This window comes from Prionailurus bengalensis, chromosome A3 (assembly GCF_016509475.1).
Source record: "Prionailurus bengalensis isolate Pbe53 chromosome A3, Fcat_Pben_1.1_paternal_pri, whole genome shotgun sequence".
In the NCBI taxonomy this organism is placed as follows: Eukaryota; Metazoa; Chordata; class Mammalia; order Carnivora; family Felidae; genus Prionailurus; species Prionailurus bengalensis.
In genome coordinates, this window is record NC_057354.1 from 4120230 (window position 1) to 4264007 (window position 143778).

The 143778-nt window shown below is 50.5% G+C and overlaps 2 protein-coding genes across 3 annotated transcripts; one reads left to right on the plus strand and one right to left on the minus strand.

Annotated features, from left to right (window-relative positions):
* Positions 1-4410: 4410 nt before the first annotated feature.
* Positions 4411-73589, minus strand: ZNF831 (zinc finger protein 831). Of its 2 annotated transcripts, none has more exons than XM_043553559.1 (5): positions 69934-73589; positions 68737-68876; positions 52248-52399; positions 10306-10457; positions 4411-9576 (listed from the first exon to the last, which is right to left on the minus strand). In XM_043553559.1, exons 1-5 carry the CDS (start codon positions 73555-73557, stop codon positions 8737-8739), a joined length of 4908 nt encoding a protein of 1635 aa, XP_043409494.1. In that variant the 5' UTR covers positions 73558-73589; the 3' UTR covers positions 4411-8736. The 2 variants fall into 2 exon arrangements, with proteins under 2 accessions (XP_043409494.1, XP_043409493.1); XM_043553558.1 differs by having other exon boundaries at positions 69919-73589.
* A 15666-nt stretch (positions 73590-89255) lies between these two features.
* On the plus strand, positions 89256-89869 carry LOC122466925 (28S ribosomal protein S36, mitochondrial-like). The gene is given in 2 exon segments (XM_043553250.1): positions 89256-89351; positions 89353-89869. Coding segments are annotated over 2 exon segments (318 nt in total). The 5' UTR covers positions 89256-89279; the 3' UTR covers positions 89599-89869.
* Positions 89870-143778: the final 53909 nt, after the last annotated feature.

The window sequence follows — 143778 nt, forward strand, 5'->3', positions numbered from 1 at the left end:
GGGGACTGTTCTAGAGTTTGGGCTGCATTCATCCTCCCCGCAACATCCAAGCTTTTGCTCTAGAAATATTTTTTGAATGTCTACTCCATACTCATCTTTTCATGTGGATCGACCTTCCCGTGTCCTGGTTCTTTTTCCTCAAGGTGGAATAAAGAGTAGAAAGAGCAGATGAGGTTTGCGATAAACCCGACCATAGCCGGCAGACGGCCTACTGTGCGCGGACTCTGGAAGCGTGTCCTCGTGTGCCCCTGAAGGTGCAGACGTGATGCTGTGGAAGGGGTGCCGGCCTGCGCCTGGGACACGGAGCCTGCACTCTGCTTCGGGTCCAGTCTGACCAGCACGAGGACCAAACTGTTCTTGGGCCTCTTACGGACTATGTAGCCTCACTGCCTGAGCCCCAGACTCTCAGCCTCGGTGCTCGTGGCTTGGTGGACCAGATGCCGTTCTGTGGGGACGGCCTGTGCACCGCAGGGTGTTGAAGAGTATTCCCGGCCTCTGCCTACGGAGGCCAGAAGCACCCCTCACCCCAAGTTGTGAAATCAAAACTGGCTCAGACCTTGTCCGATGTTCCCCTCCCTTTGTCCAGCCACCCTCTTTTGAGAACCGCTGCCTTTAAGGGTGATCTCTTCACCTTTCCTGAGAAAAAGAACCCAGGACTGAGATCCCCAAGCCTCAAATGTTTGATGGCATGGGGCGCCTGGGTGGCTCGGTCGGTTAAGCGTCCGACTTCAGCCAGGTCACGATCTCGCGGTCCGGGAGTTCGAGCCCCGCGTCAGGCTCTGGGCTGATGGCTCAGAGCCTGGAGCCTGTTTCCAATTCTGTGTCTCCCTCTCTCTCTGCCCCTCCCCCGTTCATGCTCTGTCTCTCTCTGTCCCAAAAATAAATAAACGTTGAAAAAAAAAAAAAATGTTTGATGGCTTGTGTCAAGGAAACTGGGTCTAAAACAGTGCCCACCTGCTACTATGGGATCCGAGAAGCCTCCATCCAGAAGTGCTGGGGTCCGCGTAGCAGACCCAAGTTACCACATTCCGCCGGGGGGTCCACCAACTACACTAACTGAAGCTATCAAGAAAGTGAGGAAACGTGTAAGCATGAGACGCATGAGCTCACTCAGCAACACTCTGCTTCACGTGAGAACGAAGGTGGCTGCCATGAAGCAGGGCACATCTTACTGCATAGGACTCCTCTCGCTTTGCTGAGGACGGCAGAAGAAAAATGTACGTTTGCATGAAATGGTTTGAATTGGGGTAAGATACTTTCTCACGCCCCCTTGGGTTTTCTCAGCCCTCAGCACCACCTGATATTACACTGTTTACCTATTTGTCTGTCTGGTTGGTTCATCCATCGACATTCCCTCCGCCCAAACAAAAGCTCCATGGAATTTGGCCTGTATTTTTCACTCCTATATCCTCATATGCCTACTACGTGCTTAAGCACTCAATAAATGTTGGGTGAACAAACAGGATGGAGCAGGTAATGGGAAAGCGTTGCTAAATTCTGAAATGGGGGGACAGAAAGTTCTCCATATGCTCTCGTTCATCTCTGATAATGAGGCAAGGGGTGGGGCCAAATCACTCATCTTAGAATCTTTCTTTCGGGGCGCCTGGGGGGCTCCGTCGGTCGGGCGTCCGACTTCGGCTCAGGTCACAATCTCACCGTCCGTGGGTTCGAACCCCCCGTCGGGCTCTGTGCTGTCGGCTCGGAGCCTGGAGCCTGCTTCGGATTCTGTCTCCCTCTCTCTCTGCCCCTCCCCGGCTCAAGCTCTGTCCCTGTCTCTCTCAAAAATAAACAAACATTAAAAATAAACTTTCTTTCCTCTCCTTGACCAGCAGTGAGCCACTTCATCCACTGACTTAACAAATGTGCACCAATACCCGCTATGAGCCATGCACTGTTCCAGCTACGGAGAACGCCAACATGAAGTCACCATGGGCCCTGCTCCAAGGCAATCCCTCCTGGGCTGTATATGTGGTTATCTCATTTCCTAGCTCACTGGCCCCACTCTACTCAGTTCTCGAACAAGAAGACAACTTTTTGAGTAGGTCCCCAACAAATGACCTCTACGTGAGTGGGGGGCATGGGAGACATAAGGGGAGCAACCCTCAGAGCACAAACATGTCTGACTGGAACACTAGCCTATAGAAAAAACAAGCCTGAATAGCCAGCCTTTCATTTGTGATGGTGTCGAGAGGCCTCATTTTTGCTGAATTATATACCCTATTTCACACTACGTACACACAGGACAAGTAGATCTTCACTGTGGCCAGAGACAGGATTGGGCCACTCTGTCCCAGAGGCCACATGTACAAAGCCACCAATTTCTTATAGGAATCCATTCACTCATGCATTCATGCAGAAAAACAATTCACTTACTTCGGGGCAGAAATCGCCAAATGCTCAACCATAAAGGGTGTTGAATTTGCCTCTGGGAGGGAGACTGAAAGCAGATGTCCATCACAGCTGGAGACAAAGGTCCGAGACGCCACAGAGCCAGTCCTTCTGCGTTCAAAGCCCAAACAGCAACAGGCTGCCACCAAGCAGGAGACTGGAAAGCTGCTCTCCTTGATTGCTGGAGCAGCCAAATTCATCTGCTTCAAATCCAAAAGTATGGAAGCAGGTCCTTGAGAGGAACTGATTAGTCCTTGCGGCTCAGCATGAGTCCCTAACTGTGCTTTCCCGTGTACCATTTGGTACTCACCAACCAACCAATCGACCGACCGACCAACCACCACAACAAAACTGTGTTTATACCACAAGATATCACGGGACTCTTCCTTTGAGACTGAAACATGGGCTAATCCCTTCACTTGGGATGGTAGTTACTTACCTATAAAGTTTGACTGAAGAAACTTACATGATTAACCTACAACGCTACTTGTGGCCTCAGTTCTATGGGCTCGGAGAAAAAAAATGGGGAAAGAGTTGTGCTTAAGAGGAACTAGAATAACAAAAGTAACGAACGATGCGTGTACCTTTCAGATTCGCTCAATACTTCCCCCCAGTGTGAGGGAGATACCACTGCTGGTATGAAGATAGTATGTCACGTGGAGGAACAATTTTTAAGAGTTTAGTTTAATGCAGATCAGAACATATACAATACTATCAAATTCAGGCTGAGATTTCACAGATATTATTATTTAGGGCAGTGATCCCTTCTTTAAGACAGAGGTGACAAAGAAGGTGTGGTATATACACAAGGGAATATTACTCGGCCATAAAAAATGAGATCTTGCCGTCTGCAGTAACATGGATGACCCCAGAGGGCATTATGCTAAGTGAAATAAGTCAGACACAGAAAGACAAATACCTTATGACTTCACTTACATATGGAGTCTAAAAAACAAAAATAGACTGACACTCTTAAATACGGAAAACAAACTGGTGGTTGCCAAAGGAGAAGTGGGTAGGGGGATGGAAGAAAGAAGGGGATTAAGAGGTACAAACTTCCAGTTCGAAAATAGTCACCGACGTGAAAAGTACGGCATCGGGAATACAGTCCACAGGATTATTAGAAAGTTGTATGGTGACAGATGGTGACTGACTGAACACTGAGAAGCGTTTAAAACTGTTGAATCTCTATGTTGTACACCTAAAACTAACACCACGTTGCATGTCAACTACATTTCTATAAAAAAAATTTTTAATAATAAAGACATGGGACAAAAAAGACAGATGATTTAAACAAAAGTATCAAGTAAATAATATACCCACATGTGGACACATATGGCAAAAAGCATTAAATGGTTCTCAAATGACTGAAGGTTGGAAATAATGGGCTAATTTATTACTGTTAGAGTCGGAGGAGTTAGAATAAAAGCTCCTCAGATCCATCAATAAGTGTATCTGTGCCTTGTATTTTTCCTTTCCTACTTTTTCTCCCAATCCCTGTGTCTCCGTGGACTTCAAGTGCCTTCAAGAGGTATAGATGTGGAAGACTAGGACTGTGTTGGTATGTAAAAGAAGCCTACTTACTCCTGTGAAGAACACATAAGCTATCTTCGTAAGGAGGTACTGTTTTGACTTATGAATGTTTTCTGTGTTAATGAACACCATTAAATATCCAAGAGACATCAATTCTAAGGGGAAAAGTTCTGGATTATTGCACTGTGGATAGTGCCCTCATGTGGCTTCAAAACTTAGCTACATTTAAGAATTTAAAAACACATTTTTAAGTTAAGAAGTCTAAAATATGGCAGACTACAACAAACGAGCCACGTGGGAAAAGGAAACAGCACCAGAAAATATGGTGATTGGCCATCACCTAATCCTTTTGTTGAGTGGAATGGGATCCCAATATGGCGGACAGGATGTCTGGGTAACTACTTGGGAATAATCAGATATCGAATTCATACAGGATACTGCCTGCGTCGTTTGGGTTAAAATGTTAACAAATCACACGAGACGTTTTTCTTTTCAATTTTATTTTTATCAAAACAAAATAATTTAACCATATAAAGAAGATAAATTTCAACAACCAACCAAGAAGCCAATAGCTTTCCTGATTACGAACAGTCAAAAGAGTAGCAACTTCTGAACAACTGATTGCATGTAGAAGATTCTGAGTCATCCTCTAGGGCTCCAAGTGACAGAGACTATTTTTCCTGGTTCCTTTTCTTCCAGTGGTGAAGCGCTATACTCAAATGTTCCTAGGCTTCTTCAGATCAAATTATACATATGCCCACAGAAGTACAAAGCATGGGAGAAGAGAACTGTACAGGTGCAAATCTAGCACACGAGATTTTCTGGGTCCTGACACCTACATTTAATGAATTCTGAAAGATAAAGGCAGGAAATTTGTGCTTAAATATCAAGAAACGTAGTGTTTCAAAAGCCAAAGAGGCTCCCTCACAAGAACCATGGGCATCCCAACTGAAGTGAGGAAAAAACACCAGTTCTGTTTGCTGCGGCTGCAGCAATGTGACCGCCACAGAGCCAGGCAGACCGTTTTCTCCTCACCATATTAAATTATGTCTGGAGAGTTGAGCAGCAGCACATTCCAATAATGATGACAGTTTCCATAACTATGAAAATCTGCTGCACCAGGCAGATTTTGTGCAAGATGCAAATTTCTATGCCGGGGAAAAAAATGAATAATGTGATCATTCTAAGTAATGAATGTAAATGCAAGGAAATTCTTTTTGGCATAAGGCTCCAAGTCGTTCATCTTTCATGCCAAGAACTGTGGTCGCAATGCTTTCTGGCAAGGCTACTCTTCTCAACTGAGCCTTAAAGGAGGGATTTTAGGAAGGGGAAGTGTAACTCACCCTCAGTGACCCATCATGCTATTGGCAGGGTTTGATGAGAATCTAAAGGCACCCCTCCGCCATCTTTTTTTTTAATCCCTTGGCAAATGAACCATAGGTTCTCCTGGGTTGTTGAGTCAAAGGGATATTAGCTTCATCCAGAATCTCGAAGGTTATGAATGACAGGAGGCATGAGTCGTCCTCCATCGTGCCTTACAACAAGGAGCATCTGGGTTGCCTGTTAAACACCAGGTGACCTTAAGAGTCACTTAACAGTACCGGCTGCCAAGGGGGGGGGTGGGGGGGTGAAACCTCTTTCCCCCACAAATCTTTAACAAGGGATGTCTGGCCGGGGTAGGTGAAGCTGCAGAGGTAAACCTGGTGGTGAGTCTTGAGCATCATGGGTCATGGCACTTGGATACCTTGCCCTGAGAGAACAGCAAGGAGTTCAAAGTGCACTTGACTTTAGTCTATGCCAGAGTCCCTAGAGTTATTCTCTGTGGAAGAAGCTGAGCACCAATTGACTTAAGACCCTGACCCAAAGGTACAATAAAAGTAACAGCCCTGGGGAGAGACAGGAATGAATCCCTGATCTGTAAACTCTAGTTTGCCTTGTTTTAAAGTCAATCTGTTTTACACAGGATGCACTTGAAGAGTAAAAACTGCAGCAGTTATCAATTAATAACATCGAAATTTTATTTTCAATAACCCAAAGCAGCGATACAGATCGCTGATGTTATCCCCAAAAGGTAGCCCTGGTGTTGCATTTCTCTTTATGAAAACCCCATAGGAAAGCTAAGACTTATAAAAGCAGAGATTATTAGGGCTTTATAAAAGGACTCTTTATTTTTAAAAAATTGTGTTTTAGGATGATTTCCAATAGCCAATTCCGCTAGAGTCATTCAAAATACTTTGTTGTTGTTGTTTTTTGGTCCACTGGAATGTAGCTTTTCACAAATTCATGCTAACACAAAGTAAGGCGCACTTGGAAACACTGCCACCTGCCAGCTAAATGACCAGCTGACAGGATGGTTTGGCAACCGGCTCACCTTGGGAAGAGACACGAGGAGGCAGAGAGATGGAACCGGTGTTCCGCCATATTTGATCTAGGGTGGGATGTGGCAGCCGGCAATGGTGGCTCTTAGAAGGACAGGGCTTCCGTCACCATCTGGAGGTCAGTGTTATTTGGAGCTGTGACTTTACTGAGTTAGAACAGCGATCCTGCGGATAGCTTAGCAGCTACCAGGAAAGAAGGATCTGGAAGACGGTTTTCTTCCCCTGATCAGTGCCTCCCCAGACAAAGTACTCAGGTCAGCCTCTAGACACGTTGTCTTCCCCTCACACAGCAGTGTTCTGGTTTTGCTTCTAATCTTTGAATTATCGGCCAGACTTGTACACTGAATGACTGCACCCCCAAAATCTGGAACTCTGGGGGAAAAAATCATATGGAGCTTCTCTGAGCTCACGTTCTTTAGGGCAACACTTGGCAGAAGGTGTTCGTGCTTCGGTTCTCCCCGGTCTCCACCCAAATGTCTTGTGTGTGGGACCCCTCCCCATGGGGGCCACCTCTGAGCCCCCGAACCCCCAGAGGTAAAGGAGAGAGAGCTCATCTCACAAGGAGATCACATAAGCTGGAGATGCATCCAGTTCGTCTGGTCTCTCATTCTCAGCTGGAGAAACTGAGGCACGGAGAGGGCACGTGTCTTACCCAAGATTTCCCAGCTCACTGAGGACAAGGTCAGGCCCTCACTCTCCCTCCAAGTCTCCCTTCAAGACTCAGACCACTCTCCTAGACCTCCTCTCTCATTACAGGAGCACGGGTAATTCAGAGGGTAGATAATCACCACATCACTTCTGTTTGGCTTAAAAAGTACACGACGAAGAAACAAATAGTACACAAAAGGAATGCCTGGCATCCTTTCATCTCCCTTCTTACGTTTTTCCTGGCTGGGCTCGAAATCACTCGGATATTTATGAGCGCACCTGAAATGACCACAGACACGTGCTAAGCCACCAGGGGAGGCTGGTCCTGCCTTGAAGTTTTCTATGAATAACCCTAAAATTGGAAAAGTCACATGATGGTCCTTGAAACGACCACCCTCGGGCCCAGGAAAGGACGCGTTAGAGCGCGTTCGCGCCTGTGTGCTGCCGCTTTGGATACGGGATGTCATACAAACATCGTCACAGCGCAGCGAAGCCAAAAGAGCTCGGCTGTGCGTTTCAAATGGTACAAAATCACACCACAAGAAAGTATAAAATGTTATCGAAATGCAGCAGTATAAATCTCGGTTAAGTTTTTCCTCTCCTCTTTAAGGAGAAGGAGAGGAACACAGTAAAACACAGTAAATCCGAGGCTTTGCTCACTGAGTCGGCTGACGTAGATCAGCTCTTCTGTTCTGCACAGGGGTGTGCTGGCTTGGAATACTGGGGAATTTTATCTGTACTGTTCTGACTTGCACAATACAGAGGCTGATTTAATTTGACAGCAAAGTAACACCAAGCCCCCAAAATAAAATTACTGAGATGTAAAACAGCGTCAAAACTCCAATTAGTTTTGTATCCTTGAAGCTTCTGGAGGAAATCTAAAAGGCTCCCGTCACGATGAGCAGGCATCAATTTAAGCTGTACAGATTACTAAAATGTACCCCTCTAATTGAAATTGCTCAGAGCACAATATGACAGAGAGAATCAGAGAAAAATAAGTGAATTTTTCCCCCTCAAAAAATGACTCATTCCAGAGACTGTTCTATCAACTTTTAACACGGCGTTCCTTTGCAAGAGCTAAAAACACCGAGGGTTTCGGAGGCCTCAGCACAAAAGGCACCGGGCCCGAAAGCATGACATGCTTTTGCTGTAGGATCGTAGGTAAGCACTGACCACTTGGGTGACATGTAAGGACAATCGGCATTTCACCAGATCATAGGCATTTTGAAGGATATTTACAACTTCCACTACGGACGCAAGTGACTCTAGCCAAACTTCAGTTTTTTAATGCATCTCGATTTCGTTTCTAGAGTGAACAGAAGTATCTTGATGCCCACGTCATACCCCACCTCCTCTGCCAAGCTACCCCAGTGACCCAAGCATGCTTACCACCTTTGAAGCAAACCCTCAGCTTACTGATGGAGGAAGTCGGCCGACTCGACTCTATGGGTTCACTTATACGTAAACGAGTCGACTGTGACTGTGGCTCTCCTGGTTAATGCCACGTGACTGGAAGAGGCAGCGGGGGCCGATGCAGAGGACGCGGCTGGGAGTCCAGCACGGTCACCGTGCGCCAGGCGTTCTTAGGCTCTGCTCCACTGCGACCCCTGCCCTGCCTGGCGCCTGGTATACCGCCAGGGGATCTGGGGAAGGGAGGCTGGAGCCGGCTGGGGATGTCTTGCAAAGATCCCCCATTGGCTCTCCTAACATGGAGGTGCTTGGCGAAATAGAGTTCAGCCTTCCTGCCAGCCCGACAGCATGCGGTCTCTGACTGCAGACATCAGAAGCCTCACATCTCTATCACTAACCGGTCCTCATCATCACTGCTGGTGTCGCTGACCTCCACTCGCGTCTGCTTCCTGAGTCCTTCCAGGCCCCTCCTCTTGACAGTTTTCGAAGGGGCTTCAGGGGATTCAGGGGATTCTCTGGGCTGCCCTGGCTTAGAAGGAACCACACAATCCTTTAGGGAAGTTAATCCAGAGACTTGACATTTCCCACTCTCATTTCCTAAAGGAGGGCAGGGGACCACCACTTCCCCACCCCCATACTGTCCCCCAGTGGGAAAAAATGTCTTGTGTTCTCCTTCCTCTTGGTATGAACTAGCTGAACCTGGTGCTGGCATTTCCAGATGAGTCTTTCCAGTTGACCCCAACAGAAGCGAACCTGACCTTCTTTGCCCACATGAAGGTTTCCCTGGCAAGACTGATGGCGACACGGCCGCGGCGATAGCCTTTCTAGCTGGGGAACTTTGCGTCAGAGCCTCCCCTGCCGCTCTGTGGTCCTGTGGCTCCGCACTGTGAAGTCCCAGGGTTGTGTGACCTACTCTCTCCCCCAGAGCACAGACGGCAGCCAGACAGGGAGCAACATCCTGGCGGAGAGGGGTCCCTCTGGACCCAAGGGAAGAAGGCTCTTGAGTATCTGAGAAAATGGACGGTTTCAGATCCACCGAGACTTGCTCCCGGGCAGGCGGAGGACGTGTCTCCAGCGTTCCCACGCCAGGACCTCTGCCTTGAGACAGAAGGCTATCAGTAGCCACGGCCACGCAGGAGTCAGAGCGCTCAGATGGTCCCGACCCGGAGGCAGTGTTCTGCGTGCAGCGGTCACCACGCCCACTGGGAGCTGCCGAAATCTGCAGAAAAGTACAAAGGAAAACAAATGGGGGGGGGGGGGGGCGGTGGTTAATTGGTACAAACAAAAACAAAAGCTTGTGGTCAGAAACGTGGTCCTCAATGAAACTAGGTCCTGAGTTCCTAATGATTCTTGATCGAGCGTGAACTTCAATAGGATGTCCTCAATCAGTTCCCATTAATAACTAATTGGTGCAGTAACTCAAGTAAAACTCCCTGTTGACACAAAACAAGTCGCTGAGATTGCTGTGTGTTATCTGACTTTGTGAAAAACCACATCACTCTGGTCCCTCGCCAGTCCTGCGCACCCAATTTTAAGCTACCACTGCTCGTGAGGTAGATGTGCTATTTCATAGCACCCTGTACTTAGGTTTTTCCACAGGAGCATTTCTAGAAGCGTGGTCTGGATTAGCTTCTTTGTGCTTTGCAGCCCACAGCCCTCCCAACCTTGCCTGGCGGTGACGTCACGTCACGGAGATGCCCACAGCGCGACAGCTTCTCTACCCTCTTCAAGTACAAATTCAAAAGCGTATTTAGGATTTTTAGTGATCGCCCCGTTCTTTCAGTGCCTGGTGTCTGGAGGTGTTTGTGTACCTGCCAGACTTTGTGTGCCGGGCAGGGGGGCGAGCTCTGCCACACGGGACGCCGGCAACCAGGAAAGGAGAGCCATTCATCGACACGACCGACGGACAGAGTCAGCTCAGAACCACGGTTCCCCCCTTCACGGTTACCTGGTCCATTTCACTGCCGGCCCTTGAACTGGTGCTGGGAGAGAAGCTTCCGGAAGCTGGTCTGGAGACATCCTCCTCCTCCTCCTCTCCGTGCCCACAACAAACAGGCGATTCTGAGGCGGTGTGAGATGGCTCCCCTCGCAGATTTAGACCTAAAACGGGGAGGTACATTTATACACACCGGAAAACATCAGCAAATGGTGATTCCCCAGGACTCTGCCTTCATCACCCACTCCGATGAGCTCGTCAACCCTCATCTCCCACAATGTGTGTGGGAACGTTGACCTTGAGGCACTTCACACAAATAGAAGGTCTAAGCAATGGCAAAACCAACTCCCAAGGCAGAAAAATCCCCAAACTACTATATATATATATATATATATATATATATATATATATATATACACATATATATATGTATGTATATATGGGTGTGTATATATATACACATATATACGCACACATATATACATATATATATATTTCACGTGGCTTTCTTCTATCAGAGCCATCTTCCTGGCCACGTTTGTTCAGGCTCACTTCAGACTGGCTTGAAGTCTCTGGCCATGCATCCGGGGTCAAGGGTAGAAATCTCCATCTATGTGGCATATGAGGTTCTGTGTCCATCCGAGCACTGGGCAGCAGGAAGCAAGGTCGGTTTTGGTGCTGCTGTTGTTGTGAGATGGTTATTGCTGTGATCTGGGTGGGGAAAGGGGCACAAAGATGGGGCCTTGATAACATCTGCAAAACAGCAGCTCCCTTGCAAGGGCCTCACCCTTCACTCTCTCCTCTGTCTGCCACGTTGGCCTGGGATACGGGTCAAAAGGACCACAGAATCGCAGGCAGGATGGCTTACAGCATGAGGTGAGATCAGAAAAAATTCCGGAATGGCTGGGCCACCAGAGAGAAACATCTGATTCACTTTCAAATTTGCTTCCATTTTATTAAAGTTACATAGGCACAGAGTTTCAAAAAGTTGAATCTGTCAACTTACTAAGAAAAATAGCGACGCTTGCCCACCCACTCACCTTTTCCCACTTTGCATTCTTCTGATATTTATCTCCCTCGCTTTTAACAACATGCTTCATAGCACTACTTGATTTCTTTTTTCCAGTTTGGAGGACAGTCTGTGATTTCTCCCAGGGGGACAGGAGCGTCGATCCCTTCCTCCAGCCCCCTCGGTCCAGAACCTTCATGCCCCGCCGCGTAGGCACACTTGCCACCCCGTCTCAACAGTTACATAACTATGACATCACAGTTTCGTTTAGGAGAATATTCGGTGTTCACATGCTCGGGACCGTGTCTCTCACTGCTGAGCCACGTCATGTACTGTGATGACAACGCCTTGCTGGCCAACACGGTTTTCCCTGGAGTTAATAATTACCTTGTTTTGTTTTGTTTTTTTTTAATTTTTCTTTCCAACGTTTATTTATTTTTGGGACAGAGAGAGACAGAGCATGGACAGGGGAGGGGCAGAGAGAGAGGGAGACACAGAATCGGAAACAGGCTCCAGGCTCCGAGCCGTCAGCCCAGAGCCGACGGGGGGGGGGGGGCTCGAACTCACGCGAGATCACTCGAGATCTCGCGAGATCGTGAACTCCCGGACCGGGAGATCGTGACCTGGCTGAAGTCGGACGCTTAACCGACTGCGCCACCCAGGCGCCCCTAATTACCTTGTTTTTTAAATTGTGCTTAGTTTTCTGTAGACCCAGTACTAAAACCTTCCTCCTACCTCCTTCTCAATTGTCTACGGGTTTCATTTCCTTTCCTTGGAAAGATCTCGCTGGAAATTCTCTGAAATGCCTACAGGGGACTGCTGCTCCCGGGCCCAATGTGTGGCTGTGCCCCAGGACCCCCTTTCATGCCACGGTGGCAATTCTCCTCACCTCCTTGGTTCCTGGGGCCCCACACTTCTTTGTCCTTGCTTTCCTAATGCAACCCTCCCTGCATCTTCAGGAGAAAGGGTGCGTGAAATAAAATTGTTTAGACTTTAATCTGCCGCTTGTTTGGATACAGCATTTCGAATTAGAATTCATTATCTTTCAGAACCCAAGACACGGCTCCACTGAATTCTAGCTGTTAAGAAGTCTGGAGCCAACCTGATTTATGATTCATGATCCTTTGGGCAAAACCTTTTTGTTTTCCGTCTCTCTGGAAACTCCTAGACTCTTCTTTGTTCAGTGTCTCTATGGGACTGGCTCTATTTTCATTCATTGTTTGGGCACTCAACGTGACCTTTCATTCTGAATCCTGTCCTTCGGTTTGGGGAAAACGCGTTGCTATTTCTTTGATATTTATTCTCCTTCTGTTTCATCTTTTCTCTGTTTCTAGAACTGTTCTTGGTGAGTTATTGGGTTTCCTTGTCTAACCCTCCTTTCTCTTTTCTCTCTTTCCTAGCTGTCTTTTTATTTTACTTTTGGGAGAATTCCTTCAACTTTCTATTCCAACTCATAATCTTCTATTTCTATCATGTTTTTTTAATTTCTAAGAGCCCATCATGACTCCCTTCTGTAGATTTAATTTCTAAGAGCCCATCATGACTCCCTTCTGTAGATTTAATTTCTAAGAGCCCATTATGACTCCCTTCTGTAGAGAGCCCCGTTATCACTTCAGAGCTCCAGGGTCTTCCGTTGTATCACTGGCAAAATTAATGACGACTTGCTGTCCCTGCTGTTAATGCCGAAGTTCGCTTCTCCATACATAATCTCTCTCTCTTCCAAGTTCCTTTTGTTCTCATTTGTTTTTATCTTTCTCTTTCACATGAAAGACTTTCCTGAGGTATTCAGCAACCTTAATATCTGTCCACGTTCAGAAGACAGGCCCTCGACAACTGACTGGGAGCTCTTTACATGTGCAATTTGTCAGCTGGGGCCGCCCTGCAGGGTCATCTGGTTGCCGCATTCGAGCGGGAAACCCTAAAGGAATTCTCTGGGTCTTCCGAATTCTCAGGTTGGCTTCTATGCAGGGAGTCCTCCAAGCTCCTGCCTACCGAGTACAGACCTACCTCTTCTATCTCGAGGGGTAGGTCACTAGATTATCAAGTGCACTAATCCTGAGCAAATCAACTTGGAAAATCTATAGAAAAGTACAGCGGCTTGGGAAAGGAAGCAGTAATTTTTCCTGTAATACAATTTTCACGTGAGCACCTGTGTATTGACACAGAACCAGGCTTTTGGTATTCCATTCGTTTGCTCAACAAATACGTCTTGTGCCCATTCGATGAAGCGGGCACCACGCTGCTCAACCCCGAAGCACCGGAGAGCAAGGCCAAGGCGCCCTGGCCCTCAACAGCCTCTGCTCCAATGGGGAAGAGAAACGACAAGTCAACTGGTAATTCACAGTTGTGCCGGGGGGTCATGAAAGAAATGAACACAGGGTGGGGATGTCACAGACAGTAAATACAACCAGGTGGCTATGACAGTGACTGGCAGCAAACAGGGGAGGTAAGCACGTTCCAGAGAGTCACAGTAAACGGGGGTCTTACGGAAAGTCGCAGACAATGGCGGCATACCACAGAGAGTGGTGGGCGGGTGACTGTTCCACATAACTGAGGAAGGCCTCTGAAAAAGCGACATCCGAAATGAAACCTCGGGGACAAGAAAGAACCAGCCCTCGGAGGCCATGTGGGGTGAGGAAGGAACCGATGAAGGTGGAAAGAAGCCCGAGGGATTAAGGAACCAGTGGGAGGGCACCCTGGAGGAAGGGTGGTGGGCAGGGGGCAGGAGGCAAAATGAGGGTGGGGAAGCCACCCGGGGCTCAGGTCTCGTGGGGTGCAGGCAGCCGCGGGGAGGGGTTTAGACGTTAGTCCACGTTCGCCGTGAAGAAACCAACGTGGCTACTGCGCGGACAGTAGAGCTTGCTGGGGTAATCCAGCTGCCAGGAGAGACGGCTAGCCAAAGCAGTGGAAACTGAAGCGGAGAAAATGGATGGATTCAAGCTAGATTTTCATTCTCCCCCAGGAAGAATCACCGAAGGATAATAACGATGATAAACGTTTCCCTAGCCCTGTACTTTACCAAAGCATAAGCGCCCCACCGTAAGTGGATTAAGCTGTGTCCCCACAGTGACAAAACAACGAGGCAATTCATTCAATTCAATGAAGAAGGAAAACCAATTAGTATAGAGAAAATAATCAGATTGGCCAAATGTCTTCTCAGCAGGTTGTGTGGGTTCTGAAGCTTAGCGGAAAGGCCGTGTGTGCGTTCGACCAATGCTTTCTGACTCATCCGAGAAAGCGAAGGAAGAAAATCCATTGATTTAATTTGCTTTTGACCTACAGTCTACAGAGAAAAGTCGGTTATCTTTAATAATTGTGAAAAATGCCCAAATAATGTCACTGAAGTGTGTTAAACTAATTTGGATTATTGAAGAAGGAGGCTAACTTGCTTTTAAATGCATGGCCCTTTCCAAAAAGTTAAGGAGCGCCCTGGCCAAATGTTAAAGCACAGAATGTAATCCTGTTGAGGGCACAGCGTCACTCTGTGAATCACTTCCTCCATCTTCCGAAATGATGGGCTCCTCCGTCTTAATGCAATCTTCAGAAACCCGACCGCTCTTGCACGATCACGTGAATCTCCTTAAGAAACCACCTCTCATCCGAGCTCTGTGTGCCGTTCTGTTCTCCCCCTTGATTAAAGGCTGTGCTTTTAATCATTTCCCTCAGAAATAATTGCCAAGCCACGGTGAGAGGAAGAGACTGCTTAAAAACGTTGTAGCAAATTTAAATTTAGCCATCTTGAAAAGGCTACCAGAAACTGTAAAATAATTAGGAAGAAAATGGAGTGAAGCAGCCGGATGAAACTCACAACAGAAGCGTAGACCTCTTTAGTGCCAACCCTCTTCCCACTGTCTCAGTTCCTGGGCTTTATTAAAAAAAATGCCAATAGACATATGACTTAAATATCATTATCTGAAAATGGAAGTCATTTGATGCATTTCCTTCGGTTCCCCCAATACACCAAAAACTCCATTAATTTGGAGTCCACAGGCTCTGGAATTGTACATAAGGAAGGGCTGAAAATGAGCCTACCATGTTGGCCTTCTAAGCAAGCTAGATGCATAATCAAGAACACACAAGTGATCTCCTAGCCTATTACCTGATCTGAGATTGAACTGTCTAGAAGCGTACCTGCCACTGAAGGACGCACAATGCGTTAGCAATTAAAATTTGCAGTTACTGGAGAAAAGCCGGGCAGAACTCTAAAAGCAATCACCAAATGGGCAGATACTTGCTCATTTACTCAAATATCTGTCGAGCCCACTTTTCTGGAGTCTGTATTTGTCAAGCCCATTTATGAGTCCATAATTTTAAGCCTAAATAGTCAGTGAGCCCATGTTTACTGAGTCCTGAGTACAGCCAGTACTCTGTGCCAAGAACTGTGCCGAACACAGGCAGTTAATTCAGCGGCAAACGAGGCGGACGCCTCGTGGAAATTACAGTCTAATGGGGGAGCAATTCAGCCAGCAAATAATGACACAGAAAATGCACCAAGAAAATGCAGTCAACACTACGAAGGGAAAAGTGGAAGGAGCCGTGAGGTGGTGAAAACGGAGCCCTGACCCCACCCAGACCTACGGAGAAGACCAGAACCACACACACTGTAAGACTGTTCCGACAATGCACCTGCTGAGGCTGGTTTTCTCTCTACAAAGCCACAATCATTCACTCATGTAATTATTCGGCCACTATCTTCTAAGTCTCTATTTCATGCCGCACACTGCACTAAAATGTTTTTGCAAGCAAATTCACCCGCTTCCGTCCATCCTACTACGATTTTGGTTTCTATGGGAAAGAGAAGAGAAAAGATCTTGCCGAGGATGATGGAAGACAGGACTTCTTCCTCTCAGGCAGAGCCTGGAGGATGTCGATTCCGATCAGAAAATGATCATGAGCCCGTGGGCGGCAGGCGGCAGCCCGAGACCTCAGTTCCACGGGCAGGGGGGTGGCGTGAGGGAGAACCACAGAAACATCTTCATCAAGTAGAGCCTTGGTATCTCTGCGCCATCCTAACGCAATCTGTTCAAAGTCTGCCTCTAAGTAATCACAAACACATCTTTTATTTCAGAAACCACTTTTCTTCGTGGTTTTCATCTCTTTTCTATTTCTTTGATGAAAGGCAATCAGGGCGACAGTCCTTCCCACGCAGAAATTGTGGGAAATACACTAAAACTGTGTTTAGTGCAAAGTGAGGTTCCAAATCTTGCTTTCAGTTAAAAGTTCTGTGGTGTCCAGGTAAGAGCGTGACTTTAAGATGCCCGGCAAAAGCAGTATTACGAAATCACATAAGGAGAAAAGAAGACTACGAAAGAAGCGCCACTGGAAACGTTACAAATGCCAAGGCCGCCCCTCGCCAATCTACTTCGTGTGTCATTATTCCAGAATCTTCTTGTGGCTAAATGAGAATTATCTACGCAGGTCTCTTCTCTAGGACATTCGCCAGATACACCCGCAGCATCCTCTCTTTTCTTCTCCAGATTTACGCCTTAGAATGAAGGAGACACTCTTCGGTTTCAGCGATTTCGGAGCGCTAAGACCTAACTAATAGCTTTCGGGAAAGAATTAATACTTCTCTATTAATTCTAATGGGAAAAGATGTAGAGAAGTCATTAGCTCCTGTCAGAGAAGGAGAGCGAAGGCATGGGGAGAAGGGCCCTGGAGAGACTCCTCCCCAGCCCTACCGTGTCTTCCTGACACGTTCGGAGGGGGACCCGGGTGAGGACGGGACGGGGAGAGGTTAGCTGCCGAGGCCCCATGGTGAACCCACCAAGGGAAACTATTGCCGAGAGCCCGAGTGAACACAGGCAACAGCTACCTTTATTCCGGGGATCTGTTCAGCCTCTCCACACGCTGGTTAGAAATTGTACCTTTTATGTGTGTGTAATTAGGTAAAGCTTTTACTTCAGAAACTACCTGTAATCACAGTGTCTCTACATTTCTGTTCCTGAGATGAAAGCAATGTGTTTTGATCACTTGCTCCTCTCAGATATTTTCTCCAAACTCGGTGCATGGGGCTGGTATGAAACATTTCAGGGACTCTAAAGCTTGGTCGTGGGCAGAATTCAACAATGTGCCTTCACAGAGTAAGATGTTAGGCCCACGGAATATAGAAACATAATGAAAATGGCTCAGGACCACTCTGAAAAGTTTACGTCCAAAGTGCCCCAGGAAAATGGGTTTTGTGGACCTGTCTAAAGCAGTGGTTCTCAACACGGCTGCTTAACGCTGGCCAGTGCACAGGATGGCCCCACAGGGAGGGACCTGGCCCACAGGTCAGCAGATTCACGGCACAGACACCCTGCTTTAAACCAAGGTCACCATCTCAAATGCTATAGGGGCCGGGCAAATAACATAAACGAGACAAGTTGTCTGGGGCCGGGGACCGTGGGGAATGGAGGGACGCCCAGGTTCCGGCACGCAGCTGACCCTTAGCTCCACCAACGGAGACCATGAAGAACCAAGGATCCGGTCGGTCACATCTGTCCATTTTCCAAGAGACACCAGAAATGTCGATTCCATGTGTTTTTAAACACGGATGATGAATCCGCTTTCAAACAATAACACGGTGCTAAACGACGTGCCCGTAGCCTGAATTCGGCCAGGGAGGGGGTCAGTTTGTGACCCCCTGTTAGTTTATGAAGCTTAATAATCCGCCCACAGTGACGGTTAAGACTTTAGGCCTTACCCAGGCCTCACTCTTACAGAAGCGAAGTTTCTGTTAAAAACAAAAAATGCCATTGAAAACTATGGAAGAGTAAACACGTTTTTGCCAAGTGCTCTGGTGGTGTCTTACGCAGTGAAACCTGTAATCATGAAACACGTTGATCCACGTTTTGGGAAACTGACCCAGAATGTCTCCTGCAGCAAAAGAGCTGTGGCAGAAAAACACTAGCATAGCAATCGACAGGAACACAGGAACATCCACGGACACAGGAAGGGCCGGAGAGAAAAAAACTGCGGTGCAGCTAAACCATGGGATTTTATGCCATTATTAAAATGATCTATCGCTCATCTATCTATCTTTCTACGACACAGGCCTAGAATTTTACACAACATATATGAAGAGAAGTCGCAGATTTCTACATATGGGATGATTCTATTTGTGTAAAAAAAAAAAACAAAACAAAAAAACAAAACCAGAGACCAACACGGTCTGTTCATGCTTGTATGCGTGTGGAGGTGGGTGCGCAAGGAACATCAGCTGGCCTCTGGCTGCCGCCGGGGGTCATGAGGCTGGGGACCATCAAACCTCCCTCGGATATGTGGATGTCGCTTTCTTTGTTGCAACAGGCATGGGATGGCTTTATTCATTTGAAAGAAAAATGAGAAACAAATAATGACACTGGCCCCCAAATTCAGGCTGAAAGTCATAAGGAAAAGCCCCCGGGTGTGCCCGGCGTGTCCAGGCAAAGCTAAGGGTCGGGTCGGTTCGGTCAGAACACTCCGCTTAGACGGGGATCTGAAGCCTCGCACTCTGGTACGTAATGAAAGTTCTGCTTCTCAGCCAGAGAACAGACGAGACTTGCCAAAGGAGAGAAAAATACATTTTTCCATCTCTAACCAAATCTGGAGCCTTTCTGTACTCTCCTAATTTTTTTCTGAAATCTTGCCTCTTCCGAGTAATCATTTTTCAAGTTTTTTTTTTTTTTCCAGAAACCACTTTTCTCTGTGGTTCAAATTTCTCTTCTCTTTCTCTGATGAGAGGCAATCAGTTTGAGAACACTTCACTTACCGTTTTCTCCAGAAAAAAAAAAAAAAAAAAAAAAAACCAACATATTTAGTGGGAAAGTATGCTTAAAATCTTTTGGTAGGTTGAAACTTGAATCACGCTCAGACAATAAGAGAATGCTCTAAAATGAAGAGAGGACAAATTGTAGGGAGGAAGGAAAACTAAGTGGAGAACAAAAAAATTGCTAATGTTATTTGAATTATTTAGTGCCAAAATTTAGTCAGGAAAATTCACTTTATGGACCATTACTTTCAAAGTTTCTTAACTCTAAATGAAACTGCAGAGAAAGAAGTTCAGACTTGGGAATATAATTGATGTGTTTAAGCAATTGTCTTTTCATTTCTTAAGATTTACACCCTGGAGAAGGAGGTGTTATCCTGTTTCAAGCAATTCTGTAAGCAGTATTACTTAACTAATGGCTTTAGGAAAAGAATATCTCCCCATTAATTCTGACAGGAAAAATAATGGTACAGAGCCATTAGCTGCCGTCAGAGAGGCAGAGAGGGAGTTCGTGGATGAGGGAACTCTGGAGTTCAGGCTGCCATTTTGTTTCTCTGAGGAAAACACTCTGAGGTGATTTGTGACAGAGGGAGCAGGGCACGAGTGACACCACGGGAGCCCCACCCCTCCCACTCCACTCACGGCAGACTAACAGAAGTTTAAAGGCTAAAAGGGGGGTGGGAATCTACTCTCCTTCATTTCAGAGAATTACATCACCATCCTCACATAATATTTAGCCATTCTACCCCTTCAACATGATTAGGTAAACCTTTTATCTCACAAAGTACCTGTCAGAGAAGTTCTCTTTACCTTTTCCATTTTTTTTTTTTTTTCAAGGAAAGACAGCTGCTTTGATAACCGTTACCCTCGGAGGCATTTTCCCTAAACTATGTCAGTGATTAAAAAAAAAAAAAAAAAAAACTAGTTAAAATCTTTCAGTCACTTAAAAGCTTGGTTATGTGCAGAATTCAAAAGAAGAGATTCTGGTGAGAAAGGAAGTAGAGGAGACAAAGAGAATAGAGGGGCTCCCTCACCCTGCAATTAAATGCGGGTTTACTGTCAATGATTTAGAAGCTCAATTCTACCTAGTTGATGCGACGTACGCAGAGCTGAAGAGAAGAAAATTAGGACATAATTACGCAATGACTGGCACTGTGGTGAGTGCCAGAAAGGAGAGGAGTTATGATCCCACCACAAGGACATCTCCTCTGGCTTGAGACTCAGGAGTGACCAGCCGAAGGACCCACTAAAATGTCACCGCGCAAAACCATCCAAGGAGCCAATGTGATCAAGAAGCCTCAGCCTGGTTCTTCAGAGAGAATGTGGCTGGGGGATAGGAAAGCAGAGGGACACAAAGATACATTTATCGAAAATCTGACTACATGCCCAAGCGTTTCCCTCTCCTAATGCAATTTTCTAAAAGTTTGCCTCTTCCAAGTAATCATATATTTTATTGCAGAAACTACTTTTCTTAGTGGTACTCATTTCTGTTTCTTTGATGAAAGGCAATCAATTTAAGATGTTCCTCTCAGAGAATGTTTCTCTCCCTGGAAGATGTTTAGTGGAAAGTCATGTTGAAAATCAATCCTTAAGTTGAAAGTTTATGCCCAGACCATAATCCCGTCCCTAAAATTCAGAGAGCAAATGTGGACAGTGAGGTGAAGTCGGGGGAAATACAATCACTGGAAATACCATTTGAAATCTATAACGCCAAGAATGAAAGTCAAGAGTATCTACTCTTCGAACTATTATTTTCAACACTTCTCATTACCAAATGAGTCTATAAAAGACAGTTCCTTTCTCGAAATATAACTGAGGTATTTGAGAGCTCATTTTTCCCCAGGATTTGCATCCTTAAAAAGAAGAAACTGATCCATTTTGATGATAATAGCTGGGAAGAAAAATCTTCCCTTTTCTACTTCATTAATCCTGAGAAGGTGGAAAAATGGACTAATGTCAAACTCGAAACAAAGACAAGAAAGAAAATACTGGAGTTGGCCTCATCGGTTTTGGTTTTCCAATCACCCTAGGAAAGAAAACATTCTCGGCCCAGTCTCGGTGAAAAGACAAATGTTCAGGGAGAATCTAGCTCTTTCTTCAATCCTAAATTGTAGATGAGTAAAACTCAACTGGACCAGAAACCCAGGAAAAGAGGAGGAGGGAACACTTCTCTGTTTTCCTCGCACAGTCGGATACTCTCTACCTCGTGTGGTGCTTAGGTAATTTCTTCCTTGGGAATACCTGTCAGTGTGGTTCTCTCTGCTTTCTTGAGGAAGGGTGGGTGTTTGTTTGGAAAGCTGGAAACCCTCTTCCACTCAGATACTTTTTCTAGACAACACTAGTGGAGGAACCTGTTTAAGATACTCCAGTAACGTAAAATCTTGCACACGGACGGAATTCAGTAGCATTTCTTGCATGCTATTTAAGAGTAAGAGGACCGGGAAAGAAGAGCAGTGGCCCCAAAACACTCCTGAAAGACTTTCGTACCAAAATTTACTCAAGAAGGTGTGGTTTTCTTCACAATGGAAGAACCTGGGCCGGGGGGACTAGGCCGCCATTGAAAGACTTTCAACGTGGCTTCTCTTTTCTCACGATCTCCGCCTCCGAAGAAAGAGGACTTCTGTAAGTGTGATCCTGTAGCAATGCGGCTCCAGTAGTGTTCTCTGAGCCAAAGCCTCTGCGTGATTTCTACGGATCATGATAAAGAAATAAAAGGGGATGAGTTCTTTCAGACCAAAGCGGGGAACGAAGGATGAAATGGGACCTGTCCTGCTTCTGAAGGCCACGGACACTTGCACTTGACTGTTCCCTGTGCCGCGGAAGCTCAGACACAGGCAACAAAGAGAGGAGGAGGAAAAACAGGAAGACGTGGGCCAAATTCTCACAGAATTCTATGAAATCACTCTTTTGTCCTCATACCAGCTTTAGAAATCCTGCCTTTTATGATGTGGAACTTGAGGTACAGGGTTTTTTCTTTCTACTTCAGCAACTACCTCCCAGACTCAGAGTAGCGCCTTTATCCTCTCTAAAACCTAATCAGTCTGCAAATTCAAAAGCTCCAGTACACAAGCAAGCAAAAGCCTACCTAAAAATACAGGTAAGACCCCCGAGGCGACAGTAAGGAAAGACAAGAGACTACAAAAGAGAGAATACTGCCTCAGAAGTCATTTTTCATCCCAACGAATCAAGAAATCGAATTTCTCGATTTTTTTTTTTCTGAGAGTAGCAGTTGACGTGTTGGAACCATCTAGAAGGTCCAAGCTTTGAGACATTTAAAAAAAATCTTTACACCTTTCCTGAGGACTTCCACTCCACCACCCCCCAAAAGAGACATCTATTTTGCAGTCCTAAAGCAACATCGGGAAGGAAATCCATGGTCTGACAGAAAATGGAAGGTGCCCTTTGACTCCTGTCTGGAAAAGAGCGCAAGCAACATCGCACCCAGGCATTCCACCTGGAGGGGGGGTGGAGGGCGGAGTGGGAGATGAAGCTTGAGGCAGACACACAATTCCTCACAAACGGCCTTACAGGGGCCGAGGGGGTGTGGGGCAAGAACGGAATTTAAGCCACGCAAACGATCCTTAGGAACCCCTGCCTTGGAGCAGCTCCCAGAATGCTCCCTGGTGGCGGTCTTGGGCAGGCTTGGGGTGGGGGCACCGGCGCCCCTTATCACACAGCTGTCCACTCGCTCATTTTCTCGGAGAAAAGTCAGCTAGGCTGGTTAAGAGCAGCTCTCCGAAATTTTCTCCCAATAGAAAACTCACTTACGTACGGAAAATGAAGGTCCCGCGACAGGAAACTCAAGGTGGGGGGGGGGGGGGTGGCGCAGGGTGCAAACTGCCACCGAAGCCATTGTCATTAAAAAACCATTCAGGAACTCCTCTTGACTTGTCTTTAAAAATACGTTATTACCAAATTCAAATCAGAGACAGAGTAACACAGCTCAAATTATCATGGGGTAAACTAACATAATGGCTCTGAAATAAAGTAGTTTCCACTGTTTCTGCGGATGCTGACAGGAAAATAATGAGAAAATTGCACGAGCATCCATCAAAGACGGAGGGCGGGAAGCGCCGAGAGCGGGTTCTGGGAGACTGGCTCACTCGGGCCCCTCACGAGAAGTTGAGAAAAAGGGAGGAGAGAGCAGGAGATGGCAAGTGGGCTTCAACCCCAAAGGATGCTGGTCCGCAGAAAGAGAGCGCCGCGGCAGCCTGCCACGGAAAGAAATACTCATAATCGTGGGATCCCACACCCTCTCGCTCTGAAGACGGCTCAACTTCTCTACGCAAAGGCAACCTTGAAAACTTCTTCGAGAGGTCATCGGCCCGCTTTACCTCAAGCAGTCCTCTCCTACAGGAGAAAACAAGGCTATCTGCCCACTTCCCTTGCAGAATATCCTCCACTGCTGTATCCGTGGGGAGCGCCCGTGAACGAAGTACGCTTCGTTACTGTGAAAGTTCTCGCAGGGAGAGGAATCCACACCCGGCCTCTGATAAACACGAGGGGGAGAGGACGAGACGAGGCGAAGCAGCATGAGGCGCGTAATAAAACCGAAAACAGGCTGTAGCGCAGAAATGTGCCCCGTGCGTCAGCTCGCAGCTCGCCACCCATTACAGCTTCTCGATTACAGATTACAGCTTCTCCGAGCGCATTTTCTCAGCCAGAATGCAGCAGCTTTGATGCTCTCTTCCTCACGAATTTCAAAGAGAAGAGAAAATGAACCCCTCTCCCTCCGCGAGTTAGCTCTGAAAAGAAAGGGAATGAAGGTGGCCTTTCACCACCGGTGAGGTAGTGGGCGAAGGCCCCGGGAAGCCCCTCCACCTGTCTGCCCTTCGGTTGTGGCGTGGGGCGGGGAGGCCTCGGGCCCTGGGAAGAAGGAAACCCCTCGTGTTTGAGCCAAGGACCCAGAGGGAAGATGGGCAGGGACACCCGGAGGGACGCTGGAGGGTCCAGACGCCCGGTGACTGGAACCAGCCTCCCATCCCTCTGAAGAGACAATCCAGCGGCGGTGTCACAGTCCGGAAATCAACCGGGCCACAAGGAGGGCCCCAGGGAAAACCGGGCAGAAACGAGCAGGGACCCCCAAACTGACCGGGATTCAGAAGTGCAACCAGATTTGAAAGACAGTTCAGGGTAAATTTTGAAACACGTGGAGCCCCCCAGGGAGGTCTAAGCCAGCAAGGGTGCTCTGAGGGTCCTAGGGCCAGTTGCCAGATAAAATGTGGCCGCCTGCTTAAGTTTAAATCTCAGGTCGGCAAGGAATCATTTTTTAGCGTTAAGTATGTCTTCTACAACGTTTGGGGCGCACTCAAGCCGAAAAAGAAGGTATCATTATCCGAAATTCAACTTTGACTGGGTGCCCCGTGTTTCCATTTGCTCACTCTGACCACCTCGCCTTAGGGTGTAGAGAAACGGGGAGCTGGCCGGGGCCGGCTGTGCTCAGAAAAGTCGGACATCTGACTGAAGGTACCAGGTTGGGCAGGCGACCTCGGCCCCTGACCGGCTCCAGGCACCGCCCTGGAAGGCTACGGGGTCTGGACGGGGCGATTATTATCCAGCAAGACATCTCGTGACGGGGCCCCTCACAAAGGCCCCGACAGTCAGACGGCCCCGACTGGTCTTGATGGAGACACGGCTCACGGGCCCTCCAAAACACTCAGGAGCCAAGCCCACAGGCAAAGGGCAAAGCAGGGGCCGGCGTGGACAGCCAGCCAGCCAGCATCCTGCAGCCATCCCCTGTTTTCAAGACATTTTTAATGCCACCATGAAGAGACGACCTTCAGGCTATTCTGGAAAATTATCAGGCTCTCTGATGTCATTAATTCTCCCACTTCTGTGGATACAAGGACCCAAGGTTATTTTTTTTTTTTTTCCCCAAAAGGTCCCCTAACCCATACCCACCAGAAAAGGCCTTCGGGTATAGTCTGTTATCAGGAAGGTTCTTTTCTGGGTGAGAAGCCTCAGCTAGCCTCTAACCAACGCGAGCGGCAAGGACGCGCACAGCGGAAATGGCCTGATGCAGATAATAACACCGGAAAGGAGCATTACGTGGAAATGCATTCTAGAGTTCTGCGTGAGGCGGCCACACTCCAGTAATTGCAGGCTCGGGGACATTTTCTAGACGAGAGTTCTGTTATGCTCGTCACTTCTCCCTCAAGGATTTTCACACACAGGGAGGGGAGAGAGAGACAAAGAATAAGCCCCTTTTTCTTCTCCTCTGAAGCCAGGAGGAAAAAAACTAGGGCAGACCCTCAGCCATTACTGGTGGACTCGCCAACGGCACCCACTTCAGAAAAGGACAAGGGTCGGCTTTGTTTCTGCCCAGAAAAACCACGTCTCTTTCCCCCAGAGGGCAGAGGGCTCCTAAGAAAACGATCCCCTGTCCGGAGGAAGGGACTCTGCCCTCAAGGGGGGGGCGCCCTGAAGGGACAAGTCAGCAGCCCGGGAAGACGCTTGTGTTTTCATGTCCCTTCTCCACCTGCCAGAGGACAGAGAAGAAAGAAAAAGGACAAAATGAAAGGTTTGGTCCAAATGCTCACTTTTGGGTTCGTCGTCGGTTACGTACAGCAACGTCAGGAAAACGTCTGGGGGCTGCAGGGGACCTGGGACAGGCCCAGAAGGAGAAACGAATTTACGAGGACTTCAAGTGGACCCAGAAGGCCACAATACGGAGACAGAAAGGACCGGACTGACCGATGGCCAGGCCGAAAAATCAGCACCCCGTATCCTTCCTGTCGGTTCAAGACATTTTTAACCTCACTATGCAAAACCAGCCTTCAAAAATTCTATTCTAGAAAATTATTAGTGTATTTACCTCAGAAATCTCTCTCCCCCGTATAGGAGGCCCCAAGGCTATCCATTCTTCTCACTGAACGTCGCCTTCCTTGCCTGCCTTGTGCTCCCTGGGAGAGAATCAGACGTGTGCTCCACGATTGTGAAGGTCACTGAGGCGCAGAAGGCTCTGCCCACCTGCTCGTAAATTCAGGGAGCAGAGACGGGAGTCGACGAAACGGCACCGGGTAAACGATGAAAGGTAAGGCAGGTTTCAGTGCAGAAACGTACCCTATGGTTCTCCGTTTTTTCTAGTTGGTATCTCTCCTCTGATTACAGGCCTTGCATACATGTTCTCAGTGAGGATTCTATGCAGTTCACACCACATATTTTCAAGGAAAATAAAAGTAATTTACTTCTCCAATAAGGTTTGGGTTCAGGTAAAGACTACACGAACTTGGTCTCACACAGCAGCTCTGGGTTATCTCTGTTCCCGAAATCCTGATTGCACCATGCATCGCGGGAGACAGAATCAGCTGAACGGGGACACCCTTGGAGGGCAGAGGGCAGAGTCTTGGAACTGAAGGGAAGCCATGCAAGAGCGGGGGGGCAGAGGCTGGACACTTGTGGGAGACGGAAGCCAAGTTCCTGCAGGGAAGAAGTCAGAGGGTGGGCACACGGGTGACCTTGCCACGGAGAGCCTGCCAGACCTCAAGCCAGAGAGGGTCAAGGTCAACATCAACCGAGGTAAGTCAGGCTGAGAGCCTGCGTTCTTGGTACGATAGGTCAAGGAGGGCACTTCACCTCTGGAGTCTTGCTCCCCAAACCATTGCCCCAAACTGATCATGGGGGAAACATCCGATAAATCCCAATACAGGGACATCCTACTGTTAATACACCTGGCCGGTTCTCCTCCAAACTGTCAAGGTCATCACAGACAAGCAGAGTCTGGGAGACCGTCAGAGCCAAGGGGAGCCTAAGGAGACAGGATGACAAATGCCATGTGGTGTCCCGGGTGGGATTCTGGGCCTGAACAAGAACATGAGGGGGAAAAAATAGGGAAATCTGAATAAACTGTAAAATTCAGTTATTAATTCTTTACCCATAGTTAATGTATGGTTAACTGTAACAAATATGCCATATTAATATAAAAAATTAAAAACAGGGGAAACTGGGTGTGGGCTATATGGACCTCTCTGAGCCACCTTAACCACTTTTCTGTAAATCCAAAACTATTCTAAAATAAAAGGTTTGCTGGGGGAGAAGGCCAATGGGCCAGGTGCTATTCAAAGGACTGTGCACACATGTCTCCTGGGGGCAAAGCTTTGTGGCTCTGTGGAAGCCTTTTGTGGAAGGGGGTGGTCTCCCCCTTCCGTTGCTCTAGATGTCTCAAGACCTAGACAAAATCTTAGAACCTTCTAGAAGCCTACGCCTTCTCCCTTACTCTCCAGGACCCGTATGACACAATGCAGCTCTTCTGAGAGGTGACCGTGGGGCCTCTTTCCTCCCAGATGGGCCCTGAAGCAAACCTAGGCCTTGCCCCCCGTTCTCCCCTCCAACCACTTTCCTCGACGGAATTCGGGGTACTGTGTCATCCAGACAAACTGCCTCATTGGCAGGCCTCGTGCAAATGAAAACGTGGGCTCTTATTCAAAATGATGGAGACCTTCAAGCCTCACGGCAGAGCCTGCCCGGACCACGGCGTGGGTCACACATGGGTCCAGACCCCCGGATGAGCTCTGCTCTCAGGAAGAGACACGAGAGCCCACGGTCGGAACCATGTCCCTGCTATGCACATTCCCCCCACAGCACCAGACGGGCTCGAAGGCAAACGCTGGGAGGAGACCCCCGGCCACGACGGCAGCTCACAGAGATGGACAGGCACGGCCTATGCCCGGGGGGGAGGCGGGGGGAGGCGACCGCCAGTGAGCCCCGCATGGCATAGCTGTGAGGACGGCCGTCCGCTCTCGCCTCCATGCAGAGGTCCTGTGCCTCTCTGTGCCCCAGTGTCCTCGCCTGTGCAACGGGACGATCCTAGCCCGTCCCGCGAGGGTGGTGGAGAGGCTTCAGCGAGCTGCTAACACGAGCGCCACGCTCAGGCTGCAAACGTGTGGGGCTCCTGCTGCCCCTACCTCCACCGCTGTGACGTCTGGGTGTCGACCGGCTCACTGCTCTGGCCTGGACCCATCCCCATTCCAGTACAGTCAGCTCCGTGAGGGACAGGCCCTGCTCTGTCCTGATTGTAGCTTTTCCTGGCACCTAAAACACGGTGAGCGGCGCATAATAGGTGCTCAAGAAACAATCTGTTGAATGAACTCACTGAGTGAAGACCAGTCTGACTCCAAACCCCAACCATATGCTGCTTTTCCACTTCACTCCTCAAGATCACAAATAACAATCTTTACAGAGCCTTTCCCCTCTGACGAGACTGCAGATCCCGGGGAGGCTCATCAAGGGTTAACCAAGTGTCCAACATCCTGGGGGGCCGGGAGGGGGGGGCCCTGCAGCGGGGGCGGGCCCCAGGGAGAACTCACAGTTGGACAGGCTTTCCAGAGAATCTCTTCTGATTAATGTGCCATTCTTCCCTCCCACCCCCACGAGTGAGATCAATAATGATTTGACTCTGCTCTGCTATTCTCACTGATTATAATCATATTTAAAAACCCTGATCATTTTCTTAAACTCCATTTAGTGTCAATTTGCATTCATCAAGGGTTTTTCTTTAAAGGGGTAGTTCTCCTTAACGGCGAACTCTGAATTTCGAAGGTGACGGGCCCTGTGCCTGAAGAGCGTCCGCGGAAGGAGATGAAAGGCACCCACGTTTTCGGCCATGTTTCCGCAAGGAGCCTCACCCTGCAGGGATGCACAGTGTCCCGGGTGACGAGCCAGTGCACGTCTGCGTGTCCCACAGCGTTTCTCCCCTCCCAGTTACACAGATATCAATGCTCTTTTTAGGGGGCATAGGGGTACAGCCATGAGCCGTCCCTGGGCCGTCGGTGGAAGCCCTGGGAAGGGACAGGAGAATACGTACACACAGTGGGCCGCTCCGTGTAAGTAACTGCAAGGTGTTTTTACCGCTCTTAGCTACTGCGGAGGCTCACCGTACAATTTGAGATTTCCTTGGCGGGCGATGGTGGGAAGCAGCGAGGACCGAATGGAAACGACAAAGATGAAGCCAGCCGCCATCGGTTGCGGTGCCTCGAATCTCGGGGACAAAGGAGGAAAACGTGTGCCTGGTTTTACCATGGGGGGGGGGGGGCACGCAAAAGAGGCTCAAAACAGAAGCGTCTGAAAGTAGAAGGGCTCACATGCCCAAGCTTATCAACACGAATGTAGCTGTGTATTTTTAAAAAAATTTTTTTTTTGTTTTTTAGTTTTAAAAGCTTTTCTTTTTTTTTAATTTTTTTTTTCAATGTTTATTTTTGGGACAGAGAGAGACAGAGCATGAACGGGGGAGGGTCAGAGAGAGGGAGACACAGAATCGGAAACAGGCTCCAGGCTCCGAGCCGTCAGCCCAGAGCCGACGGGGGGCTCGAACTCACGCGAGATCACTCGAGATCTCGCGAGATCGTGAACTCCCGGACCGCGAGATCGTGACCTGGCTGAAGTCGGACGCTTAACTGACTGCGCCACCCAGGCGCCCCCCAAAAAATTTTTTAATGTTTATTTATTTTTGAGACAGAGAGAGACAGAGCATGAACAGGGGACGGGCAGAGAGAGAGAGGGAGTGAATGCAGCTGTTTGGTAACAAGACCCTTGAAGCGGGATCACCTGCCTTGTGCGGATAAACAGACAAAAATGTGCTCTTCTCCAATGAGGATTTCAAAGTTCTAGCTGTATTTTTTTTTCTAATTTGACTCATTTTTGCAACAGAGAATACAATCACGAACACGATTTTACTGCCGCCTAGAGAGGCACATGGTCAGGGCCCAGAGAGAAATCGAACCATGTGAACAGTATCTGGAAAAAGGCATTATTGCACGAATGCTAACTGAAATGTTTCCTTCTAAGGAAGAGATTTCTGGACGTCCAGCCTGTCTGCATCTCGAGCTCACGTGGCGGAGCGTGTGCATCGCCTCCTTACTTCTGTTCCTTTTTCTCGGGAGTGAGAACCCACTTTCTAGCTGAGGCGTGTTACCGCTCTGCTTAAAAACTCCATTTTTCAGTTTTTCTTGCAGACAAGTAGGACCAGGTAATTAAGTTCTGGCCAAAAAGATGTGAGAAGACATGATCTACGGAATTTGTAAAACATGCCCTTAAAGGGAGGGTGGATACTCTCTCCTTCCTCTCTCCCCTTTTCTCTTGGCTGGAATGCAGACCTAATGGCAGGAGTTAGAGCAGCCATCCTGTACCGCAGCAACAGGAAAACTGATGGCAAGGAGAGCAGAGCAACAGGACAGAAGGAACCTGGTCCCCACCACACTCCGGAGCCATCATACCAGACCAGGGTACCTACCCCGACAGTTGTCTGTAAGAGAAATAACCTATGTCTCTTTGAAAGTCATGGCTACTTTCAGCATTCATGAGAGAAGCCAAAGCCTTATTGTGCCCGATACCATGGTAATGAAAACTACTATACTGTGAGAGTCTCAACTTCAGCCTGTTTCTTTTTTTTTTTTTTAATTTTTTTTATGGATCAGCCTGTTTCTTAAAATTCTGATTATCCACACACGACCTTGCTCAGTACAAACGCCATGTCTGCTGACTGCTAAAGTATTCAGACTTTATCATTTTGCCATATTTGAAAATTATGTGGACCAGGAATCAGCAAGCTACAGCCTGCAGGCCAGTCCGGCCCTCCACCTATTTTTATAAATAAAGTTTTATCGGAACACAGCCATGCCCATGTATTTAACATATATATATATATATATATATATATATATATATATATATATGGCTGTTTCTGCCCCATAATGTCAGAGTTGTGTAGTCGCAACAGGGCCTGTATGGCTAGCAAAATTCAAAAAATAAAAAAAGTAAAAAATTACAAAAAAATTGTATCTGGCCTTTTATAAAGTTTGCAGACTCCCAATCTACACTATTAATTACATGAAAACTTCTAATTAACTCCCTTTCTCACTTAAACGAGACTCTTTTTAAAAACCAGATTATCTTTTAAGATCAGCTCTATATCACTGCCTCGGATGAAATGCTGGTGTCGCTTAGGGGGCAGGCACTGCACGTTGTCTATCCGCTACTATTCTCCATTCCTTCCTATCAACGGAACCCCAGAGATGTTTAGTGCACCTCTAGAATGCTCTTTTCCTGGACTCCCTGCAGCCAGGGGAGTCCTTGCGACCCAGCCCAGACAACAAGACATAAGTAGGGGCCGCTGACTGCCCCTGAGAAAGCTTTCAAAGGCACACCCTTTGGGGCCTCAGGCCCTTTTTCCTGCCTTTGGTGCAATCTTGAGGTCAGGCTACCCACAGAATAAAGGCCCAGGGTGGGGACAGGAGGGCAGAAAAACAGAAGGGCCCTGGGTCACTGTGGGGTCACTGCTGGGCTCCCTGGCCAGCTGTACTAGCCCAGACCACTTATCCTTAGCCTACTTGTTATAGGAAAAGAGGAACCACTTTTTTTTAAGAGCTCCTGACAAATGTGTTCCAAATCGCTACATGTGCCACAAAACAAACAAATAGACAGCCCCAATGCTTCACCGTTTCCTGTATCCACACCCTCTGCCATGTGATTTTCAAGGTCTCTCATGGGATGTGGGGTCAATTTCCTCACCCTTGAATCGAGGCTGGTCCTGTGATTCTCCTTGGCCACTAGAAAGCCACAGAAGTGATGTGCCACTTCCAAACCTAGGTCCCCAGAGGTCGGTGTGAATCTGCGTTCATTCTCTCTCTCTCTCTCTGAAATATGGCAGGTTGGGAGACCCAGTCTTCACTTCACCCTCATTCCCCATGCTGATACCCAAGCAACCTCCACGCGTGTGCGTGAGGCCAGCCTAGACCAGCCAGCTCCCCTCCAATTTCCCAGCGGTTCCCCCCTGTGACCCCGCAGATGTGTGAGCAAACCCAGCAAAGGTCAGACATGCCAGGCTCCAGTCAACAGAATGCCCGGCGAGCCCAGAGACTCACAGACAATGATAAATGCTTACCGTTATGAACAAGTGAGTTAGCTCTGTACGCAGCAGTAGCTAACTTAAATCATAAGTAAACATATATTTGATATAAGTTAGCTACTACTATGTAGAAGATAGATGTACGGTTATTACCTTTGCTATTCTATATATATATATATATGTATGTATACATATATATACACACACGCGCACGCATATATGTGTGTGTGTGTATGTGTGTGTGTGTGTGTGTATATATATATATATATATATATATATATATATATATATACATCTTCTCCAACTCTATGAATCGTTTCCACGAGAACCCGAGATAACAGTTACCTACAAACCCTGTAATGGAGCTACGCACCCCTTCCTCCCCACTGTAAGGCTACCCCTCTCTTCTCAACACAAAGATCAGAAGGAGTTTGGGGGCCAACCCGAAATACGATAAACAGAGATACGGATAAAGTAGGCAAATGTCTACTGACAATATTCAATTTAAACCTAGTGGCGTCCACCCTGTAAAATCGCCCGTCACATCAGCTATTAATTTAGCAATCTTGTGCTTCCGGCTTCCATTTCCCGAGGCCGTTCTAGCCAGACTTGCAGCGTGCTCCTCTGTGTGGCCATTAAGATATGTATCTTCCTGACTGATGTGTCTACTTTTTGATAATTTAAATTCTTTCTGAATATTTGATTATAAATCACAGAGGTAAACATACTATACGTTGGGGCTTCCAATGATAACTAGTGAGGTCTGGAGTGAGAAGCACGGTGGCTTATGACCTGGGACTCTCTCTGTCCCTCTCTGGCTCATGCTCTGTATCTCTCTCTCTCTCAAAAATAAGTAATAAACATTAAAAAAATTTTAATATAATTTAAAAACAGTTTAAAGGAGATGATAAAATGGCTCAGAATAATGACTAGTCCATAGGAAGTGTCCCAACTATCCAAGCTGATTCCTAGGATTCTTAATAGATAATATGCGACTTTACAAGCAAATTATAATGTGACTGAGCACTTAATAGAACCAGAGTTTGAGAGTAAAGTTGTTCACACTAAGGAAGGCTGAAACAAATGACTGTTTCCAATAACGCACAAGAAAACGTCACTGCCCCAAACACCCTCCTCCGACTGAGTCATCGCTTCGATGCGGGGTCCCCTTCTGCTTGTTGTGAAGTGCAGAAAGCATTCCTTGTCCGTACCCTCCTACGTTTCACTGTACTTTCCAGATGTCACCTCTGAATCAAGTGAGGCCGGTTGCTCGCACTTGAGCTCCTTGGCTGAACACTCAGAGGGTGTGTTATCTAAGCACCAAAGAAGTCACCCGAGTGTAAGAGGGCCTCCCCCAAATTCATCCTTCAGAGAAGATGGAGCTGCCTCATAGTCAAATCCTTACCAAGAGTCCCATTTTAAGAGGAACTCTCCCAATTACTCCATTCTGAACTACAAAATACCGTTTAGGAAGGTACGCTGGCCTGAAAAGAGCCCAGTCCGTGGCCGTTTGGGTCCCTGACAGACATCACCTGGTAAAATCAGTGTTAGAGGTGATGGGAGGGGGACTTTAATTCAGTCATCATTCTTGGGCACTTGGGACACGGTTATAAGCACTGACTATTGTAAATAAGTCTCTTGAGGACTGCCTCAAAAAGCAAAATAGGCCACGACTCTTTGGTGCAAATTACCAACGGCCATCTACCAAGAGGAATGGAGGTGACAGTCTGACAACAGCCGTGGGCAAACTGCCATGACAGCACTGCACTCAGACTCTACAAATACTAAGTCTCCAAGAGCCGAGATGGAAGCGAAGGCACTGCGCTCTGAAAACTTGGATGACTCAGGCAGGTGGCTCTTGTGGTGACAAAGGCCATACAGAGGAGCACGCTGCAAGTCTGGCTAGAACGGCCTCGGGAAATGGAGGCCGGAAGCACAAGATTGCTAAATTAATAGCTGATGTGGCGGGCGATTTTACAGGGTGGACGCCACTAGGTTTAAATTGAATATTGTCAGTAGACATTTGCCTACTTCGTCCGTATCTCTGTTTATCGTATTTCGGGTTGGCCCCCAAACTCCTTCTGATCTTTGTGTTGAGAAGAGAGGGGTAGCCTTACAGTGGGGAGGAAGGGGTGAGTAGCCCCATTACAGGGTTTGTAGGTAACTGTTATCTCAGGTTCTCGTGGAAGTGATTCATGGAGTTGGAGAAGTGGGAAGGAGTCAGACAGCAGTGGGATTTCTGGAGAAGTCCAGCCCTTGCCTGACCCCACATGAGGCTCTGCAGTGAGTGCTGCTTTGCACAGTATGCCCCGGCCAGGGGTGAAGGACAGGGGAGAGGGTCCTACCCTGCATCAGTCAGTGTCGCATGTTATGTTGATGGCGAGGGGGTCGCATCAGCCAAGGGCGATCCTTTGGAGAAGGGCACGGGTGAGGGCCGGAAGCAGCTGAAACCCACGACAGCTAGCACGGGGGTGGGGTGCACAGGTGCCTGGCCGGAAAGGGGATCTGGGCAGGGCACCAACAGCGCCCGCCTCAGCTACGACACCATCAACCTGCAGCAGCCCGCAGGGAGAACAAACCTGACCCCCAGGTTCTGAGTTCCCGCACCCAGGAGCAAGAGAAGCCGTGACTGACGTCTGTCATTCGGAGCCAGTTCATCCACCTGGATTCTCCATCGGGGAACATCGCTTCTCAGCAGAAGTGGGCTGGCTTACAATCACCTGTCCCCTCCCCAGGTATGGGCACATTCTACCCATCTGACGGAACAGAAGGTTCAGGACTAGGCACATGACCCCAGGAACTGTGAGCCACGCCAAAACATTCTTCTGACTCGTGCAGACCTCTGCACCTTCCTCGTGCCCCAGAGAAAGAGAGGGGTGGGGGCCAGGAATACCTGCCCACCCTGAACTCCCCCTTAACCATATTGAAGGTGGGATTACAGATTTCCTTAACGTTACCTAACGACAGATTTAAAAATCAAACCTTGATTGTCTGCTCCCACCCCTGGAAAACCATCTAATGTGTTTGCATAAGAGACGCAATCATGGCTTTGATGAAAGAAGCCAGTCTTTTTCATAAAGAGACGTTTCCAACAGACATTGATTAATCTAGTTTCCCATTCTTCTAAGCAAAATAATAGAGAAATCATCATTTTCTTCCTTATCTAACTACACAGATGACTGCTTCGTGACTCCTCAAATTTATTGAGTGGCAACACCGGAAGAAATATGAAGAAGAAATATGTCCTGTGTCCTCAGAAGCATCGAGATCCTCAACGTGTCAGGACCAAAGCAAGCGCTGCTAAGCCATCTGAGGACCATCTAAGGAAAGGTGGGGATTGGTAAACACAAAATCAGAACGAGCCTCCTCCTCCTCCTCAAGGAGACTTCCAGAACAAACGGAGGGAGCTAAGCAGGTTTTCTCAGCTTGAATGCAGAATGGCTTAAAACTCACTAAAAATGTTCCCCATTTATTAATTAGACAAAGAAAAAAAAACGGTATTTATGCACTGATCTAGAATGAAACATTACTTAAATGAATCCAAATTAGTGGAAATTAAAGACCATGCAGAATGTAAAAGGCAAAGCGGGTGGAGATTAATAAATGGGAATGAAGTGCGCTCCTCCCCTCCCCCATCCCCACCCCCCCCCCCCCCCCCCCCCCGCCCAGCGGGAGTGGGTCCGCAGAGGGGAAAAGCGGGGAGGGGACCCTGCAGCAGACGCAGGAAGCAGTTGCAAAAGGGCATTCATTGTTTTCACACGAAAACATACAAAACCAATTTCTTCTGAACCACTAACGTGCGGATTTGTAGAAATCAGTAACATAGTATATTTAATCCAGTTGAACGGAGATAAATGGGACTAGGGGTCTTCGGTTCTCAGGAGTCACCGCCAACGCTTTTTGGAATCGCCGTAGCATGCGGTTTCTGTTGTTGTTTTCTCTATTAAACTGGGAAAAGCCTGGAAGTCTCAACACTCTCCCCACTTAGGAGACAGGGGGAACGCAGTGAAGCGTGTCGATCTGCCCTTGGGGAAACCATGTCGGAGGCAGACGCTGTAGGTGCTCAGTAAACAGCCAGGATGGCACGGATGCCTGGGTGAAGGGAACTACGTCTGCCAGGGCTGGAACAGGCACAGAGCACAGTCGGACCGATCACAGCCACAGGGCAGCAAGAGCGGAGGGCAACTGGCCACACCATCAGGGCAGAAGGGCACGGTCTCAGGAAGGGACAAAGGAAACCCAGAGGGGACTACGGGCAGAAGCGCGGCCCCCGGCTCCCGCTCTCCTGGTGCAGGGGGGCGCCGCTCTGCCCCCCGCACCCAGAATACGGGAGAAGCCAGCCTGGGGGCGGATGGCAACAAACCACAGACAGAAGCCAAGGTGAGCCTCGGAGCACCGAGGCTGAAAGGTGTCTGGGCTGGTGAAAAGCACGCACCTGTCGGGAGGGGAGCACAGGGTCTCCAGGGACAAGGACAGGAGGTCATGCCATCACATGTCCACTGTGGCTTCCGGAGATCTCATGTTCTTGTACTCACAGGGGGATGGGGGGGGGGGCCTCGTCTCCAGGATCCACTCACCCCAACAGAAGCGTGACGACAGGGGCTTCCGCATCTGGCTCAACCGCCCTGGATGTGGGGGCAGTAGATGGCGGCCAGCACCCGCTCTTCCCCCTTCTTCTCCCTCCTCCTCCTAGCAGCCCGTACGGCAAAGGTCTCAAACTACCGGACTACGTTTGGGGTCCAGACCAGTGTGTGTGTGCATGGGTTTGAATGTGAATTCACTACCATCAGGTAAAAATTGGGAGATTTTATTTAATGGGAAATTCTGTGTCTCTGTCTTCTCTACAGATTAATAATAAGGAGCTGGCATGCTCACCATACAACATGATGCTAAGCTCCATTTTAAATTATGGGGGAGCTCCATTTTAAATTATGGGGGATTAAGTTAATAGATTATAAGTACTAAATTTTAAATTCGAATACATGATACAAATGATAACCCAACAACTAGCAAACAGCAACTGCTATTATCAGCTTCATGTTCCGGATGGGGAAACTGAGGCGTGGAGTTGCTGAGACCCGTCCCTGAGACCACACAGCTCCCAGTGGTGGCCACCAATCGTGAGCCAGGGCGAGTCCCACCCCCCGCCCCCAGCCCCCAGGCTACCCTCCAGATGGCTGTGACCCTGTGGCCCCTGCCAGCCAGGCTGCTGCAGCCTCTCTTCTAGATGTTTGCTTTTAACATTTTTACATGTGCTTTTTAAAAACGTGGCCAATTCTGAACGAGAGGCTGGTGTGCTTCTTAGTTGGGGAGGAGAGAAATGTCTCTTCGTTGGCAGAGACAGACCCGGAGGTCCTGCTCAGTATGGAGACAGGGAGCTTGACCCGGCAGAAGCCTGGGTTCTCCATCACATGCCTCAGGACAGTGCTTGAGCCCGGAAAAGGTCCTTGAGGGCCCCGCGTGGTCCTTCCCATCTCTTACCCCCATCTTCGCATGTTCCTCCTCCTCTCCTCCCCTCTCTGTCCCTCCTGTTCTCAGCCACGGCTTCCACCTCCTCTCCTCTGCAATCATTTCTCATGTGTGCAATCGTCTGCACACATGCACAGCACTTATGCGCGAGAAACACAACTAGGGGTCTTCCTGCTCTGACAATGGCAGGGGTCCAGCCTGTTTCCGGAAGCAGCAGGGCTTCTGTCTCTAAACCCTGCTGTCCCTTCTTTTGGCTGCAGCCTTGCACATTTCAGCCACCTGAACCACTAAGAGCATAAGACAAACTTGTGCCCAGGGCCCCCCCTGGTATTCAGAGAAGCCCCCCGCGTGCCCAGGCCCCCAGGCGAGGTGAGGTCGGGTCCACGTCCAGACCCACATCCAGACCCACGTCCAGACCCGCCATCAGGCGCCCAGGCAGAAGGGGACGGAGCTCAGCTGCTGGCGGTGCCTGCCTGCTCCTCGCAGACCAGCGCTAGGGGGCTCCCTTGAAGTTTGGAAGACGATTTCACATCAAATAAAAAGTCGTGCTTCGCTTTTTCCGGGTAATAAATTCGCAGAGCTTGTTTTTCACCCCCACCAGAGGTTAAAATAGTTTCATAAAAAGTTTTGGTAAATTCATGGGTAACTTTTGAGGTTATGTGAGGCTGTTGTCAAAAGAAAAAAAAAAAAAGAAGGGAAAAGAAAAAAAACAGAGCCTTTTCTCTCTGCTCATGTAAGAACCCGAATCACGGAGCCCGAGAGGGCGGATGTGGGGGGGAGGAGGGGGGCTTTGGGCTTTCTTGCTCCCTCTAGAAGGGTCCACGCAGAGACATGGTGCCCCCTGCCCTCTAATGCCAATCAGTGAGGGGGGGACGGGGGGGGGGTGGAGAGGCAGGAAATTAGCTGAGCTCATCCTGCACCGTGGCTCATACTGCCGACAGCCCCTCCCTGCCCAGACTGCCCATCCGAGGCTACCCGTGCCACCTTCCTGATCTTTCCACTGCTCTCACCGGCAGCCTGGGGTAAGGGCTGGCCGGGGCTTTTGCACCCATTTCTTCCCGGCAGGTAGTCAGGAGTAAAGCAAAAGTTCCAGTCCCTGAGTAGGGGTTAAAAAGAATAAGAACTTTATCGGATTCGTGAGAAATCAAAGGAGACAAGAGGAGGCAGAAGGGAAACAGCGCAGTTAAGGGAGGGGGCGTCGCACATTAACTATGATTCAGAGACTCAAATGCACTGAGTTCATTTTTCAATCTGCCTTTAGCTAGGGGAAAAAAAATAAGGAAATTATAGAAAATTGAGAAACAAACATCTCCGAGAGTGCTGTGCACCCGGGGGTGCTTAATGAACACTTAATAATTTCAAACGCTGGTACTTAGAAAAATGGCTTTTGTCCATTCCCGGCACGCCAGGTGCCTCGTAGCAAAAAAGGGAGAGCTGGAAATGACTGAAAATGATCACTAATGTCTATGTGGAGGGGGCACAAAAATTACTTTTTCATGTCTCTGGAAGTTAAGGAAATAAACAAGCCAAAATGTTAAGAGTTTTAGCAAAGGAAAAACCTTGGAACTGAATTTGTGTGTCTTTTTCTCAACGTGTGCACTTGGGCAGGACTCCTAATTGGGATGGAGAACAGCCACCACGTCCCCCTGCCGACCCCACAGGGCCGCACTGAAACTCAGATGGGGAAAAACACTTGGAGGAAACTCTCCAAAGGCTCAAGCAGAAAGCAGTGCTCGTTGCTGGAACAGATTTCCTATGCTCCCTGCCAGCATCCAACGCTGGGGTGAAGGCCAGATCCCTAAGCAGAACCTGGGGCTGCCAGGGAGGCCTGAGACGGGGTGGGGCTGGGGCATCGAGGATTATCCCCATCCTTTTATCTTCTCCACCTTCAAGGGTCTCACCGGGAGGTGGGGGGGGGGGGGTCACCTATGCAGCCACATGGCACAAATTAAATTGCCCCCACGATGTCCCCAAAGGCCAGTGAAATTCACCATTCATGGACTCATTTCTTTGACTCATAGATGTCTTCTCCAGACCTGGAGTGAAAAGTCAGCCCCCCACAGAGGCCCCCACTGTCAGTCGTGATAGCCACCACCCCCACAAAGTCCTCTGTGGTTGACAAAGCACTTTCTACTCATCATCTCAGGTAGCTTGAGCCTCTCAACCGCCCAATGCGAAGGTTCCTAGACTGGCTCGAGGGGGATTTCAAGGGCCAGGTGAAATGAATCAGTATAGGTGAACACCTCCGAGACCCGCCTACACCCCCATTTTACAGATGAGGATGTGAAACAAAGACAAGGGGTGACCCTTGCCCAAGAAGGTAGTAAGAGGGAAAGTCAGGACTCAAACAAATTCTTCTCAATCTAAAACCAAAATTTCTTCCCCAGTACCAGTCTTGGGCTAAGAAAAGGCTAAGAAGGGGGCAGTACTGGCATTACGGGCTTTCTAAGGTCTCTTACAAGGTGGCTGGGCAAGACGAGATGTCTAATGTAAGAGGGTACCAGTACACATGGATCCAATGAAAACAGAACTGTGCTCTCAAATTCTAGCTAGATTTCAAACCTAACCTCTCTCTGCCCAAAAGGGAGATTAGGAAAGAGTGGTCAGGCAGGTGTTAAAGGCAGAGTAGCATCAAAACCAGACTTTCTCCATATGTAATCAAGAGCCTTAAAGGGGAATGAAGAACAGAATTACTTCCTCATTATGATCTGATACATTCTAATGTTAGTCTACATGTCACTTGTGATTACTTCTCCTCTAGGCTCACCGTTCGTGCCACCATTCTGCCTCAACTTGCCACTAACACCCTGGTTGGAATGAATCCCCCAGGCTCACCTGTCTCCAGAACCAAAACCTGTCTCCTGAAGACCAGGTGTGGAGGTGGGGAGGGGAAGACCCACCAGGGTGAGCCCCAAATCCTTGCTGATCGTGCACCCCCTCTGGAGGTCTGCTGGACACCAACACCAGAGATCATCACTTCTCATTCTGCCTCAGCCTCTGATTCCATTTGGCTACTGGCTTCAGCATTACACGTAGAAAATTCTAGAACAAGACTCAGATTCCTTTTGGGGGCTCTTCCAACTCAAAGTCAAGAACGGTTTTCAGGAGGTCCTTCAAAAGGAGAACAGTCTCCATTTCAGGTTTGGGACTGAAGGTGTGTCGATCTCTCTCTCTCTCTCAAACCCTTAGCATAAACACATGTTTACCTTGCAAATACCCATATCTCAACTTCTCTTTCAATGACTCCGTCATCCTGCCCTCCCACCTCCCCGACGGAACCAGCCAGGAGCGCACTAGCCATTTTTGCCTGCCCACCTCTGTTGGCGCAGAAATCAGAATTCAGAACGTGTCGCTCCGTTTCTACAGGAATCTATTAGTGACTGCCAAGGGAAACACTTAGCATTTTAGATAAATAAGTAAATAGTAGTTAAGTGCTGTGCGCCCCCATTTCCAGCAGTTTAGTGTATGTGGCAAAATTTCTTCATGATGCGAGGAGGGGAAAAAAGGTCTGCCGTCCCTCCCCTCTGCAGTGGGGGCCCGGGCCGAGGGGCCCTCGGGATGGGCGTCGGAAGCATCGCGGCCCCTCCTCGTCATGTTCCTGTTTATGCTAGCCTCCTCTCCCTTCTCGCTCCAGCCGGCCTTGTCAGAGTCCCTCATTTGGAAGCTTAATCATATCAGTGAGCTTACCGCATTGCATTTGTAATGACTTGTTTACCAGTCTGTGCCGGCTCCCTCTGCCAGACTGGGCTCTCCCTAAGGACAAGGGCCGCGTCATGCTATCTGCCTCTCTTCCTGCTCCCACACACTGCCTGGCACAGAGCAGGCCCCTGTAATCGCATGTGAACCCGAGGCTGCGTGACTCTAATCTATGCCACAAAGGTGTCTCCGTTCACCAGACCCTAAGCTCCTCAAGAAGAGGGCACACGGCATCGCCTGCCTCTCCCCTCTCCAGGGGCACACGGGGGCTCCACTGCTCACAAACATACGCCGCGCTGCGTTAAACCATGAGTGAGATGGTATGATTCGGACGTCTGTAGGGTTTACCTGCCTTGCCCTCTCTTCTCTGGAGGAACCAGCTCCCCTTCACCCTTAGCTGCCCTGGCAAAGGAGGCCCTGCCCATCCCTCTGCACAAGGACAGGTGAATGGTCCACACCTGAATCCCCAGTGATCGGTTCAGGAGACACAGGGCCCCAACCAGGCCAGCAAGATTCGGTCTGGGGACTCGGGCCGGGAGTGAGGCAGAGAGCGTGGACAGGCCGGGCAGACCCCGGAGGAGCCGATGCTGATGACCCAGAGAAAAGAGGGGCCAAGTGATGGAGAGAAACCGCGTCCTAATGGCAACGGTGGTACCTATGGACCCAGCCAAGCCTGCGGCCATTGTCTTACGTGAGATGATGTTTTTGTCCAGGCCAGTTTCAACTGGGTCCCTTTTCCCTACATGCAGAGTCCTTCCTACAACTGAATGTGGAGAGAGCATGGAGCTCCGGTGGCCACATTTCAGAATAAGACAGCCGTGGTGCTGTCCGGGGATAACAGAAGCTTGCAAAGAGGAACACTGCCATTATATTGGCAGGTGCAGCTCTTGTGAGCCTTCTCATTTTATCCTGGGAGTCTGATCTGTGGCCCAAATCCCACACCAAGCCAGAAAGGGCCGAGAAATCCGTCTCTCGGGCTCCTGTTTATAATGCAGCGCAAAGACGCTGCTCGGCCTCTCACCAAAGCCTCACATATTACTGTTTGCTCTCTTGAGCTCCCCGGCGGCCTGAGCTTTCTGGGAGGCAGCTGAGTAACGCTTAGGGCCCAGCAGCCTGCAAATCAATTAATCTCTTCTGCAAATTGCTAACCGGGTCTAATGAATTGGCGAGGCACAGAGGAAGTCCTGCGTGGCTCTGTGTCCTTTGCAGTGACAGAGCTCTCTTGGAGCAGACTGAGACGTCATGCCTTGACTGAGGAACAAATCTATTAATATTTGGAGAGAACATCAAATTGTACCCGGTGGACTTAAAGTTGAGTCAAGAGAAACTCACTTCTCTGTGATTTAAAACAAAAACAAAGACAGTCTTCTCATCCCTCCATGTTTTTCCCCATTGGATAAGGCCAGCCTTCCGTGTGGTCTGTCTGGGCAAGGCCCCCCCCTCCCCCCATACCCCCAGTCCCCAGTGGGCTGCCGGGTGGGGTGGGAAGGCCATGCTGTCCACGGGCACTGGAGGTAGCATCTTTTATGCATCCGAGGCACTTTTTTAAAAGTTGGAGAAGGTCAAGAAAAGAAGACAAACTCTGAAATGCTACAGGTGGGAATGTAAACTGGGAAGCAACCTGGAAAGATCAAAAATGTGCAACGTGGCCCCCAGAGGCCCAGGGATTCCTCTTCTCAGCTCTCCCTAGAGAAACGCTCTGCTCGGGCCGAGAGCTATGGACAGCACGTCCCAGGGGAGTGACGCAACAGTGAAATGCTGACCGTGCCAGACTCCCCCTGATTAGAGCGGCTCCGTAACTCCGAGTGCTCCCACCCAGAGAGGCTCTATCCTCATCTGCAAGGTTGAGATAGGTCTCTCTGGATTTATTAACAGTGTGGAAAGCTATGGAATGTGGCCGAGTAAAATAAGCAAGTTGCACAACGAGATACGCATGTGGCCGTTATGTCAACCACGCACACGGGCACACGCACGCCTAACGGTCTGGCAGATTCCCTCGGAACAGCCGTTTCATCTGCGGCGGAACTGGCAACGGGGGTGGTGGCCACGGCGAACACCAGCCTTTTCCGCCACACTTTTTATGTGTTAAAGGAAGCATCACACGCATAACCAAAAACGAATAGTTCACTATTTCGTACCTCTAGGTGGAACATCGATTTTCCCCAGCTCTTTTCAAACACAAACGTGCCCAGCCCGTCTCCAGGGCCTTCCAGTCTGTTGTGTCCCGGTGTCCACTCCATCTGCCACAATCCTTGCTCCGCTCCGTGCCTGGAGCGATCTTTTTAGCACCCCCAGGGGACGGTCTCCCCACTGACCTCCTCCCTGCACCCAAATCCTTCAGCAGCTCCCCATCTCCCTCGGAAGCAAGATCAAGCCCCTTCCCCAATGTCTGCAAAGCCCCGAAGAGTGCCCGGTCTCTCGCTGCACCTGGGCTCAGGGTCTTTCTCACCACCCCTTTCCTCGGCAGGTCGCGTGCCATAGCAGCTTCCGCGTCGCTATCTGGGAGTCTCAGAAATGGAGTGTGAGGCTGCCCAGGAGGCCTCTGGCAACCCCTGTCCCCTACCCCCCAACGAGGAGGAGAAGGTAGAGGCTTCAAGGAAGGTCTGTGTAGGTGGGTCATCCCATGGCCTCTGCAGCCAACTCTGTCGAATGCAGAGTTTGAGTCTATACAAGTCAAGGCCTTGTAAAAGTTAAAGAAACACTAGACTAGGATGACACGAGTGGATGTTGGGGGGGGGTGGGCCCTTCCCTTTGTCAAGAAAAGGGCATTGCAGCCCACAAAGTCCCAGGGAGGGGCGACTCACAGCTTGGAGACAAGTAAAACTGAATCACACAGTGAGAGAGCGGTGCCCTTATAATCTCTCTGACCAAGGAAGGAAGAAAGTCTCAACCGGGTGCTAATGTATTTCTAATGCCCCTCAAGACGTCACGGTCTCTTTCCAGCAGAGGGGCTCTTCCCAGGGCTCGTGGCCTTCTGCCCACAGCAGGCTGGAGCCAGGCTCTATTTACCATGAAACATTAGTGTTTTCATTCTGCAGTGCTCCCTCAACGGCATATGATGTTGGTTTCCCAACGGTTTCTCTTCAAAAGAAGCGTATTTGTGTTTCTTCTGAGTTTCAAGGACAAGAGCAAACGTTCACAGCGGTGATGTACAGACGTGACGTTTCTGAAGGTGGCACATGAGTTCTGAGACTTTAGGAGACACAGTTGACCACCAGCTTCACCATCCGGGCGGCCTTCCGCAGAAGGAGCCCCTTATCACTAGTTCACCGGAGGGATTAAAAGTGGCCTGGCCTCCGACGCTGAACGTGCCTTCTGGGTTTTGTTACTGGGACGGTTTCTGAAGTCTCGGTGTGAAACGCGGCCCCGAACTTTACCGTGTTTACGGCCGTAGGCATGCCGGCTGCAGGAAACTGCAAAACCGTAAACACCATGTAGTTCTTAGAGCTCAATAAAACATCTCCCTCCATCGATGTGACTTGGGATGTGTCATCCGGGCACAGGGCCACGCTCAGCTCCTCTTCGGTGTCCCAATGTTAGCCTGTGCTCCAGCAGGAGCAGCACCACTGCCAACACGCCCAGCAAAACCAAAGAATTACCCTCAACCACATCAGCGTTCCCCATTCCAGCCCACAAAGCGCATTTCTCAGGAAATCTACGAGAGCACTCAATAGCAAGGGAAGCTCTGATGTACCCCAGCTTTGGAGGAAACAGAACGGGTCTCAGTTAATGGAGCAGGCCCTCTGAACACAAAGGAGTCCAACAATAAATAATAATAACAAAAGCTGATATGTCGGCGGCTAGAGAGAAAGGGATGTGCATATAAACACAGAAACAGGGCGAACCTAATTATGAGATTCGTTTCTGCAACCCAGGGGCAGGAAGTGTGATATTAGAACAGTAATAGGGTGGCAGGCTCATGGGTTTTAAGCTCCCAGAGACTCGAAAGTCCCACTTGAGATGCAAACAGAATTCAATGATGTTGTGTTCGTCTCCACTGCAACCCCCCACCCCCCGCCCCGCTTCGCCAATTCTGAAAAGAAAAGTATTCATTTCAGGGCAGTGACCTCATCAGGAGAAACGTATCAGGAATTGTGTAACCACAACAAAAGAGAATCGGGAGCTGCTTTCACTCAGGTGGTGTCATCCATTCTGTAGGGACATGTGGGTTTTTCACCTGCTTTTTCTGATGGAAAAACAGCCTTCGAGTGCGAGCATGTGCACGCACCTGCAAAGCTTCTCCTCTTAAGTGAGACCCCAACGCGGGAGGCGAAGAGTGGAGAAGCCGTTCTTGCGACAGGGGTCGGTGGCGAGCTTCCCCCTACACGAGAAGAGGCGGTCTTTCGCTGTCCTACACCAGCGGGTTCGCGGTGGCATGGAGTAACTGCCCCCCCCCCCAAGTCCCGAGCTGGCACCAGACGAGGGACACCACCCTCCGCCCCCACAGCAGGGCCCCGTCACACATTTCACCTACGCTCAGGATTGTGAAACACTGCTCCCCACACCGCCCAGAAGGCACAACGCCAGGATCTTAATCCCCACCACGACAAACCGACCCATGAAGATGTCATAGCGGTCTTAGAGGCTTAATGCTAAAACCAAACGGCGAACGCTGTGTGGCAAAGCAGGGACACCATATCCTCACCGGCTCCTTAGACAGCTGGCTGTTCATCTTCAAACAGCCCGCGCAGACAGCCTGCCTCTCTTCTCGCCTTCCTGGACCTCGGTGGTGCACAAACACCTCGTGCGTGAGAACTTCTGCTCTGAGTTCTAGACAACAACACATTCTTGTAATTCATCTACAAAGTTTTCAAAGATAATTCTGACCACAGACTGTTTTGACCCAAGCGCTGGCTTTGGAAGCAAATCTCCCCGGTTAAGACTTGGTCCTATCTGTGGTGTCAGAGAGGTTAAAAGACATCAAAGTGAACATCTTCAGGTTCAAAGTCACCATCCCTTCCTCTCCAGAGCTTTCATCTTGTACAAATGACGTGGCATCAGACAGACAGATAATCCTTAAGGTTGAAGGCAGTGGTGCCACAAAACTGAGTCCAGCAAGGGTAGGGGAAGCTGGAAGTTGCTTTTTTAGATGAAAAGGTTTCTTTTATGAAGAAAATAACAAGTTTGTTTTGTTGCGCTTAGCTCCCTGCCATCCAAACCAGACACCCTCTGGACTCTTCTGTTGTTGACGCCTCTCCAAAACACAATCAGACACGAAATCTGCAGCTTGCCTGCGCCTTCCTTCGTTCTCCAAGAAGTTTTGGGGGCTGATTTGGATCAAGCTTTCAACGGGGCTGAGCCTCAAGGAGACCTCCTTCTGCTTGTTTGGTGGTTCGTTCAACAAACACCTACTAAGAACCCAACGCTGCGTGAGGCACTGAAGCAAAGGCCGAGATGACCCATCAGCTTGGGAAACAGGGCCCCGATTAACTCCAGTCACTGCCACTGGGGAAAGATCACCTAAGATGAATTCATTCACCAAAGGGACGAAAACTTCATAGCAAATAGTGGGGAATTAAGGACTTTGAGAATTTCTCTTGCAACCAAAAGCTATGAAGATAAGCTGATGAACCTACAAAGATAAAAATAAACCTTCAAGGTGAGGGGCTGTAACAGCAAACTGGGAGCTAACTGCTAAAATCAACTAAGCTTAATCAAGTGCTAATGGGGTCAGAGTACATTTTTACACAAAACTGTAGAGCAGACCGATGGGCTAGTCTCGAGTTTACGTTTTCTCTCACAGGAAGATCAAGAGGGACTCCCCACCCCCCAAATGTTATAGGGCTTCCTCCATTTTCCCAAGGCCTTCTCTTCACTCCCTGGTATGTACCTCACTCTGCTGGAACTACCTCCTCGGTTTCCTCTTGCTCATTTGTCATCTAGTCAGATTCTGTCAACGAGTTTCAACCAACCCAGTGGTCACCTCCATCGGCGTCATGAAACGCTGCGTCCTGAGCGTGATGTGTGGTTTCACTTGGCAACCCATTTACATTATATTGTGAAAATTCTTCTGAAGGGCAGGGATGAGAGCTAACGGTGAGGAGAGAGGGACAGAGAGAAAGTGGTGTTGACAAGGGGTCTAAATTTGTAAGCAATTTATTGGAGAAGGGTTTCATCCTGTGATAATGGTCGTCTCCCCAGGCAACCTCTGAACTGACGTGTCCCATAAAGAAAGTTTGGATTATAAGGTCTTTCCTCAAGTAGATGTGCACTCTCCTCGGGATATTCATGCAAATCCTTTCCACGAGGAGCCCTGAGTTTCTAAGATTAACCCCACCTAACATCACAGCTCCACCTTGATCCTGAAGTAAATGTGACTGAAGAAGTTCTCTGAGGAAAGCATGAAACTCCTGCCCGCTGACAGTCACATTTAGCCGGGCTGTCTGGTAACCTGTTGCCACTTGGTATTTAAAAAGAAACTTCCAGGGGCGCCTGGGTGGCGCAGTCGGTTAGGCGTCCGACTTCAGCCAGGTCACGATCTCGCCGTCTGTGAGGTCGAGCCCCGCGTCGGGCTCTGGGCTGATGGCTCGGAGCCTGGAGCCTGTTTCCGATTCTGTGTCTCCCTCTCTCTCTGCCCCTCCCCCGTTCATGCTCTGTCTCTCTCTGTCCCAAAAATAAAATAAAAAACATTGAAAAAAAATTTAAAAAAAAATAAAATAAAATAAAAAGAAACTTCCAGCCTCCCCCGTCCCCTTGCTGGAAACCTGGATGGGACAGACCACTGAATTCAGGTTTCAAAAGAAGACTCTGTTCTCAGGAGGGTCTCAAAGACTCCAATCACTCTAAAAATTTATAAAGTAGGTCTTTATCCTTCGTAACTCCTCTGGCCTTCTGCTTTTGCAGATGACTTCACTGCCAAGCCATCTGTTAATTCCAGTGATTAGTACCAAGCTATCAGAATAGTTTACAGAGGAGGGAAATTAAGCATCCTTTAAAAAAATATTTTTCAAAAACATTCTCTTCCTCTCCTCTTCGTAAGTTGTTGACAGGAAGATTCGCCAAAAATGAAGACGACGAAGAGTCAGTTACAGCATCTTATTTCAGCCCCTGGACACAAGTATTCTTGCCTACTTAATTTAAGAGGTTTCACTGATTCTAGTTGACCTACAAGGATCAGGACCAAAGATTTTCCCTACCTTTTAATTGGGAAATTCCGCACCCCCCCCCCCAGCCCCAGAGACCCTTTCCAATTTCTTTGTTGGGTTTCATCAAGTCCCCCCAAGTTACAGCCCCTCAGGCACCCAAACTAGATGATTCTATCACTGTCCCGCCACGGAAAACAGGTCCTCCTTCCCCCTGGACCCTGCAAAAACAAAAACCAAAACCAAAACCACGTACACAGCTGCATGCATTCACGAGCGCACTGGTGCACGCACACACACGCACACGCACAGACATGGCGAGGTCAGCTCCCTCACTTAGAAGCCAGCCCTGATCTCTCCATGCGGGGCCTGCCAGGTCAAAGGATGGGAGAAAGCTATTTGTCCGTGGTGGACGACCTAGGCCCATCGTCAGGCTCCTATGAAGTCACGGTACTTTTCTTCAAACACCCAACACTCAGAGAGCCTGCCACTCCTCTGTGAAACGCCGGTATGAGCAAGTGGTGGCAAAAAAATTCCCAAGCCCCTTTGATTTCCAGGAGGTATTTATTTTCGTGCACTCGCCACCCTCCGACTCAACGGTGTCCAGCACGACCTGTCCAGCCCACGCTTGCTGCTTTACCCAACCAGCCATCCCTGTTCACACTCTGACACTTCAGTGAGGGACAGGGGGTGATTAATACTCCCTGGGCAAACGCTCAGCCCACATCCCGCAGGCTCACACCTGCTCTTAACGGACATCCACCACGTTCTTCCTAATTGCAGGGGAGGGAGCCCTCTGAAAACGGGCACCAGTGACCCAGGCCTCTGGCTCAACCCACTTCTCAAATAATAAACACGAAAGCATTTGTCACCACTCTGGGGGAGGGGGATCTTAAGTATGAATGGCCCCTCATTTCTTAGCTCCCCATTTAGACTTTGTTTCTGACGGGGTGTGTGTGTGTGTGTGTGTGCGTGCGTGTACATGTGTGATGGTGCCCCAGTTTGTTCTGAGGCTTTGGTATGAAAAGCTCACGCCGAGATAAGAAGTATACAGAAGTGGGATTTCTCCCAACATGGAGAGAGTCTCGAGATCCCCTCCGGGAGCCCATATGGATAGAACAGACCCTTCCCTCCAAGGATGAGAGAAGCTTTTAAAGGGAAGGAGGAGTAAAAGGGACAATGAAAGGTCAGACGCTTCCCAACTGGTGTCCCTGCTCACACTGGGGCCCCCAGGGTCACCATGAGCACGCTGGGTATGTGTGCAAATTAGGAGGAGGCGCCCATTTCCGCTGGTGGACTGTGGCAGGGAGGGAGAGGGGAGCCGGGGCTCCCTGCTTTGGTCTGACAGCCCCACAGAGTGCAAGGCTGGGCAAACCGGGCAGCTGCTGGCGCAGTCCCCGTGGCCCTACGCAGCGGGCCTGCCCGCGCCCTCCCCAGCCTGCCCCTGGGCTTCTCCCTAAAGAGGAGCCGATGGGTCCCCTGGCCCTACACACCCGTCCTGGTATTGAAGCCACTTGGAGCCGCTTGGACGACTGTTCCCCCGAGTGGGGAACAGGCCCGGCCGCTGGTGGGCTGCACGACTCCCTCTTAACGACTACGCGCCAGTTTGGTTTACAAAAGAACGTTCCTGCCTCAACTCTTCGCACACAATAAGAGCACACTTGACGTGCGTCCCTCGACACCGAATGTCCACACGTGCCACTCCTTTTTTTTCACCTGGAAACACATTTTAAGGTCGCTTCCGTTGGCTCACAGACGGGGGAGAATCGTAGAAGCCAAGCGGTTCAACGATGGCCCCCAAAATGGTACGTCCGAGTCCTAACTGCCAAACACGTGACTGTGACCTGACTCGGACAGAGTCTTTGTGGGTATAATTCAATTGAGACTCTTGAGTGAGATCATCCTGGATTTGGGAGCGGCCCTAAACCCCACAACAGGTATACTTACAGGGGGAAGACACGGGAGGGGGGGGGGGTGGGGAGCCTGATCCACAGAAACACAGGGGAGAAGCCCAGGTGTCGACAGAAGCAGAGGCTGGACAGACACAGCCAGGGGACGCCTGAGCCACCAGAAGCTGGAAGAGGCAGGAAGGCTCCTCCCCTACAGCCTTTGGAGAGAGTGTGAGGCAACCGGCCTCCACAACCGTGAGAAAAGTAATCTTTGTTGTTTTAAACCACCAAGTTTGTGGCGATTTTTTCAGGTGGTGCCCAAGTGAGGCACCGCCCCAGTGACCGTCTCCGGCCTCCCACCGGGGCCCGGCGCGCATCTGGGCTGTCTGCCCTCTCCGGGGTCTGCGTTCTTGCCCCCGAGCCCGTCCTCACCACCCGCCAGTCCAGAAAGCTCCTGTTGCACTCTCCCAGCATCTGCGTTTCCGGACGAAACCCCTCGTCTCCCAAGAAAACTCCCCCGACGCTGACCTTGTCCTGGGCGGACGACGAGAACACCTACCACCGCATGCCCCGCGCTCACTGGGCGCTCAGCCCACGCCGGTTTTTACGGAGGTAGGCTTGTCGTGCCTGGCAGATAACGACAAGCGGCATTTATCAGCCGCCGTGGGGGCGGCACGGTGCCCAGTGGATCCTCGTGTGGAGCCACTGGGTAGGTAAAGCCTTCGTCGACGGCCTAGCTGTACGGGCACAGACCCCCAGTGTGATCTGAGCGAAGGGCGGACAGCTAGTGTGTGTGTCGTCACCCGTCACCACAGCAGGGACCGCTGTCCTCTTCAGGGCAGAGTGCGCTCGCTGCTCAGCAGCATAAACGTGGCCCCAGATGTGAGTCTCCCGCGGCAGCCCGGTTTCGCCGTCTTTAAGGTGCTGGGAGACAGCTGGTGGGAACGTTCTGCAGTTTGGGATAACTGGCAGAGTTCCGGGGGGTTCTGGTGGGTTCTGCGGGGGGGGGGCGGGTACCACACAACCAAATCCCTCCGGGCAGTTCCCCGGGGTGCATTGATGGAGGAGGAAAGTAATGGAGTTGGGGATGTGGACATCCACTGGAAGAAAGGGTAAAGCTGGGCAACCTGAGGCATTCCGCCTACCGCCCCGCCCCCGCCCCCTCCCAGCCTCTCCCATGTGATTTTAACCCTTGATGTTCCATAGCAAAGACAATGTATTTCCTGGCCAACCGGTGGAACAAATACTTACCTCGATTTAAATTCTCACCAAGAAAAAAAAAAAATAAATTCTCACCAAGAAACAAGCCACAAGGAACCCTTGTCCTGGCCTACGGGAGCGGGCTTTGGGGCCTGGGGGATGGGGGGGGTGGGGAGGGAGAGGAGGGGAGCACAAAAGAGCCACCCGCCTGCAGGGGGCACTGGTGCTACACAAAGGTGGAGGGGGAGGTGCCCCAGCCAACTCTCCCCAGGGACCAAAACCTCAGCCATCAGACACAGCCCAGGGTCAGCCCTTGAGCCAAAGAGACAATAACCAGCCACAAAAGGATGGTAATTCAGTCACTGCTGGCCAGATGGGACCCTGCAACCTTTCCACAGACGACCTTCATTTTTCCCAGTCGACACCTTGCAAACAAGACTAAGGCCGGGTGCGTTATTGCTGGGGAGGGGGAGAGTGGAGGGGGAACGGAGGTCCAGAGAAGCTGAGTGATTTGCCCTGATTGCCCAGTGATTACGGCTTAAAATAGTCCTTTTTCCAGGAAGCACCGCCCATTAGTTCATCCTTGGTTTGTTTCTGGGCATGACGAGGCGCCTCTGACGGCTTGCGTGTGAGCAGCTCTCGTGTGTCGTCGCCGCTCGTCTTTCTAGTTCACACGGACGCGCAAGTCCCCCGTGGACCCACCGCAGAGAATCGAGGGGACTTCCGTCTCAAAGACGGGGTCCCCAAGAGTTCTGACTCACGTTTTCGAGGTCCCGGGAGAATCTGCACGCAGCGCAGGGCCCGGCACACCTGGCCAGCGCTGAAGGATGTGTGCCCACTTCTCAATATCTCAATGTTCTCCCCGCTACTTTGGGGTCACGGTGACTATCCCCCAGTTGTCACACTTGAGTCCTCACACCTTCAGGGCTCTCGAGGGCACAGCTGGCTGGCTGCTGCCCACCCTGCATCCCCAGCATCTGACGAGGGGCCTGGGCCCTTGCTGTGCCCAGTTGGGACTCACCTCCAAGGAGAACATTACCTGCCGTTTCTGAAGAAGGCTTCCTGGGGGTCCTGCGTGGGCCCAGCCCCTCGAGTGGGGGGAGGTGGCGGTCTTTCCTCAGCACTCTGGGTGGCCTGTGCAGGCCGCCTCCTCTCAGCTGAACGCGGCTCTGTAAGAAACCCCCTCTGCGCCTGTGGGACAGAGAAGCACACGTGTGGTGAACGGTCTTGAGAGCGTGTGCCCGGGAGCCCACGCACAGACACTGATAAAGGCGACGTTCACACAATGAACCCCAAGTCCCCGTGGGGCGCCCGGGAGAACACAAGGCCTCCACCTCTGAGCAGCCTGTCAGCTCGGAAACTCCTCGTCCTTCCTCCCACCGTCTCCCCCGCTAGGACACGGGGCTAGATTGTTGTAGGGACTAAATGAGATAGTGCTTACGAAATGCTTTCCATGCGACTTCGCACAGAGCAAATGCTCAGCGAAGGTTAGCGGCTGTGTAATTAAACACCGAATCACATGGGCTTGACTGCTTAACAGGCAAGCTTCTCAATACAATTCCCTGCAATGACGGAAACGTTCTAGAATCTGCACTGACCACAGAGTGGCCACGCACCACGGGCGGCTACTGAGCATTTGAAATGTAGTTAGTGTTTCTGAGGAACTCACGTTTACATTTTATTTCATTTTAATGAATTTAAATCACCACGTGTGGCGAACGGCTACTGCCTTGGACACCGTGGGCTCAGAGGGTCTACTTTGGAAACACGGGCATCGTAGACTTGCCACGCGGAGAAGCCCTTCCAGTGGTCTCATCCCCAGAAACAGTATTCACATCCCAGTGGGAGGACGCGACAAGGGTTGAGAAAGAAAATTCTAGGCCTTACACTTATTTGTATCCAGACTTTCTTGGATCTACAGCTGTACGCCCTTTTTAATATACACAATACATTAGTGGAGTAAAACGAACACGTAATTCCTAGGTAAACAATGGTGCATTTATTAGGCTATGCAACCAAAAGCAGACCAGCGAGCTGGTCCCGTGCCACCATTTTGCAGGTGAAAGAACCAAGACACAGAGCAGCTGCCGTGTCGCCCTATGACACGCAAGACCGCGTAGCCAAGTGGGGCCAGACCCTTGATCCGCTGGCCCGCACCGTTTCGCCCAGGCCGCCATCAGCGGTCGGCTCTTCGAAAAGACCTTCGCGCTGCCTCTCTCTGCCCACTTAAGTAACAAGGACAGCCTCTCTTTTACAAGCCCCAGTTCACAAGAACCCTACTCCCAGACACTCTTCAGTCTGGGGCGAAGGTGAGGCGACCTGCTTGGCCATCTTCCTTTCTCATCTGTCTGAGCCGCTGCCAGCTTCCAGCTGCAATCCCCTCATCATCAGCGCCGCTCACAGAATTTTAAGCAAGATCTGCAGAATGCTGTATTCTCTTAGGAGCTGACTTTTATGGCACCAACCATGAGAAAGTGACTTTTTGTTCGTCTTTCTGCAGTCTACGCGTTTGGGAGAGGCTCGGCTACCTCCCCGGCCTTGGACAGGAGCTGTCATCCCCCAGGGAGCCCTGCCTTGTTCTCTGAAGCAGTCGCCCCCGCTTGTCAAGACCACAGGTTCCTGAAAGAGCTATCTGAGCCAGGGTGGGGAGCTAATCACAAGCCCCAGAACCAGTCAGGGCTCCCGCTGGGCCCAGACAGAGAGTGATTTCAAAGTGTAGAGACAAAGGGAGGGAGGAGGGTGGGGCGATGCGGGGAGAACTCTTCTCTGTGTGCTGTGGGTCACCTTTACCCCAAGCCAGTGGGTGACTGCCACAAGCCTTCGGGCATTAAGAAAGGCACAGTTTGAACTGCAGAGAGGTTTTGCTTTTGGAAAACGGCCTAGTGAGGGACTGCAGTCAATGAAAATAACTAGAAGACCGAAGAGTCCCAGCCCCTGAACCCAGCTCTCATTAAGGTGGAATCTGGGCCCCCTTTGGCCCTCATGGGGGACTGCCTTTGGAGCAGTATTTGATTTGGTCACGGTCACGGGTCTGCTTCTCCCGCCCCCGGGCTCTCTCAGAACGTTCTGCGTGCAGCCCCTCGTGGAGCGCCGTCCTCTGGGCACGGACACACCGGGTGTGGCGGGGGGGGGGGGAGGGGGCAAGCCTGTCACCATCACCCAGGCCTCCTGCAGTTTAGCAGATGCCACGAGTGCCCGTCTCGACCGCCTCCCCCCACCGCTCCAGATGCTGGGGTGTTGGCTGCTGGTGACTCACATCTACCCCCTTCTCGAGAGGACTGCCCTTGGCTGACGGGAGCCATCTTGCCTAGAGAAACCTGGGAGAGCCTGCACACACCCCAGGAAGGGCCCCTGGCCACTGGCAGCTGCAGGGGGTGATAGCTCGGCCCCTGTGTCCCGTGGTGGCCACTCTCTAGGGCATTCCACACTCCAGAGCTCCCCGTGGGATCAGGCAGGACTGGACACTCAATGCCACACCCCGCTGAGTCCTTCCCTTGCCCTGGTCTGCTTCTCTCACTCCTGAGAGCCCTCCCTCCGCAAATCACCTGTCCAGGAACGCCCATCTCGGGCTCTGCTTCTAGGGAGCCCGACCCCAGACACATGATTCGCATGTTTCCTGTCTCCTCTAACCCCCATTTGCCTGTTTTCCCCCCAGAGACGCTCGCTCAGATACGTCTGACAAACATCCTTGGATACGCGAGGATCCTTATAAATACGTGGTGTCACTTCTGCGCGTGACACTGTCCCACAAAGCCATGCTTTTTCTCACTGTGGTTTTACTCAAGGCTACCTTTTTACATCCTATCTAGGTTTCTGTATTTACGTCTAATTTGCTGTTAGCTGACCTGTAGAGTGGTTTACAGGGTTTTTAATAAGCTGCCACTTAAGGTCCAGATTTTAAATTGAATTCCTATATTCAGTGTACCCTCTGCCCTCTTGGTCTCTCCAGAGGTCTGCCTTCAAGAGCCACCATTACTGACACACGAGATCGGCACAACGTTTTTGTTTATAGGCCTCATGGAAAACTGCTCAGAAAAAAAAGCCTTCTTGCCCCGCATCCGCTCCAGTGGGGACACCGGTGCCTGGTTGGCCAAGGTCAAGAGCTCAGGGGACACCAGTTTTAACTAGAGTTCAGTGAGAAGCTCTCCAAAGGAGGCAGGGTGAGGTTTTTGAGGCCGGCTGAAAGCCACCGGCCACCCTGCCTCCTCCAACCACACTCTCCCCACCCCACACACACACTCGCTGCCCCTTTGATCAGCCAAGTCTGAGGGGCGGAAGGCGGATCCGAGGAGAGGGTCTTACACGTTCATCCCGGGGGGTGGGGGGAACATGTGCTGTCATATCATCCCTTTCGTTTCATCCCACAGGGAACGAAGCAAAGCAACCGGAAGTGGAGGCAAGCAGACCTCAGTGTCCCGCTAAGCAGAACACTGTGGTCAAAGCTTCCGGGGCCTTGGTGACTGTGACAGAGGGTCTCAGCCAGGTGTGGTGGCAGCCACCACACCTCGTTTGTGTCTCCACCTCACCTCAGAGACCGTGCCATCACTCCTGAGAGCCCTACCTCGTTGACCAAGGAAACTCGGTCGGGACTGAAGTGAGCAGGCCCCCGCCTCGGACAAATAAACGCCCGCTTTACAAGGAAAAATGTCATTCTCGGCACCCGGTTTTCTCTCCGCCCCGCACCTTCGATGACTCACATGTACCTTGGGGTCTGCAGTGCACGCCTCCCCCAGATGACCCCCAATGCCTTCCTCGCTCACGCCGACCCACTCGGGACTTGACAGCTCATTGTTCCGTTCGGCAGAAGCTTCACAGAACAAGCGTTTCGTGCTTCCTACGGCACTGGCCACGGTTACAAATTAATCAATAAAATCCAATTCCATGGTCCAGCACTCGCTTTGGGCACGGCGGAGGCGCGGTCTGTGGGCACTCTGGATCTCTATGCCTCTGGTTAATGTCAGGGCAATTAGGCATCCAAGTACGAACTTGCTACATTTTTCCATTTCCACTCTGAAAACAGATCCTGCATTTTCTAATCTCTCTCCTTTCGCTCATGGACTTTTCTTAATGAAAACAACCTCTTCCATTACAGTGTGGTATTTGAAGTAGGGAACAAACGAAGAGACAAATGACATCTAATGGAGGACCCAGAAATGAACTGCAGGTAGGAGTGGGAAGTGAAAATACAGCAAATAGGTGAGAAAAAAAAAGGGGGGGGGGGGAATCAATCCGGAGGTCTGCAAGCTTTGTATCAAGGTCCAGATAGTAAATAGTTTAGATTTTGCCGACCACATACCATCTCTACCACATATTCGTTACATATGTAACCTTTTAAAAATGTAAAAACCACGTCTAGCTCTCAAGGGCATACAAAAACAGGTCAAAAGTCGAGTTTGACCCATGGTCCGTAGTTCTCTATGTGGACAAAAGTAAAAATAAATCCTTCCTTCCGTTGATATGTATACAGAGAGAACACAGGGGAATATCTTTCTGTGTTTGTGACACCGGGAGAGTGAGCGTGAGGAAAGACCTCTTGGACAAGACCAAAAAGCAATGCTCACAAAGGACAAGGCAGTTCCACCCGACGAGTATCAACACATTCACGTTCTCGATGATGAAAAGAAGGCCACTTGCAACAGTGCAGTTGGCAACTTACTCTGGCTGACTACTACCACACTCACCTTTACACTGAAAACAAGTAAAAATGCAGACTGAAGTATAAAAATGTTCAAAACTTTATATTTAAAGTTCAAAACCCAAGTGAAAACTGAAACCTAAAAAGAGAGTTTTCATCTTGAGAGCATTTGCCAAACAAACCAGGTGAGCTTGATGTTGTGTTTGTTTGGTTTTTTAAATTTTTTTTTTTAAACGTTAATTTATGTTTGAGACAGAGAGAGACACAGCATGAACGGGGGAGGGGCAGAGAGAGAGAGGGAGAGACAGAATCGGAAGCAGGCTCCAGGCTCTGAGCCGTCAGCCCAGAGCCCGACATGGGGCTCAAACTCATGGACCGTGAGATCGTGACCTGAGCTGAAGTCGGAGGCTTAACCGACTGAGCCACCCAGGCGCCCCTTGATCTTGTGTTTTTATGGTCTGCGGAAGGGGGGCGGGTAGAGGGAGCAGGATTCAAACCCAAACCCAGAACCTACCCTGGGGACCCTAGAGGCACCCAACGTCTGTACTCCTGCAAAAACTGAGACCTCAGAGGGCCGTACCCTTGATACAAGGGTGAATTAGAAATAAACACCCGGGGCACCTGGGTGGCGCAGTCGGTTAAGCGTCCGACTTCAGCCAGGTCACGATCTCGCGGTCCGTGAGTTCGAGCCCCGCGTCGGGCTCTGGGCTGATGGCTCGGAGCCTGGAGCCTGTTTCCGGTTCTGTGTCTCCCTCTCTCTCTGCCCCTCCCCCGTTCATGCTCTGTCTCTCTCTGTCTCAAAAATAAATAAAACGTTAAAAAAAAAATTATTAAAAAAATAAAAAAAAAAAGAAATAAACACCCTATCCCCACCACTCTTCCCGGGGGACACTGAAAAACTCCACTCTTATCACTAAGTGACTAAGTGAAGGGGGCAAAAGTCTCTTCCGTTAATTTTATAACAATAAGACGGTCTTCTCATGGGTTTGCAATCTGAATTCACAATACACATGACACAAAAAAGCCTAAAACTAAGAATTTTACTTAAAGTAGTGCCCAGTACATGCCTTCAGGCACCTAGTGGGGGGGGGGGGCATTACTGGAGAAACCTACCTCCAACCCAAGTCCCAAAGTTCCAGAAATCTCAGCTCACCATCAAAAATCCAAAGACAAATAAGGAAATAAGTTCCTGCAAGTGAGAACTAATACCTAAAACAGAGTCAGACGTGCCACAACTTTCTATGCTGGCATTATCAGATGTAAAAAATTAAGTGTGTTTTTAGAAAAGGTTGAAAATAAGAGCAAAGATTATAGAATTAAAAAAAAAAAAACCCTAAAATTCATATGGAACCATAAGAGACTCCAAATAACCAGAGCAATCTTGAGCAAGAACAAAAGAGCAGGCAGCATCACACTTACTGATTTTAAAATATACTACAAAGCTACAGTCATAAAAATATTATGGCACTGGCATAAAAATGGATATATCAACTAATGGATCATAACAGAATGCGATAAAGAGCCCAGAAATAAACCCACACGTCTATTGTAAGCTGATTTTCAACAAAAGCGGCAAGAACATACAATGGGAAAATGAGTCTCTTCACAAAATGGGGCCAGGAAAACTGGACGTCCACATGCAAAACAGTGAAATTGGACCCTTACTTTATATCACACACAAAAAATCCAATCAAAATGGTTTGAAGACTTAAACTGCAACTGTAACACTCTTAAAAGAAAAACAAAGGGGGAAATCTTGATACTGGCCTTGGCAATGATTTCCTGGATGTGATATCAAAGGCAACAAAAACAAAAATCACCGGCTGGGACCACATCAAACTAAAAAGCTTCTGCACAGCAAAGAAAACCATCAACAAAATGAAAAGGCAACCTACAGAATGGGAGAAAATATTTGCAAACCATATATTTGAGAAGAGGTTAATACTCAAAATATATAAGGAACTTCTGCAACTCAATGGCAAAAAAAAAAAAAAAAAAAAAAGGCCCGACTTAAAAAAAACAGGTAAACAGCCTGTTACGTATGTCAACCACAGCCTGGGTGACTCAGTCAGTGAAGCTCAGGTCATGATCTCACAGCTCATGAGTTCAAGCCCTGTGTCGTGCTGTATGCTGACAGCTCAGAACCTGGAACCTGCTTTTGGATGCTGTGTCTCCCTCTCTTTCTGCCCCTCCCCCACTTGCACTCTGTGTGTTTCTCTCTCTCAAAAATAAATAAACATTAAAAAAACTTTTTTTAAATGGGTAAAATATGAGTAGACCTTTCTCCATAGAAAATCTAGAAATGTCAGAAGACATACGAAAAGGTGCTCAATATCACTGATCATCAGGGAAATGCAGATCAAAACCACAATGAAAGATCACCTCACACCTGCTGTCTATTATCAAAAAAAAATAATACAAATAAAAGATAGTAAGTATTGACAAGGATGTGGAGAAAAAGGAATCCTTGTCCTATGTTGGCGGGAATTAGTACATCCACCATGGAAAGCAGCACAGAGGTTCCTCAGAAAATTAACACTAGAACCACCCCACGACCCAGCGATCACACTCTTGGGTATATACCCAAACAAACTGAAATGAGGACCCCAGAGAGGTGACTGCACACGCCTGTTCACTGCCGTACTGTTTACAACAGCCAAGATACGGAACCACGCCAAATGTCCATCAATGGATGAATGGATAAAGAAGGTGTGGTATACACAATGGAATATTCCTCAGCCTTAAAGAAACAAGGAAGTCTTGCCATTTGCTGCAACACGGATGAACTTGAAAGATGCTATGCAAAGTAATGTAAGCCAGATACAGAAGAACAAATAGTACATGACCCCAAGTATCTCAGAAATCTAACACAGTCAAACTGATCAAAACAGAAAGGAGAGTGGTGGCTGCCAGGGATTGGAGGAAGGGGGAATCAAGGAGGTGCTGATCAAAGGGTACACAGTTTCACTGTGTGAAAGATGAATGAAGCCTAGGGAACTACCGTACGCCACAGGGCACACAGTCAACAATGCTGGATTATGTACTTAAAAATTTAAGAAGGTAGATCGTATGTCAATGTTCTTACCCCCCAGAAAAAGGAGAGAAACTTCTAGAAATTACAGATAAGTTAAAGACATCATATGTGGGCATGGTTTCAGGGTGTACACTTATCTTCAAACTCATCAACATGTATACATTAAATAGGTCAAGCTTTTACATATGTCAATCATAGCTCAGTAAAGAAAAGACTAGAGAGCAAGAGACTACAAAAAACGATCAAGCAGGTCTGAAAAATAATTAAGTGGAACTTCTTGGAAATAAAGCATAATATACACTAACAATTAAATTTAACACTCGACAGATCAGTAAAAGTTGGGGGACAGGGGGCCAATTAACAGGCTGTTGCAATAGTCCAGGGGCTTTTTCTTCTGACCAAGATGGTTTAACAGCAGCAAGATTTATCCTCCCAAAAAAAAAAAAAGAAAAAAACAGGCAAATGAATAAAACAATGGTTTTCGAGACATGAGTCAAGTAATGAAGGCAGCATCCCCTGAGAGCAGAGAAACAAATGAGGCGAACTTTGTAACCGCTCAGCTTACTGGCGAAGAAATTTACCAGGTTCAGCACCATCTGCTGAAAAGACTGTACTTTCCTCCCCGAATTGCCTTTGAACCTTTGCTGAAAATCAATTGACCAAATACACGGGGCCTATTTCTATACTCTCTAACCCGTTCCATTGATCTATTTGTCCACTATGATGCAAATACCATTCTGCCTTGGATATCTTAGCTTCACAGTGAGTCTTCAAGTCAGGCGGTGTAGTCCTGACAGTGTGGTGCTGCCTCAAAACAGACAGACGAACACACAGTACTGAAACAATTACACGTCCGCGTGCAAAGATAAGAGATTTCCCCTGTCTGTCACATGACACAGAAGAATTAGGTGAAAATGGGCGGCAGGCTTGAGTGTTAAACCTAAAAGTAGAAAACATGAGAAGAAAACGTAGGAGAAAAACCTCTGTGGTCATGGATTAGGCAAAGATTTTTGTAGCGATGACACCAAGAGCATAATCCAGAAAGAATGGTAGGTGGACTCCATCAAAATTAAAAATATACGCTCTTCGAGAGACACTGTTCAGAGAGTTAAAAAAAGGGGGGGGGTGCACCTGGGTGGCTCAGTCGGTTTTAAGTGTCCGACCTCAGCTCAGGTCATGATCTCACGGTTCGTGAGTTCGAGCCCCACATCGGGCTCTGTGCTGACAGCATGGAGCCTGGAGCCTGCTTCCCGCTTCTGTGTCTCGTCCTCTCTCTGCCCCTCCCATGCTCGTGCTCTGTCTCTCAATAATAAATAAATGTCAAAAAAAATTTAAAAAAAAATAACAACAAGGCACAGACTGGAAGAAAATATTTACAAGTCACATATCTGATGCAGGACTTACAACCTGAATATGTAAAGAATTCTCAAAACTCAACAATAAGAAAACAACCCATTTTTATGATGGCCAAAGGACTCGGACAGATACTTCACCGAAGAAGAAACATGGAAGACAAGCCCGTGAAAAGATGCTCGATGTCTTAGTCAGGAGGGAAGTGCAAATTCCAGCTTGCGAGACGCCGCCACGCATCTAGAAAAACGACTGAAGTGAAAAACTGGGCCACACGAAGGGTCGGCAAGGTCGTGGAAACACGGGAAGTTTCACGTGGCTAGTGAGAACGTGAAATAACATGGCCGCTTCGGAGAATGTTTTGGCAGCTTACCGTGAATCACACATCTCCCGTATGAGCTAGACAGTCCGCTCTTCGATATCACTCAAGGGAACGTAAAGGGTACATCCATACAGGTAAGAGTCTGTTCCTTTGACATTTTTCTTCTTTGTTTGTTCATTTCAGGGGGGGTGGGGGGGGGAGTGATGGTGAAACAGGTGCAGGGGATAAAGAGCACTCTTACCCTGATGAGCACCGAGTAACGTATAAAGTGGGGAACCAGTAGATTGTATACCTGAAACTAATATAACACGGTGTTAATTATACTTGAACAACAACAAAAATAACCAGCTCAAAATTTTAAAAAGTGAAGTATATATCCACAAAGACCTGCGTATGGGTATTTATAGTTCTTACGTGTCACAGCCTCAAACTGAAACAAACCATGAATGTCTACCGATAAGGAAATGTATCAACTGTGACATATCCACAGGATGGCTTAGTACGCAGGCATAAGAAGGAACGAATTGATACACACGACGTGGATGAACCTCAAAATCATCGTGCTGAGTGAAAAAAAAGTCAGCCCCCCCCACCCCACCCCACACACAAAAAAGAGCACATATTGTGTGATTCTGTTCCTATAAAATTTTAGAAGAAGGGAACTACTCCGTGGTTCCAGAAAGCACATCAGGGGCTGTCTGGGGAGGGGAGGGTGGCCAGAGGGAAGACGCATGGAAATTTGAGGGATTTTTGATACATTCATTATTCTGATTATGTTGTTGGGTTTCACAGGTGTATACACACATCAAAACTTATTAAATTTTACACTTTAAATGTGCATAACATTGAAATTCAATATACCTTAATAGAGCTTTAAAAAATAACTTAGGGGGTTGAGAAAATTCATAAAATTTTAAAGACAGCATCTAAATTTTCACACAGAAAGACAAGGTTATTGAAAACAGAGGTTAAGACATGTCAAAGAGAAGATCTAAGACATGTTATTTCAGGGTTCCAGAAAGAGAAGACAGAGAACAGGGTAGAGATGATGTTTGAAGAATGAAGGCAGAGAATTTTCTAGGTAGACATCAATCCACAAATCACAAAAGCCCAAGGGACTCCTAACGGAATAAATAATAGTAACATATACCTTTATACATCAAAGTAAAACAATGGAACACCAAAGATTAAAAGAAGATCTTAAAAGTAGCCAGAGATAAGAGACCAGAGAGGAGTACACGAATAGCTGACTTCTCCGCCACAAAACGGAAGCCAAAAGACAGTGCATGAGATCTCTGACATACGGAGAGCAAATGACTGTCAACCTAAGGTTGTACACCCAGAAAAAACAGTTTTCGACAAGGATGAAATACATGTACTTTCAGATTAATGAGAACTGGGATTTTTCTGCTCTAAAGGAAGTTTTCAGAAATATGTTTCAGACAGAAGAACGGTCCCAGAAGATCTGATATGTGAGAATGAAGGGGCAAGACGTTTGCAATTATGTGGGTAAAACATATATAAATGGGCTTTTAAAAGACAGAGAACAGATGTGGGGAAATATCTGCAGTGCGTGTAATGGCAAAGCACACGTACAAACCTAGGATATATACAGAATTCTACAAAGTCTGGATGCGCAAAGCATAAAAGTAAGCCAATAACAAACATCAGTAGGAATATGGGAGCAGAGCCAACCTTCACTTACACCTGGAGGAAATGTAAATTGACACACCCACTCTGGAGAGTGATTCAGTGATAACGCGTGAAGTTGAAAATGTGATTACCTTATAACCCAACAATTCCACTTTGGGGTGTATTCTTGGAAAACTTCTTGCATTGTGCTTAAGGAGGCATGCATACACATTCATTCACTGCAAAGTTAGCAAAAAATATATATATATATTTGGAAACCATTTAAATGCCCACAAATAGGGGAACGGACAATAAAATGTGCCATACTCGTGCAAGGGAGCACGCTACAGCACTTACAATGAATGAATTTGGTCCAACATGGCTGGATCTTCAAAAACACAACACTGAGTTATAAAGCGAACTGAAGAATGATGAATTCGGTATGATGTTTATACACACCCCCAAGGGGCGCCTGGGTGGCTCAGTCAGTTGAGCATCTGACTTCAGCTCAGGTCATGTCTTGTAGTTCATGAGTTCGAACCCCGCGTCGGGCTCTGTGCTGACAGCTCAGAGTCTGGAGCCTGCTTCCGATTCTGTGTCTCCCTCTCTCTCTGCCCCTCCCCCGCTCATGCTCTGTCTCTGTCTCAGAAATAAACATTAAAAAAATTTTTTTAAATAAACATTAAAAAAATATAAAGACACAAAACAATCGCATGTATTAGTGTATACACCGATTTGTAAAGTATGAAGACACAGATCGAAACAATCAGTGCCAAATATGTAAACCTACATAATTATCTTGTTTTGTTTCATTTTACATAATATATAGTATACAAACTAATATTTTATTTTTTAGAGGCTCAGAAACAAATATGACAAAATATTAATATTTGTTAATTCTGGACCATTACCTAGCAGTCTGTTATATATTTTTCTGAACTTTTCTGCATTTTCAAATGTTTTCAAAAAAAAAAAAAAAAGGAGTAAAAGAAAACAGATACTCTGCGACACGAATTCCACCATTTGCTGTGACTTAGGGCCAATGGGGAATCCCTGCTACAGTGTTTCGTTTTCTGGTGAAACGTAAAATGGGAGTGTGAATGAGAAAACAGACCCCTTTCCTGAGAACCCGCGAGCGGACGAACGACAGACATTCGCGTACACCCACGTACGTGAGCAGGTAGACACGTACGTCCACGGATGCATATGTGCATATATACGGTCATACACATGTGGCTGGACAGACAGATGGACAGGTGGACGGTGTGGAATAATGACCCCACCCTAAAAGATGCCCATATGCTAATCCCCAGAGCTGTGACTAGGTTACCTTCCGTGGTAAAAGGGAATTTTTAAGGGCACAGACCCCATGATGACGAGGACGTCCTGGATTAGCCAGGTAAACCCAGCCTAACCACGTGAGTCCTTAAAAATGAAAGAGAGGCAGAAGGTCAGAGAAACGAAGCTGGACAGGAAGGGAGCAGGTGCCTGAAGGGTGAAAAGGGACCCAGCCCGCCCTTGCCGGTTCAGGACACAGACGAGGGGCCACCAGCCATGGGGCAAAATTCTGCCAACAACGCAAATGAGTAGGAAGCCCATTCTCCACGGGAGCCTCCAGAAGGAACGCGGCCCTGCTGGCACCTTGATCTTGTCAGGTTACCCCCTTAATGAGCTCTGACCTACAGAACTTTGAAATAATACACTGGGGTTGTTTAAAAACGCATCTACGTTAAACTGGTGGTTTGTTACAGCAGCAACAGAGATAGACGGTAGCCAGGTAGGTGGGTAGATAGACAGCCCAAGCAACCCTTCATCAAATTAGTTTTTCCGTTTGGTTATCTGCAAAGTGAGTGTATGCAAATCCTATGTTACTATTAACTTCTGTTACAAATTCGCCCTAAGTTACTATGCGAGAGATGGACAATTTCAACACATTGAAGACAAAACACGAGCTCTGTACATGGCTTCCAGAACAGTGAGCTGAAGCACCTCTGGGCACCACCTTTCAGCATTTTCCCCGCACCAGCACTGAGAGCGAGCGCCGATCCATGTCTCTGAAGCTGGACCAAATACGAAAGAGAAGCAGCACATTTCTCCAAAAAGCTCTATCATCTAACTGTGCCACCCACCACCAGAAAATGGATTGAGTTTGACACCTCACACGAGTCAAACGAATTGGTCATCTCCTTTATCAAATCTTTGCAGGCCAAGTGCCATTGAACCAGTGGCTTCATAAGAAACTTGCCTTTAGAAGGAACTTTCTTAGAAGGCCAGCATCATATTCCCCTCCGAACACCTCCCCAGACATGTGTGTCCTTCACTAAGAGGACCATTCATCATGAATGATCTGATGCAAGGCACTGGGTCAGAAAACTCAACTGGTTGCAACTCTAATTCCATTAGCTGGGTGAGCCCGGGAAAGCTGGGCCTGGCAGACACAGCCTGGGGTGATCCTGCAGGTCACGCCTTTGTGTAATCCTCTCCTCTTGAGGATTTGCTGATGCAATTGAAGTTTCTATCAAAAGGTAGATTATCCTGGGCGGGCCTGACCTAATCAGGCAAGCCCTTCAAAAGCTCTAGAAGTCAGAGACAAGGCACCAGAGGCACATTCTGTCTCCACTGCTGGTCTTTAAGAAACAAGCTACCACAAGGGGCACCTGGGTGGCTGAGCCAGTTAAGCATCTCTTAGTTTCAGCTCAGGTCATGATCTCACGGTTTGTGAGTTCGAGCCCCGCATCGGGCTCTGTGCCGACAGTGCGGAGCCTGCTTGCGATTCTCTCTCTCCCTCTCTCTCTGCGCCCCTCCCCCACTCACATGGTGTTTCTCTCAGACAAATAAACAAACTTAAAAAAAAAAAAGCAGCAAGAAGCTATCATGAAGTCTATGCCTCAAAAAAATGAATTCTGCCAACAGGCTGTGAAGGCAATGAAACCAGATGACGGGAGGGGGAACCACAGAAGTACAGAGGTCGAGGAGGTTCCACTGTGACAGCGAGGTCTTGCCCGAGAGGAGGGGGAGCCAGCTATGTGAACAGCCACAGGTGAGCTCTGCAGGAGGAGGTGGGGGGGGGGGGGGTCTGCAAGTGCCAAGCCCCGAAGCTGACATGAACTCAGGACAGTTGTAAGCCAAAAAAGGCACAAACGACAAATGAATCACGGTTGCCCAATAAATGCTCAATGGACATAAAAATCTCAGTGGCCCCATTCTCACTTCACCCAGTCAGGGGCTCCAGGACAGAGCTGCCCAGTCTGAATTCAGACCCCTCCTGGTTCTGCACTGGGGCCAATGCCCCCTTGCCTTGCCACCCACGGGCTCTTGCCGAGAAGCTCGCTGGCTGGGGAGGCGGTCTTCTGCCCCCCCCCCCCTCCACCAGGCCGCACGTTAAGACCAAGGTTTGCACACTCGAACGTCACACGACAGGGAGAGGTGGGGCCTGAGCAAGCTGGGGAGCACGGGCGCTGCTCCCGCCAGCCGCTGCCATGCAAGAGGGAGGGCCTGGCGTCCCCAGGGCTTCAGATGTTTCGAGACAAGCTGGAAATCCAGGTTTTTCTGTGACCTCTCCTGGTATTTATCTGGCTACTAAGAGCCAAGACTTTCAGATACAGTCAGGCCTAACAAGATTCCCACACGGGCCATGTGCGGCCCAGGAGATGCTGGGACACCTCCCCGGGCCTCCCGGGGCGTGGGCCTGGCACCAGCAGCCGCGCTGGGAAGGGTTCCTGCGCGGCCTCCACCTGCGGCACCCGGCACCTGGCAGGTACACGGTGCTGAGCTGTTGCACTGGGTGGGGTCCCGGGAGGCGGGAGTGGCTAACAGGCACGCACGCTCGGCCCTCTCCCCACGACTCCCGGGCCCGTGACTGACACCCAGAAACAGCCTTGGCGGCCGTCACTCCGCGTAACCTAGCGCTCCTCCCAGGTCAGTCCAACATGGGAGATGCCGCTGGAGGGACGAGGCCACGTGCCAGTGTCCCTGTGCTCCCAGAATCCACGGGCAGCTACTCTTCGGTCTGGCTAGCGTTCATTCGGTCTGAAAAGGGCACCCAAGTATTCCCCGAGGGAGCCATCCCTCCCCCACTCCGCACGGTTCATGGGTGCGGGGTAGGGCCGGATGTCCCCGTGACACAGAGCAATCCTTCTTTCGTTTGGCAACGAACAGGTGGGCTGAAACGTGGCTTGGGGCAACACTAGCATGGCTCCTCCAAGAGTGCTCCCTGGGCCGGCACCCTTAGCATCACCTGGGAGCCCGTGGGAAACGCCAGCTCAGGCCCCAGACCGGAGGACTGTGACTCAGCATCACAAGAAAACCCAGAAAACTCCAGGTGACTGTCAGGTCCACCACGGGCTGTGGAGCGCAGAGCAACCGGGCTCTGGGGGAAGACTTGCTGATTCACATCTGGGTCCGTGAGGCCACATCTGGCCACCTGATCTGTCTGCGTCTCGGGCTCCTCGGGAGGAAAATGGGGCGGGGTCATTACACAGCACCCGGGGCACAGCAAGCCCTCAGCCGTGTCAGCCCTGGACACGCGGGCCTGGCAGACAGCTGAGCCGGGGCCCCCTCTCCAGGCACGTCCAGAGGACGTGTCTTCTCCAGCAGCCGAGGTTCTGAGCAGCTGCAGGGAAGAATTCGAACCCTGCCCGGCCTCTTGAAGAGTATCTCGGGTTTGGGTCAAATACTGACAATGGGGGCAAAAGGTGGGAGCCTTCCAGGGAGGGGAGACTAGGGGGCCAAGACGTGGCGGGGGATTTGGGAAAGCAGCAGGGACCTGGGTTCAGAGTGTGAATTTGAGAATGGGAGAGGGGGAGGAGGCTCAAAGTCACCGTGAGCGGGACAGGAGGCCATGGGAAGAATCAGACAACAGCTTCTCGGGTGGCACGGAGGGGCTGGGGCCTGGCTAAAGAGGGGCCTTTCCCCCTTGTCCACAGTGGTTAGAGGGTTTGGAGCAAAGGGGCGAGACCATCAAAGAACGGTGTGATGAAAGACTGTATTAGTAAAAAACCTGTGCGTCCCATTTGCTGTCAGGAGATGCTGTGTGTGCACACACACCACAGGGAAAAGTCTGGAAGGGAGCGCCCCACGCACTAGTGGCATTACCCCGAGCACGAGGACTAGGATGCTTTATCATCTCCTCTTTGCTCGTCTGTATTTCCCAATTTTTCTGCAAAGGACACGCACCGCTTGCATAAATAAAAAAAGCAATAAAAGCTGTAAATAATTAATGCACTCTCTCCTCAAGACTTAAGCCAGTGGATGTGTTTGCAACTCAGTTATTTCAAATATTTATTGGACTCCTGGCCTTAGAATGTTTGGCCCTCCAAAGAAACACACGATCCGATCGGGGGTAGGGGGACTGTGCAGATGGGCTGATGGAGAACCAACTGATTCCTTTACCCACGGACCTCCAGACCCTCACTCCCACACACAAGCCCTTCCTCTGGAGCACACGGACAGCTCTGGAACCCCGCGAAGGTCTTCCCGGGAGTTAGCGGAACCGCCCCCTGTAGCTCCAGATACGCTGGGCACGTGTGAGACGGACAGTGGGTCACACACCCTACCTTCTGGAGCGGACGCTCAGCCTCTTCTGTTTGCCACTCCCCCGAAACAGCTTTGCCTTCCTCCAAGGCGGTCCTTTCTTCCATTCAGGCTCAGACACCCGCTCCTGGGACACCATCCCTGAGGCCACTGGGCAGAAGAGCTGAAAATACCCGGCACGTTGGCATCATACTGCTGAGAGCCCTACAGTGCTAACTGGGGGCCCAGGGGACACCGTGGCCAGCCCTGCCCCCACCCCCAACTCCATCCATCTCTCTAGGAACCCCTGCATCCCAGGCCTAATTGCCTGGCGGAGGAAGGCAGGCCAAACTGGGTCTTGGACCCAGCACATTCTTTATTAATCGCCATTCTCGGGATCAAGAGCAGCCTGTGGGGCTCTGGAGTCCAGGCACTGTTCGGCACGGCTACACCAGAACCGAGGCTTCAGGATACTCTCCGGCTGCCCTGGCCCAAGATATCTCAGAGCAGGACATAACCCAGACATATGGATGCGCTCTTAAGTTGGGACCACACACCTACCACTTAGGTAACAGGTGGACACTCTGCAGCACTCAGCCCCCTTCCCTTTTAGCCACTGCTCCCAGGAAACTCAGACGCAAGTTGAATCTGATCATAGTCATTGTTTCCTCAGTCCCCAGTACGGTAACTCTATTTTTTTTTTTAAGTAATCTCTACATCCAATGTGGGGCTTCAACTCACAGCCCCAAGATCGAGAGTCACATGCTCTACCGCCTGAACCAGCCAGGCACCCCAACAACTCTCTCCTTTTAAGAGATGGGGTTTCACCTGGAATCTCTCTCTCGGTAAGAGTTTCTGGTTTATAATCTTAGGTTACCCAGAGAACTCTCTCCTCGGCAGGGTTTCATTTCACTTTTTGCTGCTGTTACCAGGAAGCTCAGAGTAAAATTTAAGGTCTAGGGATGAAAAGTATCTCATCCAGGGTCCTGGGTGCAGTAATTCTTTCCCTTGACATTTCTGTGCATGAGTCTGTTTTCTTTTGTGTTGCACGTTCAGCCCTTGTCCTATCTTGCCCCGTATGTGACAGCTCAGCCTCCTCTGGGAGCAGACGGCAGGTGTTATGAGGCCAGCTTCCCGCTCCCTCTCCTTCACTACAAGTGCCGCCTGCCAAGCACGCTGCCCCAGCCCCAGGGCCCTGGGCAAGGGGGTGGGGGGGGGGGCGTTACCTTTGCTGTCCGCACCTGCCCTCCTTCTCCCAGGGCCGTCCTCGTCCGTCCTCCCACCACCGCCCTGCTCAGGGGCCGGGCATCTGGACCCTCGTCCCGGGTGCTGCCACCAAGGAAGTGCAGAGCCAAGTAGACAGAGGCGGTCGTTTCCTTCTGCTCTGTGGGCAGAGGCAGGCTTCGGCTCAGGCAACACCACGTGAGTCGGGGCTCAGCCCTCAAGGACGGGAAGGGGCCCTGGGCCCTGGTGCTCCGCAGGGTTTCTGAGTGGGTACACGAGGCCAGCTGGGGCCAGCCCGGGGACGCGGGGGCCGTGAGGAAGCAGCAGCAGGAACTGAGCCCGGCCAGAGGCCCTGAGGGGGGCTTTTCCGGGGCATTCTCGGGAGGTCCGCCCAACTCCCTGCCGAGGGCACAAGGACTCAGGACACCCCCAGAGGGCCTGGCCCCCACTGAAGTGCTACCCACGCAGAGGTGTCGGGGCTCAGGGGTCCCACTCTTCTGGGTGGCACACGCTGGGGTGGGCAGGAAGGAGGTCGTCTCCCTGGAGGCACCGGAGGACGAGCCAGGGGACGGCCCTGCTGCTGGGGTGTCGGCATCCAAGTCTGGCTTCTCCTCTCCCTGCACCCCCTTTCTCCTGCCCCAGTGCCTGGACCAGCCGGGATCCTCCTCGAAGATGTCTGCTCCACCGGAGGCCAAGCCTGTGGCTGGGCAGGGCGGCAGGCGGGTCCCCAGCCCTGGCCCAACAACGGAGGGCTGTTCCTCCGGCCACCTTCTCCTGCAGAGAGGGTCCTGGCCTCGTCTGGGACCCTGGGCGGTGGGAGGTGGGGGGCAGGCCTCACCCTGAGGCAGCCTGAGCAGGTACTTGGGGGGAAAGGCAGTGTCTGCCGGGGCAGTGAGGACGCCGGGGGCCTGGGGCTGCGTGGCCAGCTGGGGGTGACGTCCAGGGGACACAGCTGCAGGACACGGGTCCTGCAGGACCTGCCTCAGGGCCACAGGTGGAACAGCAGAGGAGACGCCACAAACTTCCGACGGCTTTGCTGGCTCCCCAGCCCTGCCCCCCGCCACGCCATCAGCACTCCCGCGCGGCTCTCCCAGCTTGTCCCCAGGATCACCGTCCTGGTTGTGAGATGGCGGGGAGGTGGCCTGCCCGGGGCCACTCGGGGTCTCTCCTTCTGCTCCCACGGGCTCTGGCGGCTCCTGGCAGCTCAGCTTCTCGACCTTCAGCTTCTTTCTCTCCGATGGGAGCTTGTCCTCTGAAGGCCGGGGCTCCCCAGTGCCACCGCTGGGTTGCCTCGACACCGTTGGGGCCTGCTGGCAGGTCTCCTTGCCGCCCCCACCACGGGTGCCTCCTTCCAGGTTAGGGTCTGCCGAAACTGGCATGGGAGCCTCTAGGTTACCTCCCTTGAGGGGACCAGGTGCTCCCGGCCGCTGAGTCCCCAGCTCCAGCCTCCCATTTGGAGGAAGCAGAGGGCTCTTGCTGCCCAAACAGGGGGGTTCTCTGCAGCTGAGGGTGGAGGGTAAGGTGGCCCTGTTCACCCTGGGCTGGTCCCTGCCTCCTGCTCTGGCCACCGTCTCCCCCTCCGTGGCTGGATCCATCACCGGGAAGCCCTCCTGGGCCAGTGGACGTCCCCAAGGCCCCGGCTGGGTCCCCACAGACACATCTCCACAGACGGGGGTCCGCCCGCCCTGCGATGGGGCTGTGCCCTCGTCCCCTGCTACCTCTTCCTGGAGAGGACGACCTAGCTCTGTCCCACTCCCCACCGTCCCCTCCCGTGCCTTCTTGCCTCCGTGGTAGCTGGTTTTCATTTTCTGGTAGATTCTCTTGAATGTCTCTTTCCCATACACCTGCCACTTGTCCTGGGAGAACATCTTCAGCGGCCTCTGGCCGCACTTCTTCCCGGCTGCTCCGCCCCTGCTGGCCGCCCCCTCCCCCGCAGCCGCTCTGCTTCCATCCAGGTCCTCTGTGGGGGCCGGGCCGTCTCCGGTGAGGGGACACGGCAGGTCCTCCACGGCCGCCTGTCTGACCAGGGCCCGGGGGTGACCGCCGGGGACGTCCGCCGGCCGGGCAGGGGCGGGCCTGGGGCTCAGAGGCTTCTGCCTCCGGGGACCGGCGTCCCGCGGGTCCGGCGGCTCCTGCCACGTTCCCGTGCCCTCGACGAAGGGCAGCGAGTTGCTCCTGGTGATGGGCACGCACGCCACGGTGGAGGAGAGCTGGGTGGGGACGGAGTGGAAGAAGACTGGGCGCGCCTTGTCGGGGGGCGTGAAGGTAGAGCGGGCCGGGCCCAGGGCGGCGGGCTTCCTGCGGCCGGAGGGCAGCGCCCGGATGTCGAAGTGAAAGGAGTCCTTGTAGGTGTAGGGCACGGGCAGGTCGATGCTGCCCTGCTTGCACAGGACCGTCTTACGGGGCCGCACGTTGTCCAGCTGGGAGTCGTCCACCACGGCCTGGTTGTGAGAGATGAGCCAGGCGATGCGCTGTTCCAGCTGCCGCTCCAGCCGCGGGCCCGGGGCCGCCTCCCCCTCCGACAGGCCACGCAGGGGGCTGCCGGGGGCCGGCGGCTGCTCCGCGCTGTCCGAGCGGGACAGGTAGCCCGAGTCCGTGCTCTCACACTTCCTCAGCCGGCCCTCCGAGGCCCTGACGTCCCGGGCTTTCTCCGAGGACGGCGCCGCCTGCTGCCGCGGGGCGCACGGCAGGCCGGCGGTCGGGGACGGCTGCTCTGGCGACTTCCGCCTCAGCTGGGAGCCGCCGGCCAGGGTGCGCGCGGGGGAGGCCGCGTGGGCAGAGTCCACGGGGGTCTCTCTGTCGGCTGGTGCGGACCCCGGACGGGGAACGGCTTCCAACTTCAGACCCAGGGTCTTAGCGACAGAAGACGGGTGCGTGGCTGGCACCGGGCAGCGCCCGGCACCCTGGGCGCCTGGAGAGAGGGGCCTCCCGGATCGGCTCTGGCTCCAGCCGTCCCCTGCGCCCGCTGCCCTGGAGCTCTCTCCGGCCCCGTCCCCCTCCTCCAGGAGGCTGCCGCCCCCTCCCTCAGACTCCGAAGACAGCCGGGAGTGGTTGAGGTGCGTCTGGGTGCGCCTGTGCTTGTACAGGTTGCTCTGGGTCTTAAAGGCGATGCCACAGGTGGCACACGGGAAGGGCCTCTCGCCCGTGTGGGACCGGATGTGCTTCTCCAGAACGCTGGGCTTCAGGCAGTCGCGGCCACAGTGTGGACAGAGGTACTTGCCGGCGTTCCGTACCTTCCCCGGGCTGCCCAGCGTGGGCCCCAGGCCCGGCGACAGGACGGGCAGCGCGCCCACGATGTTCACGGTGAGGGTCGGGGCCGCCGGCTTCCCCGCCTGGGTGGGGCCGGGGCCTTCGGGCTGCAGCAGGGGGCTGAGGATAAAGGGTCCACCGCCCCCATCCAGGCTGCCCGTCACCAGGGGGGCACGTGGCTGGAGGCCCCCCGGGGGCCCCGTGTGGTACAGCGGGATGGGCAGGGCCTTCAGGAACACGGCGGGGGCCAGACCCTGCTCCGGTGACAGAATGACGGGGCCCAGGGTCAGGTGAGGCGAGACCTGCCCACCTGAGGCTCCTGGGTGTCCAGAGGCAGGAGCCGGCTGGTCCCGGGCAGGCGAGGCAGGGCGAGTGAGTTCTGGCACCTCCATGCTGCATCATCCGGGTGGCCCAGGATGCCTGGCGACCTGTGGGCAACAGCCAAACTTTACCATGGTACCTCTCTTCTCTGATCGTGCAGTAAACTCTTCCCTGCCCCCACCAGGCATGCCGTCGCCCCACTGAAGCCCAGGAACAATCCCCCAAGAGAAGCACCGTCATCCCCACGTTACGAAAGGGGAGACAGAGGCTCCAAGAGCGGAAGCGACTTCACAGGCAGCTGACACATGGCAAAGCAGGATCCGGACCTGCTTTGAATCCTGTCTATTTCACATGCTGAAAGGGAACTCTTAACTCCCGCCCCCTACCCAGGCCCACGGCAGTCTTGTCACTGTCCCTCCCAACACCCAGCACAGGGCCCTGTGCAGAGGGGACACTCAGAAAATGCGCTGACTTCATGAGAAAGAAAAGTTCACGCTGGGACTCGGTTTCCAGACCTGTAAAACAGGCAGAGAATAGGCACTGCCCTCGGACCCTTTTCACCCTGGGGTTCTGAATCCCTGCTGTTGGAAGAGGGCAGAAGGTTAGAACGCTGACCTGAGAGAGAGCCTAACAGATTCAGCAAATGAAAACACAAGATCCCAACTAAATGAATTTCAGAGAAACAATGCATAATTCTTTAGTAGAAGTCTACCCCAATCTCGCACGGGTCACGCTTATACTAAAAATTAGGGGTTATCTACCTGAAATCCAGACGTTGCTGAGCATCCAGTATTTTATCCGGTTACCCAACCAGGATAAGGGACACTTTCTCAACCTCAGGATCAGGCTTGGTTCTCTGCTCACAGGTGGGGCTTCCAAAAGCCCTCCACACCAGCTGGGACATAATCAGTTCCCTCTGAGCCAGAGGGAAGAGCTGGGCAAATGTGGAGGCAAGACAGGCAGAGAGACCCAGCCACGTTCTTTGAACCAGGGGAGGGGGAAAGCCAGACCCAACGGCAGGAGGGTGGACGAGCCCAGGGCTACAGGAGCAGGGCTCTTCAGATGCTCCTTGCCCAGACACTCACTCCCCAGGAGCTCTGTAAGCACACTGTGGTCATCCCCCAGCTGGGCTCCTTACGAAACACAAATACAAACTCCTGCCTTTTGCAGCAAGCAGGTAAGGTGGAAACAGTGGCTGAAACCATTTCGTATTGGCTCATATCAGCTCACACTGCCTCCTGAGAGCTGATTTTCAGGAATTGTGCAAGCCGGTTGTTAAACACGGCCATTACTAACAGTTAAATTACATAAACTTACAATAAGCTATGTTAAAAACAAAGACATACTACTGGGTGGTCACATGTAGAAGAATGAAGTAGAACTCCCTATCTCACATCAACCGAAAGTCGATCAAAGACCTACATGTAATAACTGAAACCACAAAACTCTCAGAGGAAAACACAGGAGTAAATCTTCATGACCTTTGATCCGGCAGTGGATTCTTAGATATGACACCAAAAGCATGAGTGATTTAAAAAAAAAAAAAAAAAAAACCTTTTTAAATCAATTTTATATAATTGTATACTAAACTTTCTTAAAATATAATTTTATACCAACTTTTTACACTGTTTTTTTACCAAAATTAAACTTTTGAGCGTCAAAGGACACTATCAAGAAAGTGAAAAGACAGCTCACAGAATGGGAGAACGTACTCGCAAATCATCCGTCTGGTCCATGCAGAATAAAGAACCCTTACAACTCAATAACAAAAGAACTACCAAGTCAACTGAAAAACGAGCAAAGGACTTGAACACCCACTTCTCCAAGGAAGATTTACAAACAGCCAAAAGCACGTGCATGGATGCTAAACACTACCAGTCATTAGAAAAAAAAAAAAAAAGCGTACATCAAAACCCCGATGAGACATGACCTCACAGCAGCTAGCATGGCTAGGGAACTGGAAATGACAGGTGTCCGTGAGGATGCCGGGAAGTGAGGACACACGAGCACTGCTTACGGGAATGTAAGATGGCGAACCACAATTCGGAGGCTCCTCAAAAAGTGAAACTTGGAATACCGTATGACCCAGCAAGCCCACTTCTGGGCACATAATACCCCCAAAGAACTAAAGAGGGGAGCTCAAATAAAAACGTGTACGTGAATGTGTACAGCAGCACATTTCGAAACAGCCAAAAGGCAGAAACAGCCCAGATGTCCACTGATGGATGAACAGGTAACCAAAACGCGACATACCCAGAAGGAGGCCCCCTTCAGCCACAGCAAGGAAGGCAGTGCTGAAACACACCGCAACGTGGACGAGCCATGAACACACACGCCACGTGCAAGAAGCCACACCTGAGAGGTCGCGTAGCGTACGATTCCGTTCGCGTGAAAAACCCGGATGGGGCACATTCATAGACACGGAAAGCAGATTACCATGATGGCCAGGGATGGAGAGACAGAATGAGGGGTGACCGCTTGATCAGGTTCAGGGCTTCCTTGGCAGGGATGCAAATGTTCTGGCAGTGGATGTACTTCATGCTGCCCAAATGTCCACTTCAAAATAGTGAAAATGGGGCGCCTGGGGGCTCAGTCGGTTCAGCGTCCGACTTCGGCTCAGGTCACGATCTCGCGGTGTGTGAGTTCGAGCCCCGCGTTGGGCTCTGTGCTGACGGCTCGGAGCCTGGAGCCGGCTTCAGACTCTGTGTCTCCCTCTCTCTCTGCCCCTCCCCTGCTCACGCTCTGTCTCTCTGTCTCTCTCAAAAATAAACAAACATTAAAAAAAATAATAATAAAGTAAAATAGTGAAAATTGTTGGGATGAGCACTGGGTGTTGTATGGAAACCAACCTGACAATAAATTTCATATTCAAAAATAAATAATAAATAAATAAATAGTGAAAATGGGGAGTGTGGGGCTACGTGAATTTTACCTCCCTAAAAAAGGTACTAAATACTTGAAGCTCGTCGCTTGCCAATTATTTGATTCCATCTTACCATTCTCCGTGCCCTCGGGGTCATTCTCGCTGCGTCGGCATCGTGGGCACGCCACACAACGGTGTGGCACTCCACACTGCCGTCACTTCCCACCGTCACGTTCATAGCTTGGGACTGGCCGTGCTGGGGGTGTTCACACCACAGGAATCGGCCAACGCCGTCAGACAGACTCCTTTGTAACGTGAAACCCGCCCTCCAGGTCGCTGCCCCTCGAATGGCTCTCGCGCCACCGTCTCCCCTGCCGCAAAGCATCTGGCGCGATATAATTTTTTCGGGAAAGGTTCAAAGACGAGAGTCTGTAGAGATCGGAAGGGGGTCCTGGAATTCCTTGGTGCTGATGCCGACGGGAGACAATGGCTGACCTCAAGGTGCCGCAGCCTTTCTGCTAGCTGAGGAATTTCGAGGTGCTCCCCCTGGGAACCATGGGAACTGAGTGTCGGTCCCTGATTCCTCAGCTGGCGGGCAGATTAGCCCCGAGACCCAGACCCCTCGGCGCTGAGAAGAGGCCACTCGGGCAGAGCTACAGGGAGGGCCGTCCGAAACGCTGTCTGTGAGAACGCTGGGCATGGTGCCAGGCGTGGGGGAAGGGCCCACTCATCCGGGTTTCCAAAGATACGCGACAGTTTGAACTATCAACTAGTGAGTCTCTTCCCTCATCGATCAGCAGGCCCCATTCCCTGCTTCTGAGAAGAGATGCTGTGTCATGTTGGGTTCCCCCCAAAAAGATGCCATTGCCAGGATTCTATTTGGGAGGTGACCCCAGGAAACACTCACAGGGGAGAGAGAAAGACAGGGTGAAGGAGCCTATAAAGTGTCATGGGGCGGCCAGAGCGTGACTCGACGAGGGAACGATGGGAGATCACATAGAACACACGCCTCGGCGGCCCCACAGGGCGAGAAGGCCGCTCGTGCATGGAAGGTCTTCCCGGGAGCAACGAGATGCTGGCTGTGCAACTGGCCCAGTGCACACACTGAGCAGCTCTGGGGCCCCAGAAAGCCAGCAGGCCCACAGCGTCCGAGGGCTGGCTCCTACGTGGCAAGTGCAGGGGGAGATGGGCAGGCAGGGCTCATGCTGGAGTTGCTGCAGCAGAAACAGAGTAAAGACTTCTGGATTCCAGAGCTTAAACCCTAAGAAGGAAATCCATTTCCCAACCCTCAGTTCTGACGGTCCCCAAGTTGGGAAGAGATGGGAAGGAGGAGGAGTGGGAGGGAAAGGAGGAGGTCCCCCAGAGTCGGCTTCAGGGTGAGTTGGGCAGAGGGGTGACCTGGGCCCCACCCTCTAAGGCCATCAGGGGAGAGCCCAGGACGGAACACAAAGCACCCACTGTGCGAGTCCAGGCAGGCAAGACGGAGGAGGCCCACGGGGTTCCCGCACCCCAGGGTGAGTACCAGAGCCTGAGACGGGCCCAGGAGGGACCAGGAAAACTCGGGTTGCGTCCCGGGGGGCCTGCCTGGGGAGCTGAGGGCTGAGCATCACCTTGAGCATGGCCCCTGACATCGGCCCTTCCTCGGCGGAAAGAGAAAAGCGGCCTCGGTGGGGAGGTGCCGGGCTTCAAAACAGAAACCCCAGAAAAAGAGTGCTCCATTTCTGATACACCTGCCACGACGATTATTTGGCTCTCTCCGCAGCCTGTTCTGTGATCACAGCAAAATCGACACCTTTCAGGAGCAGCTGAGCCTGGCCGGCAAGATAATGAGCCAACTGACACCCTCCTCCAGGGAGACCTCAAAGGGCCACTACTAATTTTTCTCACCAAGGTGAGAACCAAGGTGGCAGCAGGTCATACGATTCCCGCTGGACTAATGGGGAAATTGAGGCACAAGGTTGGGAAGGCTCTGGGAAGACCAGCCGGTTGGCAAGACTCGCGGCCAGGGGCTCGCCTCCTTGCCATCCTCAGGGTCCACCACGTGGAGAGTGTGAAGGACCCCTCGCCTCCTCCATTCTGCCACGTGCACGGCCCCCCACCTCCTCCGAGCCCCCCGGGCCAGTAATATTGCTGTGAGTGTGCAGCTTTACAGGGAGGTGAACGGAGAGGAGGGAGAAATTTGCAGGAAAGAAGGGACTATTTTCCAAAGCCCCCTTTTCCAAAGACAACCCATCAAGGGACCTGGGCAAAGAAAGAGCACGGAAATGCCACCAACAGGTTCTAAAACTTCATGTTGGGACACTGACAGAGAAGACCACACAGAAATGTACCCCAAATGTATTACCCCAAATGCTGAACTTTTGGGGAAGAATGCGGGGCTGGGTCTACTGTTTGAGCTGCGAGTTTCCCAAGCCCCCGGGTGCCAGTCGTTGTGCCGTGTGGGGACCCCTCAGACCCTGACCTCCTCCCCACCCCTGGATAACTGGGGTTTGCTGGAATACGGTTGCTTTGTTGTTGTTTTTTTTAAGTTTGTCTTTTTTTTTAAGTTTATTTATTTCAGTAATCTCCACACCCAACTCAGCTCCAAGATCAAGAGTTACATGACATGCTCTTCTGACTGAGCCACCAGGTGCCCCTGGAATACGGTTGCTTTAAAAGGGAGACCGTGTGTTCAACAATGTGAATGCACTTGGTGCCTCTGAACTGCACACTTAGAAATGGTTAAAAGGGTAAACTGTATGTTATGTGTATCAACTTTTAAAAAGTAAAAAATAAAAAAAAAAATGCTGTTGGGGAGATTAGATCATTACCCTGTAAGCCACGACTTGTCACTCATACAAAAACCTGCCCATGAATGTTTCTAGCGACTCTAATTCTGACTGCTAACACCAGCCAAGCTGTCCTTTAGTAGGCAAATGGAAACTGTGCCCCATCTGACGATGGAATGTTAACCACCGCTAAAAAGAAATGCGACCAAGCCACGAAGAGACACGGAGGAACCGTAAATGTATGTTACTGAATGGAAGCAGCCAGCCTGAAAAGGCTACAGCCTGTATGACCCCGTGAGACATTCTGGAAAGGACAAGACTCTGGAGACAGTAAAAAGACCAGTGGCTGCTGGGGCCTGGTGAGGAGGAAGGAGGGACGACCCGGTGGAGCACAGAGGATGTTCAGGGCAGTGAAACGCTTCTGTTTAACACTGCAGGTGGACGCGTTATCACTACACGTGTCCAAACCCACCGAATGTGCAACGCCAGGAGGGAGCCCAATGGAAACCATGAGCTTCAGTTAATAATAACGGATTAATACTGGCCAATCGGCTGTAACAACAGCCACACGCATGCAAGACGGCAAACACAGGCAGAAGTGGATGGGGGCTAAGGGTGCGCACTCTTCGGGGGCCCTCTGTACTTTCCCCTCGTTCTTCTAAAAACCCAAAACTTCTCTAAAGAAGTGAAGTCTGGGGGCGCCTCGGGGGCTCAGCCAGTTAAGCATCCAACTCTTGATTTCGACTCAGGTCCTGATCTCACGATTCATGAGATTGAGCCCCATGCTGCGCTCTGTGCAGACAGCGTGGAGCCTGCTTGGGATTCTCTCTCTCTCTCTCTCTCTCTCTCTCTCTCTCTCTGCCTCTCCCCCATTCACGCTATCTCTCACAAAATAAACTTTAAAAAAAAAAGTAAAGTCCATTAATTTTTAAAATTAAAATCAAAATCATTTTTAAAAAGACACGTGAAAAGACGTTTACCCTCACCAGCCAAGGAATCCAAGGTGGGTACCATGATGCCATATGCTTTGCCCGTCAGAGTAAAAAACATAAATAAGTAAATAAGTTCTTGTCCTAACTGGAGGAGAAAAAAAGAAGATCGTTTTTGTCCTTAGAGCTGTTATTAAAATAAATACGTAACGATCTTTTTAAAAGTGTATCTGTGGGGCCCCGATACGACGACCTTGCACACTTGAATGTGCAGCCCCATACTTCGGGGGATGCACCTCCAATTTAAGACCTTGACCTGGGACACCTTCAGCCAGACCTTCCAGAGAAACCGGACCTTCTTCCCTCTGCCCCGTGCCCCCAGTGGAGTAGCCTCTGGTGAGGACTGCAGGTGAGAGCAGGGACGGAGGAGAGTCAGGCCGGGACTGGCTCCGAGGGTGCCCTGTCCCAGGCGCCAGGCAGCATCTCTGCCCGGCTCTCCCGGGGCCCTGGGGGCCCTGGGCCGAAGAAGGACCACCTCCCAGGCTCGAGTCCCAGTTCTGCCACTCGGCCGCTGGATGGCTTGGGCAAGCTCCTCGAGGGTTAGGCTCTCATTTGTAAATGGGGAGGACCAAGGAGGGTAAAGGAGATGCTACAGGCTCTTATCACAGCGTAAGCACAAAAGGGGAACGGTCCACTGACAGTTATTGGCCTGTTTCTCTCTTTCTTCCTTTTCCAAGTTAATCCAGTTCACCCTCATGCGCCTGAGGCATCTATCTGCCCAAAGAGCCGAGCATTTCTACAGGTCTGTATCAGGCACACCTGAGCCTCATTTAGTGCCTGCCGTGTGCCCGTCCCCAGCACCCGAGTGCTTTACGTGGGCTGAGTCGCCCAATCCACACCAGGCTGCCCCTCTGGAAGGCGATGCTGCTCTTCCAGGGGAGGGGGCCCCGGGGGAGGGAAACATTTGCCCAAGGGCAAGCTGCTGGGAGACATACTCCCTCCTAAAGGAAGACAGACGGCGAAACAAGGTAAGATTCAGCTTCCCAAATGCAAATCGGGATTTCTGGAAAGACCGTCATCTCCAGAGGAGATGTTGTTGACAGCGAAAGTTCTTCACAATTACCTTCTGTCTTTATTAGACGTCCTGGGCCCCAAGGTGAGAGGACTTGTACCAGAAGGTGCGTGGGCACTAAATCCAATGACCACTGCCCACGTGAGAAGGGGGACGATGCAGAGACAGCCATGTGAAGGCCACGTGCCCAGGCAGGCAAAGACGAGGGTTGTGGTCACAAGCCCAGGAGCATCTGGAGCCACCAGAAGCTGCCAGAGGCCGGAGGGGGCGTCCCGAGAGCCCGCAGAGCGAGCCCAGCCCTGCCCACACCTGGATTCCAGACCCCCGGCCTCCAGACCAGGGGAGGTCACAGTGCTGCTCTCAACCTCCCAGTGTCGGGGACTTGGCCACCGCAGCCCCAGGACACTCATACAGGAAACACACGAAAAGTCTCCAATTTTCCTGGCCCTGGAAGACGGTGAGGAGGGCACGGGCCCAGCACAGGAAGGCAAGCAGGACAGGAGAAGGTGTAAGCCCGGGCGACCCCGGGCTGCCCGCCATTTCCCAGAGGAGGCCATGGCAGGACACGGCCCGAGCAAAGCAAGGCTGGGCAGAGGGAGGCCCCCGGGGCTGAGCTGTCCTGAGCTGCCACAGGGTCCTCTTGCGGGCTGGACGGGGTCTGGGGTGGGGCTCACGGAGTGCTGGGAAGGGGGCGTCTGGAAGGCAGGCTCACTCTGTAATGAACCCCCCTCCCCCCAAACAGGCCGAGTGGACCACCAGACAACACCTGGAGACGCTGCAGGGGGTGGCGGGGGAGGATACGAGGTGAGGGGACCCTGGGGAGACCAGACATTTAATCTTCTCTGCCGAGGGGTGAGGAAGGGGGCTGGGGAGGCAAGGTTCAAATCCTGCCCTGCACCTACCTGTTAGTGCCGTGACCCCAGACGATCTGTACCGCCTCCTCGGGACTCAGTTTCCTCATCGTTAACACGGGGAAATAGCGGTACCTCCCCCAGAGGTGAGAGTTAACTCTCCCCCATGTGAGAGTTAAGCGGGTTGGAAGCATGCCCGGCCTAAAGTACCAGCTCGACAATCAGTAAGCCCGCGTTAACTCTTCTTCCGGCCTCCGCTAGCCAGGAGCAGGGCTTTAGGGAAGAGCCGGCCAAGCGGAGGCAGAGTGAAAGAGCCCTCCGCTCTTTGTGTGTCCCACTCACAGAATGAGTTACGTTTTCTCCTGCTGTGAAAGTGTCTCCGAGTCATTCCAGGTAGTGGCTGTATACTCTCAACCATTGACCCAGTGTCCCGAGCACCGCCCGGCACGTGCTAGACCTTCGATAAGTGACTGGTGAGTGAATGAAGTGCAGGGTTGGAAAAGACTGCCAAGAGATGGCCGAACTTGGGTGAAGAGCTGCGTCAGCCCCACGGCAGATTCAGGGGCCCATCCAGGGACGACCCACCCCGTGCCCCCTCCCCCCCAGAAAAGAAGTCAACGGTAAGCAGTGCGCAGTGAAACCAGACGGCGCTGCCGGCTCCCGTCTCCCCACGCGGTCCGCTCTGAGGAGCGGGTGCGACTCGGGTCCACGAAACTCCGGTCTAAGGAGATTCCTCCTGCGACACGGGCCAAGCCACGCTGTTCCAGTCTTTCACCTGTCAGAAACTCCCAAAGGTTTCCACAGTGGAGCCACGACACGCGGTGAGGCTGAACAACACGAAAATAATGACTTCAATCTCTTGGCAATGGCCCCTAGAGGTCGACTCCATAAGCAAATACCCGCGTACAACGAGCAGCCTCAAAGCCCACTTGGTTCCCGCCGTGAGCAGTTCGCTGCGGAGCGCGATGCCGGAGCTGGCGGTGTTTTTCCCACACGTGTACTGAACACACAAGGCCCCTGCTGCATGTGCATGTGTACTGATTAAACACGGAAATAGGACAAGTTTCAGCACCAAAGGAAAAACTGGCTGAGGTTGAGGAATACAGTTAGGGGCTGCAAAAACTATAGTCCTTCACACCTCCCTATTTCCACAGACTGTGAAAGGGAGGCTTTGCAGGGTCCCCCAGGTGGCTCAGTCAGTTAAGTATCTGACTTCGGCTCAGGTCATGATCCCGTGGTTGGTGAGTTCCAGCCCCACGTCGGGCTCCGTGCTGACAGCTCAAAGCCTGGAGCCTGCATTGGATTCTGTGTCTCCCTCTCTCTCTGCCCCTCCCCTACTTGTGCTCTGTCTCTCTCTCTGTCAAAGATAAATAAACATTTAAAAAACTAGAAAGAAAGAAAGAAAGAAAGAAAGAAAGAAAGAAAGAAAGAAAGAAAGAAAGAAAAAAGAAAGAAAAGAAAAGACAAGACAAGACTTTGCTGCCCTTCCCATCATGATCTGGAGACTTTTCATCTACCCCTCGACCCTGGGTAACAGAGTGGCATTAGTGATAGTGAGCTGGTACTGAGCCCGGCACTCAAGAGCTCTGCATGCTTCAGCTCTGCTTCGGCCTTGGAAGCAAACCCACGCTAGCCGCCTGGAGGATGAGCGACCATGTGGAGCTGAGACAAGCCATCCCGGGGAGGCCACCTTAGTCCGACCAGCCCCCTGTAACAGAGCTGGCTGCTGCCCACAGGCACATGAGTAAGCCCAGCCAAGACAAGGCCCGCTCAGCGGAGCCCGGCCTAAAACACTGACCCATAGCGTCGTTAGCTAAATAAATGGTTGTCATTTTAAGCCGCTATGTTTTGGGCTGTTCGATAGCAAGAGCTAACTGAACAGTATGATATCAATATGGTACCTAAAAGAATTTTAAGGGTAATTTTGACCAGTGGTGATTTTTACCTTACGACATCCCTCACATGCAGGGACTCCATGATAACCCACGTTTCCGGGGACACGCTGCTCTCATAGGCAACCGCATCAGCATCGAAAGGGTCAGAACTGATTAGCTCCTCTGGCAATGGCATCGTACTTTCTATTTTCTTCAAATATCGAAAGGTCTTGACGCAGAGTTTCCTCAGCTTCCCTTTGTGAACCTTTGGTCACCCTCCCAGGCTAAGTTAGCATCGATGACGGCCTCTGTGTCTGACCTCCGCCATCTGTCTTCTCACCCATTTCTTTGAAGAGCCTAGACAGCTCGTAAACTAGCATTTTAACCCCCAGCAAGATTATCTTCCACTGTTTCTTACCGCAACCCAGCTCAAGTACTCACATGCTTTTTGACATCCATTTGAGATCAAAACCGTTTGTTGGAATGCAAAAGAGGCGGCCAGGAGAGAGGCCGGTGGACACACAGAACCCTCACTGGCCGACAGAGCTGGCAGGATGGATCTCCCATTCTCCCTGGCTGAGAAAACCATACATTCTGCCACACTGGGTCTCATCAGCCAGACACTGTGCCAAAATGATCGGGACATTCGCATTAACAAAGCACTCGGTTTATTTAGCAAAATATTTGAAACGGAAAGTGGTAAAACCAGCACCGTTCAGGAAGACATCAAGTAGAGTATTTCTGTTTAGTTTCCACCTGTTGAAAATTCATTTTCTCATCCACTCAAATGTTTATGGAGCAGCTACTCTGGGTCAGATACTATTTCGTGTGTTGGTCTCTCTTATGATACACCCCTACACAGGTAAGAGAGTTCTTTGAAATAAATTATATAATATACCAGAAAATGATAAGTGTTACGGAAAAAAACAGAGCATGGTAAGGAAGGGGAGAGGTGAGGTGGGGAGAGGAGCCAGGCAGGGAGGGAGGGGTGCCGCTGTAAATGGGATGAGTCAGGTGAGACCCACCTAGAAGGTGAGAACACAGGAAGCTAGCGATGGAGTGAGCCACTGGTATCGGGGGGAAGAGGCTGCAGGCAGCAGGAATGGCCAGTGCCAAGGCCCTGGCATGGGAATGTCTGGTCCACATCTGGGAATGTATCGTGAGACATGATATGCTAAGAGAGAAGGCAATACATTCACAGATGCCAACCTGCCCAACTATATTTTGTGATTCTTTTGGGGGAACTCCATTTCCCTGGGCCTTTGTTTCCTCAACTGCAAAAGGGGGAGAAAGACATCTAGGTACAAACTCGTAGCTACAGAGGCACCGTTCTTGCTTAAATGACAAGAGGCGTGTCTTTAGCACCGCTGTCACTGTCACTCTCCTCCACGGCAGACGGAGAAGGCGCAGCTGGACGCTCTCTTGCCGACTGGGAGAAGGGGATCACCCAAGGGGGGCCCTGCCCCCCCGGGACCACCTCCCTTTTACACACACACACACACACACACACACACACAGGCACACGACCGCGAAGGTCACCTTGGCCTGCTCCCACACCCCCCAAGGCCAGCTCTCACCACCGCAGGCCTGGCCACGCTAGAGGCCGATCGTGACCCCTCGCGGCTCAGAACGCATACGATAAAAGGGTACAGAACACCATAATTCATGATTGCCTGACAGGCTATAAACAGATTTGTGTGTTTACGGTATGAAACAGCGTAATTCAGAATACGGTATTGGTGATGCTTATTGTTTTATATAATTATATTAATTAGGCAGCAAAACAGCAAACAGATGGCAGGGCTGAATTCAAAGCAGGATAAGACAGAGAGCCCCAGATATTGATGGGATTCAGAGGATCACAGGAGTAACCCCTACCTTCTCAACCGCCCACTCAGGGAATGCAGCACACAGCTGGGCATGCTTGGTACGTGTGCACCCTGTGTGCACGGACCGCGACGCACAGATCTGCGTTACAGGGGCCTGCGGGCTCCGCTCGTTAAAGGCATGTCGATTGGGACCCACAAAGATGACCCTCTGGCTGACAGGTGTGGGGCTCCTTAAACCTCTCCTCCATCTTCTGGTGGTGCCAGCCGGCACAGAGTTCTGTTTTCTAATGAAGCTACAATTCAGGGGCGCCTGGGGGGCCCGGTCAGTTACACATCCTATTTTTGACCTCGGCTCAGGTCATCTCACAATTCATGACATCGAGCCCCGCGTCGGGCTCTGCACTGACACCATGGAGCCTGCTTGGGATTCTCTGTCTCCCCCTCCCTTCCCATCTCCTGCCCACTCTCTCAAAATAAATAAATAAACTTAAAAAAAAAAAAGTTTAGGGGCACATGGGTGGCTCAAGCATCTGACTTCAGCTCAGATCATGATCTCGCGGTCCGTGAGTTCGAGCCCTGCGTCGGGCTCTGTGCTGACACCTCAGAGCCTAGAGCCTGGAGACTGTTTGGGATTCTGTGTCTCCCTCTCTCTCTGCCCCTCCGCCATTTGCGTGTGTGTGCATGCGCTCTCTCTCTCTCTCAAAAATAAACATTTAAAAAAAGTTTAACGAAGCTACAACTTACATACAGTATGGTTCACCTTTGTAGCGTATGGCTCTGTGAATCTGGATAAGCAGACACAGCTGCATAGCCACCAACCAAACTGGGGTACAGAAAACCTCCACCTCCCAGGTACCCCACACCTCTTCTGATCAGCCCCTTCACCTCCCCCAGTCTGGCAACCACAGACCCAGTTCCGCCCCTACTGTTCCGCCTTTTCCAGATGTCACATAAATGGACTTATAGACCGTGTAACTTTTCTAACCTTCCACGACGCCCCTGAGATCCGTTCGTGGTGCTGCACGTTTCGTTAGTTCACCCTCGTTGCTGCTGACTAGTACTCGAGTATGTGGAGGTGACCTACTTTAGTTACTTCCCCTCCTTGCCAGGCGGTGTCTGAGGAGGCCTGGGGGGGACAGTCGGGACATTCGCTGCTGCCTGACAGCAACAAGGCCACCCTTGCCCCCGGGAGCAGTGGAAGGCACGTGGGGAGCAGGAACGGGCATCGTAGCTCCCCCAGGCATCGCTCTCTCCCGGGGAGTTACCCAGGGTGGCCTGGTGGGGAGCCACCCCCTCCCCAAGGAGCAATGAGAAGCTCCCCCCTGGGGGGTCAAGCCTCTACCCACCCACTTCCCCTGCTGAGCAAGGTCAAACAGGAGGCTTGATCAATCCAGGCTCTCATAACACAGCACCCAAGATGTCCAAGTTTCAATCAAAACTCATTTGTCATATCAAGAAAAAGTCCACAGATGTCAACACCAAGATGCAAGAAACGTTGGAATTATCTGACAAAGATTTTAGAGCAGCCGTCATCAAAATGTCTCAATGAACACTTATGAATATGCTTGAAACAAATTTTAGAAAGTAGAAAGTTTCAGGAAAAAAACAACCAAACGGAAATTTTAGAACTGAAAAATGCTATAACAAAAATTTTTTAAATGCTGCGGATGGCATTAAAGTGTCAATACTATCCAAATAAATCTACACATTCAATGCAATCCCTATCAAAGTAACACCAGGGACACCTGGGTGGCTCAGTCTGTTAAGCATCCCACTTTGGCTCAGGGCATAATCTCATAGTTCATGGGTTCATGGGTTCAAGGCCCACATCGGGCTCTACACTGACAGTCCAGAACTCACTCACTCTCTCTCTCTCTCTCTCTCTCTCTGCCTCCCCCCACTTGTGCTCTTTCTCTCTTTCAAAATAAAATTAAACTTAAAAAAATAATAACAATAACAACACCAGCATTCTCCACAGAGCTAGAACAAGCAATCCTAAAATTTGTATGGAACCAAAAAAGACCCGGAATAGCCAAAGTAATGTTGAAAAGGAAAACCCAAGCTGGAGGCGTCACAATTCCAGACTTTAAGCTGTATTACAAAGCTGTAATCATCAAGACAGTATGGCACAGGCTCAAAAACAGACACATAGATCAATGGAATAGAATAAAGAACCCAGAAAAGGACCCACAAATGTATGGCCAACTAATCTTTGACAAAGCAGGAAAGGGTATCCTATGGAAAAAAGACAGTCTCTTCAACAAATGGTGCTGGGAGAATTGGACAGCAACATGCAGAAGAATGAAACTAGACCACTTTCTTACAACCTACACAAAAATAAATTCAAAATGCATGAAAGACCTAAATGTGAGACAGAAAACCATCAAAATCCTACAGGAGAAAACAGGCACCAACCTCTTTGACCTTGGCCACAGCAACTTCTTACCTGACGTGTCTCCAGAGGCAAGGGAAATAAAAGTGAAAATGACCTATTGGGGTCTCATCAAGGTAAAAAGCTTCTGCCCAGCAAAGGAAACAATCAATAAAACTAAAAGGCAACCAGCGGAATGGGAGAAGATATTTGCAAATGGCATACTGGATAAAGGGTTAGCATCAAAAATTTATAAATAACTTACCAAACCGAACACCCAAAAATAAATAATCCAGTGCAGAAATGGGCAGAAGACATGAATAGACAGTTTTCCAAAGAAGACATCCAGATGGCCGATAGGCACATGAAAAGAGGCTCAATATCATTCATCATCAGAGAAATACAAATCAAAACTACAATGAGATACCACCTCACACCTGCCAGAATGGCTAAACTTAACAACTCAGGAACAACAGATGTTGGTGAGGATGCAGAGAAAGGAGAACCCTTTTGCACTGTTGGTGGGAATGCAAACTGGTGCAGCCACTCTGGAAAATAGTATGAAGGTTCCTCAAAAAATTATAAATAGAACGATCTTATATCCAGCAATTGCACTACTAGATATTTACCCAAAGGATACAAAAATGCTGATTCGAAGGGGCACATGCACACCAATGTTTATAGCAGCAGCATCAATTATAGTCTAATTATGGAAAGAGCCCAAATGTCCATCAACTAATGAATGGATAAAGAAGATGTGATGTCACACACACATACACACACAATGGAATACTACTTGGAGATGAAAAAGAATGAAATCTCGCATCTGTGACAACACAGATGGAACTAGAAGGTATTATGCTAAGCGAAATAAGTCAGATATAGGATTTCACGCATAAGTGGAATTTGAGAAATACAACAGACGAACATAGGGGAGGGAAAGGAAAAATAAGACAAAAACAGAGAGGGTGGAAACCCATAGAGACTCTCAAATACAGAGAATAAACTGAAGGGTGCTGGAGGGAAGGTGGGTGGGGGGATGGGTTAACTGGGTGATGGGCATTAAGGAGGGCACTTTCGGGGATGAGCACTGGGTGTCGTATGTAAGAGACGAATCACTGGGTTCTACTCCTGAAGCCAAGACCACACTGTATGTTAACTAACTTGAATTTAAAATAAAAAATAAAAGACCTCTGCGGCTAGCAAGCACCCCGGAAGCAGCCCCATCTCAGGGTCATGATGGCAAGCAAGATGGCGTCTGCCAGCAGGGTGGTTCAGTCAGTCAAGCCCCATACTCCATGAATAAGGAGTGTCTCCTGACAGAAGAGACAATCCTAAACCCAATGGATCAGAAGTTTGGGGATCAGCAGGACTACTATCTCGCTCTTCTTCACTTTCATCAGAGCATTCGAAGGGAAGGAAATCACCAGATTTGCTGATGCATCAGGGTCCACCAGACACCGCAGAAATAATAAAAACGTTGCCTCAGAAATACAGAAGGAAGCTTGTGTCTCAAGAAGAAATTGAATTTACCCAACGCAGAGGTCCAGAATAATCACTGACAGTGTGGCTGCTATTTGTCATCATTCAAAAGAATAGTCTTTACGATGAAGGACTTCTAAAATGGCACATGAGAAATTATACATTAAACAACTTGAAGAAATGTTCTATAAAAAAAATGAAATAGAAAATTTAGGTGGACACTTGTACCTCCTAATATATGTATGTTGGTCAGTTTTTCCACAAGCTTACCTAATTGTTAATGTACTTATTGAAGTACACATTTTTTAAATGTAAAATAAATAAAATAAAATAAAATAAAATAAAATAAAATAATAAAAAAAAAACCTCTGTGGATGGGCTCAACAGCAGAATGAAGAGACACAAAAAGAATAAGTGAATTTGAAGATAAAATAATACAGATTTCCAGTCTATTACAGATGAAGAAAAGGCTGAAAAAATGAACAGAGCCTCAGGAATCTGGGGGACTCATGAAACATATAACATTCATGTCATGAGAGTCCTGGTAGGGGAGTGGGCTCACACAGCACTTAAATAATGGCTGCAAATTTCAATTTGGCAAAAGACCTAAAAACCTACAGATTTGGGAAACTAGTGAATCCCAAATAGGACAAAAACCAAAGAAATCCTAACCAAAATACATCAAAGTCAAACTTCTGAATTCTAAAGACAAAAGAAAAAAGGATCTTGAAAGCAATGAGAAAAAAGTCACACCTTAGGGGAAAAACCACTCTAATGACAGCAAAGTTCTCATCAGAAACTTGGGAGGACAAAAGGAAATGGTACATTCCAAAAGGGCTAAAATGAAAGAATGTCAACCCAAATTCTATATCCAGAAGAGAAAAAAAAAAACCTTCTTCAATGAAGGGACAATCTAGACATCTTCAAATAAAAGAAAACAAAGATAATGTCACCTCAGACCCACCCTAAAGGAAGAGTTAAAGGACATTCTCTAAACAGAAAGGAAATAATGAAAGAAGGAAAACCTGGAGCATCGAGAAGGAAAAACATGAACAGAAAGAGTAAAAATACAGACAAATACAGTAGTTCCTTCAGAACTTTTTAAATGACGGTGGATGGTTAAGACAAAAATAAAACTGCCTGATACAGTTCTAGATGTACGCAGAATCTAGATGACCGTAAGCGGGGGAAGGGAGGAAGGTTAAAGCTCCTACACTTGGTTCCAAATGGCGAAATAGTGACACCCACGGACTGTGATGAATTACAGGTCTACTCTGTCATACAGAGAGCAATCGTATAATCAATATGGGGATATCCAACAGAGTCTGCCTGAACCATGGGCCACAAATGTGGTCTCCCTGCAACCGTACAGCCTCGGATTGGAAATGATGTGTCTGCAGCCTTCTTGACGGAAACTAGGGCCCTGGCAGTAAGAGTACAGCCCATCTGGGCCTGGGGGTTCAAAGTTCCTGCTCCCTCAGCAAGCCTTACTTCCCACCACACAGCCCAGGAGCTCTGAAGACCTCTGGCTCCGATGGTGTCCAAGCTCCCAGTGCACCCCCACATCTCCTGCTTCCTGCCTGCCCTCCAGGGTATTATCTACTCTGGACAAGCTCCAGTCTGGCTAAACCAACCAACTTCTCTGCTGTTCGGTGGTAAAACCACAGCTCCTCCAATGAGGTCCCAGGCCCTTCCACGTATGCCTTCTCTTGGGTACTATTCTCTCTCAACCCTAGGGTACTGCAGAGAGTTTCCTTGTATCTTATAGCTGCCCTTTCACCACAGTGAATCATTCTGATGCTAAACTTCCACAGTGTGACCTACTAGGTTTTCTACTTCCCGATTAGACACAGACTACTACAGAATTCCAGGAGCGGTCCCGGAAGAGAGATCCCTAAAGGTGGGATCTAGGGATGGGTCCGGTCATGTTCCTGGACTTGAGAGTAATGCTGAGCTCCCTGCCAATGAGGAATGTGCTGCTTGTAACCCATGACATACAACAGCATCGCAATCGATCAAGCTGTCCTCTGTGGTTGGTTGTGACGAAGTACCACTGGAGCACGTGCCTCGGGAGCCCAAGTTGCTTCCGCTCTTGCCGCGTGGCAGTAATGGGGACTACACGGGCTGTGGTGCGGGATGAGTTTTTCTGAGTGCCCTTGAGTGCTTACAGAAAGAAAGTGACAAACTCAGGTCTGTTAACTCCCACCTCGAGTCACGGTGTGAGAATCAGACAGCTTCCATGACAGCCCTGAACGAATCTCTCATTTCTTGTAGCCACAGGACTGACACTGCTGAAAACCAAGCACAAAATGTCACGGTGTGAGTTGCTGAGTTAAAACGGCAGTTGAATTCACAGTCTTGCCAGGTTTCTCCTGTGAAAATTAGGACATTAATGGGGGTGGGGGGAGAATGAGATCCTGAAACACAGAAGAAGGGCATCAGGAAACTGCCAATGTTGACACGCAGGTCATTCTGAGCCTTTCTTACCAGCAGCAACAGATTCCCCTCCAGTGTCCAAGAAGACCCGTCTCTGACAGCTTAAAAAACACTGTGATACCCTCATTTGGGACAGATACCTTGAAAGGGGTTCCTTCTTCTTCTCCAAACCCACCCAACCACCCTGTTGCCAGTAGACCCCTAACTAGAATCAAGTCTCTGCATGACCCGGGCGACGGGTATACACTATGACCCAGGAAGAAACAGCTTATCCACCAAAAGAGCTGGAGGCCTTTGCTAATACACCCTGGCAGAAACATGGGGAACATATAGGTGGGAATAGAGTCTCAGGTCATTGAGAAACATCTTAGTGAGGGGCCACTGGCACCCCTGAAAACCTCTGTGGCTGCTCTTTTTTCAGGCCAAGTATGACTGGGCGGGATGCCACCCTTGACATGGGCTCCCTGATTTCACTGTGATGTTTGAATCCTGGTATAGCAGAGGCTAAGTGGCAGCATTTAAGTATCAAAGGCAAAGTGGGCGTGTCAACCACATGGCACTAGGGACCTACCAGTAGCCAGAATGCTCCGGGTCGCAGAGACCTTTAGCCGGAGCTGACTGAGACTGACTCCCTGGGAGTGGAAAAGGTCATCAGCCTGCTAGGACACTGCCTGACCCACGCAGCGAGAAACACGCTAAGTGTGGTGCAAACAACCAGACTTGAGTCACCAAATGGAGAATCAGAGCCCTTCATCCAGTTTTCAGACCCAATTCAGTAGTTCACAGACCAGAGGCCCCTGAATGACACAGGCGTCGGGTCCTATGGCCACCCAGACACGCTGTCGATTTCCCTCCTAGCCTTCCCCAGAGGGACCCTTGGCCACACACCACACACTCGAGTGGCTGTAGTTTGAGGAAAAAGTAAATACTGGAACTTTTTAGGGACTACTAGATACACCAAAGGTAAAGGACCCAGAGCTAGCTGAGCTCCTGCCCTGAGGGCAAGGAAACTCACGACCGGACAGCTCGAGAAAGCCACAGACGGGGACTACAGTCTCACGGCCAAATGCAGAAATGAGGACTGGACTAGCTTTGGTGTGATCTCTATGCGTGCTGGATGGTTGAGTTTGTTTCCATATACTAATCGCTCTCGACTTCTTTCTCCTTCCTCATATTTTTAGATTTTATACATGAGTTATTGAAGGTTAAGTTTACAACTTAGTCTTAGAGAATATATAGGAAGCCCTTGACTGAATTTGAGGAGTAATTACTATAGCCCATGACGGATTAAATGACTGGCTGTTCTCATTCTGAAAAAGAGTTAAAATCTCTTCACTTGTAAGGAGGAAAGATGTATCTCGTTAGGCAGAAAATACAGCGCCTTTTCATAGTTTCAAGGAAGTCCCAATACGCATATGGAAGCTGAGGGGCCACGGGGATAGGCCATGTCAGTTATGAATTTATTGCATCTCAGCTCTCAATGCACCTCCAACAAATGCTGTACGATAAACAATGCAATTCCTTTAAGTTTTTAAAGTAGGCACAATGTTAAGGGTGACTGCAGGAAGGAGAGGCTTCCTGCAATTTTCAGCGGGGGCCAAGGAGAAGGTCAGTGGTGTGGGTGTGAGGACATCTGCTAGAGCCTGCCCCCTGCCAAAGTCCCCAGATGCTACTCCCTCTGCAATCTTGCAGCCTCGGGCCGGTGCTAAGCTGTCTACGGTCCCGCCCACGAAAACCGAAGCTTCTTCCCAGCCTGCCGATGGCCAGAGAGTCGCGTGGCCGCTGAGCCCCTGCTGCATCCTGTGCGCAGCGCACCTCTGGTTGGGGCGCCCACAGAGAACCACTCCGCCTCCCGCCCATGCAGACCATCAGCTCCAAAGGCCTCCGTTCCCCCTGGTGCCCAGATTCCCAACGTACACCCATGTCTCCTGCTGCCCGTCACCCGCTTACCGCCTACGCTCTAGAATGCGGTCCACTGTTCACCCAGCAACTCCAGGCGAGCTCCGGTCTGGCTAAGCCGGCCAGCTTCTCCGCAGCTCGAGAGCCAAGCTACAGCCTCTCCAATGAGGCAGGAACCTCTTCCAAGCCCGTCCTTCCTCTCAACCCTAACGTACCCCATAAAGTTTCCTTACATCTTACAGCCACTCTCTACAGTTATTAGTACTCATCTTAACCTTCTCTTGTTTAACCCACTGTGTGATTTCTACTTCCTGATGGGACCCAGAATGCTGCTCCTAGAGAGGTCCTCTCCCAGGCCGTAACACAAACCTTAGCAAATTGAGACAACTGAAATCATACAGCGTGTGTTCTCTGCTCAGAATAAAGTCAAATTGGAAGTCAACAACAGAAAGATAACAGGAAAATCTCCGAACGCTTGGAACGAATCAGCATACCACAAAGTAACCCACGTGTTCCAAGAGGAAGTGTCAAGGGTAACATCAACAACAACAAACACCGAATGAATGGCAGTGAAAATACGCCATCTCAGAATGTGTGGGATGCAGCTAACACAGTGCTGAGGGGGAAATGTTGAGCACTAAAGGCTTATGTTAGAAAAGAGAGAGCACCACAAAGCAATAATTTAAACTCCTACTTCAAAAAGCTAGTGAAAGAAAAGCATAACAAACCCAAAGAAGGCAGAAGGAAGGAAATGATAAGGAAAATTGAAGAAATAAATAAAGTTGGAAGAGAAAAATAATAAAGGGAATGAATGGAAATGCTTATGCTTTCAGCAGATCAATAAAATTGATCTTTAGAATCTCTACAAAGCCTGGGGCGCCTGGGGGGCTCGGTTGGCTGAGCGTCCAACTCTGGCTCAGGTCATGACCGCACAGTTTGTGAGTTCGAGCCCCATGTCGGGCTCTGTGCTGACAGCTCAGAGCCTGGAGGCTGCCTCAGATTCTGTGTCTCCTCCACTCTGCCCCTCCCCAGCTCGCGCACACTCTCTCTCTTTCTCTCTCTCAAAAATAAACATTTAAAAAAAAAATTTTTTTTAAAGAATCTCTACAAAGACTGAAAAAGGAAAAAAAGAGAAGGCACGAATTACCAGTATCAGGAGACTAGCAGGGATAGGACTACAGACCCGGTGGGTACCACATGGATAAAGGGGAATTCTGTGAATAAATGTGATAGTCATATGAACATGATAACCTAGATACAATGGACAAATTCCTCAAAAAGCAGAAACTACCACAATTCACCAATTATGAAACAGCTCATTTGTAGAGCCCTCTATTAAGCAGCCTGAATTTGTAAATTTTTTTTAATTTTTTTTTAAATTTTTTTTTCAACGTTTATTTATTTTTGGGACAGAGAGAGACAGAGCATGAACGGGGGAGGGGCAGAGAGAGAGGGAGACACAGAATCAGAAACAGGCTCCAGGCTCTGAGCCATCAGCCCAGAGCCCGACACGGGGCTCAAACTCACGGACCGCGAGATCGTGACCTGGCTGAAGTCGGACGCTTAACCGACTGCGCCACCCAGGCGCCCCTGAATTTGTAATTTTAAAACTCCAAGGAAAGAAGTCTCCAGGCCCCGATGGTTTCACTGAAGAATTCTACATAATGTTTAAAAAAAGAATTAACACGAATTCTATACAACCTCTTCCAGAAAACAGAAAAGGGGAGAACGCTTCCTAATTAATTGCATGAATCTGGCCATCCTCCGGACCCCAAGACCAAAGATGGTACAAAAAAGAAAACTACAGTGCAAAATCTCTCATGAATGCAGATGGAGAAAAATATTAGCAAACAGATTTACGACGTGAGAAGAATCATGTATCATGGCCAAGGGTTGCCCAGCGATGGATCAGGGTGATCCACCGCATTAACGGCATAAAGGAGAAAAATCACACGACTGTATCAAGTACTGGAGGAAAAGCTTTTGACAAAAGTCAAAACCTACTTGTGATAAAAATCTCTCAGAAAAGAGAAACAGGGGGCAAGTTTCTCAACTTGATGAAAAGTATCTACAAAACATCTACAGCCAATATTACACTTACTGGTAAAAAAAAAAAAAAAAAAAAAAAAAAAGAAATACTTCCTCCTGAAGATCGAGAACAAGAGAAAGACGTCTCCCTTCGCGCTCTTATTCAACATAGTTGTGGAAGTTCCAGACAGTGCGATAAAGCAAGAAAGGAAATGAAAGACATACGGGTAGAAAAGAAGAATAAAACTGTCCTTTTTGCAGATGACATGATTGTCTATGTAGAGAACCCCAAGAAATCTACAAAAAAAATTCCTAGAATAAATAAGTTCATCAAAGTCACACGATACAAGTTCAACATACAAAAGTCAGTTCCAGTTTTATTACTAGCAATGAACAACTGGAAACCAAAGCTTAGAATACAATGCCATTTATAAACACTCAAAGAAAAAGGGAAGACTTAGGTATTAATCTAATGAAGCTCGTATAGGCCCTAGATGCTGAAAAGTGTAAAACACTGATGAAGAACTCAGTGTGAGAAAGCGTAAACAGAATGAGACACTGTGTCCATGGACCGGAAAACTGACCTTAGTAAAGAACGTCCGTTCTCTCCAGACTACTATGTAGGCTGAACTCAGTTCCTATCAAAATCCCAGTAAAACTTCGTGTGGACATAGATTATTCAAAAATTTACACTGAAAGGTAAAAGAACTGGAATAACTCAGTATTTGGAAAAGGATAATAAAATAGAAAGAATCAAATCAGTCTACCTGACTTGGAAAACCTATTACACAGCACGGTAATCAAGACTGTGTCGTATTAGCTGAGGAACAGACACACAGATCAACAGAACAGAATTTTCTTAAAAAAAAAAAGAAACAAAACAGAAATAGAACCACACGTATATGCCCAACTGATTTTGAACAAAGGTTCAAGGCAATTTAGTGAGGAGTGTGTAACCTTTTCAGTAAATGACACTGGGGCAACTGACACCCACAGGGCACAAAAAATACAGGTCAGCCTAGACCTCATACCTTGCTTCAGCAAATATTAACTCAAAATGGGAAACAGACCTGAATGTAAAATGTAAAACCATCGGGCTCTAGGAAAAAACAGGGGAGAAAAATCTTCAGGATTGAGGGCAGAGGAAAGAGTTTTCAGACCCGGCACCAAGGGCGCAAGCCGTAGGAGGGAAACTGATCAACAGGTCTCATCGAAATGAAAAATATTTGCTCTGTGAAAGTCCCTCCTGATAAGACAGTGAAAACAGTACCTACACACCCACAAGCTCATGAAAAAACATCCAACATTATTAGCTTTAGCCATCAGAGAAATGCAAATTAAAACCACAGTGACACAGTGACATATCACTGCACATCTATCGGGATGGCAAAAAGTACTGACAACATCCGACGTCGGCGAGGATGTGGAAGTTATTGGATACGGTGGCCGTGTGAACAAGGAGTAGCACAGCCATTCTGGAAAAGAGTTTGGCAGTTTCAAAAACAAAAAAAACAAAAACAAAAACAAACTTAAACATGCAACTACCATTCAGTCCACACCTCCTGGGCATTCATCCCAGAGAAATGAAACGTTACGTCCACACAAAAGCCTGTACATGAGTGTTCACAGCAGCTCTCTTTGTCAGAGCAAAACGACGGGAAGCGGCCCAGATGCCCTTCAACAGATGACTTGAAACCAACTATGGTGCATCCATATCGCAGGCCACTCAACAGTAAGACGGGACAAGCTACGGATACGCAGAACAACTGGAACACCCCTGCAGAGAATTACGCAGAGCAAGAAAAGTCAATCCCTAAAGGCTACACACCATGCGGCTCTGTTCATGTGATCCCCCCCTTTTCTTTAATATAATTTGTCAGACTGGCTTACCCACAACACCCTCAGGTAACACACTTGAATCGATAAATTATACAACTGGAGTCCAGGCTGATGGTTCCGGGGAGTGAAGAGGAGGAAGGCAGTGAGCACGACCACAAGGGGTACCTGTGATTTACAAGATGTCGCCATCTGGGGAAAGTGGGTAAAAGGTATGTGAGATCTTTCTGGATTATTTCTTACAACCTCATGAGAATCTACAATGACCTCAAAACAAAGACTAACTTACTAAAATAAGAAATAGTAAGTAAGTAAATAAAAAGAGAACTGAAACAGGAACCACCTTTCCAGTGTGGGAGTCAGTGTATTTAACGCAGCACCTGTAGTTTCCCCTAAAACCGTGTCCCCAGCTTGGAGCGCCACAGGGCTCCCCTGGCAGAAACGGACTCAACGCACAGCACCTTCCTTGACGCGGGCTTCTTTGTATCGACCTCTTTTCTTTACATGCCTTTCTATTCCAAGGACATCATACATCGCTACCAGAGATGGAAAGGCTCTGCCGTGGCTTTGAACACAAAGTGGTCCTCCCGAAACTACAGCTTGGAGCAGTGAAGGTCTGCAAAAGCCCCTCCCTCGGTTGCAAGCCAGAGCGGAGACAAGGCTTCCTCCGGACGCCCCAAGCGGGCTCTGCGGAAATCCCCGAATGCGGCCGTCCCAGGGCAGCTCGGCCGCGGCCGTGGCACCGCGTCCAGAGGGGCGGCGTGAGCGCCGGAATGCCCGGAGTCCAGACACAGCGCGTGCCTTTGAGGCGGCCGCGACCCACAAACTCCGTGACTTTGATAAGCCACCCACCCTCTCCAAGCCGAGCGTTCCTGATCTCGGAAGTGGGGCTCGTGTCCGCTTTTTCAGAAAATCGGACAACACGGTAGATGTGATGTGTGTGTGCACGGCAGGTGCTCCGCCTGTTAGGCTCCCCCCCGCCCCGCCTTAATCAAACAGACCTCCCATCCCCCTTCCGCAAGCTTGGTTCTCTGCGTCCACGTGTATGACCTCCACCAGGAGAAGGGTCCCTGCCTGGTACCTAGTCGGCTCTTGGAGTGGCCACCAGGCAGTGATCATTTAGGCTCTTCTGGGTGACCCTGCTCACACGGACCTCCCCCTCCGGGACTGTGCCCCTCCCCTGACTTCCCAGCAGAAGTACAATGGGGGAAGCACACCTTCACTCCTCGGCTTCTCAGAATCTCCCCCCAGCCCCCAAGATCGCTGCAGAACCAAACACCCGCTCTAATTAACATCAGCCTCGCGACCCTAAATGCCTGCTCGTATCTCTGGGGCAGGAGAATTAGGCACGTTATTTTAAACCGGCCCTGACGTTTATTCTGCTTTTCCCAGCCAGCCGACACTATCGTTTTTCTAGCTTGCATCCTGCCCGTCGCTGCATTCTGGCCGATAACATCTCTGGTTTCATTCTTACAGAAAGATTTGCTACGGGAACAGAGAAGCACGTTACCTCTCAGAGCACGGTCCCATGCCTTATCTGACAGACCCTCCAGCTCTCAGCTATTTTGGACACTGGGAAGCCAAGTATGTGTCTAAATACGTGGACCAGGGTCCATGGTCCCTTGTAAATCTCACTGAAAAATGCTACCCTTGGGTGATCGGTAGACTCACTATAAATAGGATCTGTATCAAATACCTAAATATTTATAGCGTCCTGTACACTCAGTCTTTCAAACTCTTGGGCTCACGTAACTAATATTTCCAAACCATTCACACCGTCATTTTAATTAGATCTAGCAATGGGGAGAAACTGCTTACAAAGCCACGAATTGCCTTATAGGTTTAGTCTGCCTTTTTTGTTTAATGGAACATGGACTGTGGACCTGGTTGCTGACAGCCATTATGAACTGCAGTAAATATTTTGACAAATAGCAACAGTGCTGTTAGGCGCACAAGAGAATTACTGAACCGGGTCAGACCCAGTTTTATGTAGTATTTCTTCTCAACTGCGTGCTTGAAGATAAAGACATCACTAAGAACCCCAGGGTTAAAAAAAAAAAAATTTTTGGTTTTTTTCGTGTTTGTTTTTTTTTTAAGCTTCCATTTTCTATATGCTTATCCCACAGGGCATGTCACATACCTTTACGAAGAGTGACGATCTTTGGCCAACGATGCTCCGACTCAAACACGAGTGACCTAGCCGGAAACCGAGAAGACATCCATGGTTCCAGAAAAGACGCGTGCGCTGGCCACCCCAAGAAGCCAGGGGTTCACGTGCCTTCCTCCCACTGCGTGTAGGGAGTTTGTGACTCTTTGCTGAGAAGGTGTCTGAGACATCTTCCACCGGTCCCCACTCTGCAGGCAGCATCTCGAAGGACAGAGGGAGAGAGAGATGCTCCCTATGTCTTAGAAAATAAAGCAAAAGAGGATGGCTCCCCCATTGCTTGGCCTTTGAATCAACTCTGTGTTTAACTGAGAAAAAGTACCATTTTGAGCAGCATGGAGGAGACTCAAGCAGAGATGAAACCCAGGCTGGCTCAGAAATAGGAAGTACACTATTTTCTATACATCACTTAATGTCACAGTGGCGGCCCTTAGAAAACAGGAAGAGATAGACACAGATAGGGGAAAAAACAGAGCCTCAGCTCACGTCTAGTAATTGTGACTATTGATCTAACAACCCATAAACAGAGACGGGTGCCAGAAAGGGAGGTACACAGCCTACTGCATCACACGTTCTGGGCAGGCTGGGGAGAAATGGAGCCAGGGTGGCCCTTTTCCTGGGTGTGGCCTTGGAAAGAGCATCTGCAGGGCCTCTCCGTGCACGCCTGGAGGGTCCCCAGGGCCCAGTACGAGCATTCCCACCGCAGGTGATGATGGCAGGAGACCTCACAAGGATCTCTGTGATGCTGTCTCTGTTTACAACTTGGATATTTTGTTCAACGTGGAACTGCATTCTTTTTTATTTTTAACATACTGCAGTATCTGTGATCCTGATGGCTGTGTTTTGGGTCCCCTTAAGTTGTGCACCCACAGTGAGCCCCCCTCTCTCCCCACGACTTTGGAAGGAGCAAACGTGAGGGTGATGGAGAGTGAAAAATACAGTTGTCTAAGTGGTGGAGCCTGACAGGCAAAATGGGGCACACTACTGGAAAGACGTGCATTGAGGGGAGAGACAGGACAGACCAGATGCCACACGGCCATACAGGCTGGGGCATATTGACACCTTTAAGCTGGTTTCCTATCGCTTTGCCAGTTTTTCACTGGAGAGAGGATGCTTCTTTGCCCACTTTGCCATCAGTAATATCTAGCTGGTCATGTTCAGCTAGGTTCGGTTTGGGAAGGGGGAGAGTTTCATCTGGCTGAGTGATCTAGGCTTTGGAAGAACCAAATTGTGCAGATTCACGGGGCGTCGACTCCCTGCCCCCGCCCCCCGCCCCCCCAGCATCAGTGAGCAGGCACGTCACTGGCTATGCCAGAGGCCACGGGAAATGTGAAGGCGAAAATGGGAAAGTGACCGACGCAGAGCCAGCTCTGATGCAAGTGGTCCACGCGAGCGAGACGGAACTCAGCCTGAGGCCACACTTCAGTGTCCCCTGCCCTCCTCTGGGGCCCCCGGAAATCTCCACAACCCAGCAAACAAGGAGTAAATAGCCGCCTAGCACTGACCCCATCCGTTCTGATTTATTGGCACTTGCACGTCTTCTGTCATTAAATACTGTAGGAAACACCCCTGGCCACATCAGACACGTAAACAGAGCCTTGCTGGAGCCCCGAGGAAGAGGGTTTCTGGAGGCTTCCTGGAGGAAATGACAGATGAGCTGGGCATTGCGGGATGTATATAAGTTTGACAGGTAGAGGGGCAGCAGGAGGCAAGCTGGGAGCAGACAACTTGTGAGCGCCCTTTTCCCCCCGGGGAGGGAACCCGGCAGCCGTGGACGAGTCGGAGCGGGTCGTCCTGGGAACACAAGCTGGCCAGAGCCGACGACACACCCAAGCACTCACCCAAGCGGCAGACACGGGCCTCGCCTGCGGTGGGGAGGGCCCCGGCAGCTTGGGCACTGTGGGAAAGGAGGGACCAAAACAGAAAAGGCTGAGGTGGCTCCCTGGGCCGCTGCCACCCCCACTCTCTGAGGGGCCTGGGCCAGACGTGGCCCCAGGTGTGGCTAGGAGATCCTCAAGAACAAATCCACCTCTTTATCCTCCAGAAGGACATAGAGCCTTTTTCCTCCAAAGTTACAGTCTGAACAGACTTCATTGAGATACACGAAGGAAGAAGCTTCCTATACGAGAACTCAAACATTGTTTAAAAACAGTAACAACAACAACAAAAACCTTTGGAGTTGATTGAAGGTAAACACATCGAGGAGGAACAGATAAACAGAATGCGGTGCATGCATCCAAAGGAATATCATTAGGCAACAGAAAGGAAATGAAGCCCTGAGACCCGCCAGCACGTGGGTGACCCGTGAAAATGCGACGCTAAGGGTGAGAAGCCAGACACAGAAGGCCACAAGTTGTAGGCTTCCATTTATAGGAAATGTCCAGAATAGGCAACTCTGGAGAGAGAGAGAGAGTGGATTTGTGGTTGCCAAGGGCTGGGGGGGTGGGGGGGGCTGCTCATTGGTACAGAGTTTATTTGGGGGGTTCTGAAAATCTTCTGGAACTAGACCATAGCGGTGACTGCACAACTCTGTGACTATACGAAAAGCCACTCCATCATCCACTTTCGGAGGACGGATTTCATGGTAGGTGACTTGCACCTCAACGTAGAGCCATGACGTATGTAGGTCAACCTTCCAGAGCAGGTGCGACCGATAACCACCGAGCTCAGCGTTGGCAATAGTCACCCAAAACAAAGAAATGTGATTTCCAAAGAATGGTGGCCTTGCTTTCTCCAACCTCTTTTTTTCCCCCAGGGAAACAAAAAAAAGATCTATCACTCCCTCGCCAGGGCAACACCACGGTCCTCGGTGCCTCATCTTTACAACACAGCTACCTTGTGCAGTTACGAGCAGCGGTGGCAGCAAAACCAGAAGACCTCAGACATCCCAGGGATCCCGGTGACAACAGGCGTGAAGAGTCATCACACACACACGTTCCTATTGAGAAGCCACGGCCAGAAAGGACAGAACGGTCCCCTGCCTTTGGGGTTCGGTCTCGGGACCTTCCCCAGGCCCCCCGACTGTGCAGTCCCGCGGCGGAAAGAGGGAGGGAGAGTCACAGGCTGCGGCCAGTCCCCCTCTTACAACTCTGCACACAGCCACCTGTCACCCCAGACTTTCCGGGGACTGGCCCAGCCTCCTTGCAAAGGAGCAATTCTCGCTGCCTCATGAGTCAACAGTGGCTGCCAGACTATCTCTCCCAGGCTGGTCCCCAGGTGCTGTCCCCGTCCCCGCATCCTGCCACCTGCCTTTCTCGGCCCCAACTCCAGTGGCGCTCTTCAAAGCACTCAGTGGACCTGGAACAGCGTCTAGAGCACAGCGCCATGGTCCCCAAAGAGTATGTGTTGAATAAATGAATGAGAGCGGGTGGATATGTTTGTTTCACCACAATGCACGAAGAACCCAGGCCAAACAAGGCCAAGCAAGACGGACGCCATCCCTTCCCGAGGTGGACCCTCCTAACGCACGCCCAGTTCTGTGTGGGCACCCCTTCTCCTGCCAGGCGTCCCGCGTATCTCAAACACTTCATCTCTGCGTGATGCGGGCACGGGATCAGCCCTCTGTCCACGTCCGCGGGGCGATAAACCCTATCAAACCCCTGGCTCCCCAGGCCAAACCCAGACCGTGTGCCGGGAGGCTTACAAACGTACAAACCAGGGGACCCTGCCTGACAGGGAAAGCCTGGGGGGGGGGGGGGAGGGGGCAGGCCCACCCTCCAAGCAGAGGCAGCTCTGGGGACTTTGCAGCGCGGTGCCTTGGGGACACGCGCACTCGGGTGTGCATTTAAGCCTATTCCTCTCCGGGTTCCGGTCCCCTTAGCGTCCCCCACACACTCTCCTGTCAGAAGAGGTTTGTAATCACAGCCCATGTGACGGGAAACGAGGTGTGCCTGCCGAGCCCCTTCGGAGAGGAGCACTCCACAGATGTGTGACCCCGAGCCAAGGGCCGCCGTTCCCGTTTCTGTGCAGAGAGAAAAGTGCCCCCCCCCGAAAGGGTAATTGCACGAGTGCCCCACGCAATTATCTGTCTGCACGTCCTCGGGGCCACTTAAACAATGTTTTTATTTAACATATGATGCATCCAGCCAGCTTTTGATTATCCATGGTAATGGGGGTCAAGGATCAGCTGAATAATTGAAATGGAAACTTTATTCCCACCGAGAGCGTTGCTCTCCCCCACCTCCTTCCTTCCTTCCGCTGAGGAGAGTGGCGCTGTGGGATCGTGGAAGGGGCGCTGGGCTGGGAGGTCCAGCCCAGCCCCGGCCCAGACTTCGTGACTGCCTTTCTGGGGGGCGGGGGCCAACGCCCTTCCCTTCAGGGGCACCGTGACGGGAAGGGGCCGGTCCCCGGCGGCCCTCATCACCAGGCCGCGCGTGACCTTTGTAGTTAGAACACGTGTCTTCAGATGCACCTGCTTTCACCACGTACCGTGCCCCCGAGCCGTGTTATCGCCACTACGGTAATAATAACTGATGCGGCCCTCAGACACGTTTGTGACGTCCGTGAAGATAACTCCCTAGCGTTACAATTTTTTAAAAGGCTCCGTCCAGAGAGACCAGCAGCACTTCACGGAGATGACGTCCCTCTGACTCACAAGATGCTCTCCCCCAAAGCGTCCGCTCCCCGCGCGGCGGAGGCTCTTTGGGAACACGGGCCCCCCCTTCCCTGCCCCTTTCCGGAACAGCTCCCATCGCGCTGATGGAGACGGTCCACGCAGCCGGCTCGCGCCTCGCCCCCGGTGACTGCGGCGTCGGGGGAAAGGTACAAAGCCTCCCAGGGCCCATTACACCCGATGTTCTCCGCGGTAATTGCCTGCCGCAAACCGTCGCCCCTGGCTGCCTGAGTGACAGACGAAGAGCGAGGGGAAGGCAGGGCGTTTTGTTTCCCTACAAATTGTATCCCTATTTAGGAAGGCGCACCTGGCTATCAGACTTTTAATCACAGAGCATAAAACTGAAATCATTTCCAGCACCTGAAGTGATTTCGTTGGCGTCACCCAGTTTTTGTGGATTAAGTTTTTAGAGCAGAAAGAAAAAGCCTTACACTTCAACGATAACAAGAAAAACTGGTTTATTCCCACCCCCCCACCCCCCCACCCCCAAATCCCAAAAGTTTCTTATGTAAGGACTTTGGGTTTTATTTTTCTTTCTTTAAGGAGAAGAGTTCACTGGTCCAGATGGGAAACAAAACGGCAGGGTTGAGACCCCACCCCACTCCACCCCACCCCTTGGGAGACTGGCTAATCAGTGTCTTCTGGATGTATTTACAAAAACAATATGTTTAAACATTTTCAATAAACAGATTAAAACACAGATTTGTATATTAGCCTCTGCCAGCTACTTCTCCAAGCCAAGAATCCTTTTGTCCTTATGAAACCACATGATGATTGTTCCTCGAATCCAAGTCCCGGCCTGAGAGGCCCTGGACCTTCCTGGAGATTTGGTTTTCTCTTCTTCCTCTCGGTGGCCTCTGATCTCACGTCCTGGCTTTACTTCCCACTGTTCTACCCCCTGGGTGTGTTCTTACCATAAGTTCCCCCAAAGCCTTTTTGGAAGGAAGAAGAGCTCAAGTTGTAAGCCACCCAATTTCCCTCCAAAGCCAGAGTTCAGAGTGCCGTCCACATCCAGAGGGAAGAGACGGCATGACCTCGATGTCACGCTTCTGGAGGCACGGGGACCTCCAGCTCCCAGCAGGACCTGCCTTTAAGCGCTGGGAACTTCTGGGACTTTGGTTGAGCCCCAGGAGAAACACACAACTCACCCAGACCTTCCTGGGGTTGTCTATCACTTGCTGCCTTCCAGGAGAGAGCTTCTGTAGCACATCTCTCAAGACCAGGCTCTGAAGATAAAGTCTTCCCAAGTGGGAGAACTGGCCCCTTCGCTCAGGCTCCCCAACCCATCCCCCACCATTCCCAAAGGACGAGGGCTCCTGGAATTTAGACTTAAAGCTACTGAAGGGATCACGTGACCCCGGAACACCAAGTACAGGGGCGTATCCCCTCCCCGACAACACCCTTGGCTACTTGGTCACGGTGCTCTTCCCCACAGAGCCAGGCATCAGAAGCCCCTTTGCCCGGACCTCCAGCCACATCGGTACTCAAGCTAAAGCCGATCTGCCACCCGCCTCGTTTTAAAGATCACAGAAGGGGGACCAGAACCCGCCTCTCGCCAGAGACCACGCCACTACCCGTGATGCCGAGCTCTGGCTGTCACAAATTCTGTCCTGGTGTAACCTGCACGTGTGTGTAGACACAGACACACGCTCACACGATGCACACGTGTGCCCAGCCTTGCCTGTTTTCCTGACCGCTAAAAGGTGTCCTGGCTTCGTGCAGTCTATTCACTTCCCGCTGCCTTGAGAGGGTTTGGGCTTCACTAACATGCTGTTTCATCTTTCCTGTGATGCATAATCAAGATAACTGGGGAGAAAATACGGGTAAATTCCAAACAGGCAGATACTAGCCCAAAAGAGCAATGAAAAATGAAGACATTGCCCCCCCCCCAGGTGCCTGGGGACTTGCATTCAACAGGTACACGTTCACCAAATATTTGAGTACCAGCCAGGTTCTAAAGTCTGTTCTAGGTCAGAGGATCAGGGGAGAAGAAGACAGAGAAGGTCCCTGCCCTCATGAGGCCGACAGCAAAGTGAGAGAGAGAATCATAACTAAGAAAACACATAACTGAGTGGGGTAATTTCCGAGAAAAATAAGTGTATTGAAGACAGAAAAATGGAATGGGTTGATGAGGGGTGAGAGAAAGGGAAGGGGGAGCAACCTTGGGAAGAGACCTGAAATATAAGAAAGATTCAGCTATGACGAAACACGAGCGCGACGGGTTCCAGACAGAGGGAGCACTACGTACAAAGGCCCCGGGGTAAGCACTCCATTGGCAGGTTAGGGCCGGCAGAAGGCCAAGGGCATACGGAGTAATAATAGCAGAGGAGAGAGCAGGATGACAGGGCAGAGGGCGGGCAGACAACAGACGATGCAGAGCTTTTTAGGCCACGGGAGAAATTGTATTGTAAGAAAGATCAGACGAGGTGTGAAGGTGGGGAGAGCAGCCGAGAGAAACAGCAGGGTCAGAACAGAGGAAGGAACTTTTCACAGAGTCTGGAGAAGGGAAACACCGCGTGAGAGAGAGCGAATGGAAGAAGAAGAAATCTGACATGTGCTGCTGTGGAGCATACGGGACCCCCCAGGGGCCGAAACAAAACTCCTAGCAAAGGACGTGTGCTACCGAATCACTTACTGTTTTCCGCCCTGAACCTGGCACTCGTCAAGCTGCTCGGAGACGAGACCACACGGGTGCCCATTCGAAAGGGGCCGTACACGCCTTCTACGGGATTTACCCGCGCGTGTGAACACGCAGAGGCGCGTCCTCGGAGAAGCCCAGCTCTGGGTGCACGCCTCCCTGTCCCTGAGCGGGGAAAAATGGATCCAGGCTGTTTAAATACTGTGTCCTCCACAAGGCATGACCCAACTCACTCGGGCAGCGGGGACCCCCTCCCCTTCCAGGGCCCCGTGGCAGCTTCCACCTCCTGCCTCCTGCCCCCCCGCTCCCAGCAGAGTATACCCCAAGGACCACTGGACACGACACTTTCTCTCACTACACTATGCCCTCCTTGAAAAGATGGACACAAATCTAACTTTCCGGGCCCAGCCCCAAGTAGGTGCTTCATAAGTAACTGCTGAACAAGGCCTCGGCCGCCTTGGGAGGGCAAGTGTCACCTGTGGCTTTTTCAAGGGAGTTCGCCGCAGCGCGAAGCCACGGGGCGGTAGTTCCCTCTGTGAGGCTGGTCTGGCCCGCAGAGTCCCTGTCCCTCGGCAGCTCAGCACGGCGGGGACACCCCATCTCTGACCTGCCCCCCACGGGGACAGGCAGGCACGTCCCGCCAGCCTCCCAATCAGGTCCCGGCAGCTGGGAGACCCAAGCCGCCCGGACAGCATTCGGCACAGTGACGCTCTTCACCTCGCGGCCTCCCCGGGAAGCCCAGCCCGTGCAGGTGCGCCTGGCCCCGTGAGGACAAACGGGAAGCAGCCCTGACCTCCTCCAGAGGCAGCCGGCGGATCCTGAGCGCGCTCAACATCTTGCAGACTCATTCTTTTTCCCCTCGGGTCTGGCCGTGCAGAACGCGGTGCGGCGGGGAAGAACTCCGAGCCAGAGGGCCAGCAGCCGACGCACGCGTTCTCCCAAGGAAGGTGGCGGGGAGGCCAGGGGAGGGGGGACCTCAGGAACGGGGTCGGTGCAGACGCCACTCCAGGTGCCAAGCAGGTTGGGGACGACGAGGGCAGCCAGGAAGGATTTGTGGTCCGGTCGTGGGGCCACGGCTGGCGCAAGCCAGTACCTACCTTCCCCCTTGTCCCTCACAGACCCGCTCTCCACTCCACGGCCAGAGGGACAGCCCCCAAACACACGGTTACACCCAGCACCTCACACCGGTGACAACCCCTTGGGGGTCCCGTAACTCCGTGATCTGCTCCGCCTGCACGACCCGCAGGGCCCCGGCCTCTGTCACCTCTGGAGTCCCTCCCCAAAGCCCGCATCCTGTTCCTGCATCCCAGCGGCACTGGCCTCGCCACGGCTCACACCCCAGCCCAGTCAGGACCGGGCCCCACGGCCAGAACTCCTTCCTTTCCCCCTTGCCTCACCGTCCCCGCGAGGCCTTCATCTGTCAGCCCGTCCCCAGCCCCCAGGGCAGCCTTCTGAGATGCCCGCTCCAAGGCCAAGTCGGACCTCCGGACTCACCACGGGTGTCACGGAACGTTACAGGTGTCATGGCCTGCTCGTGACGCAAACCCCACAGGCCGGGGACCTTTCTACCTTGTCGCCAGCTCCGAGGCCGCCGCCCGGCAGGAGTGAAAGAGTAGATGAGCCCTCCCCCCAAACGGAACAGCTCAGGACACCACCCCCCCCACCCCCGTGCCCTGTGCTCCTGCTCCGCCAGCCTGGCGTTCCCAAAGCTTACTGTTGATCCCAACGCTTGGTTCTCTGGACGCCGGGACCTTCAAAGGTCAGAGTCACACATTTTCTACCGCCGGACCTCTTGTGGCCCCCAGCGCACAGCAAAGACTAATAACAGCCAACACTGGTGAGGGGACAGGCCAGCCACACCTCCGAGCCACGACGGGGGGCAAGCGGTCACTACGCACGCCCGCTTTACAGAAGAGGAGAAGGAGGTTCACGCAGGTGAGGCAGCTTGGAGCCAACCACTCGGCCAGTCGCCAGCAAAGACGCCATTCAGACCCAGGCTACCGGCCCCACCAGCACGTGTCGCCACGACACCGAGCTCCCTGCTTCAGCTAACAAGAGAGACGGGCGGCCCCCTCTCCGTCAGCAGCCCCTGTGCTCAGACCCCGTCTCGGAGAACACCTCCCAGCGCCCCCGATGTCCGAAGCCAGTGCCTTAACTCTGAGAATACAAATCCCAGACCACCTCAGTTCATCTGACGCAAACCCCCACCCAGAACTTTTCAAGACGGCGCTCCCTCTTCAGAAAGTCCATGCCCAGGATCAAGGTCTGAATACTGTCTTTGATTCAGCGGGCCGTGATGCACCTGGCTGGGCGGCGGGCCGCAGGAGCCCGGGGCATCTGGGGGTGAGCTCGGCCGGGTGTCTCCTCAGCCGTGGGCAAGCCACCTTACTTGTCAAAGCCTCGGTGTATCCGTCTGCCTGTCAAGCGGGGACAATCATCATCACACAGGCACTCGGGAGAATTAGGTACGAGGCGCTCGCCACGGGACAGGCCGACCTCTGGACAGACGTCACAGGAGGGTGACGGTCGCAGTCACTGTCCTCAGTAGCATCCAGTGCCGGCCATCTCAGCACAAGCGTGCCCAGAGAAAGGGGCTGCCTCCCGCCTCAGGAGAGGTCACCCCAGGAGACGGGAGCCACGCAGCCTGCGTGCACAGCTCAAGGCGGCAAAGTCACGCACATGTCAACACGCCTCCTCCAGCCCCACACATCCACCTCCACGCCAGCCCCCTCGCGTCTTCATCCGCACAGAGAGAGCACGTGTGTGCACTCGCTCACGCACACACACACGCCTCCTGTCCCGGCCCACGTGCGCCCGGGGACGTGGACCTCGCCGGGGGGCCCAGCAGCGCTCAGCCGGGTACACCTGCCCTGCCAGAAACCCAGAGTGGCAGGGGCTGTGCTGGCGGGGGGCGGGGGGGTCCCATCGGGTAGGTGAGCCTGCAAGGGGGCCAAGTGTATTTGCATATAATTTGCATGTATTGACACAGCCTTCCCATCTCTGCACAGAGCACTCCCAAGCTAACCTGTCATTACTGCTCCTCTGAAGCCTGGTTTCTCTCAGGGATTCGTGCTGCCTACCACCCACTACTAGAAAGTACTACGTGGTGAGACGGGCCAAGAGCTGACTCTGAGCACCCAGCAAGTCACACCCGCCTCCCTGGGCCTCAGTGTCTCCCCGCGAACGACCGATAAAACGGCACCCCTCCAGCGGGCGTACCCAACGAGCCCTTCCCGCACAGAAAACGTTGGCATCTGCCTGGTGCTGAGCACCTGCCAGAGTGCGACGGGCCGCCTCACTATTATCGGAGGGCCGGAGGGAAGTCTGGGTGGAGAAGCGGGCCCCACGTTCTTCCCGGATGCAGTTTCGGGGTCTCGGATGCTGGGCCCCCTGTGCTATGGTCGCGAGATGTAGCAAATACATACAAATGCGGGTGCCAAGTTAAATCTGAATCTCAAAGAAACGATGAATAAAACATTAGTGTGAGCATGTCCCGTGCAGTACTGAGGACACATTTATACCAAAAGCAAGACAAAAACGTTATCTGGCTGCATACCCGGAACTCACATTGTAACTGGGGATCCTGTTGTTTTATGTGACCACCCCACCCGGGACTCGATGCCCACCGGCTTCCACTGTTCCTGACGCTCTCTTTTCTCACGGCTTCCACCTACACCCAGAGAACACGGACCTGATTTCCTAAGTGCCCGGCTTCCCAGTGTAGGACAGGGAGAGCAGAGGTTACACGTGAGGTGAACTGAAAATTGCTGAGGGAGGGAGGGAGGAACGTGTGTTTCCTAACTTAGTTAAAAAGCTAAAATCTGTTCCTCTTTGGTCTCTGCGAGGAGCCCGGTGGTTGTCGCTGCGAACGTGAGGCGACGCTTCCTGTGGCGAAGGGTACGTGTGTTTGCATCAACAGGGCCCGTTTCTAGGGTTCCTCTCAGGATGTGAGGCCCGTGGCAGGTCGCAGAGGAAGAGGGAGGGCCTGTGGGCAGGGGCCGCTGGGGAGGGAGGCTCTCCCTCTGGGGGCTCCCAGGAGAGCCCCGCCCCACACGGGGTAAGAGCCTCCTCCCCCGAGCCCCTTGCCCAGCTTCCCCATCACACGCCAGTCGCCTGGGACCCTCTGCAGAGCACAGGGGTGAGAACGTGCCCAATTCCTTATTCACGCGGGGGGGGGGGGGTGGCCGTGGCAGGGAAGGGACACGGCTCGGGGAGTCCAACCTCTGACTGGGAGTCACCATCAAGCGTGGAAGGCGCAAACACAAAATGTGCACAGAGCACTGCACCCGGGGCGCTGCAGGCTGACCCTCCAGTGGACTCAGCTCGGGCTTCTCCAGCCGGGACACCTGTGCATCTGGAATGGGCGAAGGGCCACAGAAGGACCACCTATTGACCCTACAGGTGAACACGGGCCACGCTTGGGAGTGACCATTTTCCTTCCAGATTTCTTTTTTTTTTTTTAGCGGCAAGTGTGACTTCACAGTAATATCGATGGATGCACTATGGAGTGCAATGCAAATTTTTCATATTTCTAAGAGAAAAACACTAAAAATAAAAGGGGAACGTTGCAGTTTCCTCCTCCTTAAAGCAGTGATGGGAGAGCACACCAGCCTCACGGGCCCATTGCAAGGATGAAAGGGAGAAACGCAGGTAAAGCCTTTCCCTGACACAGCACAAGGCAGGAACAGGACCTTCTCTAGTTGGGACTTTCATCACCACTGAGACAGGGTTCAAGGATTAAGATCTCATCTGATCTCGTATATCGGTCCTCCCCGCGCATAAAGAGATCACAAAGCAATCAAAGAACTCTATGGGCTTTGGGCACCGGAGAAAGATTTCCTTTGCTTTCTAATGGCATCCTCAAGTCAGGTCTCAAAAGTCTGAAAGCCACCTGCCTTATCTGACATGCTGAGATGGCCCTCAGCTTGTACGGCCATGGCCACGGACACGGCTGGCCTGAAAGGGGCCAGAGATCCTTATTACCAATAGAGAGACGATTCTTTGCCTCCCCCTTCGTGACCTCTCGCCGTGGCTGAACACAGGTGTCCCCAGCCCAGAATAACCCAGCGGTGCCTGCTCAGGATGCCAGGCCAGAGATGCCCTGGTGAAGGATGTGGCCAGCAGCATTCAAGGGGCATGGGGTGGTCAGGAAGGCCGAGGCACCTAACTGAGACTGGGGGGCCCAAGACCCTTGAATCAGCTGTCTGGGTGGAGGGATGGAAGGGGTGGGGCCTCAGGGCATGACACCCAAGGTCAGTGCCCTGCTTCCTCATACCCTCTGACCCGTGCTCTTAACAACTTCAGAAATTCAGTTGGCACCTCTTCTTCAGGACTGAAAACTGACTTGGCCAGTGCTCATCTATGCTCTGTCTCTCCACTCAACACAGAGGCCAGCCCCATGCCCTGGGAACTCTCCCAGCCTGCTCGGAAGAGGTCGTCCACGCGCCTGTCTTGGATGGGCCAACCAGAAGTGAACTATAAACTAAACGAAGACCTACGCAGGCCTTGACAAGTGGCACTGAACCGTGAGCAGCTGGCGACGCGGTCTGACTCTAGGACAGCAGGAGAACAGTCTGAATAACGTAAGAGAACAGAAGGCGGGTCTCTTCTGATCAGGGCCCCCGGTGTACTCCCACTTTCTTATTGACCGGATCATCGTTGCAAAGATACAGAAACAGTTGTCGCCACAGCTCCACTACCGTTTGGCCTTCCACCTCTCATTCTTGCCTCTGACTCAAGCTGGCTGCTGTCCTGTTGTCACCTCGGAAAGCAAGGTGCCACGCCCATGCTAAGTCCTGCATTTAAACTGCTCGGCAGGTTTACAGCTTCAGCTCTGAAACACCAACAGGCTCTTTCAGGGTAATTAGCTTCACACACATGCGACCGTGCCAACATGCGATCAACCGAGCCCCAAAATTAGTTCCTGCTAAAATATTACACTGTGTCTAAACTACATCGGGAGATGTTCCTCGGTCATGAAATCTGCTCTATCAAAATCATCCTTGTTTGGAGATCGGGGACCTCGCTCTTCTTCTCTGGGGTGGCAGAGTTGCTTCCAAAGCCAGTTTTGTTTATCTAAGCTATGATCCAACATCGTTTTTCTCCCCCCCCCCCCCCGCCACCCCCAATTTCAGCTCGTACAGCCTTTCCTTTTGGAAAAACAAAGCACGGCAAAATCACAACTCTCTCTTGGCCAGTGGCCAGACCTCCAAGGGCTGGAGCCAGGAGATTGACGGATACGCCCAGAGAGGGCAAGGTCAGAGAGCAGAACATTCTGGACACGTGTGTGTCGGAGGCAGACTCGTAGGACCGGAGAGCGCCCGTACACGAGGGCCGGCGTCTCCCGCTTTGAATGACATGCTAAGGCCCTTCTGAACCAGTGGGTGAAACATGCCGGTGACACTAATTAATGCCAGGCAAAATGTAACAGCAGATCTTGAAAACTAAAAATAGATCTATTCCAACTGATTCATCCCCTGACTGCACAGAATTCGGAGTTTTTTCATCTGTTTCTCTCCTACGTGTACGTTAGATGATGGCCTCTTTTCTCTCCCTCCATCTTGTTGTTCTCTTCTCTCCTCTGTGTTGTGTGGTTCAAACCTTCCCGAAGAGATGTCCCCACTTGGCTACCCTCCGGCCCACAAACATGCTTAATAAGCAAGGAAATCATCTCTTTTCCTGGCTCACATGGCTGGGAGCTATGTAATTTGTCCTTAATATTTTCCATGCGGATGTTTCTACCCTGTTGCATCACACACAGAACTCTATGGCTTTGTTTCCGACTACAGTCCCTTCTATTTTAAACTTTGTTGATTTCTACTGGGAAGGAAGCCTATTTCGTACAGATTAGCTGGACAGCTGGGTCTGATTGCTTCTGATGACTGGGCTTGGGGCCACCGGGGAAACAGGTTTCCCAAAGCCCCTTGCATGGAGCCCCATTCCACACGGCCCCAAAAGAATGGGGTCAGCGCTCGCTTCGGGGAGGAAGGGTTAGCAGCCTCAGGTGGAAATCAACAGGTCAAGCCAAAGGCGGGTTCAGACCTTATTCCACAGCTCAGGCTCGGGAGGCTGTGCTGGAAAGTGGAGGAGGGGGGGAACCAGAAGCCCCCTGGTTCGAAAGCTCTCACAGGGACCTGGCTGGGGGCTTGTGTCAGAGAGACCTACGTGTGCTTGGAAGGAAGCATCCGTCATGCTTGCCTGATATAATCACTCGGGAGGCAACAGACAAGGCTCAAGGATTAAGGTCCCTTCATCTGGCCTTGCATCCCAGACCTCCAGGTGCATAAAGAAATCACAAAGACCTCTCTCACCTTCACGTGCTCAGTCCACAGGCAGGTGGGGGCTGCCGCGCTCTCCGGAAAACCGGTGGCTCCGATGAGGCAGGAGTATTCTCCCTGCTCGTCCCATCTCTGCCTTGCTTCTCTCTATGCCTTCTCTAGAGAAAACCGAGTGCTGGAAATTTAAAAAAAAAAAAAAAAAAATCGTGTGTGTGGAGGGTGGTGGGTGTCGGGGGTGCCGGGGCGGTGGGGGGGGGGGGGTGGCAGAGGGACACCGGGGGGTAGGTGTGCAGCCTGCCCTGGTGTGGGTTCGGGTTTAATGGCCGACGCTGGGGATACGGTTTGCCTGCTGAAGCTCAGTGCCACTGCAGCTCTGTGTGTGGGCGGCGGCAGCTACACGTCTGGGTTTCAAACCATTACACTGAACATTTGCAAACAGATAAAAAAACAAAACCATCCGGTACAAATGGAAACTTCTGTTTTCCCTTCTCTTCCTGCGTTCTGGCCCCTTTCACCTCTCCCCCGGAGGAGGAGGAGGAGGAGGAGGAGGAGGAGGAGGAGGAGGAGGAGGAAGGTGGGCGCGTCGCCCTCTGGGCTCCCCTGCAACCCCCGGCCCCGGCTCCTGCGGCCACACCGCTCACTGCCACGGCCACTGACATGGACAGGCGCGTCAGGTCGTCCAGACTTACCGCCACGGCTTGGGGAAGGCTTCCTCTTCTCCAGGGTCCTGCTCAGAATCCAGCCTCTTGGGAGCCATCAAACCCAAGGGCCGTTGGGGGTCTCCATACTGGGTCCCTTCTTAACCCTCCTGGTCTCAAAGCTACCTTAGAACTGGCCAACGAGGGGGAATCAGGTGCGCCTTCCCATCCGGACGACACGCTCCCCGAAGAATATCGCGTGAGCGGCGACGCGAAGGTACGCCGTGAAAAGAAAACGGGTCCGGTGGTCAAAAGACTTTGGCAACTGTTGTATCCGGCACTGTCCTGTGAGAGTCACGGAGCACATTAGCAGCTAAAGGCTCTGAGAAGTCCTGCAATTCAGAATCCCGTCCCACTTGTTCAACCCAGCGTTTCCAAAGCGTGCGTGAGGTTAGCCCACGGGGCACCGGGGCCCTGAAGAGCGGCGCCGGCCATCACGACACGCGCACGCACCCGTCCCCACACCACGAACGCACACGCACGCAAAGGCGGTGAGCGACGCAGGCGCGCGCGTGCGCGCGTGCACGCACACCGCGCACGCGCACTCCCGCCCGCCCAGCCCGCCGTGGAGCTGTCGCCCCAGTCCACTAAGGGAAGCCGGCGGGGAGGGATGCTGAGGGGGCGGCGTCACGGTGCACGGGGTGAGGTCGCGCGGCACGCGGTGAGCGGTGAGCCCGAGGCCGCGGTTCCAGCGGGACGGGGGACACACGAGGAGTGCAGAATGTTCTCCGGGGGCGCCGTCGGCGGCTTAGCCCCCAGCCCGGTGGCTCCACTCCCGCCCCTCCCGCCCAGGGGCACAGCCACGCGAGCTCACGGGGCGCTGTGGGGCACGCGCCCCCGACTGGCTTGAGAGCCCCCCGGCGTTGTCCCCTGCTGGGCGGTGCGAAAAGCGGACCCGTCGTCTGATCCTCGGGAGCCTGAGGCTTCGGAGGCGGAAGAACCGAACATGAAACCCTGAACCTCCAGGAGGCACCTTTGCCGAAGGGAGACGTTCATGCTGGAAATGGGCAGCAGGACAGGCTGCGGGACGCAGAGCAGGGGACAGGAGAGGAGGAGGTGGCGCGCTCTGCTGGATTGGGGGCTGCCGTGCCCCCCCCCCCCGCCCCGTGCCAGGAGATACCCGCCCCACGGTCCCTCGTTGATGGGCCTTGAGCCTCAGCCGCCTCCTCTAAAAACAGTTTTTAACCAAGGATCATTTTGACCCCCCCCCCCCGGGGACATTTGGCAAGGTCTGAGGACATTTGTGGTTGTCGCAACGGGGGTGTAGTGCTATTGGCATCCAGTGGGTAGCGTCCAGGGATACTGCTAAACGCCACCAGGAGAGAATGATCCAGCTCAAATGTCCGTAGTGCAGCAGAAGCTGAGAATCCTGTCCCAGTGGACCCTCCGGTTCCCCGCGGTGGGGCTCAAATGAGACCCCGCATGGGATTCGGACTAAGCCAGAAGGCAAGTACGGTATGTTTGACAAGAAGAACTTCCATATCGTATAGATGGCAGTTCATTTCTTATTGGGCAACAAGATAAAGAGTAGAGTGAAAGCTCTCTGCTCCAGCCCGAGACGAGAGAGAGCCTGCCTGCCTTACAAACACTCCACATTACATGATCAAAAAAATAAATAAATAAGAAAAGAAATGCCTCCTCTTGCTTAAGTACACCAGAGAACTTGAACTCTGTGTGAACAAAGTGAAATGGGTGAAGAAAGGCTTTAAAAAGCTTGCAAGCACTTCGACGGATAATCATTGGTAATTAGAGCATTTTATAGAATCCATTAAAGAGGCTTTAAACAAAGCTGAAATTATTTGTTGACCTTTCTTCTGAAGGAGGGTAACAGTCGTGCTGACAACACTAATGTGTCCGGCCTGGTTGGGGGTTTTCTTTGGAAGAAAACTTCAGCCAGGCTTGCAGTACGGTCCTCGGGACGTGGCAGATTGTTAGAGACCGGCAAAAAGAGAAAGTGAAATTAAAGTTCAGACTCCTGTTCCAGCTGACTTCGCAGAGGCAAAAAGAAAAGCTGACCAGGCCTCACTCTGGGCCCCCATTCAGTGGGACCCTGAGGCAGGACTCAGGGTCCAGACCCTGGAAACGGTTTTCTCCTGGCCAGCGGCAAAGTCCCAGGTGGGTGTGAAACCAGGAGAGGCGGGTAGGGCCGGGCCGGCTGTGATGGGAGTGAAGGAAGACAGGGTGTGTTCGAGGCCATCAGTGCAGAGACCAGCGCCCTTGCAAAGAGGCTTTCGAGGAAGGAATGACCAGCCAAGTTTCTGACGTGGACAGTGCACTGGGCCCACACGAGCCAGTTGCATCAGCTTCCTACAGGAGCCAAAACAGAGAGCAGGGCCAGGCCGTTAGTTTTGACTTTCCCGTGCCTTCCTCATTCACCTGTCTGCTTGCTAACCAAGACAAGCAATAGTCACGCATTCGAGGGCTTCCTGTGCCAGCACTTTGCTTGGCCCTACGAACAAAACAGTGAAGGAAAAGCAAAGCACGGTCCATCCCTGCCTTCACGGGGCTCAGAATCAGAGGGAGTAGAAAAGGCAAAAAAAAAGAAAAAAATCAAATAATTATGAAAAAAAAAAAAAAAACGTCCCATTCATTCAGTTAGTCATTGGCTAAGAATCTGAACCTGTACTTTATACTAGGCCGTGTTCAAGGAGAAAAAAAAATGCACGAGCAAATTACTATCAAAAACTACAATGAAGACAACAATGTAATGAAAATCTACCTGGAAAGAGTAATGCTCATCAGGAGCTCTAAAGCCAAGGCCACCTCTCTTTGTTAAAAGCGGATAAGAGGGCCTAAGTGTTAAGCACCTACCCGCCTAGGCTAGGCTAACTTCTCATTTTGGCAGTGCATCATTATTCAGCTCCAGGTTCTGTGCCACCCACAGTTTCTATGAACCCCAAGCTTTGGGAACACTCCCTTAAGCATGGAGGCATTGTTGAAGAAGAGTATCTAGACCATCCCAACCATGGACTTGAGGTCTTACCAAGGGAAGAGGACTGTTCAGGACCTAGGACAGCTCTGGAGTGCCTGGTTGTCTAGTTCCCCACCTTCCCTGGGTGCTGCCGGGCCAGAGGAGGCACACCAGTGCTTCCACCATGGCGGACAGGATAACCTTCACACAGGTGTCTACGGCTTTCTGTGTGCCTCACTCCCTCGTGTCTCTGCTTCTTCATGGCTTTCACCCTATTCCCACTGCCAATTCCTGACTCTTTCCACCTGACACTCAAGTAGAACAAGGAAGAAACTGGTTCATTTAGTCTATACAGGGCCTCACAGTTGGTCAGAGCTTGACCTTTGGGTTAACCCAGAAGCTGCAAGCCATCTTACAGAGAACTGCTGGGCAGCCAGTCAGCCACTGCTGAGCCAGCCCTAGACAAGGGACAGGGTTTCTCCAAAGGGCACAGCTAGCATTCCATGGAGAGCCTCCCTCCCAATACAGTGGTGTTAGGAGACGAGGGTCTGGACCAACCTGGTGGTCCAAGAGATCATTTCACATGACTTACAAATGAATATTTTAAATTGCAGTAGATATATTTTTATTCTGATGTCACTTAGTATGTCTGTAGCTAAAAGATCAAACTTGTGTTTCCCTTTTCAATAGATTTTAATAGCTAACTTAGAAGTATTAATTTTATTCGAAGACTTATATGGAAATCTAAATGAACCAGAATATCTAAAATGATTTTGAAAAAGAAGAATAAAGTCAGAGGAATCATACTATCTAATTTTAAGACTTATTATATAGCTACAGTAATCAAGACAGTGTGGTATTGATGGAGATAAACACATAGATCAATAGAACAGAATAAAGAACCCAGAAATAGACCCACACAAATATGCTTGACTGATTCTGGCAAAGGTGCAAAAGCAATTTAATGAAGGAAGGATAATCTTTTCAACAAATGATGCTGAGCAATTGCATGTCTTAGGCAAAAAGAAAAAATCTATGCTAAACCTCACACCTTAGACAAAAAGGAACTTGGAATGGATTGTAGATTTAAATGTCAAACATAAAACCATAAAGGTTCTAGAAAAGAGGCACCTGGATGGCTTAGACAGTTAAGCATCCAACTCTTGATCTTGGCTCAAGTCATAATTTCATGGTTCGTGGGTTTGAGCCTGTGTCGGGCTCTGTGCTGACTACACAGAGCCTGCTTGCGATTTTCCCTCTCTCTCTCTCTCTCTCTCTCTCTCTCTCTCCCTCTCTCTCTGCCTTTCCCCCACCCGCTCACTCTCTTTCTCAAAATAAATGAACTTAAAAAAATAAAAAAATTTTAGAATAAAATATGGGAGAAAAGCCTTGGGACCAAAGGTGAAGGCAAAAAGTTCTTAGATATGACACCAAAAATGCAATTCATAAAAGAAAAAATGAATAAATTAGACTATTAAAATTAAATATTCTGCTCGGCAAAAGACTCTCAAGAGGATGAAAAAGAAGCTTTATTGAGCACATGATGTTGGAACAAGTGGACATCCACATGCAAAAGAAATTTTTTAATGAATCCAGACACGGACCTTATACTCTGCACAAAAATTAACTCAAAGTGAATCATTGACCTAAATGCAAAATGCAAAACTATAAAACTCCAGGAAGATAACATAGGAGAACACCTAGATGACCTTGGGGTTGGCAATGACCTTGTAGATAAAACACCAAAGTCACCATCCATGACAGAAATAGCCAATCAGCTAGACTTTGTTAAAATTAAAAACATTTTAATTAAAAACTTTTGCTCTGTGGAAGACAGTGTAAAGGGAATGAGGAAATAAGCTACAGGTGGGGAGAAAATATTTGTGAAAGACATCTGATAAAGACTGTTATCCAAAACATACAAAGAGCTCTTAAAATTCAACAATAAGAAAGCAAACAACCCAGTTAAAAAATGAGCTAAAGACCGCAATACACACCTCACCAAAGAAGATATACGGGTGGCAAGTAGGCATATTAGAAGATGCTCAACATCATATGTCAATAGGTAATTGCAAATGAAAACAATGAGATGCTACTCTATACGTATTAGAATGGCCAAAACCTGGAACACTGCCAACACCAAAGGCTGGTGAGGAACTCTCATTCATTGCTGGTGGGAACACAATGACAGTTTCTTATGACATTAAACATACTCTTACAAATAATCCAGCAATCATGGTCCTTAGTGTTTACCCAAAGGAGCTGAAAACTTATGCCCACAAAAAAAACCTGCACAGATATTTATAGCAGCTTTATTCATAATCACTAAAACTTGGAAGCAACCAAGATGTCCTTCAGTAAGCGAATGAATAAAGAAGCCATAGTCCATCCAGACAATGGAATATTATTCAGTGCTAACAAGAAATGAGCTTCAAGCCATGAAAAGACATGGAAGAAACTGAAACATGTTACTAAGTGAAAGAAGCCAATCTGAAAGGCTACCCACTGTATGATTCCAACTATATGACATTCTGGAAATGGCGAAACTATTATACATTTGTCCAAACCAATAGGATGCACACCACCAAGAGTGACCTTATTTTAAACTATAGACTTTAAGTGATGATGATGTATCAGTGTGCGTTCATCAGTTGTAACAAATGGCCCCTTCTGGTGCGGAGTATTGGTGGTGGGGAAGGTCATGCAGATGTGGGGGCCAGGAGTATGTGGGAAATCTTTGTACTTTCACTTTTGATGTGAACCTTAAACTACTCTAAATTATCTATTTTTTAAACATTGGAGAGGATATTTGCAAATCATATATTGAATAAAAGACTAGCATCTAGAATATATAAAGAACTCTCAAAATTGAATGGTTAAAAAAAATCCAGTCAGAAAATGGACATCAGACACGAACAGGTGCTCCACCAAGAGGACAAACAGATGGTCTAAAAGCACATGAGAAGACACTCAACACCATCAGGAAACACAGACTAAAACCATCACTGCATACCTATCAGAGTAGCTAAAATTAAAAATACCAACAATACCAAATACTGGCAGAGATGCAGATAAACTAGGTCACCCACACGTGATCACCCACTTGAGAAATTGAACACTCTGAAAAACATCCTGGTGGCTTCTTATGGAAATAAACATACATTTATTAGACAGTTTGGCAATTGCACATTTGGGAATTTATCCCTGAGAAATGAAAACTTATTTTCACATACAAACCTCTATATGCATGTTGATAGGTACTTTATTTGCAACAGCCAACAACTGGAAACAACCCAAATGTCCTTCAACAGGTAAGTGATTCAACAAACTCTGGTGCATCTACAACATGGAATACTATTAAGCAAAACAAACAAACAAACCTGATTCACACAACTTGGATGAATCTCAAGAGCATTGTGCTGAGGACAAAAGGCCAATATGTACCATCGGATTCAATTTTTATGTAATACTCTCAAAATGACAAAATTATAGAAATGGAGAACATGGTTGCCAGCGGAGGGGTGTGTTAGGGGAAAACAGTGAAGTGAGATCATAAAGGGGCAGCACAGGCAGCCGTATCTTGATAGTGTCTACATAGGATAAAATTGCACAGACTTACACACACTCACACAAGTGCATGTGAATGCTGGTGGAATCTGAATGAGGTCTGCAGCATAATTAATTGCATTGTACAATGTCAGTTCTTACTTCTGATATTGTACAGAGTTATTAAGATGTCGTCACTGAAACTGGATGAAGGGTCAACAGGACTTCTCTCTACTATTTTTGAGTCTATAATTATTGAAAAAGAGGCTTCAAAAGAAAAATATTAATTAAATACAAGTACAGGTGATTCATGAATTCAGCAGAATAACTGTGGTTGGTAACACAGACCTGCCCAAGTTTCAGGGGTGGACGTTCCTCTGGTGTCGAGAGGCCTGGTGCCACCCAGGGAAGGTCAGAAGCAAGACTAGCTCTTCTCCACTCAGGGCTGGGCAAATTTAAAATTACAGGGGCCTCGGATTCCAAATGAGCCAACTTTCTAAGTGGCCAGAGGCCTTCTTTAAGCTCAACTGAAATTGAATTGAATGACACAGCAGATGTCTTTGTGATAAGAGCAGCCTCCGACAGAAATACCACATTTCATCAACTCTAAGACACACAATTGCAAGAAGCACCATTATTTTTTGTTCCGCTATGAAAGAAAAATAAGCTGCCAATTAAACCGTGACACAATGCTTTCTTATCGCTTAGAATTTTTAATTTTACTTATTGAAAGGGTTCTTTGAGACTTAATTAGACAGATTTTTATCACATATTACTATTGTGCATACATAAAAATGAAAATACAAGGGAAATAAATTGGTTGTTATTCCTCAAACTTCTTTATACTGAGTCCAACTCTTCTGAATCACTTTTCAACTCAGGCTCATCAATGTCTGGGTTTTTTCCACACTCTCTCATCCTCTGTGCATTCATCCATAGCGCTGATGATGTAGCATTTCTTTAAAGAACTCATAAAAGGATTAAAAGTCATGAGCACAGGGCTCTCAGCAGACTTTAGAGTTATATACAGTTTTTCTGCCTCAGTTCCCACTTCAGCAGTGTTGCTAAACAGGAATGATTTGCTCAAATCATTCACTCCATTCCTACAACCATGACATTCATAGAGGTTATAACAGGGCTCACTGTCCAATCCAGGATCTTCCAGTATGCTGACACTGGTCAGTTCCATATCAGTTACATGTGTTCACTGCAGAAAGGAATGCCAGGCTTGGATTCTAGGCTTTTTGAGGTTCATGCATGCACGGACAATTCGACCATGTCATGGCCTTCATGACATACTATGGACCCTAAGATCCATTCTAATTTCAGAAATAATATTTGTGTGAAAAATATTCATCACAGAAATAATGAAATGCAGTAAGTGCATAAATAAAATAATGTCAGATGGCCTTAAGTGCAATGAAGAAAATGAAGCAGGGAAATATGATCAACAGTGGCTGTGGGGGAGGTGGACAAAGAGAACCTTTCTGAGGAGAGGATACTTGAGAAGAGTCTGAAAAGTAAGAAGTCTTCGGCCAAAGGAAAATCAGAAGGAAGTGTCCCTGATGGTATCTGCCCGAGACGTTAGATTATGCTGCGAGACAAAACAACCCCGAGGTCTCAGTGGCATAAAACAATAAAATAAAAATTTGTTTCTAATTTATACTTCTTGTGCATAAGCAAGTATTCCGAAGTATCTTTCTCACTTCAAGATCTGAGGTTGATGGAGAAACCACTGGCTGGAAATCTCCACTTGCCATGGCAAAGAGAAAGGGAGGAGGGTCAATCCCAAACAGGTTGTGAAATCTACCCACCAGCGACACGTGTCCATCTGCCCACGTTACTTTAGTGACAGCAAGTTACTAGGGCTGCCTAACTTCCAGGGGCTGGGCAGTGGAGTGCAATCTACCGCATGCCTATGAGAAGAGTCAAACAGATTTAGGGAACAGCGGTAATGATCACACAGGCAGAGAGAAAAGCAAGCACAAATGCACTGAGGTGCAAAGAAGCATGGTTTGGGGGGTGGGGGAAAGAGGTAGAAGGTCAATGTGACTGGAGAAGGGTGGAAGGGGGGACAAGGTGACAGAAGAAGACAACACCCTATAGAATGGAGAGACCTGTCCTAGAACCCAACCATGCTCTAGAAATCTCTATTTCATCTTATGACCTCCAATGCCTGGAGACAGAATTAAACAACCAATTGTGTAATGAGGTGGTTGAATTACACCTAATTTCCACAAATGCTTTTGTTGAGCAAACATTGTAGTGCCAGAATGTGGTTTTCAATCATTTAATTAGTCTTCCAAAATGCTCCAAAATCGGTGTTAATCACAGTTTTAAAATAATACATTTAATGTGTCCTTAAATACTTTAGTGTGGCTCAGCGTTAATCCCATAATTAAATACGTTGAGTAATTGATACATATTTAACACCTGCCACTTGGAATTTTGAAAATAATGCATTTCTGAAAGCAGGTAGCCAATGGGGAAAGCCCATCGGGCTTAGCAATTTTCTTTGGGATGACCAGGGACGGAGGGGCCTGGCTCTCAGAACTGGGGGTATGTGCACAGATGAGGCAAGCATTCAAACGAAGGGCTTGGGGCTTGGTGCAGTGTCACAGCCTTAGAATAACAATGCTACACCCAGGGGAACCTACAGGCACTGCCGGGCCCCTCCGCCTGGCGCTGGGTGCCTACAAATGCTCTGTGGACACTGTTCCCGTCTGTCTGGAGACTCTGTGGCCATGTTGATGATGCTGTCAAAAACCAAAGGTTGCAAACCACAGGTGGACTGTATCCTCACAAGAACACTCCACACAAGAACACCTGCCCAGCCCCTGCCTGACTGCCGCTGAAGGAAATGTCAAGGGGGAGCCGGGAGCTGATGGGAGTGCCAGGTTTGATACCCCCATAAAGTCTGAGCCACCAAGAGAACCCGAAAAGGCTGAGTTTGAGGTTGACCGCCCCTTACAGCCCAGAGACATCAAGGCACATCTCTGCTCTTCCAATTCATCCTAGCTTCATCAGAGAACAGAAATAAAGAGGGGGGTTATCACGTCCAATAGAAAAATGTGGTCGAACACACAAGATATTTTTACCTTGTATACTGTGCTTCATTGATTCACCCCAGAAGAGGGTTTATTGGGAGCATCTAAAAGGCATATTAGCATGTATGACAAGTCAACAATCTGGATATTGCTGTTTGAGAGTGAAAGTTTTCACTTTTGTCCTAGAGAACCAAAAAGCAGAGTGGCATAAGCAAGATGAAGGCCTATTTTTCCACTAGGTGACAGACCTGACACTGGATGGCACATCCAGAGTCAACAACCCACGCTTCTTCTAACTGGTTGGTCCACCCCCCCCCCCCGGCAGATGCCCTGCCCACGCAATCCAAGATGGTGCACCACCTCTTTTCACAATGGGCGAAGGGGTGGGGCCTGGGCACACCCCTCCCCTATATGGGCTTGACATGGAAAGTGTATAACTCATTTCCCTTCACAGCTCTTTGGCCAGAAGTTAGTCATAAGGCCATTTCGAGCTGCAAGAGAAGACAGAAAGTTTTATTTTTATCTGGGTGACCAGGTGTACAGCTATGAGACAGAAAGGAAAAGTGATGTAGTGGACAACTTGCGAGCCTTGGCATGTTGCCCTCCGGGGGTTTGGAGTCTGCTGGGGAAAGAAAAGCATATGGCCCAATTCCAACATCTCATCCTAGAATGGGCCAAACACCTATTAGGGTGGGAACTCACAGGAGGGGGTAGTTTGGGGACCAAACTCAAGAGGGAGCTACAGTATCTACCGCAAAGGATAGTTATGGGCTTAACATGAACTCAAGAGTGCAGAGACAAGCTGGGTGGTAGAAGGCAGCATGGGCTCCACAGTCACAGAACAGAGCTTGAGCCCTGCCCCACCACTTACTTTCTGGGTGGCGGTGAAGGAAGAATTCTAAAGGTCTCCCCCAGGATTCCCAGCCACTGATCATTCAAACACAAGAGCAGGTACAGCTGCAAATGGCCTTGGCAGACGGCATTAATATTACTAAGTCTGCTGAGACTGTAAAGATAGGGAGAGTATTCTGGGTTATCCAGGTGACGCCAATGTAACCACATGAGCCCTTCAAAGTAGGAGAGGAAGGCAGAGGTGCAGGGGGATAAGAAGGCAAACGATAAGGCAGTAGGAAGGGAAAAGAGGTTTGAAGCACAAGAGCGACCCACCTGCCAATGCTGGCATGAAGGGGGCCATGAACCAGAGGGTGTGGGTGGCCTCCTGAAGCTGAGAATGTTCCCCAGCCCCAATGAATAAGGACAGGACCTCAGCCCTACACCCACGTGGAACTGAATTGTGCCAACAGCCTTAACGAGCTTAAAAGTGGGATCTTCCCCAGACAAGAATGCAGCCCTGCTCACCCCTGGATTTCGGCATCCTGGGACTTGGAGCAGAGGACCAGCAGAGCCCAACAGACTATGAGGCAACAGCTGGATGCCGCTTTAAGCTGATAAACATGTGGTCATTTGCTATGGCAGCAGTAGGAAACAAGGCCAGCGACCTTGGGCAAATCCCTTCTCTGCGGCCCGTTTTCCTCTTGGGTCAACAGAATAGCAGTCACTCCTGAGGGCTTGTATGAGGCTGAAAGGAGGCAATCCAGATGGCTGGTATACAAGAGATGGTCAACAAATGCTCCTGCTATAACACGGATGGTTGCTATTCCCACCTCGGAGATCCCGAGGCCATCGAGACACAGAAGGAAATGGGCACTTCCCATGCACAGTCTCACCCAACCCTATAAGGCAGCTACTTTTATTGGCCCACTTGCAAAGATGAAACCGAAGCACTGAGAGATTAAGTGATTTTCTCAAGGCAGAACAGCTAATAAGAAACAAAGCTTGAGATTCCGCCCAAGCCATGGGGCTCTAGAGCTCTGAGGGGAGGGAGCCAGATGCTCCCATCCCAGCTCCATTGTGCGTGCAGATGAGCAAAGAGAGGCCAGGAACCAGTCTGCAGGGAGCCAACCTCCACATGAACAGCAGGTCTTGGGTGGAAACACAGATGACCACCTGTCTGCTGGGCATGCCTACAATGGAGCCAGTGGTTTTCTCTCATCCTTCCTGGGTTGTAGGGAAGCCTAGGTTCTTTCTGCTCAGCTTCCAAGAGTAGTCTGCCCGAACAGAAAGGTCATAACTTCCATCCTTTAAAGTCCAAAAGAGAGACAAGTGGACAAAAAGCCCAATAGACTTCATCCATTATTCAGCCATCATTGGGCTCCTTCTGGATGCCGGGCCAGCACTGTTCTTGGTGCTGGGTTACATCACTGAGCAAGCTGGGCACATTCCCAGCATGAGGGTTAAGACAAGAACTAACCAAGTAACTAACCAAGTGAGCAAATTTGATCATGATGGAGAGAAGGAGCTCTTCAGGCCGGTGTCTGTTGGTTGCTGGTGCCACTACCCTCTGTCCACAGTTCAGTAAGATGCTGGGCATCACTGTCCATGTTGGAAGAGTCGGGGTGGTCCCCAGGATGGAGAAGCTGTCACAGAGCTCACCCAGAGACATACCCAAGGCATCCCCTGGAAACAAGGAGGAGAGTCTGGGCTGCCATCTGTCCCCATATCGGGGCACTGATCTTCCCTGATGACGGTCAGTGACCACCACTTCATGGTAGGGACAGGCAAAATTCTGGAACCTGAGAACGAGCTAATAGAAGTCAAGCAGAACCTAATGGAGGAGGAGGAGGAGCCATGAGGTCTCCGTGCAGGGCCAGCCCTGGCCACCAGGCTGCCTCCCCTCTCCGAGCCCCAATTTCTAAGCTTTAGATGAAAGAACAAAGGGAGATGAGCCGTCAAGTCTCCTCCCAGCTCCCGGTCTCGAACATGTGCTCGTCCCTCCCTCCCTCAACCAGTCTTGGTCCGCCTCTGCTGTGCGCGCACCCCTGCATTCATAACTATGAATTGATGCTTTCGCTTCCCTCTTCCTGCTTGGCAACTGTCAAACCGAGCCACACATAGGGCCACCGGGCTCGCCCATGGGCAGGGCTGTCTGGTTCTGCATGGAGGTGCCTGTGTGCAGATCGGCATTAGCATACGTTGCTTTAAATCATCTCAAAAATTGACTTTGGGCAAGCGCTTGACAGGTGAGCTGTGTTTTCCTACTAGAAAACAAGCAGAGCAACAACCCAAGGTGACCCCACAGAAGTCATGTGGGACCAGAGGTTGAATAGGCCCTAACAGATCAGTTGAGAAGCTTCCAGCTGCGGTCAACAGCATAAGGGGCCCCTGTCAGGCCCTGGGAACCTCAGCAGAGCAGAACCTCCATGTGGCGGGGTTTTCGCCTGGCTCGCTGGGGCCCACAAGGCTGGAGAAAGAGCCCATCGCCCCCAACTGGCTCACCTTCTTCCCGGCAAGGCCTGCTTGAGGTGGAGTGCAGGGTTTACAGAGGATTTGAGTTAATTCACCAGTTGAGCAATCCAGTGGTTTACAGAGAAGTATGAAGAGAACAAAGAGCCCAGAGGAGGCAAAGATGTTCCCAGAAAATGTCCAAGGAGCATATGAAAAGATGCTTCACCTCCAGAAAAGCATCAAGAGGAAAGCTAGTGAAAAATGACATCACAACAAGGGCGAGTATCACCAACATTTGACACAGGTGTTGGCCCCCCACCAATAAAAAATGCTTAAATCCCCAACAAAAGAGACTTGGCCAGTTAGATGAAGGGACATCCACACAACGAAATGCAGCGCAGTCATTTAAAAGGCTGGTATAACTTTACATTTTTTGACTTAGAGAGACGTCTCCATCGCGTTATTGGGTGGAAAAATAGCACGTTCCAGAACAGCACCCTGTGAGGTTCCCATTTATGCGAAATGGCTCGTACAATGGGGCGTTTGTGTGCACAGCGCAGCGAGAGGCAGCAGAAGACCGACCACAATGTTACCCCTCCGTGGAGGGAACTGGAGGGATTTTAATTTTCATCTTTATGCTTTCCTGTGTGGTTTGAATTCTTTACAATCATCCTGTATCATTTTTATAATCAGAAAGAAAAAGTACAATAAAAACGGTTTCCATTTTTAAAAGAGAGCGAATTCAATGAGGCACAGAGTGCAGGCGTTCTGAAGGCCCTCGCCATGCCTGGGTGGGAAATAAATCTGCCGGGCGCCCCAGAGAGCAAGGGCTCGGCAAGGCCGTCCCTGCCCACGGCAACGCGTGCGGTTTCGGAGACCTCCCGCTGATGCGCTCACCGCCACCCCACTGGCAAGTTCTCATCCATGCCACGGAACAGACCTCCCTTCTTTTCCCCAGGGTCCTGCAGGGACTCCAACGCCCACTAGGGATGCTGTCCAGGGTGCAGGAAGCCAGGGGGGCTGGGGCTTGTGGAGGCAGGTACGCTGGCCGGCCGTGTACCACTGACTGATGGACCCTGCCCCCTCTTCTGTCCAGCGAGGTGCAGCAGTGCTAGCCTTATGGGGACCCCCCGAGCCGACACACATGGGGGCCGAGCACAGCATCCAGATGGCCTGGACTTCACCGAGGGAACAAGGAAATATGAATCCTCCTCGTTGCCGGAGGTTCCTGCCGTCCGGAGGAGCCTAGACTCTGGCTGGAGACAAACTTTAAGTACCTGACGACCTTGGGCATCGGTGGTCAGATTGCTGAGCATGAGAAGGGAAGCCTCTGCCGACCCCAGACCAGGAAATGCCCCAAGATGCTGGCAGGTTTGCACTGGGAGGACAGCATTTCTTTACCCACTGTCCTACACCAAAAAAAACACATTTTATTTTGTTTAACGTTCATTTTATTTTTGAGAGAGAGAGAGAGAGAGAGAGAGAGAGCACAAGCGGGGGAGGGGCAGAGAGAAAGGGAGACACAGAATCCGAAGCAGGCTCCAGGCTCCAAGCTGTCAGCACAGAGCCCGACGCGGGACTCGAACTCACAAACCGCGAGATCGTGACCTGAGCCGAAGTCGGACGCTGAACCGACTGAGCCACCCAGGCGCCCCAGGAAACATTTTCAATGGAGGCCCATTCAGAAGCAGTTCATGCTTGCTGAACACCTGCTGTGGACCACACACTTTCACACTTACTTCTTTTGGGCCCCATGACAACCTGATAAGAGTGTTACCAGCCCTCATGGCAGATGAGGAAGCCACAGCAGACAGAGCTGAGTGACAGCCTACATCACACTGTGAGCAGACGTCAGAGACAGGACACTGGGTCCCGAGTTTCAAAAGCAGAGATTTGGAAAACCACCCCTGAATTCCTGAGCCTCCTGCCTCAGAACCGCTTGTAACCCCCAAAACACCAAGGTCATGGATGCTTCCACACCCCGAGTGAATTTGGGGCATCTATTCTTTCTGGGTTAATCATGCTACCCGTGGCTTCCAACACCACGGACAAGCTCTACATGAAAGCACCTTGCATTTCAGAGTTGTTCTTGTGCATTCGGCGGGGCTCACTCAAGTACATAAACATCCACAGGGCACATGTGTGACGCCCGTCTCATACATCAGGGGAGGACAGGAGCAAAAGGCCCCCGTTTCCCAGCACTCACCCACTGACCGGCAGAAGGGAAGGTGATGCGTCAGGTGACTGCCTGGAACGCCAGGGCCAGAACGGTTCAGCAGTTCAGAGCATCCTAGAAACTGAGGGGGCCTTTCATACTTCAAAACCCACACGTCACCCAACAGCCATGATGGTTCACATCCTGTTGGAAAAATACAAACAGGGAAGGAGCTCGTACGCTACCTGGCATCCTAACGGCCTTCCTCTTCCGTGACAGCAAATGCTGGGTACTTCTGCATCCTGATAGCGTTGGAGTCACATGAATGCACATGTGATGACATTGCGTAGAGCTATACACACGTACACACACACAAGTGCACGCAAACACAGGTGATACCTCAGTAAGGTTGACAGCATGTTAACGGTATGGTGCAAAAGTCGGATTCCCGGTTTGGGTAAGTGCTATGGCCCCACAAGGTGCCATCGTTGGGGGAAGCTGCGTGAAGGGTCCACAGGAACTCTCTGTACTATTTTCATAACTTTTCTTGGGTCTAAAGTTATTTCAAATTTTAGAAATTTCAGTTTTCTAAAATACATCCAGTACAAAAATGCTGACTCGAAGGGGCGCGTGCACCCCAATGATTATAGCAGCGCTATCGACAACAGCCAAATTATGGGAAAAGCCCAAATGTCCATTGACTGGTGAATGGATAAAGAAGATGTGGTATATATATATATTCGATGGAATATTACCTGGCAATTGAAAAGAATGAAATCTTGCCATTTGCAACAACATGGCTGGAACTAGAGTGTATTATGCCAAGTGAAGTAAGTCAGTCAGAGAAAGACAAATATCATACGATTTCACTCATACGTGAAATTTAAGAAACACAACAGATGAACATAGGGAAAGGGAAGGAAAAATAAGATTAAAACAGAGAGGAAGGCAAACCATAAGAGACTCTTAAATACAGAGAACAAACTGAGGGTTGTTGGAGGGGAGGTGGATCAGGGGGATGGGCTGAGTGGGGGATGGGCATTAAGGAGGGAACTTCTTGGGACGAGCACTGGGTGTCGTATGCAAGTGATGAGCCACTGAATTCTACTCCTGAAACCATTGTTACACTATATGTTCATTAACCTGGATTAAAATACAATTTAAAAAATAAATGCATCCATCCATCCAGGATCTGACCGCTTCTCCCAACTTCCCAGTCTGAGCTGTACCACCCCTTACCTGGTCACCCCGCTTTGTACCTTTGCAGTAATCCCCAGGGGCCACCAAGAGCTTAGGTGGACTGAAGGCCAGGTGCACCTGGCCTTATGTGGCCGCAGCCTTATGCGGTCTCCTTGCCAAACCTTCTGTTCATCTGCTCCCCATCATCCACATGGCCCCCTTGGTGTCCCAACATCAGGACATGATCAGGCCCGGCTCTCCTGTGGCCACTGCTTTCTCCTCTTTCGGGTCACAGAGACCACCTCTTCGGAGACGACTCCCCTGACCCTTCATCTATAGGGCCCCTTCTGGGCCTGACAGGGGAGGGCCATGGGACTTTCTACAGTGGTGGAATTGTACCCGGGTCAAGGTGATACGGGTGCATACGCTGGCCAAAGCTCACCAAGTGAGCGGGTTGGATCTGTGCAGTTTACCTTATACGATTACACCTGATGAAAAATGCAATCACAGGGGCACCTGGGTGGCTCAGCCGGTTGAACACCAGACTTTGGCTTAGATTATGATCTCATGGGTCGTGGGTTCAAGCCCTGCATCAGGCTCTGTGCTGATGGCTCAGAGCCTGGAGCCTGCTGCAGATTCTGTGTCTCTCTCTTCTCTCTCTGTCCCTCCTCTGTTCATGCTCTGTCTCTCTCTCTGAAAACAAATAAATAAAACATTTTTAAAAATTCAGTCACAGTATTAAAGACCCCTGCCCATTGTGACTGTTCTAGCGCCTTATTTGTTTTCTTCATGGCACTTGTTACTTTCCATAATCACCTTTTCACGTATATGTTTACTTGTTTGTCGTCTGTTCCCTGACACACACATGCACACACACACCATCAGAAGCCCTCCACAGGAGGGGAAGCGCAGGCCTCCAGGACAGCGGGAGCCAGGTCTGGCCCATCACACTGCATGCCCAGCACCCAGCTCAGGTCCTTGCCGGACACGGTGAATAAACATCTGCCTGGCTTATCTCACCACAGATGCACTGGGCAGTGAGCTCACCAGGAAGGATCTCAGATCTTTTCCACTCTGATGCTCCCAAAAGCAAGCAAGTTGGCAAGTTGTGTCTTGGCCAACTCAGTCCAAATGCAAGAACTGACTGGCTCATTTGATGAGTACTGAATGAACGCTGTGGGGTGCAGCAGTGACCAAAACAGCCAAAGCCCGATGCTCAAGGGTCATCTGTTCTGGAGGGTGACAGACACTCGACACCTTGATGTCGCACAAGCCAGGAGATGAAAACTTCCCAGCAGAAAAATAAAGTCGGAACCTCTGGGTAGAGATCCCATAAAGGGATGAGTAAAGCCAGGCACACACCTGAGGGAAGCAAGTTCCAAAAACGGAGGAAAGCAAGTGTTGATGCTCTGAGTTGAGGCATGTTGTTGGGACAACCCAAGTGGGGGAACAGGAATGTGGGGTCTCAAGGTCATAATGAGGACTTGGGACTGTACTCTGAGTAAGAGAAAACCCTAGGGAGGCTCAACCGGACAGTGCAGTGATCTGACTGAGGCTCTCACAGGATCCCGTGGACTGCTTGGGAAAGGGACACAAGGGCAGGGGGAGAGGTGAGGTGGGGGGTCACCACCCAGGGCACACGAGAGGGCAGCTCCGACCTAGTAGGTTGCCATGGAGGTGTTAAGACCCCAACTCTAACTCTTAAATACTGAGAACAAACTGAGGGTTGATGGGGGTGGGGGAGAGGGGAACGTGGGGGGTGGGCCTCGAGGAGGGGACCTGTTGGGATGAGCACTGGGTGTTATATGGAAGCCAACTTGACAATAAATTATATTTAATAAAAAAAATAAATAAAATAAAATAAAATAAAGGCTATTTTAATATTTTAGCCATTTCAGCCACTAAAAAGACAAAAAAAAGACCCCAACTCTACTTCAACTGGAGCATCCACAGGATGGATTCCATGGAGCGTGTGAGGTAAAGCGAGGAGTCAAAGCTCCAGGAGTTCTGCCCAGAGCAAGAAGAAGAAAGGAGTTGGCACATCTCAAGAATAACTGAAGTTTAGCCCACCTGGGGAGCAGCATCCTCAGATGGGGAATCAAGAAGCTAGGGATAGCTGGCAGTGAGGGGGGGACAGTCGTCCCGTGGCTCCCAAGCCATGGATACAAATACAAGCAGCACCATGTGGCCCACATACAGCACCTCACCTAGTAGAGAGTCAGGGATGCCAACAGCAGAGACCAGAAGACCGGAAGAATCCAGCAAAGAGCCCTGAGACAGAGCAACCAATGTGGCTGGCAGACCGCCAGGAAAGAGCTGACCCTAGAGGACAAAGAAAGCGTTTCCAGAAAAAAAGAGGGATAGACCACATCCCGCTGCTGGCTGAAGGCAGAACGTGGAACTGGGCCGCCTCGGGCCCCAGTGAGTGTGAAAGGAGCCATATCTATGGGGCGTGGGAGGAAGGCTGAATTTCAGTGGGTCTGAAGGAAATTGGCGGCCAGGTGCAAATGGGAGCAGTCCACTCTTTGAAAACATTCCCGGTACAGGGGGGCAGAGAAATGGGATGGTGGTGAAGGGAAACGTGGGGTCGAGATGAGCCCTTTCCTCAAGATGACGGAAATAGCATCAAGGTATACACACCTCGTGGGGAAGGAGGATCAACATCCCGGGAGAGGGGACACAGGCAGCAGTCGAGTGCGCACGCGCACAAGGGGAGGGTAGCTGACAGGGGAACACAGAACGCTTCCGAAATTGCATTTCCTAAAGAAATTCATTACTTTCCAGCATGGGCAATGATTAAAAGTAACTTCTAACAAAGTGTGCTCTGCCAGCCAGGGACATGTGCATAAGGGACACTCAATAAATATTTGTTGATGGATTGATTTTCAAGTACGGTTCCCGCTGAACTTGAACACGCGAGGTTCATTTATAATTGGAAGCATCTCGTTACATGCACCTAGTGAGCCAAAGTCCTTAAAAACAGTTTGCTCTCCATCATGCTCCCACTCCAGCCAGCCCTCAGCCTGGCCCCAATTTAAATTATCACTTCAAAATTGGTGAGGCCTGAATTAATGAGATTTTACTGCACTCACGGCTTTAGATTAAAATCAATGCTGTGCCCGAATGCGAGTCGATGAAAAATGGCTGGAGAAAGCAGAAACTAATAAACAGCTCACATTTTTTCTGGGAGACGCCGGCCAAGGCTCTCTATCTTCCTGACCGGCTCCCCCGCTCCTTGGCTTACCTGAGACAGCACATCTGAACCCACAGACCCAACACCTCTTTCTTTGTCTTGGGGGCAAATCCAAAGGCCTTTTCGGTTGGGCCTGCCGAACAAAAAGCATACCCGTTAGGGCAGGGGCCTCTCAGACTTCAAGGCGAGTACAAATGGCCTGGGGTCACTCTCGGAGGAGCAGGGCACTTAGGACGCACTAATCTGCAAGTAACCGCGGCTGGCACTTCAGAACGGCTGAGACGGTAAGTCAGTATTTGGTTATCTCCAGTGACCAGAGGCCCTGCAGCCGGGCAGGGCCAGGGACAGCAAATCCAGGGGCTCTGCGGCTCCAAGCAGGGACCCGAGTCCTTTCCCTCCGATCTTGCACCCCCGGCACACAAGCTCTGTCACAAGATGGCCGGTGCCATCCCAGGTGTCATATCCTGTCCCGACAATGGCCAGCCAAAAAAAAGAGCTATTTCTACCTGAGTCTCTTTTTTTTTTTTAATTAAAAAAAATTTTTTTTTAATGTTTATTTATTATTGAGAGACAGAGAGACACAGAGCGTGAGCAGGGGAGGGGCAGAGAGAGCGGGAGACACAGAATCCGAAGCAGGCTCCAGGCTCCGAGCTGTCAGCACAGAGCCCGACGCGGGGCTCGAACCCACAAACCGCGAGATCATGACCTGAGCCGAAGTCGGTCACCCAACCAACTGAGCCACCCGGGCGCCCCTTTTTTTCATTTTTTAAAGTTCCTTTATTTATTTTTGAGAGAGACAGAGACAGCGCAAGTTGGCGGGGGGGGGGGGGGGGGGAAGGGCAGATAGAGAAGGAGAGAGAGAATCCCAAGCAGGTTCCGCAACAGCCTGGTGTGGGGCTTAAACCCACGAGACCACAAAATCAAGACCTGAGCTGAAACCAAGAGTCAGACGTTTAACCGACTGAGCCACCCGGGCGCCCGTGTGCCTGAGTCTCTTTTCAAGAGGAGCCTTTTCCAGAAGCCCCCCTGCAGACACCATGCAGTGCCTCATCGGCCAGGCCTGAGACACCTGCTCGCCCCAAAGCTTGCACTGGACAGAGGAGTAGGATTGCCAAGGCTGACTGACTCTGGTCAGGGTTTAACCCCTGCGTGAGGATGGGGACACACCCCCGGCTTGGAAGAGGGTGGGCGCCTCCACCAAAGAGCTCCCGCCAGCGAGGGTGAGGAGTGGTGGGCACCAATGCCAGCTACAGGCCCGGCCATCACACGCCAGACTGAGCCTTGCCAAAGAGCCCCCCCTTATGCGGGAGGAAGCTGGGGTACGGAGGGAGGTCGCTTGCCCTGAGCCCCGGCTTCTGACTCCAAGCTCGCTGTCACCGCGTGTGACTTCCTCCTTGGCTCGATGGGAGGCCCAGTGGAAGGGGAGAAGGCTCCCAGACATGCTGTCCCCAGGGAGGCCTCTTTTCTTTGCCGACGGCGCCTGAGCGGTGACCCCGGAGGCTGACGCTACAGAGCACAAACACAGACAGCCCTGTGTCTGCCTCCCCCTCAGAGCCTTGCGAGAAGCAGCAGCCATGGGAGGAAAGTTTATTTTTCCTGAGCTGTTGGAGGATCACCTGACGTTGCCGCCAACACCGAGTGTTTTGCATCCGACGCCCTCCGCGCCTCGTCCCCACACCTGAACCAACACGGCCGACCTTCGCGGGGAGCGGACGCGTGCTCTCCGGGCAGAAGGGGGGGTCTGTGTCTCCCGCTGTCGTGAGCCCTGGCTAAGCTGGTGAGAAGTCAGACTTCAATATCCTTTCAACTGGCACCCACTTCAAAGAAGCTTTGCGGAGCCTCTTAATCTGGTTTATGTTCTGGGAATGAGAAGCCTGATCAGAACTCAGAAGTGCTCTGCGAGCAAATGCCCAGATCACAGACGCTCGCTCGTCGGAGAGCAAGATGCCTCTGTGGCCTGCTGACCCCGGGGCGTGCGGGAAGTCCGCTGCCCTCCCGGGAACTAGTGGGGAGCCCCCTCCCCTCCTCCCGTGAGCACCCTGCCATCAAATCCCCACTCACCGCCGCCTTCTAGCCTCTCCCTCCGTGCTGGGGTTGTCAAACACGAGGGCTGCTGATTTGATCCGCAAGCCCACCCTCCCCCCAAATGACGCCCACCAGATAGGCTCTTCTTCCACACCGGCTCAGCCGGCCTGTTGGCCGGTGGACCTCGGCGGGCCCCTCCTCTCCACTGTGACACCAGGCCACGCACAGAGGCACTTCCCCGTCCCTTAACAAAACTTACTTAGGGGCGCCTGGGTGGCTCAGTCGGTTAAGTGTCCGACTTCGGCTCAGGTCATGATCCTGCTCATGGGCTCGAGCCCCGCGTCAGGCTCTACGCTGACGGCTCAGAGCCTGAAGGCTGCTTTAGATTCTGTCTCCCTTTCTGCCCATCCCTGCTTTGCACTCTGTCTCTCTCTCTCTCTCTGTCTCTCAAAAATAAATAAACGTTAAAAAAAAAAAAACGAAAAACAAAGCAAAACAAAAAACTTCTTACTTAGCTGGAATTGTTTAGGTAGGACAGGGCGTTCAGGTCTGAGGCGGGCCTCTCAACACGCGGGTGATATTTGCCATACGTGAGATTTCCACCCGTGGCTGGGCGATTCTCTGGCTGTGGGGGGGCGGGTTGTACCAGGGGAGCCGGGCTACAGCCCTCGGGCGCACGGAAGCTTCCTGGGGCCTTCGGGCCATGTCCTCCTTGACAAGGTGAGACCATAAAGCTATATCATCCTCCCATTCGCCCGGCTGGGCTGCCGTGAGGAGGAAATGAGAACGGCTGGGACGAGAATGAGCCGTGACATCCAACCGCGGGAGACAGAAAATGACAGTGGGCCTTGGAACGGGCACCATCAAGCCTCCCAGGGAAGATTCTGGGTCCTGTTGGGCCTCCCCGGTGTTATTTCCGTGACTCTGCATAGCAGAGACAGAGGAACACGATTATAGCAAAAAATCAGAGCGAGCCGCTCTGCAGGCCGGACGCTGTGCTTTTCGTGCGTGAGCTCACTGGGCCGTCCCCACCTTTGAGGCTGACATCGTTATGAGCCCCCCTTGCAGCAAGGGTCTGAGGGGTCCGCTGGCTCAGGTACCAAGACGCAGCTAGTAGCTGGCGTCACGAGGACTTTTACCCGGGGCTGGCTGATCCCCCCCACCACCCCCCAGCGTGGAGCCGTCCCCCGCCGCACTAGGACCAGAATCCTAGCTCCGTGGGTGACCTGTAGCTGCCCTGCCCTCTCTGGGCCTCGGTTTTCCTCTTTGCAGAAGGGAGAAAATGAGCCAGGGAGCGGACGCTCCGAGTCCCCTCCCAGCTCGGGCGAACTCTAATTCTCGGAATGAAACTTGGTTGAGAGCAAATTGCAAACTCTCTAAGGCAGCACTTAGCGACTGTGCTGCCTGCTGCTTCTTGGCTGTGCAATTTCCTGCCGCTGCAGGGACGGGCCGCGAACAGAGAAGACCTTCCTGTTCCTCACTTTATAGCCCCCGATTCAAGCAGCGCCGCTTCTAATAGACTGACGACTCCATGGAGGCAAGTTCCTGTTTGGGGGGGGGAAGCTTTTTCAGGCTAATCTCCCCCCCTCCTCCTGCTTCTTCGTATTTTCTCCCATTCCCCCCCCCACCCCAGTCTTTGCCTTACCAGCCTCAGATTTTCAAACCTGTTGTCAAGGCAACACTAGGTTTCTCTCTCTGCACTCCAGTGTCTCAATGGGGGTATCCATAGCAACAAGAATACCTTGCACTTTCAAAGTCAGTGACCTCCCAAAGCTTCGTGGGACTTGCGGAGATAAATTATGTTTAGACCACTTTTTACCACGGCAGCCCATTTAGTACCTAAACCAGCCCAACCAATGATGTCTGTACCAGTTAGCTTCTGCCGTGTAACAAATAACCCTATGGCTTAAAGCGGCAGGCGTTTATCAGTGCTCTAAAGGCTACCCGGGAGTTCTCCCCATCTCAACTGGGCTCACTCTCCCGTCTGCAGGAAGCTACAGGTGGGTGGGCACACGGCCTGCTTGTCTTGGCTGAGCTCTTGAACTTCTTTGGGGGTCATCTGGCCACAGACTGGATCAGGACAGGCTCAGATGGGACAGGATTCCCTCTCTGAGTTACAGGGAGGTAGACAGGGAGAGACCAGAAGCTTACAAGGACTCTTGAGGCTGGCATGAGATCACTTCTACACCATTCCATCGGCCAAAGCAAGTCTCAGGCCAGGCACAAGGGGCAAAGAACTAGACTTTACCTTTTGACGGGAGGGACTGAAAAGCCACATCACAAAGAGCGTGGGTGGGTGGGGAGGGGGGGTGGAGAACTGTGACCATTTGTGCAAACAATCGACCACATTTCTTGTGGAGAGATTCAGGCACCACTTACGTACGATCTGGGCTTCGACAGCTGAGAAGTGGCCTTAGCACAGAAGGAATGGATCCCTTGGAATTCCCCAGGTCTCCCGGCCCTTCTGGAAGCCGCCCCAGACTCCCGCTCCTCGCAGACATCTTTAGCTATAGCACTGCTTCCCTCTGTACATGTTATCAGTTCGCTTGATCCCCACAGGCGGAGAATACAGGATGCCCCAGCAGAAAAGAGAGACCCTGCCCCCAGAGAAAGGGACCTGAGTGCTGGACAGTCAAAATCAACAGATGACTATGGCCAACCCCAGCCAGCCTCCACCGGCCAACAAGCAGGAATCTGTGCTGGGTCAACAGTCGGCAATTTAGCAAGAGCGATGGAGTAGTTTCTCACTGGGTAAAACCTTCTCCCCCTGGCTTCTCACCGGGTAAAACCTTCTCCCCTCTCTCTGGCAGGCTTCAGAACTCAAGCAAAACTATTTTAAAAAACAAACCCTTAGAAATCTCAGCTTGCCTAACCTTAGACCAGGAAAACACAAGCACTTTGCACTCTGCTGCAGGATTCTGCATCAGTCCTGAGGCTGGCAAAGTATGCTGTGCTCCAGAGGGGTCCGGAATGAAGGGTCACGGCGCATGTGGGGTTCGCCAACAGCCCGACAAAATTGGTGAAAATGCCCTTCTTGATGAGTGCTCACCACATGCCCAGAGCTGCCCTCACACAACAAACGTTAGCTTCCCATTCCTCAAGATTCTTTTGGGGGTAAGTGACCCAAGCGCCCCCACCCCAGACTGGCTAACTTCCAAAGGAATTCATCAAGCCGGGGAGTAAGGTCGGGCTCAAGCTGGTCAGCTCAGATGTGGCCAGGCTGGGGTTTCAGCAGCCACATCTCTCTCTGTCCCGCTGATCAAGGGCAAGATCCTTCCAAACACGACCTGATTTGTGAGACGTCTCAGCCCCGCAGTAGAAACCCCAACGTCTTTCATCGTGCCAGGGACCTAGCAGGCACCTTGAAAGAGAACGGGTGACCAAACCATCATGCAAAAAGAAATCTCTCGAGCATCAGAACTTCCTGGGCGACGTGGTATTTTTCCACTGTCACCTTGAAGACTGTCTCACCTGCTCACAGCTCCAGCAGGGGAGAATGAGGACAGTTGTACCAGAGGCCCAGACCCCTCCTCTTGGGCTCTCCTCAGAGGCCAGGGCAGAGTTAACTTTCTTCTCAGAGAGATACGACCTCACGCCGGTCAGAGTGGCTAAAATGAACAAAACGGGAGACTCTAGATGCTGGCGAGGATGTGGAGAAACGGGAACCCTCTTGCCTTGTTGGTGGGAATGCAAACTGGTGCCGTCGCTCTGGAAAACGGTGTGGAGGTTCCTCCAAAAATTCAAAATAGATCTACCCTAGGACTCAGCAGTAGCACTGCTAGGAATTGACCCAAGGGATACAGGAGTGCTGATGCACAGGGGCCCTTGTACCCCAATGTTTATAGCAACACTTTCAATAGCCAAATTATGGAAAGAGCCTAAATGTCCATTGACTGACGAATGGATAAAGAAGATGTGGTTTATATACGCAATGGAATACTACTTGGCAATGAGAAAGAATGAAATCCGGCCATTTGTAGCAACATGGATGGAACTGGAGGGTATTATGCTGAGTGAAATCAGCCAGGCAGAGAAAGACAGATATCATATGTTTTCACTCATATGTGGATTCTGAGAAACTCAACAGAAGACCGGGGGGAGGGGTGGGGGGGGAAAAGTTACAGAGAGGGAGGGAGGCAAACCATAAGAGACTCTTAAGGACTGAGAACAAACTAAGGCTTGTTGATGGGGGGTGGGTGATGGGCACGGAGGAGGGCGCCTGTTGGGATGAGCACTGGGTATTGTATGGAAGCCAATTTGTCAATAATTATATTAAAAAAATGAAAAATAAAAAACTTTCTTCTCAGAGCTGGGATCCACCTGTGCGGTCCCCCATCCCCTGCTGCCTGCTCTCCATGAGTCAGCGGATTAGGTTTTTCTCCACCATTTGACCTTCAAAACGCAAAAGTGCAGTGTCGCCTTTCAGAATAAGCCATGTGCTCCGGCTTGAAACCCCCGGTGATTCATCCGCTTTAAAATTCCCGCTTTCCTCCCCACTCCTGGAAATGTCAGGAGCATCCTGTCACCACCTAATCAATTCCCTAATCCCCGGTCGGAAAATCTATTCTTTAAAAGGCGGTTGCTTGAAACAGGAGAAAAAGGAACAGCATGAGTGTGGAGTCATGACAGCCTGCACAGGGAAAAAAGCCAAAGACAGATGATTGATGGGGCTTTCTGGACACTTTCTTTTGATTATTTTTTAAGGGAACTTGCAAAACGCATCCAGGAGCAGTGACGATTAATTCACGTTATCTCACTCCTGTGTGGAAAGCAGTGGCTGGAAACTGTCACCCAAAACAACCCCCGCACGGCTTCGATTCTTATCCCGGACGTAATAAGAGAAATCGTAGTCTGATCTTTATTAATAAAGCAGCTTTTTATGAAATGTACTTCAGCTCCGCAAGTTCAATGGCTACCAAGTCAACCAAAAAGCAATGTGTCACAATTGATTTATCTCCTGTATTTTTAATGCTTTTGGATCATTTTCTAATTCACAAATGTGCTGATTTTCAATAACAGTGTTCCATTTGGGGGCAAATTTAATATGAGGAAATTGGGCTGATAAAAGAAAGTCTGAGGCCCTGTAACCTCCTGGGTCAGGGAGGATGTTCTTGACTACCTCTGTAAATTGTGCCTTTGAGCCCAGCTGAAAGCTTTTCCTCTCCAGAGGCTTTGTTTGTTTGTGTTGTTTGTTTGTCTGTTTGTTTTGTGCTATTGATATAGTTGATGTTCTACAAGACAGTTGTGAAATCTGCACATTCTTGAATTAAATGGTGTCTGTAGAACAGCCAAGATATTTATCTCCAAGTTCCTAGTTGGCCCTGACCACATCCCCAGCCAAGTGTTTCCAACACAAAGCAGGCTGTCGATAGCAACTGAATGAATGAAATCTACTTAAAAATGCTCCTGTCGTATCATAATAAGTAGTCCTTGAATTGATAAATCAGGGTAATCCCCACCTCTCCATGCTGAGTTTTCCTGTCAGGCTACAGGGAGAGATCCAGGCGTTGGCTTGAGCCAGAAGACAGACCCCTGGCACATTATAAAGCACTCCCGGGGCGCCTGAGTGGCTCAGTCAGTTAAGCGTCTGACTTGGGCTCAGGTCATGATCTCATAGTCCGTGAGTTCAATCCCTGCATTGGGCTCTGTGCTGACAGCTCGGAGCCTGGAGCCTGCTTCTGATTCTGCGTCTCCCTCTCTCTCTGCTCCTCCCTGGCTTGTGCTCTGCCTCTCAAAAAATAAATAAACATTAGGGGCACCTGGGTGGCTCAGTTGGACAAGCGTCCACTTTGGCTCAGGTCACGATCTCACGTTTTGTGAGTTTGAGCCCGCATCGGGCTCTGTGCTGACAGCTCAGAGCCTGGATCCTGCTTCAGATTCTGTGTCTCTCTCTCTCTCTCTCTCTCTGCCCCTCTCCTGGCTCGTACTCTGTCTCTCTGTCTCAAAAATAAATAAACATCAAAAAAATTAAGTAAACATTAAAAAAAATTTTAAGTGCTTCCATTAAACACCTTCTCTGTATTTCTCAAAATACTATTCTCTATATGTCAACATATTGGGTTAATCATTTGAGGGCATCGGTTTTTGAGGCAGGGCCGGGATCAGGGCCGGATGGATGGAGAGCCTCTCCATTTGTCCTCATCACTTATGTCATAAATATTTCGCTGTGTTTCTTTCTCATTTTACTCAATGTTCTCTAGACTGAATAGGGGTCCAAATCCTAAACTCGGCAACGTAATGACTTTAAAGAAGCCTGTGCTCCAATTTTCCTTTCATCTGTCTGTGCTCTCTTCCCCCACAGAGTGCTGACACTTCAGCACCAAGAAAGCCCAACGTCATTGTTCTTCCGGTTAGAACAGAAAGCCTCTTACCGGTCCCCTGAAGGTGGCTTGAGGACACTCCCCCATCTGAGCACCCACTCAGAAAGCTTCAGGCCATGTGGAGGTCCGACATCCTCTGAGGCTGTTCCGGAAGGAAAGTAGCCTCTTGGTGGAATGTGGTCATTGAACCTGGACGTGGCCCAGAGCTATGACTATTTACCGGCAGTTACCAGCCAACTCGAGGATGATCTTCCCTGGGTTGCAGACGCCCTGGGATGGCAGAGTGGCTCCTGCCACCGGAAGAAGCGTATCTTGACATTTCCCCCCCTTTCTTAAACAGGTGGAGGGGCGGGATTTTAGAGGGGGTAAGGCCCTCGAATATCCCGATACCGATGGGATCTCGGCTCCTGGCAAGAAGTCACATCCCCTGTGAGTCAGTGCGGAAACAGAACAGCGCAGGAGTGGAGGTCACCCACTTGAATAACCCACAGAGTGAGGGAACAGCGGGGCAGAGGGGGGGTGTCGTTAGGGTGTGAGGACACTGGCCCTTTGTACAGACTCTCGGGAACATCTCAGCCACTTGTAAGGGAGAACTTGACCCCCTGCCACTCAGCAGGGCGAACCTTGGAAAGATGCCCCCTCCCCAGCCAAGGCTTCCACCAATCCTCTGTTTCCGGAAGGTACTCAAGCCCACTCCAGCCTCTTTCTTCCCCGAAAGTAAATGAATTTAAAAGGCTGAAGGTGCATTATCTCTACTAACAACAAAGACTTGGGTTTTTATCTGTTGTCAAGGCAACACTAGCAGTTTTCTCCCCGGCTTCTTAATGCCTGGGTTTATGTTTCCATGGTTACAAGAAATCCCTAGGTCTTCAAGGTAACACAAACTGGTCTACCAAAACTTTCAGGGTTGGGATCGTGGCTGTTGGCGAAAACCGTGCCCGCGGGTGTTGTAGACACCTGTATCTATTCTTCCTCACCCTGGGGGCCGGGTTCCAGCTCCCCTT

What these genes read in the sequence shown, in the direction of transcription:
- ZNF831 (XM_043553558.1), bottom strand. Translation starts at nt 73,557, where the DNA reads ATGGAGGTGCCAGAACTCACTCGCCCTGCCTCGCCTGCCCGGGACCAG. An exon ending in GGCAGGTGCGGACAGCAAAG is followed by an intron (nt 68,877 to 69,918) that starts GTAACGCCCCCC and finishes GGGTATTTTCAG; the next exon opens with CTCTTCTGCCCAGTGGCCTC. An exon ending in GCCTTCTTCAGAAACGGCAG is followed by an intron (nt 10,458 to 52,247) that starts GTAATGTTCTCC and finishes TCCCCGTTTTAG; the next exon opens with GTCTAAATCTGCGAGGGGAG.